Here is a 140,301-nt window from a genome sequence, read left to right on the forward strand (position 1 = left end):
GGCATCCTAAGAGTGGCTGGCCTTGGTGTCCTAAGAGCAGCTGGCCTTGGCGTCCCAAGAGCAGCTGGCCTTGGCGTCCTAAGAACAGATGGCCTTGGCGTCCAAAGAGCGGCTGGCCTTGGCGTCCTAAGAGTGGATGGCCTTGGCATCCTAAGAGTGGATGGCCTTGGCGTCCTAAGAGTGAGCAGCTGGCCTTGGCATCCTAAGAACAGATGGCCTTGGCGTCCAAAGAGCAGCTGGCCTTGGAGTCCTAAGAGCCGCTGGCCTTGGCATCCCTAGAGCAGCTGGTCTTGGCATCCCTAGAGCGGCTGGCCTTGGCATCCTAAGAGCGAGTGGCTGGCCTTGGCATCCGACTCAAGGCCCTACGCAGCCCCTCCCCCCCACGCAAACATTTTATCTCGGCAATGTCTGAAGGAGGCTGGGTGGCAGGGCTTTCACATCCTCACTTCACAGATAAGAAAAACCAAGAGATCCTCCACGCTGCACAGCTGATCATGCCCTTCGGCTGATGCCCTAAGCTTTGACTTTAGGACAAAGGTGGCCCAGAATGTAACCTGGGGGGGGTTACATTCCCCCTGGCCAGGACCCGTCTGTCCACACGGCCTGCTTGCCTTGTTCACGCTGCGATCGTTCCCCAGCCCGTGTGGTCCAGGCCTCGGCCCTCGCCGCCCCCTCTGTCCACAGCCCCTCGGCTCACTCCATCACCCCATCCAACCTGTCCTTAGATCTTACCTCTGCAGCTCCACCACCTGGGACAGGTTAACAGAACGGTTCCCAGGCATCCCCCACGTCCTCTCTCTGTCTTCTCTTCCCTTCAGGGCAGGACAGCACCACCGCCCTGCTGTCTGTCTGTCTATCCATCTATCTACCTATCTTCTCTATCACCTATCAATTGGCTGTAAAGTAAGAGCCAGGACTTTATTTTACTCATGACTGTAACTTCAGATCCTATAAGAGCCGCTGGCAAATAAAATGTGCTCAACACACGGCAGCAGTGATCATTACTGTGACTGCGCTTCACGCTCAGAACCATCTCACAACAATCTCAACAACCCAGAGGCAGCGCGTTTAATGGTTAAACGCACAGGTTAGGAGCCACACAATATAAGCTCAAGCCGTGTTCCCCCGTATGATCTTACACCAGTTTCTTAACCTCGCTGTTCTATCGCCTGGAAAGTGAGGATACGGACAGCACCAACGCCTCAGGCTGTTTGGGGAAGTGAATGCTATGACTGAGCACACAGCAGATGCTTGGTAGACGTGCCCTGTGACGTCATTACAGCTGTCCCCATTATCATCATGAGTGTGAACCCTGTGGGTTCGTCCCGACAAATGTAATGATCCTATAAAAATATATTTTACAAAAAAAGGCTCAAGGAGGCTCATAGAACAAAGTCAGAACCATAGCTGGGAGTAGAGCCCTTCCACTTGCCTCCTGGACCGAGCCCCCGTCACGGTGCCCCTTCCTGCCCCTCGACCACTGTCAGGTAGGGAGCACCCCACCCGCGGGGGCAGCAGCCTCTCCTGGCCCGCCACTCTGCAGGGGGCCCAGCCCGCAGCACACACACCTTGTCTCCCGGCCTGGGGCCTCATAGCACACACCGCCCGGCCCTCTCCTCCTGCTCCCCCCACCCCGCCCTCTCAGAAAAGAAATAGAATAAGTATGGAGAAGATTTTATACCAAGTGAAACTAAATAATGAATATCCGTTGATATGTAATTCCTTTCTAAACAAGATAAATATTAGATGCTAAATATAAGTTCATCTGCGTTGGGCTTCTCAACATCTTACTAACAGACAAAAGATATGTGGGTCCATTAATAAGCAAGTTTTGTGCCACGTAGAAAAATTCACTTTAAGGAAGAATATTGTTCTAGAAATTATGAGATTTTATTTTTTTTTTTTTTAGAGATTACTTATTTATTCATGAGAGACACAGAGAGAGAGGCAGAGACACAGGCAGAGGGAGAAGCAGGCTCCATGCAGGGAGCCCAATGGGGGACTCGATCCCGGGACCCTGGGGTCCAGCCCTGAGTCAAAGGCAGACGCTCAACCACTGAGCCACTCAGGTGCCCCTAGAAATTATGAAATGTATTTACAAATTTGCTAATCGACTCCAAGATGCTAATATATGACAGTTCACAATTGCCTGCTTCCCAGTTTTTACTGGGAACCAAAAATCACTAATGGCTAAAGTTTATAGCCAATTTGTAAAAATAAAACTACTGTAAATAATAAGGGTGAAGAAAATGACCATGTAATAAAAGTGGATACGGAAAACAGAATGTGTTTTTGGCCAAGATATGAAGGACATGGGTTCGTTTGTGGTAAAACAAACAAACAAAAAAAAATGGAGTAATTCTGTTCTAAAGTATAATGATTTTTCCACATTAAGAAAAGGGAAAATGCCAAAAGCTGAATGGATGCAGAAAGTTCTAGAAGGTCTGTGGAGAAAGAATCTTAAGAAAGGAATTTTAGGTGTGGCCAAGCTAAGATTAGAATAGACTCATTGAAGTTAATCCCAAACTTATATGGGTGTAAAAGAATATGATTTCCTTCCTCTCTATTAAAATCACAAATATTTTTAGATTGTTGGTCTGGTCTTCGTAAGAGACTGGGAACAAACTTTTTCCTTTCCTTTTAATGTAATCTGCTAGAAAACAAAGCTTCACATGTCTTTGCCAAGTCTGATTACTTAAGAAAATGGAGGGGACCCTGGGCGGCTCAGCCGTTGAGCATCTGCCTTCAGCTCAGGTTGTGACCCCAGGGTCCTGGGATCGAGTCCCATGTCGGGCTCCCTGCATGGAGCCTGCTGCTCCTTCTGCCTGTGTCTCTGCCTCTCTCTCTCTCTTTCTCTGGGTCTCTCATGAATAAATAAATAAAATCTTTTTTAAAAAAGAGAGAATGGAGTCTTCTCTGTTAAAAGAACTCAATTTTGTACAACTAGGTAACTTTTGCTCATGTTACATTCCATGGGGAAGTGCTGGCAAATCCGAAGTGTTGCTAAACTTTCTTTAGGGGAAAAAAAACTGATCCATCCTGGTATCATGTTACCAATCATAATCACAGCTCTCATCTTAAAATCTTGCAAATCACAAAATAACCAAGTGTATGCGTCAAGTGTATCCTTTGTTATGCTGAACTCTCACCAGGTCTCTAACGCGGCCAACTTTTAAGTCTCTTGTTATTAACAGACATTTATTGTTCTACTCTGATGTTTTCACAAAAGTCTTCCCACAAAAGTGCTTCATCTCCAAAGGGGTTTATGGAAAACCCTGACTCCAAAATGCAGGTTTCTGATGACATTAAGATCATAACAGTAAACCAGGGAAGAATCTTTAAAACTTTGATGGAAAACTGATAGATTCCTACAGCTGCTAACCCGAGACGAAGCAAAATAAGAATTGACTACATTAGAGGGAGGGAACTGATAAAGATGATCATGACTTTTATGACTTCACTTAAAACATTGCTGGTTCTTTGACGTTTTGTTTTCAGATTTAAAGGACCCCCTTTAAATGAGTGGGAAATATCAGAAAGGGAGACAGACCATGAGAGACTCCTAACTCTGGGAAACAAACTAGGGGTGGTGGAAGGGAGGTGGGCGGGGGGTGGGGGTGACTGGGTGACAGGCACTGAGGGGGGCACTTGATGGGATGAGCACTGGGTGTTATTCTATATGTTGGCAAATTGAACACCAAAAAAAATAAATAAATTTATTTTAAAAAGCAGCTTAAAGCTGGCTATATGAACTCTGTTTATAAACAATACAAAAAGAAAAGATCATTACCGCATCAGAATTACCACCATAAAATCATTATAATTTTTTTTTAATTTTTTAAATAAATAAATAAAGGACCCCCTTTCCCCTCTCTTTCAACCTATGACTCACAGCAACTACTTGGTCAAGTGTATCTTTGCAACAACGGTTCAAACCTGTATCTTCTTCTCCTACTGGATCCCTCCAGAATTCAGAAAGTCCTATTAATAGTCTTGATTTTCACAACAATACATGTATTTGCATACGTTCAATTAAGGATCTGTTCTCCTTGTAACAGGACACAATCCACAATCGGACAAGTCCTTGGCTTGGCTTCTTAGCCTCAAGAGGCTTTTGAAAGTTTAATCTGAGATTCCTTATGAAAAGCTCCAGCAAAGCAGATTTAAAAGAACCTATGTGATCAATTGTTATTCTTGCTGCACTTGGTTAAATAATCAGGCCAAGTTTATTGAAACTAGACTTAATTTGCAAGCAAATTAGTCTTACAGCGGTTATCTTTGATAGAAACGGGGATGATTATAGGGGAAAAAATAGTACACCTTTGTGGATCAGATGCTGGTGCTGTGAGTTGCCTTTGAGGTCTTATTTTTCTGCCTGGAAACTGGCCTGGGTCCTGAATTCTTCTAGTTCCCTCAAATATTTGGCTAGAATCCTCCAAACCAACACTTCCAATTTTCTCCCTGTCTTTAGAATTGGAATCACTACGACACTGCCTTTTTCCCGAAGCCATGCAAGTAAAGCTGGACAGCCTGCCGGCAACGTCAGGGACATGGCCCCAACGGCTCCTGTGCGGACAACCTCGTGACAGCTGCCGTGTGGCCACTCAGGAGGAGCACCAGACGCTCACACTACAAGCCAGGAAAATCTGTGTGATGGTCACTATTTGTCCTCACTCCACCTGACGATGCTTAGAACCCAAGAGCTGGAGGCTGTCTCAAGTGGGTGCCCTCCAAACTCAGAAACCTGATTTACAATTTGCTCCAAATACTGACCTCTGTTTTCTTTCGTCCCTATAGAAATGCCTCTCCTTAAATTACCTGGCTGCCTCACTGGAAGCTCACCCGCAACACTGCGTCCTGAAACCAGACACCCTCACATCCATCCTGTGCTAGGTGATCATACACGAAAATACATGTCTGCTGATCAGTCATGCTGTGCACATGGAAATGACTTTTTTTAAAAAAACTACAGCCCAGGATGCCTGGGTGGCTCAGCGGTTAAAGCATCTGCCTTTGGTTCAGGTCGTGATCCTGGAGACCCGGGATCGAGTCTCGCATCAGGCTCCCTGCATGGAGCCTGCTTCTCCCTCTGCCTCAGTCTCTGCCTCTCTCTCTCTGTCTCTTGTGAATAAATAAAATAAATAAAATATTTTTAAAAAATAAATAAATAAAAATAAAATTAAAAAATAGTAAAATAAAACTACAGCCCACTTGAGTTGCTTTGTTTGTTAAATCTTGGCTCCTGGGACTCTCTGCTCCAGGACATGCTTCGGTCCTTGGCTACGGTCTCCTTAGGGTCATCATATTGCCTCTCAGTGCCTTATATATTGTCGAGGGCTTTTAAGGCCTCCCTCCAGCAGTCGCTCAAATGCCACACGGCCTCCATCAGGATCAGACAACTGCCTGAAATCGGCAATACACACATAAATGACACAGAGAGTGACCTTATAACCCTCCGGGCCTCCGTCTCAACTAATGGAAACAGTGACTATGTGTTTCTTGGGTTTGACTACATGTCAGTGGGGGGCTCAGTCGGTTAAGCGTCTGCCTTCAGCTCAGGTCATGATCCCGGTGTCCTGGATCGAGCCCCGCATTGGGCTCCCTGCTCAGCAGGGAGTCAGCTTTTCCCTCGCCCTCTGCCCCTCACCCCACTCATGCTCTCTCTCTATCTTTCTCTGTCAAATAAATAAGTAAAATCTTTTTTAAAAATCCAGTATTATAACCAATCACTACAAAGGAAAAACTCACTGCCCTCTCTCCCTGGAAGCTGTTTTATAGCCGTACATGGCTGAGCTCCATTCCCTGTTCCGGTTTGAGGGCTTCCAATTTGCAAACTACCTTCTTGGCACATGTCCCATAAACTTTTCCTAATTCCTCCTGCAGTGATTCACTGGTTTCACTTCTGTGACTTGGAAACTTTTGACAAATACAAAAAGAACCCCAATGGTCAAAGACAACCTGCAACGATCCCGGAAGCCATTTCTGCTAGGTCAACGTCTCGTGTCCAGGTAGCACTGAGGGGTGACCTAGATGCTCAGGGCATCTCGACCAAGTGGCCACAGCGCACAGGACCCCTTGCCAGGCCTCCCTCCTTGGAGGAATTCTTCTGCCTTCCTGCCAGATGCAGCTGTCTGAGGGCAGAGTCCCCTACGATTGTCGTCTTTGTACCCTCATCACAGAGAGTGGGCCGACAGGGTCACTCCTGGCCAGGGAGCAAGACCCAGATAGAGGCTGTAACACTGGGTGCAGAAGCACAGAGAGGTGACCCGTGAGATCCTGTCTCATCATCTAAAGTAACTCTTGGGGGGCACCCGGGTGACCCGGGTGACCCAGTTGGCTTGGTGTCTGCCTCTTGAGTTCAGCTCAGGACCTCATGGGTCAGGGGAGTGGAGCCCCAAGTCGGGCTCCATAGTCAGCACAGCGTCAGCTGCTCTCCCACTCCCTCTGCCCTTCCCTCACCCCCCCCCCTTGCACTCCCCAAATAAAGAAATCAGTCCTAAAAATTTAAATAAAATAACTCACGGAAGTCCAGAGGCACGGTAATGTCACGAGGAGAATTACATGCATGAGATCCCTGCCCACACCTGCACTTGGAGGAAGCAAACAAATTAGTTGTCCAACCTGAACGTCCTGCTGCAAACACCTGAGGCTCCTGGGGTTGAAACGAGGAGAGGTGTCAGATTTGGGGGCTTGGCAGAGAGGCAGCCTCACCCGGCCTCCGGCTTTGTCCTCTCCTGTGGTGGGAATGGAAACGATGCGTCTGCACCCATGAGGGACTTAACTGTATGCCCTGCCGAGGCTCCCTGTCTCCCCACTCCTTCCAAGCACACGGCAGGGGCCTACGGAGATACAGCCCCCCAGGAGCCCTGGAAACAGCTTTCCTGATGAAAAAACTGCTCTGAGAAGTGGAGGCAGGAAAAGGCCGCCCTTCGGGGTGATGGGTTGGTGGCCGGCCCGGAGCGGGGGCGCGAAGGGAACACCTGCACCCCAGCACCCACCCGTCCACCATCGTTCCCCCGACTGGGCCAGGACCACGTCTGGGTGCGGGGGCTCCCTGGGGTCCGGGCACACTGAGTGCTGTGCTGAGGCTCGCCCTGCCCAACTGGGGGAAGGGACGCGGCTAGGGCCAGTGGTGACGCCGGGTCGCCAGCTCTGCCCACTGGGCCCCCAGAGCGCTTGGCACACATTGCCACGGCGGACGTCACAGCAGCTCCGGGACAAGGTTACTGTCACCTGCAGCTGCAAATACCCCAGCCCAGAGAATGAGGCGGCTCAATGTGGCTCGCGCAGCTGGGGTGCACAGGGGCCGCGGTGGACGAGGCTCCTGCCCACCGCCCCCCACCCCCGGCCGCCCCAGGCCACCAAGGCCCTGAGGAGCGGGAGCCGAGCAGTGCAAACCCAAGGAAATCCCCTTGGTACTCCCTTTGCCTCACAAGGTATTATTAGGTGCTGACACTATGGGACCCAGGGAGGCAAAACGTGGGCGCACACGCAGACCCTTTGGGGAGAAGTCGGGACGGGCTAGAAACCCGAGAGCCCAGGTGAGAGACAGGGAAGAGGAGGGTGGGGGGGGGGGCGCGGGGGGGTCCAGGGCCCGAGCAGCCCCGCCACAGAGCAACTGAGCTCCTGGGCTGGTTTCTCTGCCTGCGTCTCTCCTGTTAAACCCTCGGACAAAGCGCAAGAGAAAGTCCGGCGGCAGACACAGGTGGACACAGGTGCCCCCAGAGACCAGGTGCGGGAGGCAGCTGAAGTGAGCAGGGGTCCTCCTGGTGCGAACCCCGGGCCCCAAGCTGTCCTCCACTGAGGAAAGCCAGTGCTCGCCCCTCCCTGCCGCTCAGCACGCAGGCCCGGGCCAGCCGCCAGAACCACTGCAGGGATCTGACTGGGGGAAAAAAAAAAAATGTAGGTTCCCGGTTCCATCTCCCGCTCACCCGTCAAAATAAATCATGCGGTGCCCCAGAAGCTCCATCTTTGGGGCCCCTGGGTGGACAGTGAGTGAAGCGTCTGCCTTCGGCTCAGGTCATGACGCCGGGGTCCTGGGGTCGGGCCCCTGCTCCTGAGGGAGCCTGCTTCTCCCTCTCCCTCTGCCCGCGTGTGCTCTCTCTCTCTTTCAAATAAATAAATAATTTTTTTTTTTAATGTGCATCTTTACCAGGTGCCCTGGGCTTCGGCGGAACTCAGCTGCCCACCAAGGTTGGAGAGGCACTGCTTTACTGCCAGCCCTGCACAAAGTGGGGCGCGGGGCTTAGCTCTGCGGCCCTGGGCCTGCCTGGCAGGGACGCCCCTCCTTGGGCCTCGGCGCCCCGCACTCCCCTCCCCCAGCCCACCCCCGCAGGGCGGCCAGGTGGCTGCAGCCCCTGGTCGCGGGGTGCTCAGGTGAGCGGACAGCGTCACCTGCTGGCCGCCTCCCCCCAGATCTCAGGTGAGCCCGCCGCCCCAGGAGGCCGAGCCTTCCAGGACCCCGAGGCACCGCTCCCCAGGGGAGTCCAGCCCAGCCCGGGGTGCGTCCTGAGAGTCCGCGGAGCCCCCCAGGGCGCTGCACCTGCCCTGGCTCAGGGGGGTCCCCAGCACACACCGCACACGCTCCTCCCAAGGACGCCAGGGGCAGTATCCTTCTTCCCGGTTTGTCCCTAGTTCCCCAGCATCTTTGACCCTCCGGCATCAGCTGCACCGGGGGCCTAGATGGCCAGCTGTCACTGCAAAGCGCGGGGACAGTACTTTGTGACGGTGCAGAGCAACAGCCAACAACCGGCACCATCAGAAAGTGTGGCACCAGGACGGGTGCCTCGTCCTGGAGACGGTCGCCGTCGGGGCCAGTGCGCTTTGACAGCTGCCGGCTTCCCAAGGGCCTGGTGGGCCCTGCATGCTTCACAGGGGTGGCCTTGGGCTTCCCAAAGAGGCAAGGAAACGGAGTCCGGAGAGGTCACCCACCCGGCTGGGGGCTCCGGCCACTGAAGAGTGGAGCCAGGATCCCAGGAGAAGCCCTGCGGCCCTCGGCCTCAGCCGCCAGGCCAATGCAGGAAAAGCACGTGTGCACGAGGCTTGAGCAGCTGCATCCTCTGAAGCAGAAGCCGCGGGAGGTTTCTCACCAGGCCTTCCACGCCCACCCACGGGGCAGGAGCCGCCCTGGCTGCGCCGGGTCAGGGCCTCTCACCACCAGGCCCCGTCTCGGGGACCCACGTCCAGGCCCACCCACCACCAAGGGCCCGGGGGGCGAGGGGGCCCAGAGCCAGGTGCGCGCTCAGACAGGCTAAGACCCATCTCGGCGGCCACGCCGGGCACCTGCGACCTGCAGCCGCGTGATCCTGCGTGGGGCGGGCACTCCGCGGGCTCAGGGCAGGGGCACCTGCACAGGGGCCGCGGGAGGGGCCGGCCCCGCCAAGGGCTGTCCCCCCACGGCTACTGCCCTGTGCTCCCCTCCCCTCTCACTCCACCCAAGCCCACTCACTGGGGCCCGCGGGCTGCAGGCCTGGGCACCCCCCAGCGCACCCTCCGGGAAACGCACCGGGAACGCACCCTCCGGGAACGCGGTGGGGAGGGGACGGGGAGGGGGGCTAGGGAGAGGGGCTAAGCAGGAGTGAGGGGAAGGGGGGCAGGGGAGAGGCAGCGGGGAGAGCGCAAGGTGGGAACAGTGATGGGGGAGAGGAAGCCAGGGTGGCGGGGATGGGGGGGAGCGGGGCGCGGCGGGGAGGGGGGAGGAGGGAGCAGAGCGGGGTAGGGGAAGGGGAGAGCGGGGCAAGAGAGCCAGGGAGGGTGTAGGCGGACTGAGGCAGCGAGGAAGCGCGAGGCCCAGGAAGGTCGAGGGGGAGAGGTGGCGGGGAGGGAGGCCGTGGGGAGGGAGACAGGGGGCAGGGGTCAGCGGAGGAGGGGGCCTGCGCCCGGGGAGTGGCGCGGGGGACCGGAGGCCGGGCCAGGACGGGGGAGGCGGGGCGAGGGGGAGGCGGGGCGAGGGGGAGGCGGGGCGAGGGGGAGGCGGGGCGAGGGGGGAGGCGGGGCGGGGGGAGGCGGGGCGGGGGGAAGCGAGGGGAGGGGAGGCGGGGCGAGGGGTGGAGGACGAGCGAGGCTGGGGAGGCGGGGCGAGGGGAAGCGGGGCGAGGGGAAGCGGGCGAGGAGGGAGGCGGGACGAGGGGAGGCGGGGCGAGGGGAGGCGGGGCGAGGGGAGACGGGGCGAGGGAGACGGGGCGAGGGGAGGCGGGGCGAGGGGGAGGCGGGGCGAGGGGAGGCGGGGCGAGGGGAGGCGGGGCGAGGGGAGACGGGGCGAGGGGGGAGGCGGGGCGAGGGGAGGCGGGGCGAGGAGGGAGGCGGGACGAGGGGAGGCGGGGCGAGGGGAGGCGGGGCGAGGGGAGACGGGGCGAGGGGGGAGGCGGGGCGAGGGGAGGCGGGGCGAGGAGAGGCGGGACGAGGGGAGGCGGGGCTAGGGGGGAGGCGGGGCGAGGGGAGGCGGGGCGAGGAGAGGCGGGACGAGGGGAGGCGGGGCTAGGGGGAGGCGGGCGAGGGGAGGCGGGGCGAGGGGAGGCGGGGCGAGGGGAGGCGGGGCGAGGAGAGGCGGGGTAGGGGGGAGGGGCGAGGCCCGGCACTGCCTCCTGCCGCCCCGCAGGCTCCGCCCGCCGGCCCCCCACTCTTCCCCCACCCCTCTGCCCCCCTCCCCTCCGCTCCCCTGCTTTTTCTCCGCTCAACGTAGCATGAGTCCGGAGCCTCGCTGCCGAGCCTGCCCAGTCATCGGGAAGCGTGTGGAACTGTGCTTTGGGCGCGCAGCGCGGCCTCGGGGTCGGTCCCGCCCTGTAGGGGTGCGGGGTGCGGGGTGCGGGGTGCGGGGTGCGGGTAGGCAAAGAGGCCCCGCGCTGCGGACACACTGGGAGTCCCCCTCCAGGCCATGCTCCGTCGCGCACCCAGGGCGCCCTCCCAGCCCCGCCCCGGCCACGCCCCCGAGGCCCCCTCGGGGTGCTCTCGGGAGGGGCCCCGACCGTCAGGAAGTTTCCTGCCCCGCACCCCGCACCCTCCCGCGGGAAGGCGGGGCGACCTGCAGGGGACCCCTGCCTCCCCCGCCCCCCCCCCCCCCCCCCCCGACCTAACAGGCTGACCCTAGCGGGAGCAATCCAGTTCTTTCCCTAAGCACTCCCTGCCCCCCCATAGAAACCTCCCATTTTGCACGAGTCCTCAGAAGCGCCCCCCGCCCCTCGGGTGCTGCACCCGCTGAGCCTCTGGTTCAGGCCAGTCCAGTCCCGGTGCAGGGATCGCCCGCATGGGCTTCTCCCCCTCCCTCTGCCTGCACCTCCCCTGCTGTGGGCTCCCTCCCTCTGGCTCCCTCTCTCTCTCTCTCTCTCTCTCTGTCCCTATCTCTCTGTCAAATAAATTTTTTTAAAAAAGCAGCTCGCCCCCGTTGGCTAGACGTAGGCTGCCGGGTGGTTAAGGAAGACAACGAGATCTCCCCCTGGACTCGGTTCAACTGTCTAACGCCTCCCTGCGGCCTCCCCCTCCCGGCAGTCCACCTGCCAGGCTACCTGTCCCGGCCTTGGCCTGTGGCCCACACCCTGGGCTCTCCCAGACCAGCTCGCCCCATTTCATGCCCTGGTTTGGCTGGGTGCCTTACATGTCCTCCGGGGACAGGCCAGAGCGGCCCCCACCTCTCCATGGACACCCCAGGGCACTGGCTGGGTCCCCTTCCTGCAGCTCCCCACGGGGCCGAGGCGTTGGGTGGGGTTCACTAGCTCGTGGCTGCTGGGTCCCCACAGGCACCTCACCCTGCAGGGACAGGCTCAGGGGGCTGCTCGCCGCCTGCTGCCCAAGACCCTGCTTTGTAAAGACCGAGTCTCATCCGGGAGACAGCGGAGGCCCCGGCCGGGTCTGCGTCACTGTGTGTCCAGAACCAGCAAATTCCCCGGTAGGTAGGACGGGACACACCTGGATGATGGGAACAGGCCGTGGTCCCCAGACCCCCACCCCAACAGGTCCCAGGTAAGCCTTCCACCCCTACAGCCTGGATGCGCCCCCACCCACCTGCCCACCCCCATCTCCGGGGCCCCCCCTCACGGAAAGATCCATGACCCACAAAGCCTTTATTAGCTCTTTCAGCTCCATTTAACTACACAAATGGCTTGGTCACAGCTGACTGATCCCAAATTTGCCAGTGATTTTCTTTTAATTTACCATGGCTCAGTCCCCCTGTAATACAGGTAGAGGAGGCATATTTGTTCCCAAACTCCCCTCCTGGGGTTAATCATGCACAGAACAAAACTCCATTTGAGCCACTTAATGATTTCATTTCCACCCCAGGTTTGAAGGAGCTGCGGCTATAATACTAATGTAGGTCCCTGTGTCCCCAAACCCCAGATGTTTGTGTGCGAGGGAACGAACGCGTGGGGGCCTGTGAGCTCCTTGACCACTGCCTCCCGAGTCAGAGCGCCTTTCCTTTCTGAGGGCACCGGCTCCCCTCTTTCCCAGAGGCCCGGACCCTTCTGCACCCCAGCTCTCTGGGGAGCTGCCTTGCGTGGCCGGCCCGGCAGGTGTGCTCAGCTTGCCCCTGGGTCCTGCGGCCAGGTTTCAGCCAGGTTTCAGGGCCTTCTTTTGCACTCACCTGGAGGAGCCACACCTGGGCACCTCCGAACCCCCCCACCCCATCCCCCGCCACCCATGCTCCCCACCCTGACCTGCATCCCAAGGCTCAGGCCCAGGCCCAATTCCCCAGCCGTCCCGCAGGCCTTCCTGTGCACATGCCCTCTTCCCCAGAAGTCCCCTCCGCCGCTGCGGGCCTGGCAAAGCCTCCGTTTAGAGGTCACCTGTGCTGCCAAGTCAGCACCTTCCCACCTGAGGCCGAGGCCGAGAAAACCGCCCCTCTTGGGCTTTACCGCGTAGCCACTCCTGGTTTGTTTACACCCGACGCTGAAACCATGTCTGCGTGTCCTCGGCTCCAGCACCCTGAGCTCCCTGAGGCCAGGCCAGGCCAGTCCTCTGGGTGTCACAGTGTCCGGTGTAAACAACGACTCTTGTTCGAATGGGCCGCGCCTGCACGCTTCACGTGCTGGGTGTGAAGTGTACCCACCGTGAAGCTCAGATCCTCAGGGTCGGCCCTGCGCACCCCGCTCTGTGGGCTCCGAGAGGGACCAGGGCGCCTGCAGAAAACGATTTTGTGTGGAAATGGTGCCATCTGGTGGTTTCTGGCGAGACAACCCCAGCCGCGCAGAGAAGGCCTCGTCCCCTGGCGAGACCCTGTGGCCCAGCCCTGGGCCCAGCGGGCTGTGTGCTGACACCTGCCCTCCCCCCCACCGCAAACCTGAGGGCTTGGGACGGCAGGGTCACCTCCAGGACGGCTGAGGACAGCCCGCTTTCTTCTCTCCCCCGTTTCCTGCAGCTGTCCCCCCCCCCCGTCCCCCCACGCAGGACAGGCTGGTCCTCGCCACCAGGTACCGCCCCTCCACCAAGGCGCCCACCTGCCAGCCCCATCCCGTGTGTTCACCCACCTGCTCCATATCACCCCAAGCCCAACAGGGACCTGAGTCATCACCCGAACTGACCTTCTCTCCCCGCGCTGAGCCCTCCCCATCTGGGCACATGGCAGGTCCACGGCCAGCTGTGCCAGGACATTTCATCTCCCCCATTGTCCAGACGCCGCACATCACCATGTCACTGTCCTGTCTCAGATCCATCGGCTTCTCCATGTCCCCTCACCCTCCCAGGGGACCCTCTGGGCTCCCTGCCTCCACCCTGTCCACAGCCCACGTCCACACATGTGACCCCTTTTGCCCCCAACAATCCTGCACTTTCCATCTCTGCTGCGACAAGCCCCCCGGCCCACAGGGCCTGGCCCTGGCCCCCTCGCAGCGGCCTCCTCTGTGGCCCTTCTTCCTCCTGCCCCCATCCTGGCATCTTCTCGGTCATGTCACACTCCTCTCTTCATCCCAGAGCCCTCTCACTCGCCTCTGCCCAGGCCTGGGCCCCTGTCCCCTGGCTGCTTAACCCCTGCTCCCCTCCCTCCTCCTGTCCTCCTGCCCTGGAGCAAGCAGGCCAAGGGAGGCCGGGAGGGTGGGGTGATGGGGGGAAGCGCAGGTGCTCCTTAGCTCTGGGGGTAGCGGAGCACGCGGGGTAAGGACCTCTGTCCTCCGACGGCGCCTGGCTGGCCAAGGCTCACCACCACCATCAAGCAAAACGACCCGTCCCCAGCTCAGCTCCACGGCGGAGTGGTCGGGGGCCCCGGCTGGCACGCCACCGCCTGCGCTCCACCCGGCCGTGCCACTCAGTGGCTGTGAGACATCAGGCACGCCACGTAACTTCTTTGAACTTCCAGGTAAACGGGGGTGGTGATTCCTAAATGATCAGAAATAAATCTGTCTTCTTCTCGGAGGAGAGCAAGCTCCCATTCCCTACAGAGTGACCGTGAAAATGGGGACCAATAGCTCGTGAGGGCGCTTGGCTGGTACCCGGCCCACAGCGGGAGCTCAGTCCACGTTAGCTGCTGTTCTCGCAGACATGCAATAAAAACTTCGACACATCTTCCAGTTTCTGGGCTGAAGTGTAAAGAGCTTGGAAATGGTCACTCCCATTCTCAGAATTGCGGGGGGGGGAAAAAGCCAAAGAAACCAAAAGCCAACAACACTTCTTAGACCCATCAGAGAATTTAGGTCACAAGGCAAAACGCAGACGTGAGAATTGGAGAAGCAGACAGGTGGTTGTTCGGAGAGTCACAACTGTGCGACACGAAGCCCAGGAGGCAGCCCAGGGCCCAGGGCAGGGAAGCTGAAACGTCACCGACTCATTGCTGGCGGCTCAATGTGAACAAGCCTGAGATTTACGAAGTCCAGAGACCCCCGTCTTAGAAGGCTCCCAACTTCCTCAATTTTGCCTCCCAGAGCCCTAGCAGGTCCAGAGTGAGGATCAGAGAGCGCGTCCCTCTCGCCTACTTCAATAACGGGGGCGGGGGGGATAACCATTTTGAAGACCGTCCAGAGCATTCTGTTGTACTTAACAAAGGCCCGCCCTCCAGGAAGAGCCCCCTAACCTGGGGAAAGGAAACCCCCCAATGTGGCCCCCTGCGACCTTCCTGTGGCTCCGGAGTGGGGGCAGGAGGGGTGGCGAGGAGGACACAGGCCAGGGCTGCGGGCTGAGACTGAGGCCTCAGCAGAGGCCCAGGGGACATCCCACCCCCCGCTCTGCCCTCCAGCCGCCCCGGCGCAGCAGGGACCCCTTTGTAGCCACAGGGAATTTCAGCTGAGCGCGCGAAAAGCCTCGAACCCTGTTTAAGAAGGAACCTGTAGGGAAGCCTAAAGACGGGAGAGAAAACCAGGGGGATGAGACACGTTAGCGTCTGCAGCTACGGCCATGGAGACAGTAAGCACAGCCTGTCAGCCACATGCCCAGACCCCCTGCCCCTGCCCCCACCTCACACCCCTGCCCCTGCCCCACTACCCCCCAACCCCCACCCCCCAGCATATGTGGCTTCAGCGAAACCAGAAGCTGCCCGGCACAAGGTGAGCATGCCATCCGGAGAGGCAGACTTGGGTAAGGCAGGGCACGGGGTGTCAGACTGGGAGTTAGGACTATGATAAATATGCTGAGGGATCTGTTAGGGAAAGTGGACAGCGCACAAGGACAGACAGGCAACGAGGCAGACAGATGACGCCCCGGGAAGCTATCAACAGGGGACGCCTGGGGCGCTCAGCGGTGGAGCCTCTGCCTTCGGCTCAGGGCGTGACCCCGGGACCCGGGATTAAGTCCCCACGGGGAGCCTGCTCCTCCCTCGGCCTGTGTCTCTGCCTCTCTCTGTGTTGCTCATGAATAAATAGATAAAATCTTTAAAAATAAATAAATAAACCCATGAGGGAAACAAACAAGCCAGCCTCCCCCAGGAAGCCCTCGGGCTAGCCCAGCACCCCTTCCCACATTCCAGGAGCACCTGCCACGGCCGCTGGACCCAGCTCTGTGCTGGCCGGGCGGCTCCCCCCCGCGCCCCCGCCCCCGTGTCCCCAGGGCCCAGGGCGTGAGGCGCAGGGCGATGGGCGGGTGAACAGCAGGCACTGAGCCCAGGGCCAGGACGGTGATTAAATAGCTCATCTCTTTATTAGCCGGTGGGCGAGAAGGTTCCAGTGGGCCCGTCACAAGCAAGGGCTCACCGCGGGGTCCCCTCTGCCCAGGTGTGGTTGCTCCTCCCGTCAAGGGTCATAGACGTTCTGTGACACAGGCTGTTCCCCAACCCTGGAGGACACGGAGGACACGACCCCGTTATCAGGGGAGGCCGGGCTCCCCGGATCCCGCCACCCGCCTGCACACGGCTGCACACCCGCGCAGCACACACCCCTGCCCTGCGGGGCCTCACACCTTGGGACAGCCTGCAGCACCCCGAGCACCCCGGCGGCCCCGCAGCCACGGGGTCAGTGATGGGAGGACACGGCCGGCCAGCCCCCTCAGGCAGTGCTCCTGGGTCACACGCGCATACACGAGTGTGCCCAATGTGGAGCTGCACGGGGGGCGGGTTGGTGCGCACCCCCAGGGCTGGCCCGGCTGCGAAGGAAGGGGCACGAGGGCCGCGTTCCTCTCCAGGTGCCTTGGATGGGACGAGAAGCATGTGGGCAAGCAGCAAGTGTCCCATAAATGCAGCACCGGGTACTCCCGCCCCCCGCCCCCCGCCACCTCCCCGAGCCACGGCCTCCGCTGCAATCCCTGGTCCCCGGGGTGAGACCAGGAGCCACGCACCCCAAGGCAAGGCCCCAGCCTGCGGCAGGGCCCAAATCCGCGTGCCCCCAGATGTGCCCGCAGTGCACACGGTGGGGTGGGTGGCCCGACGGCAGTGATGCCAGGGTTGTTAGACCCGAGAGCGGCGTCCACACCAACCCCCGTCACAGCCCCACTGAGCCCCACTCACCGTGACGCCTCGGCCCCTGCGGGAGCCTGGCCCACCCTCCCCTCCCCAAGCGCGTCTCCCCCCAAGGCAGGGCTCTGCCTTATTATCACTTATTATCAAGCCCCCCCGCCCCACCCCTGCACACTGTCCCAGGCCTACCCAGGAGGGCCGCACCCCCTGCCCCTGCCAGGCTCCTCACCTGGCGCCCTCTCACCTGTAGCTCTCAGCAGTCTGCGTAGGAATTTCTGCTGCGAATCTCCTGGGACGCTTCATCCGTGAGGTTGCATATGCTGCAGGGATGGAAGAGACGAGCAAGGCCCCCAGGAGGCTGCGCCCAGGCTCCCCAGACCGCGGCGTCGGGGCGGGCACCCCACCTGAGCTGCGCCCACTCAGCCCGGAGCACATCCTACAAACCTGTGCTTGGCCCGCAAGGACGCACAGGTGGCCGGGAAGATGTCGGCGCGGGAGTGCCCCCCCACGTGCCCCATGTGCCCCACGTGCCCCACCTGCCTCACCTGCCCACCTGCCCACCTGCCCCTGTGTAGGTGTCCAACCCGCTGATCTCAGCTGCTTACCTGCGTCTCACCTGCTCTATTCGCTCTCGCATGACATCGTCCCTCACCTCACTGGGGACTTGGAAGATTCGGGTGTGGCTGCAAAACAGCGAGGGGACCCTGGGATCCCTGAGGTCCCTCACAGGCATAGCCGGCAGGTTGGAAGCCAGGAGCCGCAGTTCCCACCCTGTCTCGAGGGACTTCTGAGCGGGGTGGCGGGGGGGTCCTTCACACATCTTGCACGAGGCACACAAGGGTGGTTTTGGTTTTGGTTTTTTAGATTTGTCACTTCAAGTAGCCCTGAGCCACCCAATAATCCTGGCCGGGGGCAGACAGCCCTAGGGAGAGGCGGAGAAACAGAGAGCTTCCCTGCCTTTACTGGGGTGGCACACGGGCTGGACCCATGCTCGCGTGGGCCCCCTTGTGGCTTTCTGATGTTCTCTCGCATTCACACGCCTTATTCCCCTTGTTCACTTGTATCCTTTCAAAACTGGGGACTCCGTCCTATTTTCTCCCCCTTTCGGGGGCCTAGCAAACATCTGGTGGTTGGCACACATCTACCGAATAAATGAGTGGCCCGATGCCCGGAGAAGGGGCACGTGCCCCTGGCTGCGTACTTACCGACACGGAGAGTGCCCCAACCAGTGGCTTATACGGGGAGCCACGCACACTGTACGGGTTTCAAAAAGCCACAGAAAGTCCGGGGTGGAAAGATTACCTGTGGATGATTGCCCGTGGTTCCCGTAGCTTGTCTCCCAAGCTCAGGCCTAGTTATGCCACACAGTGGGGCCTCCAGAATTTCCGAAGACAATGTGCATATCATCCAGACCAAGGGACAGAACGTGCAGAGCTCCCTCCAGTGCAGCCACGTCAGGCAGGGACAGTCCCTCGCCCGTACGGCTGTGGCTGGATAACAGTCCCCACGTTTATGATTTTAGAATAGAGCTCCCCTCCAAAGAGACTTTCCCAGGCAGTTCGCAAATCCCACCATTTTTTACTCCTTCCTGAGCATTTGAATCCGGTTTTAAAATGCTAACAGGGGACGCTTGGGTGGCTCAGAGGTTGAGCATCTGCCTTTGGCCCAGGGTGTGATCCCAGGGTCCTGGGATCGAGTCCCACGTTGGGCTCCCTGCGTGGAGCCTGCTTCTCCCTCTGCCTGTGTCTCTGCCTCTCCTTCTGTATCTCTCATGAATAAATAAATAAAATCTTTAACAAATAAAATAAAATAAAATAAAATAAAATAAAATAAAATAAAATAAAATAAAATAAAATAAAATACTAACGGCACCAGAAGGGGTAAACACAAGAAAACTGGATATCCCCCAGGCAAAAATACATTTCTTGAGAAACGTGTCCTCCTTAATAGAAGTGAGCAAAGCTGGTGATGGGGGCATGGAAAGGAGGAGCGCATGGATATGAGAGAGAGAGTTTCCTGGAGGACCAGTTTAACCCCACGGTTCTGCTGGGAAAAGAGACGCTGAGCAAACACAAATCCTGGAAAGGAAATAGGGAGGCTTATACCAGAGGGAATGAGGGCTCGGGTCCCTCCGCCTGGGACCTCTGCCCTTGGGCACCCTTGGGCGCGGGGACAGGCCACAGGGTGGTCCCTACTGTGCGGCGCAGGGTGCCGGCCTCGGGCGCTGAGAAACCTCCCCTCACCTCAGCTGCAGAGGAGGGCTTAGCTTTAGCATTGTAAGAGCTTATTTTCTTTTAGCTCCTTAGAGTGCAGCCAGTTCTGAGCAAATCAAGTGCAAAAGCAGCAGAAGTCGGAAGCCTATTCGCACGCACTCAAGACCCGGGGAGCCAGCCCGCCTAGCAGCCCTCGGGCCACGTAGGGAATTCGGAGCCAGCTGGGCTTCCGAGACAGGGGAAATATTCCCCTAAGAGCCCGAAGTAAGGCCGGAGACTTTCTCAGCCAGAGAAGCCCACATCTCCAGAGAAGAGCTGCGAGTCCGCTTTGGCAGCAATCCCGAGGGGGGCCTTGCGCCTCCCTCCCACCACCCCACTCAGGGAAAATCGGATCCTTTACCTCCATCGTATGAACTGGATTCTTGTTCTTTCCTCCAGGACGTCTTGACTCTGGTTCGCCAACAAGTCAGACTTGGAGAGATGGTGCTTCACCTAGGAGATCCAGGTAGCACGTGTGGTCATGGTCCCGCGAGGCCACCGTGGAAGGGCGGGTCAGTACCAGCTCCGCCTACTTGCCCAGGACCCTTTCAGTCGGATCCTGTGCCCACCCACCTCCCTTTCCACCCACTCGCCCCGGACGATGGTCTCAAACTCCCAGTTACCACGTCTCTGGTGACGTGGACATCCTGGCCGTGAGTGGGAGGGCAGTTGGTGGACATCTTCTCCTTTATGTCCTGGGAAGCCTCTTCTTCAGTCTGAAAGGGGAGCAGGGTCCCCTGAAAGTGTTGCTCCGTGTCTGAGCTGAAATCGGTCTCTTCTTTTTCTCTCTTTTTCCGTCACAACACACATGCCACGCGTCCTCACATACACCCCCCGTGTCTCCTAGTTCCTATTATGACCTCCCTGTAGGGTTCGGGGGACTCATGAAGCCCCCGCGGGGCTCAGGGTGTGGCTGAGGTGCCCCAGGCTGAGGACGGCGCATCTGAAACCCGCGTCCGGCATCCTTCAGAAGTGGGGCGGGAATAGCGGTGACCCCAAAGCCTCTGTGACAAGGACACGAGCCCCAGTGTCTTCTAGGATAGTCGGTGAGGTAGACACAGCGGAGGCAGGGTGTTGGGCAGTGAACCTGAGTGTCCCGGCTCTAAGGGGAAAGCAATCCAGATCCCTGTTCCCACTGAGGCCAGCTCCCTAGAATCTGGGGCACCCTGCGTCACAGAGGGATCTTACTTACTTTTTTCAACCAGTGCTGTACTACGGATACAGCCTCGCTTTCTATGACTTCAACGTCCTGTAACAAATTGGTAAGTTAATGCCCTCAGAGTCCCTCGAGACACAGCCCTCCCCGCCTCCGTCCTTATCCAAAGTTACCTATGAGAAGATGCGATAGAGGGGGGCCCAGGAGGGATCAGAGGGATGAGAAACACTTCCCGGTGGCCACCCCCAGTTCTACCTACCGAACTGATTTTTGGTGGGAAAGGGAACCCGGCGCCTTTCCGGGCGAGAATGTACACAATCCATGTTGTAATTATCATCTTTGGACTGATGCCAGGGCTCCTGCTTGGCTCCCTCCTTCCATTGAAGCTGCCTGAGAACTCCTCTGGAACAAGGGCTCATTGACGGGAGGTTCCCCCCTGATTGTTTGGTCAACGATGATGTGACAATGGCCTCCTTTAACCTCCGGGGTCAGAGTGGGATGGAAAAAAGAGGTCAGGAAGCATTTGCCCTAGTGATGGCCATAGCTCAGAAATGGGGAGATACGGGGATGGGAAGAAAAAGTCACATACAAACCAATATAAGCCCGAGAAAGACACAGGGGGAAATTACCAAAATCCTAGAGACTTGATTTGGAAAGGGGGATTGTGGTGGGTCACCCAGTATTGAGCAATGCTAAAGCAGAAAGAGATCTGATGAATCAAAAAAGAAACAAATTTGTGACAAAATGGTCCAGGTCGTCTAGATGTTGACTCAAACAATGCCACAGGTACTTCTTATTCTTATATAAAGGGAAGAAAGAATTTGTCCACCCCCCAAAAAAATCAAAAGACAGAGGAACAAAAGTCTCAACAAGGACATTTTCCTTTATTCTATTTTGTTTACACCAGTGATTCAAATCATTAAAAAAAAAATCCAAACAATAAGAAGAATGGAGTAAATTGCAAGTGCCATTTATTATTTAAAAAATATTTCCTGAGGATTTCCAGTGGACTGCTGCAGGGGAGCAAAGTGGAAGCGAGACGCGGATTGCATTGTGACTTCAGATCGGAGGAAAACATTGATAGCTCGTCTAGAGCCTTCTATTCCCATCTAGAACCTTCACCAAGAAATGGAAGGAAGTTCAGAATATCTAAAGGATCCTAAGCAAATGTTGAGCTGCTCTCAAAAGTAATGGTTGCCTAACCCTGAGACTATTCTCAAAATCCCAAAAAACAGGCTGTAGTCCTGGCTTTATACTAACTCATTGTGTGGCCTTAACCCATCATCAGTCTCTCCAGTTCTACGTTCTTCTTCAAAATGAAAAAAAAAAAAAATAGAATAATGTCTGTAGATTTCTTCTAGCTCTAATATTCTATAAATGTTCACATTCTCTTTCTTCCAAGAATATCAAAGAGTATCACCCCCCAGTTCCTCTGATACAACCATTATGTCTCCTCCCTCGCAACAAATCACCTCAATTTTATATCTTCTTTATTCATCAGAATACTCTAGGCTATGTTGAGGCAACAAACTGTCCCCAATTGTTAAAAAGATGGACTTCTCACGGGGGAGGGGGGGGTGTATGGAAGTGTTGAGTCACTGTATTGTACACCTGAAACTTACCTAACACTGCAGATTAACTAACTGGGATTAAGAGTTAAAACAAACAAAAAAAGGTTCACTTCTCACTCTCAAAAACTCCAAACTTCTCCAAAGTGGAGAAGCTCTTGTGGGTAGTCCTGCTCCGTGTGGTGACCTAAGATCCAGGAAGAACCCCATCCTGTGGCTCCAAGGTCTCATGATGTTAGCCCCGTGATTGCCGAAGCAAGGAGACGGAACGTGTGGAGCAAGAAAATCAGCTCTTCTGCTTCAGCCCAACGGCTTCTTCCTAAAGCTTGTTGGCCAGTACTGGTCATGTGACCCCAACCTAACTCCCAGGCTGACTGGAAATTGAAAAGTAGAAGGTGAAATTACTTGTCAACACCTCTGTTTCTGCCACTATCCTCTAAAAGTCATGTTTCTATCTTTATTGGTATAATTTTCTGAATATAAACACATTTATGTGATTCAAAAGTTAGAACTACATGAAAAGATATACTCAGGAGGGTCCTGTGTCCTCTCCTATCTGGTCAACCTTGTTCTTACTTCAGAAGCAAGATTTCCATACATTTTCTTTCTTTTCTTTTTTAATTTTTATTTATTTATGATAGTCACAGAGAGAGAGAGAGAGAGAGAGAGAGAGAGGCAGAGACATAGGCAGAGGGAGAAGCAGGCTCCATGCACCGGGAGCCCGACGTGGGATTCGATCCCGGGTCTCCAGGATCGCGCCCTGGGCCAAAGGCAGGCGCCAAACCGCTGGGCCACCCAGGGATCCCCCATTTTCTTTTTTTTTACATTTGTTTTTATTGAAGTTCGATCTGCCAACATACAGTTTAACACCCAGTGCTCACCCCTTCAAGTGCCCCCCTCAGTGCCCCTCAGTGCCCAGTTACCCCATCCCCCCGCCCACCTCCCCTTCCACAACCCGTTGTGTGTTTCCTAGAGTCAGAAGTCCCTCATGGTTTGTCTCCCTCTCTAATTTTCCCCACTCAGTTCCCTTTCCCCTATAATCCCTTTCACTATGTCTTATATTCCCCGTATGAGTGAAACCATATGATGATTTCCGTATGTTTTAAAGATATACAACCTGTGTTTATATTTCCAAAATAAAACACACACGTAAATCTATCTTCACTGTTTTATTACTATGTTATAAAATGCATACAGGACAGTGTACAAGTACATGCACAGCTCAGAAAAATCAAGTGGGTGTGCATACACATACACACACATGCACATTGAACCCCTTCCGGTATCCCAGCATGCCCAAGTAATACTCTCCCACAAGGTGACCATCATTTTGACCTCTATCACCAAAGGTGACCTCTATCACCTAGTATTCCTTTGTATTAGCAGAACGCAAGTTATTTGTCAAATTTACTATTAATGGACATTTATGTTATATCTACTTTGATTTTTTAAAAAATAATGTTGCTATAGGGGTGCCTAGGTGGCTCAGTCAGTTGGGCATCTGCCTTTGGCTCAGGTCATGATCCTGGGCCCCAGAACCGAGCCTCACATTGGGCTCCCTGCCCCGCAGGGAGCCTGCTTCTCCCTCTTCCTCTGTCACTGCTCCTGCTTGTTTTCTCTCTCTCTCAAATAAATAAATACAATCTAATAATAATAATGAAATAAAATAATGCTACTATAAACACCCTATACCTCTCTTTTGGTTAACATAAGCACTGAATCTTTAGAGCATATACACAGCAAAAAGTGGACTTGCTAGGTCATAGGCCTTACGTATTTTCAGTATTAGTATATACCAAAGAGTACCGCAAAGTGCTTGCACCAGCTACAGCCCGTAAGCAATACATGCAACTGACAGTTGCTGCACCTTCTAGCCAACACGTGGTATATCATTTTTTATTGAATATTTAATCCATATGAAGGAATATTTATAGTACAGTCTATGTACAGTCTAAAGAATGATAATACAAGCATACCCATTAAAGATAAAAGAACATTATTGTTACTTTTGAAATACCCCGTGTACCCCTCCTTAATTCTATTCTTTTCTCTTTCTTTCTTTTTTATTACATTTACTTGGTATGACGTTTTTATAGTTTATCCAGATGAATGGAGATAAATTGGTAACCAGGAATAGTTTAATTTGTAAATAATTAATTAATTATTGGTGTTAAACATCTGAATTACATGGTAACTATTTGAGGAGCTGTCGAAATGCTTTCTAAATGGCAGCACCATTTTACATTTCCACCATAAATGCATGAGGGTTCTAGTTTCCCCACATCCTTGCCAACATGTTACCTGTTTTTATCCATTCTAGTAAGTGTGAAGTGGTGTCTCATTGTGGTTTTGATTTGTATCTCCCTAGTGATAAATGATGCTGAGTATCTTTTTATGTGCTTATTAGCCATGGATATATCTTCTTTGGGGAAATATCTATTTAGATGCTTTTGATTTTATAATTGGATTGTCTTTTTATTGTTGAATTTTAAGTAAAAGTTCTTTATATATTCTCTGTACAAGTGTCTTCTCAGATACATAATTAGCAAGTACTTACTCCTATTCTCTAGGTTGTCTTTTCACTTTCTAGATGATATCATATGAAGGAAAGAAATGATGAATGAAGTTATCACTCATCACATAAAATGATGAATTGAACTTTTAATGAGGTGCAATTTATCTATCTTTACTTTTGTTGTTTGTGCTTTTTGATGCTATATCTAAGATATTCCCATTACATGGTCATGAAGATTTATACCTATGCTTTTTTTCTAAGAATTTAATAACTGTTGCTTTTACATTTGTGTCTGCTATCCATTTTTAATTAATTTTGGATATGGTGTGAGGTAGGGGATCTAACTTCATTTTTAAAAAGATTTTATTTATTTATTCATGAGAGACACAGAGAGAGACAGAGACATAAGCAGAGGGAGGAACAGGCTCCCTGTGGGGATCCCAATGAGGGACTCAATCCCAGGACCCTGAGATCATGACCTGAGCCAAAGGCAGATGCTCAACCACTGAGCCACCCAGGTGCCCCCCAATTTCATTCTTTTTGCATTTTGAATTTCATTGTCCCAGTTCCATTTATTTGAAAAGAACTTCTTTCTCAATTAAATTGTCTTAGCTCCCTTGTCATGAATCAGTGACCCATAAATTAACATTCATTCTCTACTAGGGCCTTGTAGCAATTGGAAAGCTGCATATCAAAAGGAGAGTAGTAGCATTTTTCATCCCTAATGGTTTGCTTGGTTGTTTGGCTGAAATATGGATCAAAAGATGACCTACACTAAATGAATTTGAAATGCCAGGACTGGGTTGGTATATTACAGCGGATGGTATCCAAAAGTGTAGGGAGATTGGAAGGCTCGAGTGTATTTATCATGCAAGACACTCTCACCCACCCCGGGAGAGTCCGGAGGACACAACTTTTATTACGACTGAAAAAAATAAACTTACGACTGAAAAAAATAAACCTTTGAAGAGCTCTGGGGTCACTCTTCTCTGTAGGTGAGAAATTAAGGTGGGAACTGCTGCCACTTACATGGGAACTCTAAATGCAATAGGGATATTTGGACCCCAGGTAGCAGGGGCCATGCTGCAACCTTAATCATCAAAAGCAAGGTGGGCATGGTTACTATAATGGGCAGTGGAGTCAAAGCAGTAATAAGAAGAATCTGACTTCCAGAGACCTATAGTGTTGGCAGATCAGAAGTAAAAGAAATGAGTAGTTTACTAAATTCTTGCCTGATTTATATAAGAGGAAGAATTCTAGGTCAAGTGAACAGAAGTCTAACTTGAATCATAGAAAGAGTCATGATGACCCTCTGACCAATTCTTGATTAAGCCAATGTACAGCCCCGGAATTTGAATGAAGGACAGTCTGGATCCCTTTGAGGAAAAACCCTACTACAAAAAATGCATAGTGTTAATATTCCACCCTTCCCAAAGGAACTTACAGCCTTTTACTGGGGTGACTGTAAATTGAGGAAAAGGAAATAGACTTTTCAGGGATTCCTGGACACTGACTCTGAACTTCTACTAATTCTAGGAGACAGTAATTCAGAGCAGGGGCTTAGGGAGGTCAGGTGATCAATGGAATTTTAGCTCAAGTCCCACTCACAGAGGGCCCAATGTGTCCCTAAACCCATCCTATGGCTCTCTAGTTCCAGAATCCATAACTGTAACCGACATATTCAGCAGCTGGAGAATCCCCACACTGCTTCCCTAACCTGTAGAGTGAAGACTGTTATGGTAGGGACGGCTAAGTGGAAGCCAGCAGAACTTCCCCTACTTGGGAAGAGTAAATCAAAAGCAATACGACAATGAGGAGGGATTATAGAGATCAGTGCCGCCATTAAGGACCTGAAAGATGCAGGGGTGGGGATTCTCACCTCCTTCCCACACGGTTTGCCTGTTTTGTCTGTGCAGAAGACAGAAGGATCCTGGGGTATGACAGTGGATCATTGTAAACTTAACCAGGTGGGACTCCAACTGCAGTTGCTGTTACAGATGTGGTTTCATTGCTTGAGCAAATGAAAACAATCCCTTGTACATGGTGTATGGTATATAGGAAGGTAGCTAGCAAATGCTTTTTTCTCAATACCTGTTAGTAAAAGCTGCCAGAAGTAGTTCAGCCGCTTGAGCCACATGATCCAGTAGCTTCGATGTCGTTTGAAGTGTCAGTGGCAGATAGGGATGCTATGTGAAAACTGCAGCAGGCCTCGATATGTGCGTCACAGTAGGAACCATGAGGATTTGGAGCAAAGCTTTGCCATGCTCTGTGGAGAACTACTCTCCTTTTGATATGCAGCTTTCCATTTGCTACAAGGCCCTAGTAGAGAAGGAATGTTTAACCATCAGCCATGAAGTTACCACACAACCTGAGCAGCCCTTTACGAATGGGGTGTTATCTGAACCATCAAGCCGTAAAGTTGTGTGCACACAGCAGCATTCCATCATCAAATAGAAGTGGAATAGTTGAAATCAGGCACAAACTGGTCCTGAAGGCGAAAAAGCGTTTTATGAGGAAGTGGCCCCAAATGTCCTTGTTCCCTACTCTGGCTCCACTACCTTCTTTCTCCCAGTGCGTACCTATGGCCTCACGTGGAGTTCCATATGACCAGCTGACAGGAGAGGACTCGGGCCTGATTTACAGATGGTTCTGCGTAACATGTCATCCAACCCTGAAAGTAAACTACTGCCGCACTACTTTCTGGAACACCTTAAAGGACAGTTGGTGAAGAGAAATCCTCCCTTGAAGCTCTGAAGGGCAGAGCTTCCTGCTGTGCTCTTGCCTGTTCACTTTCCGCCGATAAAGTGGCCACACTCGTGACCGTACACTAAGGTATGGGTTGCGCCCAATGGTTTGGCTGGATAGTCAACGACTTGGAAGGAACATGATTAGAAAATTGATAAAGAGGTGTGGGGAAGAGGTATGTGCTTAGACCTCTCTGGATGGCGGGGGCGGGAAAAGTGAAGAGATTTGTGTCCCATGTATGTTCACCAAAGGTGAGCTCAGCAGAGGAGCTTTTTACTAATAACTGGATAAGATGACCCATTCTGGTTAAAAAGAGAGCTGCCCTATGACCCAGAAATTGCACTACTGGGTATTTACCCCAAAGATACAGATGCGGTGAAATGCTGGGACACCTGCACCCCAATGGTCACAGCAGCAATGCCCACAACAGCCAAACTGTGGAAGGAGCCACGATGTCCTCCAACAGATGATGGATAGAGATGTGGTCCCACATATACAGTGGGCTGTTCCTCAGCCATCAGACAGGACGAGTGCCCACCATTTACATCAACATGGATAGAACTGGAGGGTAGTATGCTCAGTAAGTAAGTCAATCGGAGGACAGACATCATAGGGTTTCACTCATACAGGGAATAATACATATAATAAGAAATAGTGAAAGGGACCATAAGGGAAAGGAGGGGAACAAGTAGAGAAAAAGTAGAGACGAAGACAAACCATGAGGGACTCCTGACTCTGGGAAACAAACAAAGGGTTGCAGAAGGGGAGGTGGAGAGGGGGATGGGGTGACCAGGTGACGGGCACTAAGGGGGAGGCACTTGATGGGTTGAGCACTGGATGTTATACTGTATGTTGGCAAACTGAATTTAGACAAAATATTTTTTAAATGACCCATTCTGTAGATAGCATTCAGTCTCTTTCCCCAGCTCCCCGTTATCACCCAGTGGGCCCGTGAACAAAGCGGCGGTGGTAGCAAGGACAGAGGCTGCGCCTGGTTCCGCAACATGGACTTCCTCTCGCCAAAGCTGACCTACAAGCCACAAGTGACTGCCTAGTCGGCCTGCAGCAGAGACCAATACCGAGGCCCAGCTGCGGGGCTGCTCCTCTGGGCAACCCCAGCCCTCAGACAACAAGCGGGTCCTACTGGCCTACTCCCATTGTGTAGGAGACAATGTTTTGGTCTTACTGGAATAGACACTTGCTCTGCGTGTGAATTTGCCTTCTCTGCACGCACTGCCTCTGCCCTGACTGCCCTCAGTGGGTTTACAGAACGCCTTACCCGCTGCCATGGTGTTCTACACAGCATTGCTTCTGTGGGACCTCACAGCAAATTAAGGGCAGTGATGGGCCTGTTCACTCGTCTTATCATGTTTCCCGCCACCCGATAGCAACTGGTTTGGAAGAACAGTGGAAAGGCCTTTTGAAGACGCATTCACGGTGCCCGTTAGGTGGCAACATCCTGCAGGGCTGAAGCGATGTTCTATGAGAAGTGGTGCATGTTCCAAATCAGTGTCCAGTGTATTGTGCTATTTCTCCCACAGCCAGGATTCACAGGTCCAGGAATTAAGGGATGGGAATGGCAGTGGCACTCCTCACTATTACCCCTAATTATCCACCAGCAACCTTCTGCTTTCTCTCCCCAAGAACTTTTGCTCTACTGGTCTAGAGACCTTAGCTCCAAAGGGAGGAATGCTTCCACCGCGGAGCACAGCAATGATTCCGATCACGTGGTGGTTACTACTGCCACCTGGGCACTTTGGGCTCCTCCTACCATTAAATCAAAAGGCAAAGGTGATAGTTACTATATTGGCTGCGGTAACTGATCCTAGTACCATGAGGAAAGTGGACTGTTACGAAGTAAGGAAGAGTGTGTCTGGAATATAGGAGATCCACCAGGATGTGTCCTATTACATGGCCTGTGGTTAACAGTGGAAAACTAAAACAACCCAATTCAGGCAAGATTACTAGTGTCCCAGATCCTTTTGTCAATCATTTTTTTCCCTTATGTTTTTGTTTCATGTTTAAGGAACTATCTCTACCCCAACATCATGAAGACATTCTCTTATGGTTTTTTTCTGGAAACGTTACCATTTTAGAAGCTTTTATATTTAGATCTATAATCTATGTCAAATCAATTTTGTGTGTTGTGTAATGTGTTACACAACTAGGTTCATTTATACTTCCCATTCCACTAATAGCCCACTGAATGAGAGTGGTGCCTTTGTCATAAACAGATGGCAGTGCATGTGTAGAGCTATTTCTGGGTTCTCTTCTCTATCCTATTGATCTACCTTCTTCTTCCCTTCCCCTCTGCCTTCTCTTCTCCTTTTCCTCTAATTTACCATCAATAGCACTCTTCCTTAATTTTAATCTTATCATTGGTCTTGATACCTGGCAGTGTGAGTCCTCCTGCTTTTTCATTTGTCTTAATTATTATCTTGGCTTTTCTAGTTCTTTTTGTATTTCCATATATTTATTTAAAATTAAATTGTCAATTACCACAAAAAAAGTTCTGGAATTTTGATTGGGTATTTTATTAAATCTATAGCTCAAATGGAGAGAAATGGCATTTTATTTAAAGTGAGATTTCCATCCTTAAACATGCTACATTCCTCCATTTATGTAAGTTTTTTAATTTTATCAACATGTTTTGTAGTTTTTAGTGTAGAGGATTTGTATATCTCTCATTAGATTTATCTCTAAATATTTGATATTTTATTTCTTTTTCTGCTTCAGTTCTACTTCAACTAGTTTCTGGTAGTAAATAGAAATTTTTTATATTGGGGATCCCTGGGTGGCGCAGCGGTTTGGCGCCTGCCTTTGGCCCAGGGCGCGATCCTGGAGACCCGGGATCGAATCCCACATCAGGCTCCCGGTGCATGGAGCCTGCTTCTCCCTCTGCCTATGTCTCTGTGCCTCTCTCTCTCTCTCTCTGTGACTATCATAAATTAAAAAAAAAAAAAAAAAAGATTCTTTAAAAAAAAAAAAAGAAATTTTTTATATTGTCCCTATATCCAATAAATCTGTGGAATTCAGTTACTAATAGTGATTACATACAGATTTTTGAAGATTTTCTGAGTATTAAATCATGTTGTGTTTTTCTGTTTTGGGGTGTTTGCTTTTATGTGGGTGTTTTTTTGTGTGTTTTGTTTTGTTTTGTTTTGTTGCTTACTCTTTTGTCCTAGCTAATATCTTCAGTAAAATGTTGATAGAATTGATAAAAACAATCTGTGCCTTGTTTCTAATCTTAAAAGAAAAGTGCTTACTTTCATCATTAATTCTGGAGCTAGGTCTTTGGTAGACTCCCCTCACTCAATTAAATTTTGTTCCTTCTATTCCTAGCTTGCAGAGTTTTTGTCATGAAAGTGTGTTAATTTTAACAAATATTTTGTGTCTGTTGAGATGATCACATGGGCTTTCTTTTATTATTATAGTGCATTTTACTGACTGATTTTCAAATGGTAAAGCAACATTGAAATTTTATGCAAACCCCACTTGTTCAGGATACATATAATATATATTATATATGTTATATGTTATATACATTATTCATAAATATGTAGCCTTATTAGAACATTTGCATCTATGATAATAACAAATATTAGCCTATAATTTTTCTTTCTTGTATTTTTTGTCAGATATTGATATCAACATTGCACTGAAGTCATAAAATGAATTTAGATGCACTCCCTATTTCTATTCTCTAGAAGAATTCATGTAAGATTTATTTCTTCCATATGTGTTTGGAGGAACTCATCTGTGAATCTATCTATCTATCTGGACAGGAGTTTTCTTTATTGGATAGTTTTTAATTACAGAACTAACTTCTTTAATATGTATAGGATTATTCAGATTTGGGCTTTTTGCTTGTGTTTTAATGTATTTTTCAAGGAATGTATCCATTTTATCCAAGTTGTCAAATTTATTGGCATAAAGTGTTCACAATATTCTTTTGACATCTAATATTCATAGAATTTGACATGAATTCTGCTTTTTTGTAGAATTTGATGTGAATCCTGGTAATGTTACATTATGATTTTTGTCTTTGTATCCTCACTAGTCTTGCTAGAGGTTTGTCAGTTTTGTTAATCTTTTCAAATAACTATCTTTTGTTGATTTTCATGTGTGTGTCTGTTAAATTTCAATACCACAACTTTATTACTTCCTTTGTTCTGTATTCTTTAGGTTTAGTTTATTGCTATTGTTTTAACCTCATTGATTTACAACTTTTTTCTTTTCCGACATATGCACTTGGACTGAAAATTACCCTCAGAACATTGCTTTAGTTGCATTTCACAAGCATTTTTATTATTACCTAATCAAAATGTTTTCTGGGGCAGCCCCGGTGGCACAGCAGTTTAGAGCCACCTGCAGCCTAGGGCATGATCCTGGAGACCCTGGATCAAGTCCCACATCAGGCTCCCTGCATGGTGCCTGCTTCTCCCTCTGCCTGTGTCTCCATGAATAAATAAATAAAAAATCTTTAAAAACAATATGTTTTCTTACATTGTGATTTTTTTCTTTGACTTTTGGATTACTTAGAATTCCTTAACTGAAAAACTTTTGGAAACATGGTAATTATTAATTTATAATTGAATTCCACTCTGGTCACAGAACTACTGTGATTTCAATCTTCTGAAATTAACAAGGTAAGTGTTCTGATCCTGAAGATTGTCTATATTGGTAACTGATCCAGAGTGCTGAAAAAGAAGATGTACACTGCAGTTGTTGAGTGCGCAGATCTACACGTGTCAATTAGTTCAAGTTAGTTGATCATTTGTTCTATTCTTCTAAATCTTTACTAATTTTTCCTTACTTGTTCTATAAATTACTGAGAAAAAAATATATTAAAATCTCCCACTATGATTGTGTTTGTCTATTTTTTCTCTTAGTTCTGTCAATTTTTACTTCATACACTTTGAAAGTATGCTGCTATTAAGTACACACAAATTTAGCATGGATATATCTTCCTATCAAATTGCCCACTTTACAATAGCTTTAATGACCAAAAATATTTCTGACTCTAAAATTGACTTTGTCTGTCTACATATGTGCCACTTGAACAAGCAAGGTGGAATTCCACGGCATGTTTTGACTATTTGGAGTCAGAATGATGCAGAAAATGGTAAAATTCAATTTTTATAATTTGATCAAAAGGAAAACCCCCAATTTTTAAGAATCCTCATAAAAAATGTTAAGACTTTCCTGAGGTCTACAGGGAGCCATGGGCCCCATACTAAAGCACATATGTTCAAAGTCATTAGGTTTAGGCCAATGAAAAATTTCAGGGAAAAAAAGCAAAAGATTAAGAGATAATAAGCCAATAAACTCATTCCTTATTAGAAAAAAAAATGACTTTGTCTGATTTAATAAAGCTTTGGCAACTTTCTTTTTGTTAGTACTTCTGTGGTATATATTTTTAAATATTATTGCTTCCTATATGCTCCTATAAACAGCATCTAGTTGTGGTTTTCAAATCCAGTTTGACAATGTTTACTTTACTAGCTGGATTTCTTAGTCCATTTAAAATCAATACAATTATCAATATATTTTAGATAGTTTTAAAATTAATATCTTTATATTTGTATAATCTGTTTTTTATCCTTTCCTTATTTTATTTTAAATCAAATGTTTTAAATTACTCCATTGTTTACTGAGTTATAGGTTGGCTGTTCATTTCAGCACTTCAAAGATATTCCATTGTCTTCTGTCTTCCATTGTTTATGCTGAAAAGGCTGTCATTAATCTTGCTGTTGCTTCTTTGAAGATAATGTGTTGGGTTTTTTTCTTGAACCTTTTAAGATTTTTCTTTTTATCTTCAGTTTTCGGCAGATTGACTGTGATGTGCTGGTGTGTTTTCCTTTGTATTTATCTTCCTTATGATTCATTGAGCATCTTGAATCTGTGGGATATCTTCCACCAGTTTAGAAAATTTCTCTGACATTATCTCTTCCAATATTGCTTCTACCCATTCATTGTCTCTTCCTGTCTGGGGCTCCAATTATATGTTCCATTAGACCTTTTTGTTTGTGTTCCACATGTCTCTTTTGCTCTACTCCTTTCTTACTCTTTTCCCTTTTGTCTCAGCACTTCAGCTTGGCTATTTCTTATTATCCTGGCTTCTGGTTCCCTAGCCCTGTCTCCTGCCATGTCCAGTCTACTCTTCAATATATTTTTCTGCTGGAAATGTAGTTCTGCTCCTTGAAGATTCTAAGTTTATTTCTTCAGGCTCCTTCCCCCATTTAGTTTCAAAATCTGGCAAATGCCTTGAGGAAAAGGCAGATTATATTTGAGGAGTTTCCTCTCTCTTTCCAGACTTAGTCTCCTTCAAGATTACAGAATATTTCCCTCTGCCTTTTCCAAGTCCTTGCCTAGTTCCCCAGCCTCCTGTGCACAGTCCCAATCTCAAAAAAATATATCCTATTGGAAGAACTTAACATACATTTGTGGCTTCTTGCACTTCCAATCTGTCACACGACTCTGTATGATCCCTAAAGCTTCCTGATGTCTGTCTCCCAGTATTGTCCCTCTCAGGGGGTCCTAAACTAAACATAGGATGGGCCCTAGAATCAATAAATGACTCCAGAGGAAAAAATCACTAGCAGCAACCAGCTTTCCTCAGAAAGGCTCCATTCTCTCTGGAATCCTAGTTCTTTTCTTCCTTATTGCTTCCCTGATCCCCTAAGTATTTTAAAATACACCTGTATAATGTCTGGGTTTTTTAAGCTGGGCTGCTGTCATCCGATCTAAAAGTAGAACCTCTAAAATCTATTCTTATTTCTCCTTCTTTCTTACTTAAAAGGTATATACACATGCACATACACACACGCACACACACATATTTTAAATAAACCATAAAATGTCAGTGGCATATAACAATAAATGTTTGTTTCTTATCTATCTGAAACTGGTTAGGTGCTCTCTCTGAGTCACCTTAATTTCTGGGGATCAGTTGATGTGCCCTGGCTTCTAATATAGGCTGGCTTCAACCGGAACAATTAGAGCACTGTGGCTCTGCTCCATGACTCAGTAATCTTCCAATAGGCTACCCGTTGTGTTTTCATGGCAATGGCAGAAACATGATAGAACAAGACGTAAAGCACAGACTTATTCAATCTTTTGCTTATGCAATATTTGCTGATATCCCATTGGCTGAAGCAAGACACCTGATCAGTTCCAGAGTTCAAGAAGGAAGGCCCTAGAAAACTACATGGCAAAGGTTTGAATATGAGAAGAGATAAAGAATGGAGGACATCTACTATATCCTGCAGTCTCCTAGATCCAGTTCATTCCAGATCTCCTCCTATCATCTTGGGCTACTTGAAAGTCTTTATCACTCTCTCCACATCCTCATCTCCTCTTCAATCCAGTCCACTGCAATTTGGCTTCCTCTTCTGATCTTTCCACTAGACCTGTTTACAAGTTTGCCAGTGGACTCTAAATTGCCAAATCCAATATGTATTTTTTGATCCTTATGTGACAGAGCCTGTTCGTTGAACATAAATTTAAGTCCTACATTCTGTAGACAGATCATGTTTGTGCCAGATACCTTCCAATTGCCCCTCCAGATCCATTCTCCACCCCTCTCCTTCCTTCTCTCTTCTACTATATGGGTGACATCCATGGACTCCTATACCCTTTGGTCTCTAATTGGCTCCAACTTGTGGGAATCCTTGTCAGGAGATTGAAGGGAGAAAGCAGGAGAGCATAGCATTTATTCTCTTGGTTCTATACCTGTGAGGTCATCTGGAGCTGTCTCTCTTGTCACTGCTCTTCTCAAGGTGGCCTGCACTATATGACACCTTCTGCCAATAATGATGACCTCTTCTCCCTTCTTGCCTTTAGGCATACGATGGTGTCAATCAGCCACTCATTGCCCCCTGTCCCTGTGTTACCTCACTGTGGTCTTCCTACATCCCTCCCACACCTATAAAAACAACCCCTTTATAAGTAATTATCTGTTTCTTGTTAGAACTCTAGTTGCTACAGTGTAGCATTGTTCGTTGCTCCCCTCTCTATCTCAGCATATCCATTTACATTTAGGACTCAGATGTTGCTCCTTCTATCCATCTAATCACATCCAATAATTTTTATTGAGGAAAAGAGGGAGAAAATGGGGAGTCCCTAATTCCTACCCTTTGAAATTTTAGGAATTGAGATGTCCTCACAGGAAACAAAAACAAACACCTAAAACAGAAGGAATTGGCACTTCATGTATGCAATATTTGGCCCTCTCTAGACTATAGAGCACAGCATTCATATTTGCATCCTTCCTGCTCATTTGGCAAATGAGACATAGAGTCATCGAAATGTATGGTTTCAATGTAAAACTAATGTGATTTCACCCCAGCTTGTGAAGACATACAGATATTTACATGACCTTTCTATTGTATTTTGATTCTACTGACCACTTCCTCCTTGAGACTCTCTATTCCCTGGTTCTCCTCTCCTTCCTGATTTGTCCTTTTAGGTCTGCTTCTTAGGCTCCCTTTTTTCTGCCTTCTCCTTAAATGTTGGTGTTGCCGGAGATTCTGTTTTGGCCCCCTGATCACCCCTCTTGCCATGTTCTCACAAGCAATCTTCACCACTTTCATTATTTAACATGAGGCTTCATTTGTTCTTCCTTTGCAACAAATTAGGAAAAAGTGTTGGGAAAATCCCAAGGTCAGCAGAGGAACTTGGTGTGCAGAGATACCTGAATCCCAAGTGGGAAATGATAATAGCTCATGAGATGGTGCCGATTCTCTCAGTCCTTCAAGGAGCAAAGGAAGGGCTGAACAAATGAGGTGAGTCTTCTGTCTCCCCAAGCCCAGAAGAGTGAGAGATGATCAGGGAGCTGAGAGGCTTCACTTTAGTGCCTTGAAAGAGGGCTGAAAACCCCCTGCTGCTGATGCTATCACAAGGAATCAAAAATTTTACTTGCAGATAGGCAGGGTCCAGGCACTATATCACCTATGAACCTATATAAGAAAAAAAAAAGTGAGGAAAGTCCTTACTCTCAATTTTTTTTAAGCCAAGGAGTTCAAGATGGAAAGCAATGAAGATAAGACAGTGGTAAGTAATAAATACGCACTAACTCTTACATATGTATGTATATGCATTCCTAGATGTCACTTTGACTGTATATGTACATGTAGCTAAATGTATTGAAAATGAGCATCTGAGAATATAAAATCTAAGAAATAAGGATTCTTAAAACAGAAGAGATCTATTGTGAGATAAATCCTAAAAATAACTTAGAATAAATGTATTAAAGTCTCAGCAAAATATAGGTATTAGGATGGGGAGGTAGAAGTAAAAATATTCAAAGCTATCATTTCAGATTAGGGAAAGGGGGAAGTGAAAATGTTCCAAGGCCTCATCTTACACTGGGTGTAGGAAGCAGCCAGATAATAGAGGATCTAAGTGGGGGGGAGGGGAGTTGGCATTTGTCACCATTTAATAGTGATGAAGGAAAGATAGACCCAACTGAGTACTAGGGAAAGAAACATTATCACTATTGGAATGGGAAATAATATTTAAGCTCCCAAATTTAATAAAAGGTCAAAACACCAATAACTAGCAACCAAAAAATAAGTAGCAAACAAAAATACAGAAAAGGAAAACCAGGAGACCACAAAATAAAATGAATAAAAAATATAAAATAAGGTAGGATGCTATATTTATACTATATGTTGGCTAATTGAATTTAAATAAAATAAAAGAATGCTATATAAAATGTAACAGTAATGACTGAAAGAATTGAATGTTCCTTGGAAAAACAGACACCATTAGATTGAGTTAAGAAACATATTTATAAATATGCTATTTAGAAGAAACAGCATACTTTAAACAGAGACATAGAAAAATTGGAGACTCTCAGGGTTGATATAAAGTCTGACTAGATGACCTAGAAAGCTTCCTGCCTCAAAAATATAGAATGTTGGCTGAAATAAAGCATACATACTTCTGAATACAGAGCTGAGTTCATAAGAAAGTATTAGTAATTGCCAGTAGCCAAAAATTAAAAGGGAGTTGGAAACTAGAATCCTAAGGCTAAGCTGCAGCTATGGTTGACCTGAGTAGGAGCAGGGGCAGGGATGGGGGTGGTGGGAGGAGTGGAAGGGTTCAATCCTGTGGGTAAAGAGCTGGAGTTTTAACATCTGGGGACAAGATCCCAGGCATAGTCCCATGAAAGGCAGTGTTGGTCCTCACATGCCACATAAAGCCTGCACCTCTGCAGAACCACATCCTCAGTGAGAAGAAAAATCGGAAAATCCAGCTACCAAACAGGGAGACAGAGATACTGGTCTGCCTCAATCTGTGGCTCACCTTATTTAGGCTTTTTCTTATGTCTTTTGATTAAGTTTTACAATTTGATCTGTCAAGGTCTTGCCCGTGTTTGGTTATTCCTGTGTATGTTATTTTGTTGTTGTCATCACTATTATAAAGGTACCTTCTAATTTATGTTGTCTGTTGCTAGTATAAAGAAATAACACTCGTCTTAAATCCAGCAACGCCGCTTGGTTCTTACTATTTCTAATAGTGTGTCCACAGATGCATGCAGATTTTTTTTGTAGCTATTCATATTATTTGAAAATAATGAAAGTATTGTTTTAGTTTCTAATTTTTAAACCTCTCATATTTTTACTTTTTTCAACCACAGTGGTTGGATTTCCAGTACAATATGTTATGATAGAATTGATGTCTTATTTCTTTTCTTATTCTAGGCTTTAAAAGGATTCCTCTAATATTTCACCATTAATAATAATAATACCTTCTACAGGTTTTTGGTAACAGTCTGTTCTGAAAGTCCAAGATCAGTCACCAGCCCCAGCCTGCAGAGGACAGCCACTGCTGAGCCTCCCATCCATGCTGGCGCCCTTCTTACCAACACATTCTTCTCCATGAGGAGAGAATAGGGAGTCCTCCTACCCAACTGGAAAACCCAGTCGGCCAGTGGATTTCTTGGTTCTAAATAGTGGTCCATTCTAGCGTGCCCACTTCTCCATGCCTTTTGATCCCTCCATCCAGTCTGCAGTGGAGTCCTGACATATCTATTCCACTCCATGTGGGTCATCACATTCATCTAGCTTTCAAGATCATTAAAAAAAAAAAAAAATCATTCCAGTAGCTACTAGAATCACCATCCAGGGCTCTTGCAAGATTGTAAAGTTCTGTGTCATGGGACGGTACTCCCATGTTAACAAATTCTCTCACAGAGAGTTTTATGTTTTGATCCAGTGCCCACAGGATCTCCCAGCAGGCACACTCTCCAGTCCCTGCCCAGGGCATGTTAGCCAGGCCCCAGGGAAACCCCTGTCTTCTCAGCAGACTCAACAGTTGCCCAGTGGGGTCACACTGAGGTTTGGCCCTCATTATTGGTCTGGTGATAAGAAGGGAAGAATGGGGTAGCTGCTAAGGAAGTCAAGAGTTTCTTGCCTTTCATTTGCCTGAGTTAAGAGATAAGCTGGAAAGAAGAGGTTAAGGAAAAAGTAGGGCAAAGGACTTCCTATAGATGGAATCAAGTGGAAAGGACTCTTGGGCCCGACTTCTTCCAGTCAGCACAATGTTCTGGAGATCCATCCACACTCTTACGTGTGTCAGTGGCTCATTCCTTTTTGTGGCTGAGTAGTAATCCAGTGTTTAAGCATATCACATTCAGACTCTTTGTGTGTCCCCTCCAAAATGAAGGGCATGTTGCCTTACTTGTACAGTGTCCCACTAAATGAAAAAACAAAGAGACAACACTCAGCTTATCTCTTAACTCGGGCAAAAGACCCTGCAGGCAAAGCAACCCGTGAGGGGGATGGAAACTACCCTGCCAAGCAATAAGGACAGCCCTGAGCCAGCGAAGCCCGTGGGACTGACTCCGAGACGTGATCGCCTGCCCTTTCCTGCCCACCTGCACATACCCACTGGCCTGTTTTCCCACACTTTCCTTATATAAACCTGGAAATATAATCAGGGGAAAAAAAAGAATTTCTTGTAAGACATTTGCCTCATCTGAGGCATCTGCATGTTCTTCAAGCAAGGGGGTCTTCTATCTTCCAGCAAGAGGTCAGAGGTTTGAGAGGAACCTGGAGGGGTAGGATTTTCTAATGCATTCATCTCGATATTCCCATTCTGGATTATAGGGTCTCACTCCTTCCCTATCAAAGCTGTGACTTTGGCATGGGAGACTCATGAGGCTGAAGTTGAGCCTTCTCCAGAATCCTTCCAGTCTCACAGTTAAGTCCTGGGTTTGGTCTTCAGCGTCGTCTGCCCTTCTGTTGCAGGAGATGAAGTCTCCTTCTAGCTCCAAAGGAAGCATTTTAACTCACACTTTGCTTTAAATTGGTGATGGATCGCCCTGACCCTGTATTTTCTCTCTTCACAGCACCAATGATATTCTGCAATAGCCACTCAGTGATTCCACGTTCCTACAAGTCTGCCTTTCCCAGTATCTCTCCAATAGGAGATACTCTATGAATCAGCTTATCCCCTCACCCGAACCCTGCCTCAGTTCAGCACGGGTGATGTCTTAGCAGTTACACGGTTAGCACGTGCCGGGGGTGGGTGGCTCCTGACACTGTAGCCACCACGATGGAGTCCTGAGGCAGCGAGGCGGCAAGTGACCCGACACCAGAACGTCATCCTTACGGTCTCCTAGCAGCGGCCCTTGGAATGGGTTCCCTACAGGCAGAGCCTACGGCTAGCAACTGGGTGCATGCGGTACGTGGGAGAAATGCTGCTCAGGAAAAAGGCGAAGAAAAGCTCCCAGAATTGGGGAAAGAAGGACGTGGTCAGGGCACCTGGGCAGCCCAATTGGTCAAGTCCCACCTTTGGTTTTGGCTCAGGTCATGATCTCAGAGTGGTGAGATTGAGCCCCGCAGCTCCCTGCTCAGCGCGGGATCTGCTTGAGATTCTCTCTCTCCCTTCCCTCTGCCCCTCCCCTTGCTCACGCTCTCTCTCTCTCTCTCTCTCTCTCTCTCAAAAATAAATAAAAGCTTAAAAAAAATACAAAAAGAAAGATATAGACCCAGCTGGATTCTAGCCTTGCCCTAATCCATGGAGCTCACCATGGAGACACCCCCTCTTAAGGAAAGGGTGTGGTCCTTGGTCCCTGCGTCAGTCACTGACCCAGGCGAAGGGACATATAATCTCTTGCAAAGAGGCTTGTGTCCGTCAAGGGCACTTCTTCAGCAACGGGGAACTTGAGCCATCAGTTACCCCCACCAGGGAAGCTGGAGAATGGAAGCACCTGTCCAGTATAGGGGATCAAATTAGGAAGTGATAGCACCTACGGTGCTTCTGACCCTTTAAACAATGTCTTGGAAAACTTCCACTCAGTGGTCAGCAAATTCCCCGATGTTATCAGCACTTCCCTCTGTCTCCTAGCCCTCGTTTTGTCAATAGCCACTGTCCGGACTTTCTTAGCCCACTTCAGCTAGACTGCTGTCCCCACCATTCCACTGAGGCTGCCTCTGTCAACACCACTAGCTACAAGTCTCTAAGCTGCCCAAATCTGTAGTCATTCCTCTGAATTGACCTGACTTTTTCTTCACTCAGTGGCTTCTAGTACATCTCTTACATACTCCTATCTACCCACCTCCTAGGTTTTATTTTTTTTTAAAGATTGATTGGTTGATTGACTGATTCATGAGAGACAGAGAGGCAGAGACACAGGCAGAGGGAGAAGCAGGCTCCATGCAGGGAGCCCGATGTGTGACTCGATCCCGGAACCCAGGATCACGCCCTGGGCAAGAAGGCAGACGCTCAACCGCTGGGACCCCACTTCCTAGGATTTAAACACCATCTCTCTGAGGATCATCCCCCGATCCATATCTCTGGCCCTAGTCTCCCTCTGGAATTCCAGACTCGTATGTCCAGTTGGCTAAGTAGCCAATTGGATGTTTAATGATCATGAGACAAACTCTTGATCCCCCCCTCCTTTAATATCTCCTCCTCCTCCTTCCATCTTCTCATTCTCACTTAGGTAAAACATCTAGGAGTCATTCTTAACTCTTCTACTTCCCTCACCTCCCACATTAGATCTTTCAGCAAGCCTCCCAAACCCCTGCAAACGCGTACCAAATCGGCCTTCCTTCTCCCCATCTGCACTGACTGCCCTAATCTGTTACAGCACGTTCTCAACTCTGGACTCCAGGCTTGGTCTTCTCACTGGTCTCCCTGCTTCTGCCCTCCCCTCCTCCAGCCTACTATCCACCAGAAGTGGAGGGAATCTTTTTAAAGTGTAAGTCAGACCACGTCTTTTCCCCGCCTAAAACTCTCCAACGAGTTTCCATCACCCTAAAACCAAATCAAATTCCTTATTCAAGTTTGCAGAACTCCGGCCTATCTCTCCAGCCTCACCTCTATCACCCTTTCCTGCACACGCACACCTCCATGCTCTGTGTTCCTCAGACATCTCAAACTCATTCCTGCCTTAGGGCCTTTGCACTAACTGCACCCTCTACTGAGGATGTTCTTTTCTGGCTGGAAGCTCATTTATTCTTCATATTTTTTTCCACCAGCAGCACAACCCCTCTGACCTTCTGTCTATCTGATAACCTTGTCTGTCACTTCATAAGAAAACACAAGTCATCAAATGAGAACTCTACTACTCCTTTGGAGTACTACTACTACTACTCCTGGCATCATCTCCCTTCCCATCCCAAAGAATAGCATCGCCTACTCTTTCTCAAAAGGCCTTCTGCAGTTCTTTTGCATGTGGTCTGGATCCTTTCTACTGTTATTTAACAAGAACTGTACTACTCTGGTTACCACCATTCTCTCTGGTATCGTGAGTCTCTTCCTCCGTTGGCTCATTCCAGCGGCACAAAACATACTTTAACATCTCCTGACTTAAAAACAAACAAAGCTTATCCTTGGGACATTATTCCCTCACTACCACCCCGTTTTGCTGTTCCCCTTTGCTACAAACTGTCTTAACTCTGCCTTTTGTTTACTGTATTGTGATGCATTGACATCTGGGGCCTGAGTTACCCTGGAGGCCCGCCCCTCCCAGGGGGGCCAATACCTACAGATAGTAGATAATCTGCCCACAAGTGCATTTTTCAAATACAAACCAACCTACCCAGTGTCTGTACCCCATCCCACCTCTTTATCGCGCTTTCACACTCCAGGCTATTATCTCCCTGCCCTAATCACCCCAGGGCCAGGGACTGGACAACTAGAAACAGCCTCTGTGCCATGGGGCCTGCTGAAATTATCCAAACTAGCCAATCCAAAAACGGTTTTCCCTGCCCTGCTCCTTCTTTCTTGTGGAAACTACAATACTGGGATCCCTGGGTGGCGCAGCGGTTTAGCGCCTGCCTTTGGCCCAGGGCGCGATCCTGGAGACCCGGGATCGAATCCCACGTCGGGCTCCCGGTGCATGGAGCCTGCTTCTCCCTCTGCCTGTGTCTCTGCCTCTCTCTCTCAATCTGTGACTATCATAAAAAAATAAAAATTAAAAAAAAAAAGAAACTACAATACTCTTGCCCCGAGTTCCCCCTCTGTTTCTGCCTCCTGGACAGCTCTGGTGTGGCCCTGTGTGGCCCCCTCCCCTTGGCAACCATAACAAACCATGTTTTCAATGACAATTGTCTGCTTATCTGTTGGCCTTACTACACCTCAAGAGTTTCTACTTTTTGGAACACAAAAGTGTTGCTTCTAGACTTGTCTCTCATGCTCATTTCCCATGAGCCTCAACTGGGCATGGGGAACTAGATCTAGCTTCCGCTCCCACGGGTGCACTGACGCTGCTCTCACCAAGACTACCAATGACCAGCAAATTCAATGCTGCCAAACAGAATAGGCATTTTCTGACCAGCCACTCATCCTTTCAATAAGTGTTTATTAAATCTCTCTCTCTTGTGAGAGGCATTCGGACTCCAACAGTGAACAGGTCAGATAGGGCCCAATCCCCACGGAGCTTACACACGAGTGAGGCAGACACACAATGAGCTAGTCTAACAGTGTTAAGGGGCACTTGACAGGTAACACTCCTGCTGCCGCCAAATGGGCAACCAAGGTCCCAACCTGAGGATAAAGGGGAGCTAAGTACCTCTCCCTCCCAAGGTAGCCACAGCTGTCAGGAGGGCCAGTTAGTCCATCGCAACCTACCAAGAGGCAGCACCCCCACCCCACACCTCTGCACTGGTAAGATAGAGGCCTGGGGAGGGAAGAGAAAGGAGAGACTCCAGTCCCGAGTTACTGCTTTATGGGGAGCATCTGTAAATGCTAAGGGGTTTATTTCTCGCCTCCCTATGTGGGCAGAAAGAATATATCTTCACTCAAAGCCAAATGAAATAAGAGCTCTAAAATACCTTGTCGTAGAGATCAGGGTTGCTGGCAAGGAGGGAATGTTGCCCCTCTCCCTGGAATGGCTTCTGGCTGAACCGTAGAACGTTGTGGCTCAATCTGGTGCTGCTAAGGGAGCTCCCCGAGACAAACTGACCAGAGCGTCCCGAGGTCTGAGAGTACGTGTCAGCGCAGAGAATGCACGCCTCCCACCCAGCGTTTCTTGAACGAGGGAAACCGGCAAGCGCGTAGCTCCCTTAGAAAGGTTAAGTTGTGTCCCCAAATTCATCAGTTACCAAGACAAAGGGGATCAGGGAGCCTGAGGGGAGTGGGCAGGAAACCATCATAAATATGGCCAGTTTATAGACCGGGGCTGAGGACATAAAGGAGAAAGGCAATTTCTCAAAAGCAGAGTGAGCTACAATCTGAGATTTCAGGGTCCTGGGGAAATCCTGCCCAGCTCTCTTGATGAAGAAACTAAAGCATCTTGAGATCCTTCCTTAACATCATGTTTGTGGACAAAAGGATCACAGAGGGAAAGGATTCAATAGGTATTTTTATTGGGAAAGGAATCCCAAAAGAGAAGGCTGAGGATTACAAGTCTGACCTGGGCTCACCATGCACCATGCTGTCTGCATGAGGACAGAAGGTCCTTTACTGCCCAAGACCAGCCTGGTTTATTCCTAAAATCTAAAAGCAAATAGTCTTGACCCCAGAAATCAGTAGTGTCTTGAGGTGGATAAAGCTTATAAAGTTTGCTTATCACATGGTCTTCCCCACCTTTCTTGTCACTGTCATTTAGCTGAATCCCCATTATACATGTATTGGCTTTGCTCAGTAGGGTTCCAGAGTCTCATCTTCCAGACTCAAGGGGCTATTTGACCTCACAGGGAAAATACAGGTTTCCAGGTACTGGGTCACATCCATCTGAAAGGAAGACTAAGGGGAAAAGTATGGGACCAGGACTAGTGTCTGAGGCCTCTTCTTATTTTCTAGGCAACTTCTTGCTGCCTTTAAGGCCTCTGTGGAATGAGGAGGGGTATGGAAGGGCTGGACGAAAGGTGGAAAACGGAGGACAAAGTGATGGGGGTGGGGACACAGAGGAGGGAAGAGGGGAAGAGGAAACGAGGGGCATTGATGGGTTGACTCATTTGTTGGTTCTCACCATCTCATTCCTGTCTCTAAAAAACGGAAACACCTACTTTACTTAAGCCATAAGGTTACCATGAGCACCAAGTGATACACATGCAAGAGAACTGCTTAAAGCATGGAGCCCTGGGTCAACGTGAAGTTAGGGCCAATTTTGAAAATAGATCGAAGTCCCTAAAATTACATCATTTAACACAGAGAAGGGCCTCTTGACCCAAACTACTTATTTTTTCCTCACTACTTACAAATGTAAGAGAAACGTTCTGTCCGCAAGCTCCTCCTGCCACATACACACGCTGGGAGAGGATCAATGGACCACCGGGCTCTGGCGCCCAATGAGCGGGCACTGGTAGCTGGCCCGTGCAAGCGTGGGCTTGATGACGTGGCCACACTTGTGTATGTGAGTAGGGGACTGCAAAACGCTCCTTCATGTATCGGTTTTTAAAAACCAACAGCAGAGAGTCTGTGAGAAGTACCAAAAAGATTTCCATCGTGGCCTGCTATGACAGAGGGCAAAGGACACGAAATGGAACCTGTAGGGATGAGAACCAAGACCAGAGCGTGAGGCCAAAGCCAGCACATGGATACTAGACATCCCCTGCATCACGGCCCCGTCTCGTGGCCTTCAGGGAATTTTATGTGGAGGCTTTTTACTCCATGGCAAACGTGTGTAAATTTGTAGATGGACCTATTTTTGTTTTTTTTCGGCTGACGGGTTGGTTGTTTGCTTCCCTTGGGACCCTTGAGCATAAACAGGGACATCACGGTATCTGCCGCCCAAAGACCAACTGAAATTAAAAATAAGCAGCCTATGAGTTGATCGATAATCGGAGTGCTGCGGAGATAGACCCCAAGGAAGGACATCGAGAAACAAGACAGGGGCGCCTGGGGGGCTCAGTCCATTAAGCCTCTGGCTGTTGATTTAGGCTCAAGAGTCTGCTTAAGACTCTCTCTCTCTCTTTGTCCCCACCCCATGGCATGTGCACGCACGCACGAGTGCTCTCACTCTCTAAAAAAGAAAAGGGAAGAAAGAAAAGAAAAGAAAGGAAAGGAAAGAGGAAAGGAAAGAAGGAAAGGAAAGGAAAGGAAAGGAAAGGAAAGGAAAGGAAAGGAAAGGAAAGGAAAAAGGAAAAGAAAGAAAGAAAAGAAAAGAAAAAAGAAGAAACAAGAAGGATGCCGTGTTAAAGGAGGGAAAGCTCGCTGCTTTGGGCCGTCAAATCCACCAAATCAACCCCGGGGATGACGGAATGAGATGTGGAGGCCAGCTAATCCCCTCAAGTGGAAGGAAAGGCGTAATTCAAGCAGAGAGGAGTCACGGCACCTCCGACTCCCATAGTAACACTTCGCCCAGGGCCAGCCCCCCTTAGGGTGGGAGCTCAGTTAGACAAAGATGGAATCAAACAAAAAATTACCTTCATCCCGTAACTGAAAAGTCAGTGTGCCTTCCGGTTGCTCTCAGGCACTGTAAAGACATCTACGGAGTTAAAGAACTTTATTAGACCCTGAGCCGAGCCGTCCCGGTCAGTTTATGTGCAAGTGTTACCTTCCCAGAGAGGCCTGCTCGGGCTTAAACTGCAGCGACCCCCTCCCTCCATACTCCACCTGTCCCTTATCCTGCTCTATTTTTTGTTTCCCTAAAGCACTTATCACCTTATTATATTCTATGCAATTTCCTCATTGCGATAATTGCTTATGGTCTGTCTCCCCACCACCAGAACAGAAGCCCTAGAAGAAGGGAAACCTAGTCTGTTTTGCTCACAGATAGATTCCAGCTGAAGGGGGCAGCCCGGGTGGCTCAGCGGTTTAGCATCTACCTCCAGCCCAGGGCGTGATCCTGGAGACCCGGGATCGAGTCCTGCGTCGGGCTCCCTGCATGGAGCCTGCTTCTCCCTCTGTCTGTGTCTCTGTGTCTCTCATGAATAAATAAATAAAATATTTATTTAAAAAAAAGATTCCAGCTGAAGAGAACAGGGCCTCCCACATCCCGTACCCTCAGGACGTGTTTGCTCAGTGAGAGAGGAGTCCTTCCTTACTCTCCACACCTCAAATCCTTCCAGAATCAGCCTGAGTCACGAGTTTCAAATTTTAGGGTTAAATTAGGGAGACCCAAAGCCAGAGGTGAGATTAGAAAATATCGGAAAATACTTCCTAGGCATAAATAAAAATTAGGAAATAAACTTTTTTAGCAAATGTTTATTTATATCAAAATACAAAACATTTCTGAAGCAGAGTAATATTACATGAGGAGCAGTTAAATACTAAACTTCTTTTCATCAGTTTAACTTGCAACACTCCCAGGATACCTTCACTGGCTACGCATCTCGTCGTCGGATGTGCCCTTTTTCCTGTTTTTCGTTTGTTTGCTTATGCACGTGTTTGCTTGTTTTGATTTTTAACTCACTATAGGAACATGCGGTGTTACTGGAGATAAGTTGGTTAGTATCCGGCAAGCCTGAAAGTACCAGCGAGTGGAGCCTGGCATGGCAGCTGGAGCCAACGCAGGCTGCAGATAGATCCTCTCCCTAATTGAATTCAGGGCGTCACTCGGTTTTTTTAACTGGCGAGAGTCTAAGGCCAAAGGAGTCCTTGGTAGCTAGGGCAGGCTTTATTGCTTAGGGCCGAGGGCGGGCGTGGCTGAGGGGTGGTCTCAAGCCAGGTCTTCTTTGCGGATGGGGAAGGGGTAGGACAGCCAATCAGAGCCCATTGGAGGGGCAGCAGCTCGAACAGGCCGGGGCCTGGGATGGAGGTCAAGGAACCCTGCCCGAGGAGCCCCCTTCCCCAAGAGGACAAGCCAGAGCTGGAGAGAGGAATGCTTCCTCCCTGCCTCGGCAGCCCGGGATCCGGTGGCCGGAGCGCCTGCCTCTTGGATGGGCTCTTCATAGATGCTTAGCATTTGGAGATTTTGAGGGAAAAGCACCTGGTTAAGAGTGGCTGTTTCCATACACCCCCTTTCCCTGACGGAGGGGAGAGGGAAGGACAGGAAATAGGGGAGAGGAGATGCTCCCCCTTTCATTACAGCCAGCCCCCTCCCCGAGCCAACCTGGGTCTCCCTTTCAGACCCCCGGGGAACGCATTTGCTTTGGCATTGTGCACCTGTAAGCACACGCACACGCACACATGTACACACCCACACATACACAAATGCCTCGTTTCCCTTCAGTCTACTCAGGAGGCAGCACGGTGTCCCATCTTCACCAGGATCCTCTGCTCCCAGGCGTCCCCGTGGCCCCCAGGTCCTCGAGACCCGGCCCCAGGCTTGGCACAGGCTGGCATCCACCCCCAGGCTTTTGAGAAGAGGGTGAGAGAGCAGGAAGCTACCAGAGACCGGCCGTACAGAGTGTAAGTATGTCCACATAAGGCTTTGGTACAGCACCGATTTAATGTTCTTACAGTTTGACTTCTAAATCGTCTCTTAGAAGGAAAAAAAAAAAAAAAAGCTTACTGAAAAAATAGTGTTTTTATTTACTTTTGAGTTACATACCTGAAGTTCAAAAAGTAAGCCTCTAGTTGCCATTCAAATCCACACATAAAGGTGTTCTGTGTGCAGCTGTACAATTTGTTGGTTTGTCTTTAATAATTAACCAAAGTCCGCCAACCAAAGCCGTGAAGTCAGCTGCCCGTGATAACTGACTTTCACCAGCCCGTACACAAAGAAAAGAGAGGGAGAGAACACAAAGGCCACCCCCATGTCTCCCACCCCCAACCCCCAGGGAGAAAAGAAATTAGAAGACAAAATACAGCAAGGATTTAAGGAACCAGTGGGACGAAGGAGGTTCAGTCCAGCTGGCCTCTTCAGGAACAGCACCATAGAGCACCCTAGCGCGGTTATGTGGTTAATACTTGACATTCAAGAATGGAAACGAGGTTTGAATGGTGTCCCGAGAAGACCCGGCATGGGTGGGGCGTGGCTCCCAAAGAAAGCTGAAGAAGGGAAAGAAAGAGGGTGAAGTGAGAGCAAGAGCTCCCGTGACGGAACTGATGGTCGCATCCAGACTCGCCAGGAAAGGACTGGGAGGCTACCGGGCGTCTGGAGGCTGGGGGCCTCGGGGAGGGAGCCCCGGGAGCCTCACCCGGTCCGCGGACCCCGGGGAGACGGGGAAGGAAGTCACACCCCGTGGCCTCCAGGTGTGCGGTGGAAGACGTGCCCAGGATGCAGCATCTGTCCTGGCGGCAGAGAGGACGCTGCACCTGCAGGGCGCCCCCCCCCCCCACAAGAAGCAGGTCGGGGCTGCGCAAAGGGGGCGGCGGCCGAAAGCCCACACCACCCGGCCAGCCCCGCAGACGGCGGCGTGGAAGGGACGTCCGAGGGGCAGGTCAAGACCCTTGGAGACCGGTAAGCGGAGCTTCCCACTGCTCTTCTTCCCTGCCGCACCATTCCGCCCAGGGCTCCAGCAGCCGAGACCCTTCCAGAAGCGCCCCCGCCCAGCCCGTTCGCTCAGCAGTCGGTATGGAGGCCTGTCCTGCTCCCCCCACTCCGGACATCGGACATCGCAGGCCGCCAGCAGGGGCATCTCCAGCGGAGGAGCCCCCCCCCACAGCTGATGACAAAGGGGGGAAGCCTGTGACCCCCACAGTCCCGGACCCGTCTGCTCCCAGCCCTTGCCCCGTCCAGCAGCCAGAGGCAGCACAAGTCCAACAACTCCCCGGGGTCCGCCGCCAGCCGCCAGCCGAAAAGCCAAACTGCAGTATCCCTCCTACCGAGGGCCAAGGAGGGGGGGGCCAAGGAGCGTGGCTCCCAGCGCGGGCCACGGGCCTCCTCCGAGCACCCATCACCAACCGGCCCCACTAACCGACAGGCCCCAGACAGGAACTTCTGCCTACTCCATATAGAACCAGATCTCAACCCATTTTGCTCCGTGGGACTTTGTAGAAGGCTGGCTCTTCAGAGAGCCTGGAACCCTACCCCGGGCGCTCTCCCTCCCCGCTCCGCTGTCTGCCTTTCACCTCTCTCTGAGGGCCGACGGCCAGGACCGTGGAAAGGGCCGAAGTGAGTATCCGATCCCCTCCAAGCACCACAATTTCAAGGGGGACCCACGTCCCTTGTCTTCATTTTTCCTTCCATACATGAAAGAGTCCAACTGGAGGTTAGAGAATGAAATGGGAATGTGGCCAGTGACTTTTGACCTTGTAACTCTGATGCTGCTGAGGATTCTAAGCTTTGAGTATAATGTGGGAAGAAGTAAGTTTTAGAGCGACTGTAGATCTACGGAGGGTACTACTATCTCTCTGAGAGGCCTGGGATGCTAAAGTGATTTATTCTGCTGGTCGCGTGAGTACCAGAAATGGGACAGAGTCTACGGAGAAAGAAGGGATGACCACTTTAAGAGCCAAAACAAAACAAAACAAAACCAATAATGGGAAGCCCTCATTGTGTGGAGGCTTGGATGGGTTGAAAGGGGTTAGGTCGCGAGCTGGGAAGGGACATAGAATGTGCTGCTTTGTCTCTTGCCCAGCCTCCCTGAAAAACCTTACTAAGAAACATCTGGCTATATCCTCCTTTGGCCTCCTGGAAGACTGCAGAAAAAGTTGGTCAAGGATGGACACGACGGCCAACTGGACTCAGTGTTAGCGCCCTTCCAGTACTGTCTGGACAAAGCCCATTTTCCTTCGGTGTCCTTAGAAAATGAGAAGTGTTTTGAGCAAGTACTCCCGGGGCCTCTAGGACAGTGCCTGAGTGGATGGCAAAGCCCCATAAGGTTTACACTGTTGGGGCAGTAGGGTCAGGAGTCAGGCTCAAGCTCTACCCCAACCTACTCTTCCCATAATATCCCCAAATGGTAAAGAGAGCTCCTACTGGTGGCCGAAGCATCGGAGTCCTTCTAATGATCAAACTCCGTTAAGACAGAAACTCTGGGACAACACGACACTTTGGTTGGGGAGGAAGGGTTAGTATTGCCTTTTTTTAGTTGACAAGAAGGATGAGAGCAGAAAAGGCTGCAGGCACACGTCTCTCCTGGCTGCCTGTACCATCTGGCCCTTTCCCAGCTTCAAACACATCACTCTGAGCTCTGGCAAGTCAGAAGGAAAAGCTAGCACCCAAGAGACAATTGCTGAGGCTGCAAGGTGCACAGCCCTTGCAGCGTATGTGAGGTCTTGAATTCTCAAGGAGGTATTCTTCAGGCCGCACAAAGTTTCCTGCGCCAGTGCAAGTGAGCTCCCGCTCTCCAAAATCTCCAATTCTGGGCCAAGTTCGTCCAGTGTGGTGATGTTTGGCTCTGTTAAGTTCCCAGGGAGCAGGAGGTTCCACCCAGCCCCATCCTCCCCGTCACGCCCAGAGTGCTTCTCCCGCACCTCGTCCTCCACTCCGTGTCCCAGGACTCGACCACCCTATTTCCAGTGACACCGTATTTTTCCGATCAAAATAATAACTCTAAGAACGCATATAAGACATGTTTATATTAGATATATCACATTCACACTGGTTCCAAGAATCTGCAGCAAGAATGACCCGGGTATTCGTCTCCAGGCCTGAGCCCGTGCAGGCGGCCTGGACAAGCTGTCTCGAGGCGCCTCCCTCCCGCTACCACACCGTCCGAGAGCGCGCGGGTCAAGGTGCTGTAACCTAGGTGCTGTCAGCCCGCAGGGAACCCTAGCCTCCTTCCTAATGCCGCTGAGCCGGGTTCCTTCAGAGGAGCCGGGTACCAACCCCTGGCAACAGGAGGGCAGACTCACAGTCGTCACTCTCCGTCCTCACCGCAGTAGGCACCGTGCCAACGTGTTCGAGCCTCAGTGTCCTTCCCCGAATCCCGGTTCCTTGGGGCCATCAGATCCGGCAGCTTCCCACAACCCTCGGCTCACTTGTCCTTTCCGCAAGTCGATCATTCGTTTTGCTATTTTTTTTTTTTTAATCTTCCTGTACGCACATTCCCATCCGGAAGACCCCAGCAACTCTAGGCAGAGAGCGTCTCAGGGGAAGAGCGGCATGGAGGGAGGACGGGGGAGGTGGGGGCATCAAGGCATGAGCTCGTATTCCAGGCCACCTGGGCAAGGCGGTCCGGCTCAAGACGTCTCTAAGCACAGGTACAAAAATAAAGCAAACTATGACTTCATATAGATATATAGATATATAGATAAGCTAGCTAGCTAGACTTTATATAGGCTTTCTGTATATTTATATATGTGCGCCCAGGGCGTGAGCCCCACTCCTCCTGCCCAGCTTGAGTCTCCTGTCCTCCCGCTTCCCACTCCCCAGATGCCCCACTTGCCTGAAGCCTCCCACTCCTGACTACTGCATCTGATCCTTGCACCCACCCACCCATTACATAAGTTCCCTCTCTCCTTAAAATAGAACAAATTATATGCACTTATATAATTTTATATACAATCTCCATAAAAAATACACTAAGGATGGTGTGTCACTAATTTCACCCTCCTACCTACACAGAAGTTGCCTATCAAAGAGTCAACCAAAGAGGGGGTCGTCTGGGCCTGATGCTCCTCAGGCAAATTAGTTGTGTCCTTATAAACCTCTAGACACACACACACACACACACACACACACCTCAAACCACAAACACACCCCACACCGCACGCACCACAAACCACACACCCACATACGGCAAAGACGCCAGACACAAACACCCACGTACCCCATACACGCACACCACACTCACATACACACACCACAAACACGCCAAACACAAACACCTACATCACACAACACAACAGCACACACTCCCCAAACACCACATACACACCACGCCCACACACTCTCACACGCAAACCCCAGTCTCGCACCCACACGGCGCACACACGTTCTCACTTCCTGAGCCCAGGAAAGGAGCACAGACTAGACAGCTGGCGGGGGCCGGAGAACCAGGGAGACGACCCCACAACTTAGAGGGACGGGGGACACGGCCCCGTTCCTGGCCCAGGTAGGCCGCTGTCCACTGACAGACCTCTCTGCTCGCATGGGCAGTGAATACGCACTGACAAAGCGACTGGCAACTGCCTTCCACGGACTACAAGATGCCCATGAGGAGGTCTATTCCCCTCTATCAGAAATGAGGTTTCAAGGATGCCCTAAGCCAAAAGGAAGCACAAAGCCTCGAAGCCCTCATCGCCCACGAGGAGGGTCTGCACTTGCCCCTTCCACCTAATATGTGAAAACCCCAAAAACATGCTTGCAGTGTTTCTAAGGCTGAAAATGTAAATCCCGCCCCCCCCAGCCCAACCCATCTCCCCTCCCAGATTCCCTTCCCCACCCAACCGTCTCCCCATCTGTAAACCATGCACAAATTTAAGATCCCTGGAGCCGTAAAGAAGTGGGGTAAGGAAGGAAAGGCCTAGCTGGTGTGTATATGGGGTGGAGGTGGAGAGCTTGCCCTAGTTCCTAAAATAAATCCAGGAAATCCAGTGCCAGGGATAGGTGGGGACGGTGAAGCACATTCCTTCGAGACCAAAAGGAACAACAGGCCAAGACAGCCATCCACGTCCCCATCCAGCGGGATGGGAAAGGCAAACAGCCAAGGTACCGGGGACAGGAACTGAGCCTCTGCACCCCCCTCACTCCCCAACCTAAGTCTCCCCAGCCAGGGGTCCAGAGCTGCCCATTACGTCTTCAACAACCCCAACTACTACTACCGACCCATGACAGAAGAGAATACCTAAGTGAGTTCGACTGCTGGCTGCCATCCTAGCAAGGGATTTATTAACAGAGATCCTCCAACTCTCCCTTCCATAAGGTGTGGCAGGCCATTAAGGATATTTGCACTGATACTTCAGTTTTCTTTATCCTACCCAGAAACCCTTGGGGTAAGGTCTGGGGCAGGGGGCGGGGAGGGGCATGTCTTTGGATCAGATCTATTAGGAATTATTTGATCAGCTCAAAATGAGGTTGTGAAACCACTTCCAAAACACAGAACATGTGGTGAGGACATTCTATTTGTTCACGACTTATTTGAAAACTACGGACGGGGGCGGGGGGGGGCAGAAAAAAAGCCCTAGAGCAGCATGATTTCACCACCAATCAGAAGGATGGGGGGTAATGGGGACCCCCCCACCTCCCTAACCGAACGTCAAGGTGCCAGGAGGGCTGGCGTCCCGCCTGGGCTTGATTTTTATGGACTTCTTCTAAAGAAGAGATTTTTCATTCTGCCTCTCGATGTGAGAGGAAGCCGGGCTGCGGACTCGGAGAGGACAGAGGAAGGGCCGGTCTCGTTTGTCCTTCGATGCCAGACTCTGGCCTCACGCCGTCGAAGGAGGAGAAAGTGAGAACGAGACCTCCAGGTCTGGAGCCACTGTGTGGCTTCACGGTCCAAAGGCAGCCTCTGTGCTCAAGAAGAAAAGGGGACAGGTGCACCAGCCACCACCACCCCCCCACCCCCGTCCTCCTCCACCAGCAACCGCGTCTTCCGATCACGGGAGAGAGGGGAGGGAAAAGGCCGCCCGACGCTCCCGCTTAGGAAAACGAGCACACGAAGCTCATGAGAACGAGTCTTCCTTCTCCCCCGACACAGAGCTGGCGATCCGACGGGGCTCTCAGGACAAATCTCCTAGCTCCGGGCCTGAGCAACCCCGGAAAGCAGACGGATGAAGTTGAAGGACATCACAGAGGATATGACCGCGTTTGGCTCGGGCACTTCGTGTTATAGGCTAATTCTAGGAGACGCGAGGGAGGCCAGCTAAGGACGCGAGACCCGTCCCGAGAGCCAGGCTGGGCCGCTGGGCCGAGACCCTGCTCCTCAGTCCGTCTTCAACGGCTCCATCACCCTCCCACCCTGTCCCCCAAACCATCCTTGCTGCCACCACTCCCCAGCCTGCCCCGCCCCGGGCAATGGCGCGTCTTTGCTTTCTTGGGATGACCCCCATCCCTACCCAACTTGTACATGGTACCCTTAGGGGTAAGTTGCCACATGCCGCAAACAGAAAGGTAAGGCTTGATGTTCCCCATCCTGCCTTGGCCTCACTATCACATCTCAGGGTCCCCACCGCCTCCCATGGGATTGACCTCGCCCTCCATCCCCCTTCCGGCCTTACAGACCCTGCACAAAAGCTCTGACCTCCTTTCTGTGCTCCCCCTCTCTGACTCCCGCTCCTGAAACACCCCACCCCGCCAAGTCCTTTATTCACCTTAGATCCGGACCATCCCCCCCAGAGCAACAAGGGCGGCCCCTGGGGCTCCAAGCATCCGGCCTGCCCAAGCCTGCCTCCCTGTGTCCTACAGAGGACATGACATGATGGCAGGGCGGGCCAGGAGGGCGGATGAAGACGCGCGCTCTTCCCCGCTCCCGCCCTCTCTACCCTTTGACTCTTTCCGACTGCTCCCCAGCGACCCGTGAGGGTGCCCCAAAGCTCCTCTACATGCAAGCAAAGCAAGCCCGAGATTAACCATTAGCTTCTCTTTTCTTATGTTTCTACATAGTAATAAAACGTACTTTATGTACAATTCTCCCCCCAGCCCACCCCAACCCCCCAGAAGGCTTTCTAACAAAACTGGAAGAAACAGCTGCAGCCACGCACACCTCGGCCCTGGATTCTAATCCCGGGGAGGGGCAAAGTCGCCCTGACGTTTTTTTGTGAAGTCTGTTTCTCCCTTGAAGCTACTGTTTTGTCAACTCAGCAAAAACAACAAAACGAAAACGAGGTAAAAAACAAGAACAAAGCTAGTCAGGAAATTTCACATCTGAACCCTACCCGGTTTCCTCTGCATAAAAAGGCCACAGGAAAACAACTGGAATCGACACGACTCTATAAATATTTTAGATCCCAAACCAAAATAAAGACGAGAGAGCATTGAGAAGTGTCAGTGGTCACCCACCCCTGCCTGAGAGGCCCCGGCGCACGGCCGCCGGGCACAGGCCCTTCACAGCAGCCTCCCTCTGGAGAAAGGGGACCCTCCAGGGGCCTCGAGCGCCGGCCCCCGGGTCAGGGAGGAGGCAGGCAGGGCTCCCCGCATGGGCCCCACTGGGCCCCGGACGCCTACCCGCATGCAGGGCCCCACACGAGCCACGGAGCCATGCCGGAGCCGCGCCATGTGGTCAGCGGGCTTCCGAGATCCAGGATCCGATTCCTCCTCCTTGCTAGTCCCCCCCCCCGCCCCCGCGCTGTCAGCCTGAGCCCCTCGGGACCCATGGCCCCCGTCCTGCTGCACGAGCCCCCGGCCCCCGAGGCAGTCCCGGGGCTCAGTCAGGCGCAGGCGGGAACCCGGGATGCAAGGCATGGGCTTTTGTGGGGCTGCCTCCCCGCGAAGGCACCAGGCCTGGAAGGGAGGGGTCTGGGGGGTGTCTGCTGGCCCCGCGGTGGGGCACGAGGTGGTGGGAGCTCAAGAGGGTGCACTGCGATTGCCAGTGGGGAGGAGAGGACAGTGGGCCCTAGCGATGACGACGGCCCCGTCATGCACACGCGGGCACACACCCCGCATGGAAGCATGTGCCCATGGCCCCTTTACCCTCCGTCGCGTGGACGGGGGGACGGCGCCCAAAGGGCCGGGAGAGCCCCAGGTGCAGGGGGCCGCCGGCCTTCCAGGACACGGCCGCGGGAGGACGGGAGGCTGCGGCCGTGAAGAGCCGTGTGGTGTCCCTCCCCCAGCCTGGGGACGCAAGCAGAGCCCAAGCATTTGGTCTGATGTGCCGAGGTAAGGGCCCCGCCAGAGGCAGGGAAGACAGGAGTCAGCACCGTGGAAGCTCCGAGACCGCCTGGGGTGGGCCCTTGACCGGGAGCCGGGAGCCGTAGCCAGGGGGGCCCCGAGGGTGCCCCGAAGAGCCTATGCCCCCCCACCTCCTCCTCTTCCTTTCCACGCTTGGGACCTAGAATTCGAGCACAGCGCCCAGGAAGGGCCCCCCCCACCCTAAGGTCCCACGGATCACACCCCCACATTTCAGCCGGGATCCGCCCGGTCGGCACGCACCCCGCGCACCAGGACAGGCTGCAAGTGACCCAGCGGGAGACCCGCGACCGCTCCCTGCACGCCCGGGCGGAGGTAGAGCTGCCCTGGGGCGCCAGGCGGAGGCCCGGCCTCTGCCCCTCCTCACCCTGGCCGGGTGGTCCCGGACGCCCGAGGCCCAGGGCAGGGAGCACAGAGGGTCCCCAGGGTGAGGCCCTCCCCCTCCGCCTCCCCACCCTCGGGTGACCCGTGGCTGGGGACGTGGAGACCCCCAAGGCGGAGTCGGGCCCCACTGGCGGGGCGACAGGACGGAAGCACCAGAGCTTGTGCGGCAGAGAAGAACCGACCCTAAGATGGGGCTCCCAGCGAGGCGCCGCTCCCCAGCCCTCGGGGCCTCCCCCTGCGCCGCTCTCCTGCTAGCAACTGTGCGGAGCCTCTGGCGCTTTGACCAGGCGGCAGCCACACAGGTGGCGGGGAGAGGCAGGTGCCCGGAGCCGCCAGGACCAGAGCACCAGGAGGAGACCCGTCGAGGACCCGCAGCACCTTTATCCCCAGGCGGCCAGAGCACGGGCCCCACGGAGCGGGGCACTGCCCGGCAGCACCACCATCCACCATCGCACTGGGACACAGACGCACCCTCAGGCAGGGCAACACGGCCTCACAGGCGCTTCTGCTGCTAACGCTGTGAACTAGGACGAGATTGTGGCAGAAAAGGTCGGAGCCCAGGCCCCGGCCCACCTCCCCTTCCAGCTCCACCCCTGCCTCAGCCGGTTCCTGTAAATGAATCCAGGGGACGGCAGGGGGCCCAGCGTGCCCCCAGGACCGGGAATCTGGGCCGCTCCCTTTGCCTGGCCTGACCCGACCCGACCCGACCCAGCAGCTGAACCCCGGGCAGAGAGGAGCCCGCAGGCAGCACGCGGGGAGGCGGGAGGAGCCGCAGGCGGGCCCGCAAGTGGCAATTACTCAATCTGGGGAATTAGCTCCCACAAAAGGAAAGGAGGGATCCAATCCTCCACTCGGGAGGGCGCTGAGCCGAGCAGGATATAAATAGAGCCGCGGCAGCTCAGGGCTCAGCACCGGGGCCGCAGGACGGGGGGCTGCGGGGGGGCCGCCTCGCTGCTGAGCAGCCCCCGCTGCGTGGCCTGAGCCGGGCCCAAGGCTCGGGTTTAGCTGTGCGGTAGCCCAGCCGCGGCCCCTCCGTGCTCGGGGAGTTCAGGGGAGGAGGCCCGGCTCCTGGCTGCGGGGGGACGCCCGCTGGCCCTGCGGGTCCCCCCCACGGACCCCACGCCTTCGCCGCGCTCCTCCTCCTTCCTCCACTGACCACAGAAATAAACAGCACTTTGCTTCAATGTACATATATATACATAGAGAGGCCCACAAACTACATACGATGCATTTGTATCTATATCTATGTATATGTAGATTCGGAAGAGGGGAGGGGAGCCCAGCCCTCCTCCAGGACCCGAACACCCCACAGAGCGGAGAGCAGTAAGAGCCATCGCTTTCCCTTCCTCGCTCCCAAGGGATCTGCGGAGGCGGAAACATCCCGCCGCCGCCGGAGAGCCAAGGGGGGCAAGGCGGGTCCCTCCCTGACCCCTGTTGGCTTCCTAATCGCTCCCACGAGCCCCGGCCCTCTGTCCTCACGGCGACGCCGCCGGCCAGGCCGCGGGGGAAGCAGCCCCCCAGCCGCCCCCCTGCCGGCACACCCCGGCCCCCTCCCCGGCCCCTCAGCCCAGCGCCGCCGCGACGCCGCTCCGGGACCGCTCAGCGCTCGTGGCGTCACAGCAAGGTGGCGTGGCCGGGGTCGTCGTGATCCACGCTGTTGAGAATCGCCGTCTGGTCTTCCGGGAGCTGGCGGTGGCACAGGTCTGAGAGGCGGGCAAAGGGGTCAGGCCGAGAATGTCTCTTCTTCTTTCGGAGGCAGACGGCTTCATCGGGCCACAGAACCTGGGAGTCTGGAAGCTGCTGAGCCTGGGAGGCAGGACCGTCTAGGGAGGAGGAAACAGGTGCAGCAAACAAACAGGAAGAAAATAAAGTGGGTGAAAGGGAAGACAGTAACCCCACGCACTCACCTCTTCCATCCGCGGAGACTCACACCCCGGGCTTTCTAGCAGGACGAGACTCATCAGCGTAGCCGGGCCGGGGGTGACCGCAGCAGACAACCCCGTCGTCACCACCAGTGACCCCTCAGCCCCTTGTGGTGCAGCCAGGGCTGGGGGCCCTGTGGCCGAGGGGGTCCTTGCTGGGCACCAATGACCCGCATCCACTCCCCTGGGTGCACGGAGAGCGGAGGGAAGCAGGATGCGCCCAGTCCACCGGCACTTATCTTTTATGTAATATTAAATGTTTTGATTTAAAACCTGTTATCTAGTATTTTAACTTTTATCAGAGTAATATCGATATTTCTCCTTCCATGCCTCCCAGGTACCAAGCATCATTGTAGGAGCTGGGGATTGGGGCTTCCAAGGATGGGTGGACCTCAACACGTGCTGTCACCCCCCGCCCCACAGCAGTGATGGACTCTACCCAAGACTTCAATCCTTGCCGTAGAGCCAGGCGAGGCCCTTCCTAGACGCCAGGGCCACCACGCTGCCTCATGGCTCTTCTGCAGATACGGCAGTAAAGGGCTGGGTTTCTAGAAAATTATACTTTAGTGTGGACTTAAAAAATATAGAAATAAAATTTCCAGATCCTGAAAGTCCTACAAAGAAAGATGAAAAGAAGGCCACGTGAGAGCAAATGACTAAGCACGGTCCTGGGGTGCCTGGGTGGCTCGGTGAGTTAGCGTCTGCCTTCAGCTCAGGGCGTGATCTCAGGGGTCCCGGGATCAAGCCCCACCTCAGGCTCCCTGCTTGGCAGGCAGCCTGCTTCTCCCTCTCACTCGTTCTCTCTCTCTCTCAAGTAAAGGACTAAAATCTTAAAAAATAAACCAAAAAATAAAGTATGGTTCTACTCTTGAAAGGCCGACGAGCTTTCTGAAGCCCCAAGGGAGGAGTTTCCCAAAAGAAGGAGGATGGGCGAAAGTGAGACCCATGGCTGATGAGCCAACTGCCACATTTCAGAGACGGACGGACGGAAGGAAGGAAGGAAGGAAGGAAGGAAGGAAGGAAGGAAGGAGGCCATCGTAGCTGAAGCAGAGCGAGCAAAGGACAGTGAGGCAAGGAAGATGGAGGTGGGAATCCTAAAGAGCTTGGAATCTGCTCTGGCTGCAGCAGGAAGCTTCTAGAAGGTTTTCTCCAGGTGCATGTGTGTGTACATTGCCAAGAGGACGCTACTGCATTGTCTGAAGATCGCTCCAGTTGCTGAGTGTAGACTGCACTGTAGGAGGAGTAAGGAGGGAGCGAGACAACCAGCAAGGAGGCCACTGCGAGAATCAGGGTGGGAATAGCTTTAGTTTTAGCAATTGAGGTGGGAAAGAGTCGGACGGAGGACGTGCTATAAAAGTTGGTCCCGCAGACCTTACCAAGTGGCTAGACAGGACCCGTGAGGCCAGACAAGGAGCAAGGCTGAGTGGCGAGGCCCGTAGCAGTGCTATGCAAGAAGGTGGGGAGGAGGTAGGAGACGCACATTTGGAGAGGGTGATCGATAACTCTATTTTGGACGTTTCGGAGGCTTATAAAACATCTAAGTGCGTGTTCAGCAGGCAGCTGGAAACATGAGACGTGAGCTCTTGGAAGAGACTGGGGCTTGGAAGAGACGTTTGGGAGCCATCAACGTCTTATAGGAACAGGACGCCGGGGCAGAGCAGGAGGGAACACAGGGATCTGGTGTGGCTCTTTTTGTTAAAAATAAATAAGCAAAAAAAAAAAAAAAAAAGCAAATAAAAAAATAAAACAGGGCAGCCCAGGTGGCCCAGCGGTTTAGCGCCGCCTTTGGCCCAGGGCATGATCCTGGAGACCCGGGATCGAGTCCCACGTTGGGCTCCCTGCATGGAGCCTGCTTCTCCCTCTGCCTGTGTCTCTCTTTCTCTGTCTCTTTAAGAATAAATAAAATCTTTAAAAAAAATTTTTTTAAATTAAAAAAAAAAACAAACATAGGTAGGTGGGTGGGTACGTGCGTCCTCAACTGCAACGAGCTTAAGTGGGTTGAGCACTCAAGCTTCGGCTCCCATTCCTCACTCAAGCCCTAAAAACATCATCTTCTCCTCTTCTGCCTCAGTTCGCCCATCTATAAACCAACAGGATATGAGCGCCACCCAAAGGCTCCCTGTCTTCCAAAGATCCCGGCGGCCTCGTAGAAGGCTTGCCCGTGACCCCGCCTCCAAAGAAAGTAGTAACACTGTCCGTGGTTACTAAAGATCAGCGAGGAAGCTGTCCAGCTGTCTCTTTTGACAGCCTGGGACAAGATTCGTAAAACCATTGGTGAAATAATAAAGACGACGTGATAAATATCAAAGAATTTTCTAAGTGTAGGAAAGGGCTGAATTATTTTTGCGCTACCTTAGCAGCTACCCCTCCGTGTGGGATGAAAACATCAGACATATGTCAGCAGGAATGTTCTCTCTACCGTAAGGGGATTTCATTCTATCTCGGTCATCCCGCAGAGGGCGGGTCCATGCCACCAGGTGCCCTAAGCACTGAGTAGGACCCCACAAATCCCACGTCCAACTAGACGGTCTGAAATAACAAAGAAACATATAAGGAAATAAAGGGAGTTCCAAAAGGCCTATGGCAGAAGGGAAAGGGATCAAGATGCTACTTATGTCGTCTGGAAACGCATAGAGGCAACAAGCTGCATCTCCTGGAGGCAAATGCACAGAACCCTCTGAAAGCACATCTACAACCAAGAAGGTGGCTCCCGGGGTGCCTGGGGGGCTCCGTCGGTGAAGCGGCTGCCTTGGGTCAGGTCATGATCCTGGGGTCCTGGGTCCAGCCCCGCACCAAGCTCCCTGCTCAGCAAAGAGCCTGCTTCCCCTTCCCCCCTCCCTGCTCCCCCTGCTTGTGCTCCCCTGCTGTCTGTCAAATAAAGAAATAAAATCTCAAAAAAAAAAAAGAACAAAAGGATGGTTCCCAGTGGGGAGGAAACGATTGAGAGGAAATTCGAGACCCTGTCTTTCTAACGTTTACATGGAAATCATACTTACATATTACTTAGTAACTAATATTAAAAAGACACAGTGACATAAACTGCTGGATTCAATTCTGGAGACAACCCAGGGACGGGATCCCGAGCCGAACAACCCCACAATGACGGCGGAGAGAGGAGGAAAGAGAGGATCCGCCATTTACCGGATCGTTTCTTTGACTTCGAGGAGCCCTTGGATGACTTTTTGGGCTTCTTTATCCGTTGGTATTTCAGAGCCTCCAGCCTCTCAGGTGTAGCAGCGTTCCCGGGTGCAGGTGGATGTGTTCTGGAAGGACAATCAGAGAGGCACAGGTCAGCCCCCAGAGAGGGAGCGTCCGAAGAGCGGCTGGAAGAAAACCACAGCACCGGCCGACGGGAGGACAGGCACAGTGCTGGGCAGTCCCAGGTGTGCACGGTGGTCCCCGGGCACCCGCCTCTCGGTTGTTCCTGGAAGGGAGAAAAGCCGGTAGAAGGCTTGAGCCGCGGGAGGCCTACCTCGGATGGAAACCACCGTGTGGAGCAATGAGAAGACCTAAGAAAAGGGGAGACAGGCTTTAGTAGGGGGCCGCATCACGTGTCACTCAACGCAGGAAGAAGGCGGCATCCGTGCCCCAAGCTGCCAGAAATCACCACGACCGAGACCTTAAAGTGGAAAGTAAGAGGGCAGGTTAGAGGAGGTAAAGACCGCCACTGAACCGTTGTCCTCTGGGGAGGAGAAGGCCAGGGCCCACGAGGAGCCCCACGCCCTGTGAGGCAGGGGGCGCGTACAACCCACTTCACCGGGCGTCTTCCCGGCGCCAACCGGAGCCAGGCGGCACCCGGCGGCCAGGGGCGGCGGCATGGTCATCCAGCAGCACCTTGGCGGGCGGGCGCCTGGACCTCCCGCGGCCTAGGCTCAGAGTCCAAAAGAAGGTGGATGTCGACCCGGACGCTGGGCGTCCAAATCCGGCAGCCTCGTGAAGCCCTTGCCTTCGGTGGCAAACGTCCAAGGACTGTCTACGCTTTCAGGCTCAGTGGGAAAAGCGGGGATGGGAGAGACGCCACGCGCGCCACGGTCTCCCTGTCCCCCCGCTGCGGGCGGACATGGTCATTCGCCTGATGGATCAACCCTGCAGTTAGAACGAAGCCCACGATTCTGCTGGAGCCGTGCGGCCTCTGCGACCCGGGGGACCCCAGGCCGCTGCAAGGCTGGGCCGAGGCAACCGGTGCACACTGGACGGGAGAGAACTGCCCGCGGGTCATAAAGGAAAACCTAGAAGGCGAGTTATCAGTGTCACTGCTTCCCGGGATGGAGGAGCCCGAGGAGGAGAGGCAGGGAGAGCGCTGGGTGCAGCGTGCCCCCCGGGCCACCCACGGAGGCGACCACGCTCTTCCTCCAGCCTCTTCCAACTGCAGCACATGGATTTTGGGTAAGTCCTGATTAGCAGGAGGATGGCCAACCCTGGGGGGGAGAAGCGGCCAGCGGTGAGCCGACAATCCGAGGCAGAACCGACGACGCAGGGAAGGAGGGAGGGAGGTCTGCAGCCCGTCTCCCGGGACCGGTGGGACTTGCGGGGAAGGAGCAAGAAGCCACCCGCAGGCTGACTGGTGGTAAGCCTCTGGTCTCTGGGGCCTCCTCAGTAAGTGGCAATGAAGCCACCTCCACCTTCCCTGACGGATGCCGTCACTCCGTAGCCTCTCGGCACATAAAGTACCCAGAAGCTCCTCCGAAGTCCAGGTCAGAGGCGGCTCCTGGGTTTCCCATAGGCCCTGACAGCACAGAGCGCGGGGGCCCCACGTCCACGCACACGCAGGCAGGCAGCACACGGTCTCGGAGGGAAGTCCGACTCACCGTTAGGAGTCAGGTCTTCTGCCCCCAGAGACCCGACCTGCAAATCCCCGTCCCCTCCTCCTTCGACTCCACCCGCACGGACCTTACAGGGCGGCCGCGCGGCCGCAAGGGAATCTGGAAGGCGGACAACGGGTGGAGATGGCTAGGGGATGGGGGAGCATGAGTTTGCAATGCTGGCGGGCAGTGCTCACCCCCTTCTCATCCTTGACTAGGGCTTCTCCAGCTCCTAAAAGGAGAATCAAAGGTGTGAATCAGCCGTTGGGTTTACCTGTGCCCCGGTCCAGGCCAGCCTCTTCAAAGGGACCACACGAGGTGAGGGATGCGAGGCCCCAGGGGGCAGGGCTTAAACCACATAATCCAGGGTGAGCGACCCAGAGGCCGCGAGAAAAACTGGCCAAGGCGCCTGGGGTCGTTCCTGGGGACCCTCCCAGCCGGGTGAAACCTCCAAGGACATCCTCACTAAAATCAACCTGTCGCGGCCTTCATCGCCTCTGTCACGCGGCAGTTAGTCACCACTTACCAGGCCGCACTGACTGTTCTCTCCCGTCCTTACGAGAACCCTACCGGGTAAATACTGGACTGACCCCGTTTCTCAGAGGGGCAAACTGAAGCAGCTCGCCTAAGGATCCAGCTCTCACGACACAGAGCCGAGGCTGAGAACATCAAAGGGCTCTTCCGAGTTCTTCCTGAGGGAAACAGGTTCGGAAGCCACCTAGCAGAGGGCCGCGCTCCCGTGCTCCACCTGGGAACCCCGTGCGCCCCCAGGAAGACGCGCCAGGGGTGGGGAAGGGGCGCTCAAGGTCTGTCTTCAGGCCAAAGTTCCCAAACCGTGATGACCCGCTGAGGAGGACAGGCCAACTTCCCTTTGTGGAACAGCCAAGCCGCAGCCCCTCTGGGACGGGACGCCTGCTGTCCACCCGCCTCCGCGCTGGGCTCAGCGCTCAAACACAGAAACGTGACCGAAGGCTCCTGGAGGCCCTGAGACACTCTGCCGATGCAGGAGGGAGAAATAACAGCAAGTGTCTGGAAGGACGGGGCGGACGGGGCGGACGGATGGGGCGGACGGGGAGGGGAGGGCAAAAATTGAATTATTTTTAGCAAATTATACAGAAAAAAAAACGTGAAATGCGGCCCAACACACTTGACTTGCAGCCCGTGACGCCCTTTGGAATCAAGTCACCTCTGTGCTCTAGAAGGGGACCACGTCCCAGGCCCACGGGGGACCATGGACAACGGAGCTTCGTGCTGCCGGGAGACGGTGGGAGACCTGGGCTATGCGACTTCACCCCTGCCGCGGCCTCAGCCCGGGAGTCTGCAGTGCACCAGCAGGGTGCACCCCACAACAGCACCCACCGGGCTCTCCGACAGACAGAGGGCAGCCCCCTTCCCCGTCAGGCCCGGTCCTCCGAAAACCTACCGGAGCCCAGCAGACCAGGCTCTCCTGATCCCAAGAAGTTGGGGGGGCGGGGGTACAACCCTAAAAGCCCAGGGTCTCCCTAGATCTTCCATGTCTGTGGAGCTCCCCCGAACCCCAGCACTCCAGCCCACTGATGCTTCACTGAGGGTCACGACTGCTAGGAACTGCCTGGAATCTTCTCTCTTTCTGTTTTCATAAAATCCATACAAATCAAGCATTTAGCCCAGGGTTGGCTAATGGTTGCTTAGCTCTGTGCTCACCCAAAACAGTGGAGAAAAGACACAGACAAAAAGGTTCCAAAAGTAGGCAGACCGCAGGACAGAGGTGAGAACCGCAGGCCAGCGCCTGCCCCCCGGGGCCGGGCACCCCGGCAGTCGGCGGCCGGGAGGGAAGGGGAGCTTTCCTCCTCTGCATAACCACCTGACCAGACCCGGGGTGGGGGGTGGGGGCAGAAAATCCAGTAGTGCCCGAGGTGAGCTGGGAACAAGTCCCGCCACCGCCCCCCCTTACAACAGAGAAAGTCCGGACCGCGGAGGTCGTGCCCCCCCCCCCCCAAGCCCTGACGACCAACGGCAGCATTCCCTGTGGGGTGGGGACAAACCCAGGGTCTGGCCTCAGGACTCAGGACTCGGGACTCGGGAGCTCCTTCCTGGGGTCCGCCCCCCAGACCCACCCCATCCGACAGGCCAAAGTCAGCGCTGAGGGACAGGGCTCAAGGGCGAGGGGAGAAGAGGCCTGCTACGGGACGAGCCCGGGAGCCCGCCGGCCCCACACAGGGCAGGTCCACACAGTACAACTCCCGCTCCGAGATGGGAGTTGGGAAGAGGAGAGGGAGGGGAGGCAGAGAGAGAGAGGGGGAGAGGAGGAGGACCACTGCGGGCCCAGGGGAGGAGCGGGAGACAGACTGAAGGAAACAGGAACAGAGCGAGAACGCACGTAGACAAGACGCGTCACATCCTCTCCAAGCAAGACCGAGTGGAGACACATGCAAAGGCGCAGCATGAAGACAGCGTCTGAAGAGGAGCCTAACGCCTCCCGATGGCCCCAGCAGCTCCCGCGCCCGGGGAGCTCTCAGCAAGCAGGACTAGGGTGGCTCGTGCTGCCCAGCACCACCAAGGCCCGGCTCCGGGCACCTGACTCTCCTCGGCTGGGGACCCGGCCAGGCCCCGAGGATCCTGCGGTCCCCCACCACTGCCCTTGGTTTCTGGGTTTGCCACAGCAGTGAGGGTACAGGGGCCAGGCCCTCGGCGGGGGCGGGTGGGGCGTGCTGGGGGTGCAGGGCGACAGCCGGGTGAGGGCGTGGCAGTCACCGCGGGGCGGGGGTCCGGGCACTGTCCAGGAGTGCAGTGACGGCTGGGCCTGGAGCTCCCTCCTCTCTGGGGGTGGCGGGGGTCAGAACTGGGACTCAGGGAGGGAGGGAGGGAGGGAGGGCGAGCTCAGACGGTGGGGGACAGGCGGCCGTCGGCAGGTGAGGGTGGGCTCACACCTACGGCCCGATGCTGGCCCCGCTCGCCACTGCTCGCGGCCGCAGCGTGACACCCAACCAGCCTCACGCCCCCCGGGGCCTCGGCTGCTAACAAGCCTGAGGCTGCAGAGCACAAGGACACGGCCACACAGCGCAGCCCTCCTCACGGGCGGCCGGTCCTACGCCTGAGCATAGCGTCCTGAGCCCTCTGGCATCTCTAGGTAGGCAGGGGATGCAGGTGCTTCTCCCCATGGGAAGCTCCCACGCTGCTAGTGCCCAGAAGCACAGGCAGGGGCATCCATGGCAAACAGAGTGTCGCAGCCACCGTGGGAGACAGTGAGTCTCGGGTGACCTCAAGCCTCTGCAGGAGACCTCACACCCCTCTGGGAGCCCTCAGATTCCTGACACCTCCACCTGCAAGGACGCGGGAGGGACAGGGCTTGGGGACAGGGGACAGGGCTTGGGGGCAGGGACGCCCTCGGAAGAGAGCAGAGGAAGGAGCGTAGTGCTGCCCCAGGGCCAGCCTGTCCTCTGCGCCCGGGAACTCCTCCCAGGCCCCTGGAGCTGTGACCCAGTGGGATCGGGAGTGGCCGCTATGGGGTCTGGGGGCAATCTGACCCGAGGGCGAGGTCCACGTGTCAGTCCTGTAACAGCCCCCAACGGGCTCTGGCAGGCAAGGGGCACGGCAAGTGGCGGCGTCTCCCCGCCCTTGACCTCACAGGACTACAGGTGACCTGGTCCTGGGGACGACCCAGCCGTTGAGGGAAGGAACGGGGCCACACCCCAACCCTGGCTCCCTGACAATATCAGAGCGAGCCCGAGAAGACTGGGAGGGACCAGCAACCCCTGAGGAAGACCGGAGTCTCTGGGGAGCCAGGATGGGGCGGGGGACACCCTGCCTGAGGCTGCGGGGGGACAGGGGAGAGGCGGTGTTTCTGGATCTGAGTGTGACCCTGGTGTTTCCAGAGGTGCAGAGATGCAAAGCGGATCGTAGGCATTCTAGGCCCCTCAGGGAGCATGCAGGGTCCCCGGGGGTGTCTGTGGGAGGCCCTGGGTATGTGGGCAGCAGGGGTCCGAGTGAGGGGAACTGCAGGGAGGCTCTGGGGCAGGCGTGGCGTGTGGGGCGGGCGTCAGAAGCTGCAGCTAGGCGGTGCCCGAGCGCGGCCCGGTGAGGCTGTGGGAGCAGCATGATGTGGGGAACCCAGAAGCCGTGGGGCCCGGAGCAGCGGAGCTGCCGCCCACGCGGGGGGAGGGGACATGGCCTGGATTCCCCTGTAAAGGAAGCGATGGCCCTGCCGAAGCCCCGTCCGCCTGTCCACCCCCCGCCCCGCCCCAGCCACGGAGCTCCCTTACCTATTGAGCTGAGGAGAGGCTTGTCTCGACAACACTGCCCAGATAGCTGAGATCAATCAGAAACAAAGCAGTTATCAACACGGGCCGGGCCGTGGGGCAACCACCCACGCACACCCAGAGGGGAGGAGGGGAGGAGCACGGGGGCCAGAGAACCACAAGCGAGGCCAGAGAATGGGGTGAGGGGAAGGAGAGGAGAGAGACAGAGAACCAGACGGCACGATGGACGAGGCAGATGAGCGCTGCACAAAGCACAGACGACAGGGCTGCGGCGCACAGCATCTCCTGCACAGACAGAGGCCCGGCTCCGTGGGCGCCGCGCCCGGCGTCCTAGCTAGAGCTCGCCTCGCCTTCCCCGCCCGCCAGGAGCAGGGGCAGCGGGAGGGGAGGCTGTGCTTCCAGGTACCAGAGAGGGTGGGAGTGCGTGGGGCAGGGGAAGGGCGCTGGGCTCCCTCCTCTCCGACCGCCTCCCATCCTGCCTACCAGCAGGCCAGCCTCCTCTGGAACACTCTGCTCCCCTGCACAGGCGGCCACATCAAGAGAGACCAAAGGACGGAACCAGAGAGAGAGAGAGAGAGAGAGAGAGAGGGAGGGAGGGGTGGAGAGGGGCAGGGAGGGGAGGCCAGGAGGGGTGAGGGGCACTACGGAGACGCTGCCAGCCCTTCGGAGCAAGTCAGGCCAACCCGAAGAAGATGGAGGAGGAAGGAGGACAGACAGAAGGAAAGCCAGACTTGAGGAGGGGGGAGGGGGGAGGGGGGAGGGGGAGGAGGGACGAGGGGTCGGGGCAAGAGAAGCGAGAGAAGGAGGCACAGACGGGCGTCCAGGCCGACTCTGGTACCTGGAATACCAGCTGCTACAGTTTAGAGTGTGCTCTCTCGGGCAGGCTGATCGCAGGAGCTTGTCTGTCTGTCTGTCTGTCTGTCTGCAGCTTCCTGCGAGGCACACAGGTCGGGGTAGGGTGTGTGGCTCCAGGCACACGGTTCACAGGCCTGAGACCTTGCTCCCCGCCCAGGGGGCGGTCTGGGGACGGCCCCTCCGGCTCTCTAGGCTACTAAGGCCGGGGAAGGGGGGGGGGAGGAGACCCCGCCTGGCGACCCGTCCTGGGTGGAGGGGGGCTCTGGGGTCCTGCCTGGCAGGGAGGATGGGCCGGGGCAGCAAAGAGGCTGGATCCGAAGTGTCTGGAGGGCCCTGGACCCCCCACCCCAAGCCAGGGTCACGGCACGGGAGCGCTCTGCACTGCAAGAGGACCTGGGGGCCGCTCGGCCTGCACGGCACACCCCGCCCCTGCCCACGCATGTCCGTCCTGTCTCGGGAGGGGAGGGGCGGGGGGGACCAGGTCCGCCCCGCACTGGACCCCACGAGCTCGCCCGCCGATGCCAAGACCAGAACTCTCCGGAAGGGATGCTGCAGCATGTCCACACAAGCCCTGTCATTCGGGGTGATGGAGGGGTGGGGGCGGGTGGGGAATGGGGGCGAGGATGACCAGGCGCGGACGCGGGCAGGGCAACCGGCCGGCACTCACCCCGAAGTAGGTAACGGCGGCGGGGGGGGCTCCGGCCGCAGCAGCTCCTCCCCCCCGCTGCGAGGGGAGGCCGTGGGTCCAAACACGTCCAGGCTGTCGGCAGGCCCCGCGGGCACAGGCGCGGGCGGGGGCGCAGGGTAGGCGGCGGCCAGGGCCGGGAAGCCCGTGGCGGGCCGGTAGCTGGGGCTGCCACTGCGGCTGCTCTGGGACGGGGAGCCCGTGGACGGCGTGGACTTGCGGGAGAAGCTGCCGGCGGCCGGCGGCTGCAGCGCGATCTCCATCTCGGCCTGCTGCAGGAGCCCCGGGCGGGGCCGGGCGCGGGCCGCCAGCTCGGGGGAGCCGGTGCGCGAGCTCAGGGGGCTTTGGGTGAGAGGCGAGAGCCGGGACGGCTGTAGCACCACTTGATGTAAACTGGGCTCGGCGCGCCTGGCCTGCCGGGGGCTGGGCCGGGGCCGGGGCTGGGGCTCGTACCACCGGGTGTCCAGGCCAAACGTGCTGGGGCCGCTGTGCCCCCCCGGCTCGGCCGGCTCGGGGTAAGGCAACACGGGTATGCCCATACCTTGGCTGGTATGTCTTAGCTGCCCTTGGCTCACCAGAGGTTGCATAGGTCTGTCCTGCCACTTGGCGGAGGGGGGCCCCGGGACGGGGCCTCGGCCCGGCGACTTGCCCGCCCAGCCCTTGGGCGCCTCCAGGGACAGGATGCCCGGGTAGGCCGAGGGCACCTGCAGGGAGGTGGGGGGCAGTCCTCGGGGGAGGCAGGCCTTGGGCTGCAGACTCTCGGCGACGTCACAGGGGTGCAGCTGGTGGGGGAACATCATGGCCGGGGTCTCCAGGCCCCCAAAGGGGAACTCCGGCCGGCCCCAGGGCTCAGGGGAGCGGCCGCCTGTGGGCGTCTGAGTCAAGGGCAGCGTGCTGTTGGAAGCGTTCTCTCCGTTCTCCTCGGGAATGGTGGGGTGGCCGAAGGGCCCCTCGGCGTGCAGGGGTGGGGAGGACATGACGGAGCTCAGGGGGCTGCCCACCTCCGGCATGTAGAAGGGCGGCGGCTCCACCTCCCCGGGGCTGCTGCTGCTGAGGTACCCATAATACTGGCCATGGTGGAAGGGCCGGGGCGCGGGAGGCCTGGCCTGGCCCGTGGCCTGCAGCCGCCCCTCCAGGCCGCCGGGGCCCTCCAGCCCACGGGGCTGGAACCGAGGGCTGTATGCTGGTGGTGGCAGGTAGGACTCCTGGCTGGACGACAGAGGGGTCAGCTGGGACTTGAGGGCAGCCACAGACGTGGGCACCAGCGGGTCCTCATTCTCCTCGTCCGACTGGCGGAACTCGGGGTACATGTCCGTCTCCTCGGCAAAGGGAAAGCCCTCGATGCGCCTGCTCTTCATCGAGGGCTCCATCTCAGAGGGATCCATCACGAAGCGGCCGTCGGGGCCTCTGCTGATGAGCTCGATGGGCGTGGTGGCCTCGGCCTCGGCCTCGGCCTTGGCCACGCTATACTTCTTGCTGCTGATGGCCCTCTTGGTCTTCTTGTACAACGACAGCTCCTTCTCCCGGGTGGGACTCAGCATCCTCTTGGCGGCCGGCTGGCCTTGGTCATCAGAGGACTCCGATGGGGCCCGGAGCGTGCGGATGCTCTCGGGGCTCACCTTGCCAGACGACAAGCTGTGGGGGTGAGCGAGGGGGCAGGAGCGTGAGGCTGCAGACGCCCGCTCAGGCACTTCTTTTCCTCCTCTTAACAAACAACCACAAACGCCTAAGAGGATGCTCAACAGAAGGGGGTGCCGATGGGCTGTGTACTTTGGCGTGAAACACTCTGGCGTGAAACCATCTAGGCGGGTGCCGGCCGGCTTTTGAATGAACGCGCACGTCTGCCCTCGTTCTGGCCCTTCCTGCCTGCCCCATTCCGTGCAGTCACACCTCTAGCATCGTTCCCGGCGTGCTCAAGAAATGCAAGCCCACCTTAAGGTCGACTTACGCAAGACACGCCAAGAAGGCGCGTCTATTAGGGTGAAAGAAACCCACGGAAACACATTCCGAAGCTAAAGAGCCATGGATTATCCGCTATTGGGATGGTCTACGCCACTGCTCCCTCTGTGCACGTGCAGAGCAGTGGACAGCAAACAGTCTAGACACGCTCGTCTGGGGGCCGAGCTAGGCAAACCACCTGCCCGCATCCGCCCTCCGCCCTCTGTGCACTCAGCATGACCGCGGGGGCACTTACGGAGACTCTAGGCTCTTTCTGCAGTGAGTGATGGACAGTGGAGGATCTACAAGAAAGAAGAAGGGGAAGGAGAGCCCGCTGAGGCCAGGGACCCAAAATTCGCCTCAGGTCCATGGCCCCCAGAGCAGAGCTGCAGACCTGCCCTCTCACGGCCTGGGCCCATCACCCCCTCCCCAGCATCTACCTTCCTTACTCCCTCTTGCCCATCCGGTCCCATTGGCAGTTGTACCCCTAAGACCCCATTTCCCTATTGGCAAGGGGGCCCACGCTCAAGGAGAGCCGCCTCTTCCAACAGGGAGCACTGGGAACCGGGCCAGGCAGAGGAGGGCGGTGGGGGCAGACACCCACCTTTTTTGCGCTTGAGCTTACGCTTGCGCTGCTTGTTGACAAAGCAGGCGGCCAGGGTGCTGAACAGGATGGCAGCTGCCAAGAAGCAGATGGTAGCTACGATTCCAGCCAACACGGGCCGGGCTAGCCCGTCATCAGTCAGGTCCGGCTGTGGGAAGATGTCTGCGGGGGGCGAGGAACATGCGTGACTCCCTCCCCTCCCTCCCGCAGGAGCCCCCCAACTCTGACGCTGAGCCCCCAGGCGTCTTTGCTAGCCCCGTGGAACAGACGACGCGCAAGTCTAGCACTTGAGGTTTGGAGAGAGGGGGACGGCCGAGGAGAGGGACCGCAGATGGGTGGATGGAAGTCAAGTGACGTCCACAGGGCTTGCGAAAAAGTCACAGCCACGGTGACCGCATGGCAGGCATGACTCCGACAGTAACATCTGCTTGGCCACGGTGCACACTACCAGACGCCCTCACAGGGGGCAAACGGGGCACACGCGCTCACTCTGACGTAAAGACACCGTCACGGACTGGCCAACAGACACGGCCTATCCGGTCTACACCCCTGCTACTCGGCCTCCTGGGGGAGGGGGTATTGCTGCTTCCTGCCATCCCGACAAAATGGGACCCTGGCTGTGAAGCCACCTTGGGAGTTAAATGCCACGGAGGGGAGAAGGGGCTGTGACCAGAGATTCCGAGCCACCGCATCACGGCTGAGCAATTTCTGCAGGGAGAGTTAGCATGTCCCCGACACCTCGGCTCACAACTCCGGAGCCCGCAGGGACGCTCCACACTAGTCCAACCTCCTCTTACAGGTAAAGAACCGCGGTTCGCTTTGTGCCCAGCTCGTTAGTGACGGAGCCAGGGCTGGACCCCCACCCGCCAGGCCCTACTTCACAGTTGGTGACACCGGAAAGCGCCACTCTTTATATTCTGTGTACGCGGATGTCTTGGGCCAGAGCCGAAACAGCCTGGATCACCCTGACGAGTGGCGTGGGCCGATGGAAAGCTATGAGCCCTTGGGAGTGGGGGGCTGAGACGGGGGCTGAGGCCACTGCGCCCCGGTACCCGTCTTCCATTCGGGTGCCAGACATAAAGCCACTGAACACAGAAGAGCCCGCCGATGCAAACCCTTGCGTCTTTTACTGTGGCCTCGGCTGTGAGCCCTGGTCCCTGTTCCTCCCTCGCTCTAGAGTCCCCTCCCTAGAGGGAAGCCAAGACAGGGTACCTCTGTATGGGGAAAAACAAGAAAACAGCCTCGGTGCCACGGTGCCTAAGGTGAGGCAGGAGTGATGCCCCTCCGCCCCAGGGCTTGGCCACCGTCTCCCCTGCTTCCCCACATCGGCCTGCCCAGTGCCTCTGGAGCTGTCCTGCTGCACGAGCGCCCTGGCCAAGCCCCTGCCGCCGGCCCCAGGGGTCCTTGGAGGAGCAGCGCCCCCAGAAATGGCGCCCCCGCTTAATCACTAAGTGAAAGCCTCTTCCCATACCGAGGGAGCCACTTGACCGGGCGAGGGAGGGGCTCTGCTGGGTTTCGGGACCCGTAGCCGGAGGAAGATGCGTAGAAGTGGGACCAGGGCCAAGAGAAAGAAAGATAAATGTGGAAAATGCTAGGGAGTTGGCTTTATTTAGCCTGAAAAAAAAACCTAGGGAGACGAAGGAGTGGAGGAAACAACACCAAACAGCAATTTTCCAAATAAAACCACCATAATTAGAAAGCAGTCTCATCCCAGGCCTTCAGCAAATATGTGCTGACCTGCGGTCTCTCCAGTTCACCACCCCAGTCCCTTACAGAGGACGCGCTGGCGGAAACAGGGATGTCACAGCAAAGGAACGTGAGCCAGGTCCTTTTGGACTACTACGAGGAGGGGGCTAGCGCCAGTCCCAGCGACGGGTGCCCCGCAGGCAGGGCCGTGCACGCAGCTCCAGCAGGGGAGCGCCTGTCCCGTCCTCCGACGGGCTGGAGGGCCTGAAGAAACGCTCCGGTCTCAACCAGAGCCCTTGCTCGTTTCCGACTCAGCCTCCCTCCCGGACTAGCTTCCTCACAAGGGACTCCGTGCGGCCCTAAGCCCTCGGCTTATACAAGAGCCGAGCCCACGTACCTGTGCTGGAGACGCCGGCGATGTTGCTGGGCTCGCTGATCAGATCCTGCATGACGGCCAGAACCCGGAATTCGTACCAGGTGTCCTGCAGCCCCGGGGACAAGACTCTCGTCAGCCTGGGACCCCAGGCGGACGCTGACCTACCGCAGACCCTCCCCCAAGGGGGAACAGGTACCCGAAGCCGTGGCGGACTGGAAGTGATGAACAACCAGCTCTCGGGTTACCAAAAAAAAAAAAAGAAAAAGAAAAAGGAAAAGAAAAAACAAAGTCCTCATTTGCAGCATTTACCAACTTCCATTTCCATGGTAAAAATACTCCCACTGGGCAGCCTGGGTGGCTCAGCGGTTTAGTGCCCGCCTTCAGCCAGGGCCTGATCCTGGAGACCCAGGATCGAGTCCCGTGTTGGGCTCCCTGCATGGAGCCTGCTTCTCCCTCTGCCTGTGTCTCTCATGAATAAATTAAAAAAAAAAAAAATACTCCCACCGCGGTGGATTTCAATCTAGGGCTGTGAGGTCGCAGAAAGCAGAGGTGGAGAGGGACGCACACATGGGCTCTCATGGGCCCCCGGGGGCTGGTTGTACCGCGGAATAAGTGCCCAGGGAAGGAAGACAGAAAGACAGACGAGACTGTTTCGGGACACCTGGGTGGCTCGGGGGTTGAGCCTCTGCCTTCGGCTCAGAGCGAGATCCCCAGATCTGGGATCGAGTCCCGCATCGGGCTCCCTGCATGGAGCCTGCTTCTCCCTCTGCCTGTGTCTCTGCCTCTCTCTGTGTGTCTCTCATGAATAAATAAATAAAATCTTGAAAAAAAAGAAAAAAAAAAAAGACTGTCCAGACTGTCCAGACTTATTTCCATGAAATAAGCTGCTTCCTCCCTCTAGCGAGAGAGAGACACAGCAAAGTTTACAGGGGACCAGCTGCTAAAAAAAAGATAATGCATCTTCCTCCGGGGACTCTAACTTGTTAAAGCAGGGGGCAAAGCAGGAGACAGCCCTTCTGGGAAACGCTTTGCCCAGCGCGCGTCAGAGTCCGGCAAGGAGCAGAGGTCGACGTCCAGGGTCACAGGTGGGGCTCCTCACCTGCCCCGCGCGGCCCCAGCTCACGTCCGTGTGTGGGAAAAGCCCTCAAGGCAATAGAAGTCTCTGTGGCCACACAATGGCCCTGAGCCTGTGGGGCCTGAGGATCCCAGACCTCGGCAGCAGATCGGAGAGCGTGGGGGGCAGCACACCTGCCTTGGTCACCGGAAGCTTTTGGTGTCTCCAGGCTCACGTCACTTTCGGAATTTGGGAAAAGCCGGGCCCCTCACCTGCGACAAATCCTTGGCAAAGAAGTCTCCCTCGGTGCCCGGGATGGCACTGTCCAGCGTCTCCCAGTGCTCCCCGACGCGGTACTCCATGATGTAGCGGTCGATGGGGAAGCTGTGGTTGGCAGGGGGCAGCCAGGACAGGAGCACGCCCTGCTGGGTCCGGTTGGCTGTGAGGCACCTCGGTGGGGTAACCAGCACCAGGGGTTCTGGAGTTGTGACAGGGAATGCTGCAGCGGGGGGAGACAGAGGGTACGTGGCGGCACCTGCGGGGCCAGGCGCCCCACCTCCCCGCACGCCGCCGGGCCACGGCCCCACAGCGAGGGCCACACGCCCACGCGGGGGTTGTTTCAGAGACGAGGCTTGCACAGCAAGAGCCCTCGACACCCACGGAAGCGGCCCCATGATCCACGCACACAGACGAGAGAACGCAGCTCCTCGGAAGGACGGGGGAGGGGGCGGATAAAAAAACACACCAACAAACAGGAAGGGGGGGAAGGCGGAGAACTTGAATGTTTGAATGTGATCCTCTAAACAGCGCGGCATCTTTATGAGGACACCGAGCATCGCATCCCGCGACCTCCTCTAAGGAGGCCGGGGCCCCCGTCCCAGGGCTCGCCGCCCGCCCTCAGCCGCCCTCTCGGCCCCGGGAGGGAACCAAGGGCCAGGGAGGAAGGCTGCAGAGCGGGGCCGAGCGTCCCATCAGAGCCGCAGGCCCTGGAGGCAGCAGAGGCCCCGGGGCGGGCAGGAGGGGCGCCCCCGTTCGCGCGGCATGGACGGAGCCCCGAGGCCCACGGAGGACCAGGAGTCGACGGCAAGAACCGGCCACACGCCCGCCAGCAAGTGAGGCCAAGGCCAGAGGAAGGAATCGGGGAGGGCAGACGGGGGAGCGCCTCCGACCCTGCCCTGCGAAGCCACGGGACGCTGCAAAGCCCCGGCCTGGCGAGGAAGGACAAATGCCAAGCCTCTTCCCGACAGGAATCCGGCCCCGAGCGCTGCGACGGGGGACAAGGCATCCGGGCTGGGGCAAGCCCCGCACAACGGCACAGAGCACGCGGTCGGCAGCGGCCCACCCGGCCCCCCCGGGAAGCCCTCGCGGCTGCGCAGCCTGCGGCCCTCACCTAAAGTGTTCACAGTGACCACCTCACTGAAGGCGCTCGTTCCCAGCTTGTTCTGGGCCAGGACGCTGAACTGGTAGGCCGTCTCGGGCTCCAGCGCGTCCACCAGCAGCCAGCTGGGTCCCGGCGGCACGGGCAAAGACAGCCAGTCGTGCGGCCCAAACTGCGCCCGCTTCATCCTGGCCGAAAGGAAGAGAGAGGATCGGGGACGAGGGGGTGGGGTGGGTCACACTGGAGACACAGGCGCGCGTGCAAGGTCCTCCAGGAGGTGGCGGCGGACACACCTGGCCTCCCGGGGCGTCAGCACGGAGACGGGTGCCGACCAAGGCGGGGTGACCTACCCAACGTGGCCGTGCCGGTCCCAGAACGCAGGTCGCCAGCCATGGCCGGTACCGCCGCTACGAACGGGACCCTTAGGTATACGTGGCGCTCAAGGCCCAGGTCGAAGTAGCAAGTGCATCTGGGGACAGCGTCGCCCCGAGCACCACCCTGAGAGTGGCTCTGCCTCGGGAGGGTCCGGGCTCCGGGAGCAAGGCAGGGGCCATCGTGGGACAGTGAGCGGCAGCGACCCAGGGGAAGAACCACAACCCCGTCCCCCGGGGCAGCCCACGCTGGGGTGTCAGGGAAGCCAGACGGCTCCCCGGCCCCCCGAGCAGGTTTGAGTCATCTGAGGAAGCCGAGGGCGTGTGATGAAAATAAGCAGGGGTTTCCCCACGGTGAGCAGGAGGATCCTTCAGGCTTTAAGGGTTAGAACTCACCATGGGGGGGGGGGTCCCCAGCACGGAGACGCCCTGGGGCGAGGGTGAGGCCTTGCTGCAGGCCTTGCTGTGGACCGCCCGCCCCACCCGGCTCAGCCGCGGCCTGTGTGCAGGTGCAGTGCCCCGGCCTCGCCACGGGGAGGAGACATCACCCCGCGGGACCCGGCCCCAGCCAGCCTCATCCCCGAGCCGCCGCCTGGTGGACGCCCCCCGCCCCCCGCAGGATCCCCCCACAAGGAAGGGCTCACCACCCTGGACGCTGAGGCAGCAGAAAGCACAGCCGAGAAAGGAAGCTAGCACCAAACGTCTGAGTCAGTCCCGGGAGTCAGAGCCACTCAGCGAGGGGGGGAGGCGACCTCCCCCACTTCACAACCGCCCGGCCCCCCCATGCCCGCCCCCGGCACCAAAGCAAGTGAGCGGAGTGTAACAGAGCGGTGCAGATGAGCAGCAGCGTGGAGCAGGACCACAAGCAGTGAGGGAAACCCCGTCTACGCCCACACCTGCCACTTGGCTGTCCCCAGACACGGCTCGGCCCGGCCAAACACCCTGCCCTGGACACTCAGCCACCTGGCCTCACCGCGATGCTTGCAGGGCCACCTGCGGGGGTGTGCCCCCCCCGCCCCCGCCCCCTGCCTCAGGAGGAGCAGAGGTAAAGGTGGGAGGATATTCTGGCTGCAACTCGCAGAGCCCCCCACACTCCCCCCGGAGGCCCAGGGAGCCCGCCCATCCAGAGCTCGGGCCCCTGGGAAGCTCGGGGCACGGGCCCCATGTTTGATGGTGGGAGACGGGGCAGCTCCCCGGCTGTCGAGAAGTGCATCGAGGGCCCTCCCTGAACGTCCCTGAGTTGCCCTCTGCAGGGGTGTCTCCTCCCTCCCAGGCTCCGGGTGAGCCTGACTACGCGTGCACCCCCAGATGAGGCAGGTCTGAAAGGAGGACCCACCCTCCTGCTCGGCGGTGTCCCACGCTGCGGGGGCCGGTCCCCGGCTCAGGACAGGGAGGGAATTCCGTGGGGATCGGGAAGGAGCTCAGCTACAGGTCCCCCTCTCCACCCCTGCGGTGCCCCCCGACCTCAGCCTGATGTGTGCATCTCTGAGATTCCCTAACCTACCCCCAAGGTTCGGGCAAAGATCTCCCATCGCCACATCCGGCCAACTGAGCAGGAGAGACATAAACACAGATAGAGACACAGGGTCCTGGAGGAAAGGAGATGCTGAAGACCAGGCCGGAAGGCAAGCACCACTTCCAACGGGTTCCTGGAACCCCTGGGGAAGCCACGGCATAACAGTTAGAGTCCACGCCTCCTGCCGGGCTGTTGCACAACGCCCTTGAAGATCCCCGGAGTCTCCTCCAGACTCCAGAGGGCAGAGGAACCTCAAAGGAGCATGATCCAAGGACACAAAAGGGGGCCGGGAGATAAGCTGGGGAAGGAGCAGCAGAGGCCGGTGGTCACGTCAGGCCACAAGCTAAGCTGGCGTCCCAAACCTTCCAGGCCGGAAGGCAGAGAGGGCCCGGAGTCCCCGAGAGCTAGTCACCGCATCCACGCACCTCGCGGCCGGGAGGCCTAGCAGGCCAAGAACCGTCTCCTCCTCCTAGCGTCTACCCCCCGGGGGCTGCCTGAAGTCGGGGGTCGGGGAGGGAGAAGCAGAGAGCAAAGCATGCGGGGGTGACTCACAGAGGTCCGTACCAAACTGAGAATGTCTGCTCGAATCCTCCATCATAGCCTGGCTCCCAGGACACGTTGGCAGTTGTCATGGAGACCTGGACCCGGACACTGCCCGGGGCATGGGGGCTGGTGCCTGGAGACCAAGCGGAGTCCTCTCAGACCAAAACGAGCTGGGCCCAGCGAGCCGGGCCGCAGCGGCACCGCGTGGTGGCGAGGGCAGTGCCCAAGGGGGCGCTCGGGGCCCTCGGGGACCCCGGAGGAGCCGACGCCCGCGCAGCAGGGCTGCGGCAGGAAACCCGCCCCGTGCCTCCCGGAGCACTCGGCCTGAGCGAAGGGAACCTGGAGCCTGCGTCACCCCGGGCCGAAGTCCTGGGCTCCCCCCGAGCACACACTCTCCCCGGAGCTCACAGGCAAAGCCAGAAAGCCCCCGACCCGCCAGGTCCTCCGGCCCCACGAGAGCCACACGCCACCCGACCGCCGGCGTGACAGGCCGCGCAACACGACTGTTAAGAGCTTCCCGCCTGTGCGTCCTGAGCCCGCGCTGCCCGGCGGTGCGATGCCCGCGAGGTGTGCGACCCACGCCAGGCCCGGGCCCAACGGGGTGCACCGGGCTATCCGCTCTCGCCTCGGGTTATAGGGGACGGGCACCACCGGGTACAGGGCCTGAGACTGCGGCAACGCCTGCCGCCTTGGCCTCGGCTGGCGCCACCGCCTCTCCACCCACGGGCGGCTACGTGGGGACGCGGCAGCACCAGGAACCTCCACGCTGGGCCCTCCCGAGACCCCTCCCGGGCTCTGGACACAGACCCCCAGCAGCTGCTCCTGCCTACGCACATGCCTCGGTCTGCCTGGGGGTGTTGCTGGGGGCATCTCGCCCGAGGAAGATCCCCCAGGACAGGCCCCCTGGCCCCTTCCCTCGGGCAGCGTCTAGAGGGCTAGGGCTGCACGTGGCAGGCTCCCAGTTCCGAGGCGGGCCGATTCAGGAGAGACGCCCAGAGCAGGCAACCGTGCGCAGCACTCAGAGCAGGTGACTGTGCGCAGCACCCAGAGCGGGCAGACTGTGCGCAGCACCCAGAGCAGGCAACTGTGCACAGCACCCAGAGTGGGCAACCGTGTGCAGCACCCAGACCGCAGCCCTCCTGCCCGCAGCCCCCGTACCGATGACGGTCAGGTGGGTACTGGCAGTGATGCTGGTGACCACGTTGGTGGCGATGCACTCCCACTCCCCGTGGTCCTCCTTACTCAGGGCTCGAAACTGGAGGCTCCCGCTGGGCAGGGCGTTGTGCTTGCTTCTGCTGGGCTTCCCTACCTTGGCCAACAAGGGGGCAGGAGGAAGGCAGGGCAGGGCGCCAGGGGAGGAGCCAGGTCAGCAGGGAGGAAGAGAAGCCACCCACACATCAGAGGCCGGAGGAGCGAGGGGCACCCCAAGTCTCAGCCCGCCCCCGCTGCCCCTCCCGCAGGGGGCCCACCCCACTCCTCTGCACCCCACCTTCTCCCAGCAGAGCTGCTACCAGGCCCCGCAACCTGCTCCTCCCGTCCCCCCACCAAGCCCCGTCCCCTCCTCGCCCCCTCACTGCCCCCCCCACCGCCGCCCCACTTCCCAGGCTCCAGAACCCGGGGGTACCTTTCTCCACGTGATGACGGGGAAGGGGTCCCCGGCAGCAGCACAGGGAATGAGCAGCTCCCGGCCAGCCTCCTGCCGATATTCCCAGCCTGGTAGCACCGTAAAATACGGGGGGTCCTAGGGAGGACACGGCCACCTGGTGACGCCCAGCGCTCGGGGCGCCCGCTCCACAGCCACTCAGCCCCAGACTCACCTTCAGGACAAGCCGTGCGGGAGCAGACTGGCCCATGGTCCCCAGGGTGTTGTAAGGCACACAGGTGTAAGTGCCAAGGGCCTCCTCTGTGGCCTCCTCAATCCGAATGGAGCCATCCTCCATCAGGGTCCAGCCCAGGTTCTGCCCAAGCAGACAGCACAGCGGGGAGCCAGTGTCAGGGCAGGGGCTCCGGCCGGCCGGGGAGGCAGAGCAGCAGCCAGCCTGGGCCAGGGGCTCAGGCCCCGCAGACCACCCCCCCCAAGCAGCTTTGCACCCCCAGAGGTGGGGTGGGGAGTGCAGGAGCCCGGGCAGGGAACCGGACCCTCGGGGGCAGCCTCGGCCATCGGGAGGCACGCGGCGCTGGGACCCCACGGGCATCCCTCTAGCACCTTCTCGACCTGCAGCGGGCGGCCATCCTTGTTCCACTTGACCACGGTGGCCGGCGGCTCTGCGTCCACAGGGCAGCGGATGTAGCCGTGAATTCCCACGGGCACGTAGATGACAGGGGGCATGTTGAGGACGCGGGCTGGGTCTGCAGGGCGACAATGTGGGGTGAGATACGAGGGCACGAGGATGTGCAGGAGCGAGGATCCCAGGCAGCGGCCGGGGCCCCGCGCACCCCGGCCCAGGGGCCACACAGACAGCGGGCCTCCCGGGGCCTGCCACCCCCGACCCCCACCCCCACCCCTTCCCCCGTCCAGTTAGCACCACATGTGTCCCCAGTGCTCCCAACGGGGCCAGGTGCCGGCCACCACGAGGGACAAGACGGACGCCCCAGGGGCCGTGCAGGCTGCCCGCCGCCAGCGTCCCCCACGAGTCCTGTTTCCAGTCGGGAGGCCCCGGAGCTTGCCCCAGCCAGACGCTCCTCCGATGCTCCTGGCACAGCAAGGGCTCCCGAGGCTCCTCCCCTGGACCTCAAACTCCAAGTGGACATTTGACCGCACCCCCCAGCAGCGGCTCCTCGACCCGGGCTCGGGGTCCTCTGACCTCTCTGACCTCTCCGACCTCTCCGTCCACGCCCTAAGCCCAAGAGGAGCGTCGCCCTAGGCACAGGTGCTGCGAGGCGGGACCAGTGGCGCTTCTTTTCTCTCCTCTCCACGGTGCTCGCTGTCCAACCCCCCCAGCCTCAGTTTCCCCTCCGTGCGGTTGGGATGCAGAATCGACCTCGGCGGCCACGGATGAAAAGTCCCCGGGAGAAGAGCGTGCGGCGCTTCCTGTGATGTGGGTGACTCATCACCTTTCGACTCTTCCCCCAACGTCCCCCGAGGGCTACCAGGGAGAAAGATCCAGAACTTCCCGTGAGGCGGCGAGGATGAATGAGCACTCGGAGCTCTTCAGAGAACAGCATTACATAAATACCAGGCCGAGGTGTATATTTAGACACAGCTTCCTACTTTTGCATGTAGGGGTTTTTTTTCCTCCAAGATCTTCAAAAGGTTTATGAATGGGAAATCCTCTGAACAACCACTTTTTAGCAGAAATGAAGATCCTTGTCTCACCCACCTGAAAACCTCACCCCGCCCCCCATCCCGGATTCTCCTTGGAGGCAAGAAGGAGGTAAAAAGGGACACGCGGGAGCAGGAGATGGCACCGGGGGGACACGGGGAGGCACGGGGAGGGCACGGCAGCCCATGGCTTCCCCCACGGGGCTTCCTCCCGCCTGGACTCGTCTTCCTCCGGAGGCCGCCCCTCGGGTCTCTGCTCCTGCAGGTGGGCCCGTCCCTTCCCAGGCCCCTTCACAAAGGCCCAGCCCAGTGCAGGGCACCGGCGAAGTCGCATGTAAACCGTGTTCCTGACTGCAGGTCTGGGCGGGACCAACCCGACGTCCCAGTCACGTCACATTGCTTCTTGGGCCTCAGGGTCCTCGATGCCCGGGGACTCGGGACATCGCGCGCCGAGAGCCTGCCCGCTGCTGACGACGGCAACGGCAGGGGCGGCACGGGGACACCTTGGCCCGCGCGGCCAGAACCGCTGCATGGACACCGACACGGCGACCGTGTGCGGTGAGCGGCGGAGCAGGGCTCGCAGGCCGGCCCGGCCCCGACGCCGCGGCGCCCACTCGCGGGACAGTCACCGGCCAGCCGTGCAGAGGCCTCGGGAGACCCGCCCCGCGGCCCGGGGTCTCCGCTGTGGCACTCGCTCACAGCTCGGTGCTGGCCCGGCCGCCCCTGTCGCCCTGCCCGGGAGTGCCCTTGGGGGCGAGCCGCTGTCCCGCGTCCCGCACCGGCCCTCGCGCGATGGGGAGCCTGTCGCCCCCAGTCACAGCGACAGGGCCATCCGCAAACCAAAGGAAGTCATTAATCCTCGTCGCTCGTCCTCCTCTCTCCGTCTCAGCACCACTTGCCAGGGGGTGGGAAGGCACGGACGATGCTGACGGATTCAAGATGAGCAACTGAATTATTGTGCTTTTGCACAAAAGCCCTCGGCTGTGCTGGCGTGAGGGGCGGCCCATCCATTTGGATCCCTGGCAGCTCCGGAGAAGAGCGAGTGGAGAGCCAAGGGCGAGCCGGGTGTCGGCGGCCCCCGGGCCCAGTCGCCCCAGGAGACGGTCTGCCCCCTCCTCCCCAAACGCCCGTCCGCGGCAGGGGACGTGCAGGGCTGGGGGGAAGCCTAAGCCAACACCACATGCACCTGCCCTCCCTCGCACACCTGAGGGGAGAAGCGCCAGAGAGCATCTCGCTCACAGTCCGGGGGGAGGGTGGGCCAGTCGCCGGCGCAGGCACGACCGCTCGGGTCTGCCCATCCCGGAGCCCCCACGGAGCCCAGCTCACAGGGCATCCTTGGTCCGGCCAGAGCTACCCTCCCTCGGCCCAGCAGCCCGGGCCTCGGTCTCCCCCTGCATCCCGTCAGGCCTCCGCCCCACCCCTCCAGTGACCCTCGCTCTCGAGGGTGCCCACGGGGCCGGCCTCTTCAGGAACCCCACCACGTGTGGCCGCCGCCCGTCCCTACTCACACTGCACGGTTAGGTACGCCGAGGCAGAGGGGGAGCGCCCCAGGCTGTTGCTGGGGACGCAGGTGTACTTCCCGGCATCCTCAGGCTTCACCCGGAAGATGATCAGGGTCCCGTCGATCAAGATCCGCACTCTCAACTTCAGGTCGCTGCGAACACACAAGGAGACAAGCAGGGGCGGGTCGGCACGGAGGGGAGAGGATCCCCCCTGAGCCAGCGGGGCCAGGCGGCGGGCGGGGGGGGGAGGGCCGGCCACCCCACTGCAGGCTCCCTGTGCCCCAGGGCCGCTGTGGCCGCCCTGCTCAGAGGCCCCGCCCCTGGGAGGCCGGGTGGCTGGGGACCCCACAGGGCAGGGCAGCTCGCTCACTTCTGGAAGTAGACGTTCTCATCCTGCCAGTACCAGGTGTAGGTGAGGTTGCCGGGGTACGCCTCTGCCCGGCAGGTGAGCAGCGCATCCTGGGAGATGTTGACCGTGATGTTCTCAGGAGGCGAAACGATGAACGGAGGCCCTGGTGGGGGGGGACGGACAGGAAACAAACGGGACCTTACGTGGTGCAGGAGGGGAGAGCGACAGCTCTGAGGCCTCCCAGCGGGGCCTGCGGGGCCTCAGGACGGGGTGTCCGGACCCCGGGGAGGGAGCTGTCGTGGAGATGCCCCCCTAGCGGTCGCCAGGGCTTAGGTTCTCAGTCTCCTGACAGACCCGACAGATGCAAAGGTCCTGGGGCAGGGTCACGACATGCCCCCCCCACCCCCTCTCCGCAGCCAGCTGCAGGCCCCTGCCTGGGAACACCTGCACCCCAGCCAGGCACGTGGCCTCCATAAAACCCGGGCTCCCAGACCGGCCATCCGACCCCCCACGCCCCGGCCTGCCCTCCAGAACCCGAGCGGGGGACTCGCAGGAGGGCAAAGGCCACTCCTCTCAGTACTGAGCAAGGATCTGGCCTCTGAAGCAGTGAAGACGCTGGTGCCGCTTAGCAGCCGGAGGTCAGGGGGGCAGATGGGGGGAGAGGCAGGGGCAAGCAGAGTCAAGATGGGGGGAGACCCCAGGCCTCCTGGCGCTGGCCGCGTCCTGAGGGGGCGGCTCTCCTGGCAGCAGAGGGACCTGGGTGGCACTGCCGGTCGGGGGAGACAGAGAGGACCCGGCCCCGGCAGCCCTGGCGGCCCAGCCAGCCTCCCCAGCGCCCGAATCCACCTCCTGGGGGGCACACGGCGACGCCCCGGGGCTGACCGTGCAGACCCCAGCTCTGCCCACACCCTTGGTACTGTCCAAACACCTGGGGTCTGTCTAGATTTACGGACGCCATCACCCATGGGTGGGAGCCTGAGGGACGCCCCCTCCCCCGGGAAGAGCGAGGCACAGCAGGACACTATGTGGACAGATGGGGAAACCCAAAACCCACCCGACACGGTGCCACCTGCCGCGAACTGCACGACAGTCAGGGGGAGCCCACCCCGGTCCCCACGGGCTGCCCACCTCTCCAGCCACCCCAGCTGCGCCCTGGGGAAACCCCGGTGCACCTCAGATGGGCCGGGAGGCCCTGCAAAAGGTCTGGGGCGCAGAGAGGAGAGAAAGCGCTCTCACCTTGGACAAGCAGGTGGGTGGTGTGGACGGCCTCCCCCTGGATGCTATATGCACGACAGGTGTAGGCACCTCTGTCCTCTCTGCTGACCGACGTCACCGTCAGGCTGCCATCACTCACCTGGGGCCAAGGGGAGACGGAGCTCAGTACCCCCCATGGGGCCCTAGCGACGCCAGTCCCAGGTGGGCATGGAGCACTGGGGGCACACGGAGCCAGGCACCTCCTGCCCCTCTCCCTCCAAGCACACAGGTCACGGGAAGTGGGAGGCCGCCGTGGAGGGAGGGCTGGGGCGAAGGAAGGGTGAGCCAGGAGGACCACGCTTACCTGGTATTTCCCACTAGCACCTAGGAGTGTCCCCTCCTTGAGCCAGGTGACAATGGGCTTGGGGTTCCCAAAAGCTGTGCAGGTCATGGTCACACTGCCACCCTCCTTGGCCTCGATGTACTGGGGGGGTGTTTCCGTGAAGGTGGGAGGGGCTGCAGAGAGACGCAGGGTGGCGCTAGCCCGGCACCGCGCCGTGTGCCCACGTGAGCCTCACGAGGTGCTGGGGCACGCGGAGGAACGGGGACACAGGCTAGCCCTGTGCCCGGGAGTCTTACACGGGGAGGCAAGACCCAAAGTCTAAAGTGCGCCTGGCGGGGTGCACATCGCTGACCTTCACCGGGCCTACTGGGCTGATGCGCAGCCCCCAGGGGTTTGCTGAGGCTCTGTGCCCTGCACGGACAGGAGCTCTCGCGCAGCCTGCGCACACCAGCTCCGTCCTCCCTGGTCCTCCCCCCACCCCCCTGACATGCCCACAGCCCCCCCCCACCCCCACCCCCCGCCAGGCCCCACTTCCACGGCACCTGCTATCTGAGCTCCCCCTGGGCCCACAGCGACCACTGGCCTGGCTGCTGCGGGGGATCCCGCGAGCATCCTGCACGCTCCTCCCTTCCCGCTCCTCCCTTCCCAGCATCCTCCCAACATCCAGCAGAAAGAGGGGCCCCATCTGCAGGCGACTCCCTTCTGAGCGCTCTCCGGAGTTTGCACCTGGTCCCCCCACCTCCACCTGCGCGGACTGGAGCTTAGACCAAATTTCCACCCGGTTCGGATACGCACCCGCAGCCGTCACAGCCTCAGCTCGTCGGTGCGAGCTGCCTGGAGAGTCAACCGGGTCCACGTCCCCTGTGGACCAGCAGGAGGCCCCACCAGGGACCCCAGCCCTGGGGCCCAGGCCAGGCGGGGGCGGCACGAGTGCAGCTCGTCTTGAGGCCAAGCCCCAGTTAAAGTGCTCGCCCCACTGGTGGGGTAGCCAGCACGTTACTCCCGGCCCCCCAGGGCTCTACCTACATGGGGCCCTCCAGGATCGAGGGAGGAATAAGAGACAAAGTGTGTGAAAGGCATCTCCCCACGTCAGCAGGCGTGGAAGGTTGGCTCTCCTGCCATCACTCTCACAGCACCGGACACCTGAGACCTCCGGGACGCTCAGGCACTGTGGCCTCTCCAGAGAACCAGCCGGAGTGCCTGAGACTGGGTCCCGCCGCCCCTCACTCGCCCACCCGTCCGCTACCGCGTACCCCCTTCCCTGCGCGCCAGCCCACCGGCCATCCTGGTCTTCCTACCGCAGGGCCTTGGCCTCTGCTGTCCTGTCTGTACCCAGACCTCGCTCCTCTGGTTCAGGCAAATCTTTGCTAGAATGCCATCTCTGCCTTACGTGCGTGACCCAGCTTCCGGCATTCTCCACCCCCTTGGACTCCTTAATTCTCCTTAAAGCCACGATCACGGACTGTCCCTGAGAACAAAGAGCTTTTCTGTCCATCTCACTGCACGCCCAGCTTCCAGCACAGTTCCTGGCACGTAAGAGAGCACGCGGCAAATGCGTGTTGAAGGGACGGACGGACGAAGCATACACGCAGACACACACCTACCTACAGACCACGCACGTTCAAACCCATAAAACCTCCCAGGGGCCAGACCGTGACAAGACCACTTTCTTCAGTCACTTCCAGCGCCCCTGGCTCAGCGTGGGCACGCGGGGGCACACGGGGGCAGGCGGGGGCTCCAGGGCTCGGGGGCTCCAGGGCTCGGGGGCGGGCGTGGATACTGAGTGAATCAAGCATCCTTCATCCCGCACAAAACTCACACAACGGTTGCCCTTCAAGTGCATCAATCCTCATCCAACGTCTAATCTAATAAAAATGATGGCAAACAGCCTTCCCGATCCTGACAAAGGGATTCGGGAATCTCAGCTCCCTGAGATTCAGCTCCCAGGCCTCTCCTCCTGCCCTGGAACGTGTGCATCTCCAACAGAGCCCCTCTTGCCAAGCCTGCCCCTCGAAATACGGGTAATACAGCCACAGCCTCTATTACCTCCGGTGTCAAGCTTAAAAGAAAAGACAATAAATTAAATTACGTCCTGAAGTGACAAATTAATTACTAATTACATAATTACTTTATTATTTAGGTGCTAATCAGGAAAGTACTTTGAACAATCTCGAGTTTTCAGGAAAATAATGGTTTGACTCTCGATTATTTACAGAATTAGGTGTTAGCATGCCAGCTGCATTTCCAGGCTTAATTCTTTTTTTGCAAGTGCCCTATAATTAATAGTGCAGGTTAGAAATAGGCTGGCCTTTCCTCCAAGTAATTCACCAACCTAAAGCAAGACTTGGCTTGGGCTTTTGGGGTATTTTCTATGTGATAAAGGCATAATTGGGTTTGTTTCCACCCAACTGGTCTTCGGGAAAACACAGACGGAGAATGAGACCATTTGTAATTCTAATTTCTCATGGGCCTTTCATTTTCCAGAGGTGATCTCCGTCAGAAAATGCCTGACACTGAGCATTCTGATTTGGAAGCAACAGCGTGTGGGCAGTACAGGCTCTCTCCGCCCATAAAGGAAATATTCGCCCTCAGAACTCGGGGTGGAGGAGGGGGATGAAGGGAGAGAGCTCTCACCTCGAAGGTGCGTGTTGTGTTCTCCCCGTTTGGGAGCTGGGCTCCTGGTAAGGGAAGGCGTCCCAGGGTGAGCGGGCCCTGGTCCTGGCGCCTGCGGCAGAGGGCGCCACGTCCTTAGCCTTTCAGCCCACACCTCCCTGGGAACAGCCTGGCCGCCTTCCCGGAGTACCGACTCCCTTCCTCTGGGCTTCCAGGCACGCTGATCCCTTAGCCTGGAACGCCCCCCTGCACCTGCCAGCCCTGAGCTGGGTAAGTCCTGCTCCCCAGTCCGGTCTCCGCAAGGGCCCCCTCACGGAAGCTCTCCCTCCCGTTTCCCCAAGGCCCTGAGGCAACTGTGCGCGGCCTTCCGGGTCTGGGTTCCGCCCACCCCACTGCTGTATCCCCACAGCCTGCCACAGGAGAAACACTCAAGGGGTGCGTGTGTGTGCATCTATGCATGGGCGTGTATGTGCATGTGAGTGTGTGTGTGCACATGCATGTGCATCTGCATGGCCGTGTGTACGTGTGCATCTGTGCGTGGGCGTATGTGTGCACGTGTGCATATGTGTGGCATGTGGGCACACATGTGAGCGCGTGGGCATGTGCGTGTGTGCACGTGTGCATCTGTGTGTGGGTGCGCACACGTGTGGATATATGCATGGGCGTGTGCACACATGTGTGAGATGTGTGAGCACATGTGCGTGTGTATGTGTGCATCTGAGTGTGCGCGTGGGTGTGCGTGCACATGTGTGAGCACATGTGCATTGTGTACGTGTGCATCTGTGTGTGCACATGGGTGTGTGCACTCCTGTATGAGCACATGTGCATGTGTGTATGTGTGCATCTGTGCGTGGGTGTGTGTGCACGTGTGTGCGTGCGAGTATGCATGTGTCTGCATGAACGTGTGTGTATGCACATGTGTGTACGTGTCCATCTGTGCTTGGGTGTGTGCATGGGCCTGCATATGTGTGTACATGCAAGTGTGCATGTGCACGTGGGTGTGTGTGCACATGCATGTGCATCTGTGCATGGGCATGTGTGTGCGCATGTGCACGCATGTGTGCATATGTGGCACGGGTATGTGCGCACGTGCATGTGTGTGCACGTGCATCTGTGCGTGGGCGTGTGTGCATTACTTCATTTCATTATGAGACAAAGATCACTGCAGCCCCGTGTCCAGGCCCAGGTGTGCGGGTCACTCACGCCAACCCCAAAAGCCAGGATCCAGGTTGCGCCCCACGGCGTAAGTACCGGCGGCACGAGCACCCTCACGCTACCGCAGGCCTCTGCACGGTCCAGGCTGAGGACCTGCCTGTGCGACGGCCTCCTGGCCTCGATGTGCTCCTCTGAGGTCCTCGCTTCCCTGTCCCCAGGAGGAGGAGGGCCAGCGTCGGCCCCACAGGCAACTCGCGGCCCAGACGCGGCGCAAGACGGTCCCGTCCTCCCGCCGCCTCTGCAGACGGCCGCCTGCCATCACCCGGCTCTCACTCCGTGCCCTGGACGCAACCTTCTCGGGTCCCGGCCCACGCTCGTCCCCCCCGGAGCAATCAGGAATCCTCCAAGAACCGACTTCCGCGCAGGGGAACCCAGGCGGGCCGGGAACACGACGCGCAACTTCCAGCTAAATTCTACTTCCCGGGCATGGGAGTGCCTCCCCGCCACGGCCACGACCCGGTGGCTGACCCGGTGGCTGACCAGGTGGCTGAGGACGCTGCGGGGACGGGACACAGGCAAGGGAAAGGGCGTGGAGATCCAGCCCAGCGCGGGAGGGGCGCGAGAGCCTCAGGATTCGACGTGGGGCCTCTTGGCGCGGCGTTCAGTCAGTGAAGCTTTTAGCAACAGATTTACCTTCCTAATTATGTTTTGCTTGGGCTAATATTAAGATGAGTTTTCATTCTCGGCACACACAACAGCTGGCATCAAAAGGAGGTGACTCAAACGCTTGCTGTGTGGTGGGGACAGCGCACCAAAGACTTAAAATAAGCCTCCGATCAGTCGCTGGCGCCGGACAGGAGCCAAGTGCACCCCGTGGACCGGGCAGCCCAGATCAGCCCTGGGCCTCCGGTGCCCGGCCACGTCCCGTCCTCCCGGGCCCCCGAGAGGCTGCCCCGCCCGGGAACACGGCCCGAGCCCACGCGCCAGGGCACACGGGGCCACCCCTCAGGGCAGACCGACACGGCGAGAAGCTTCCGGGCCAGGAGCGACAGCAATCTCCCTCCCACCCACGGCGCCGACAGTCACAGACACCAAACCCAGAAGGACCCAAGCTGTGTGTGGCACATCCACAGCACACATGTCACTTCTCCAGATTTCTCTGCACGGTTCCAGCTTCTCCTGGCTCCTCCGGAGTATCTCCGCCCAAGGGAGGACTCCCAGGGACACGCGAGACTCCCCACGTGGAGACACGCAAGGGCCCAGCACCTGCTGGGGTCACAGCCTCAGACCCAGGCCCCCGCCCACCCCCACCCACAGCAGGGCCAGGCTCGGGGCCAGGCCGCCAGTGCCCCCGCAGAGCACTTTGCTGCCTTTGTCCAAACACTCAAAAAGCATCGTCAACACAGCGGATCCGCTTCGTGGGCACCGTCAACGCCGGGCGCCGGCAAGCTGGGGACGCTCCGCAGGATTCCTAGTTTCCTAGACGGCAAACCCGGGACGAGCAGGGACCGCGTCCGGGCTGCGTCACCCTCGTTCCCCCAGCACCTCGTGCACGCTAGCGCACAGCAGACGCTCACCGCGTGTCGCTCACGTGAACATACTGAACAAGGAACCAAAATAGTAACCTGGGAAGGAACCCTGTCGTGTTGGGACCCCAGGAATGCCACTAGCGTGGGAAGGCACCCCTGGGCTGGCACGGTCTCCCCGAGCCGCATCCCCCGCTCGCTCCAAGGACGCCCACCCACAGCAAGCCCATCCTGTGCCCGGGGAGCTGCCCATCCTGTGCACCCCACGGGCCCCAGAGGCCCCAGGAGACCCCCGAGGGGGCAGGCAGTGGGAGCTGCTGACCAGGGCCCAGCCCCGCCGACTCGTCTCCGCAGCAGGGACAGAAGAGTCGGGAAAAGGCCTCCCCTGACCGCGCCCCCCGCCCCGGCCCCGGCCCGCGTGGCCCCAGGAAGCGGCCCGGACGCACCGTTGATGGTGAGGTGGACCCAGCTGCCGTTGTGGAAGGTGTCATACTGCTGGTCCAGCATGAGCACTTTGCACTCGTACCAGCCCTGGTCCTCAGAGCGAACCTGCTCCAGCCGCAGGGAGGCTTTATCGTGAAGGCTGGCCCGGCCTGCAGGACAGGGACAGGGACAGGGACAGGACGGGCCGTCACGGTGCTGCCAGCAGACCCCCAGGGAGTGGCTGGCACCCCCCGGTGGCAGGGGGCACAGGAGACGGCGCGCCGCCTTGCCTGGGGGGGCCCTCGTCCTGCCTCCTTGCCTCCCCCTGACGGCCTGGTTCCTCACCCCATCCTCCTCCCTCACCCTGTCCTGGGCCCTCACCCCATCCTGGTCCCTCACCCCAACCTCCTCCCTCACTCCGTCTTCCTCCCTCACCCCATCCTGGGCCCTCACCCTGTCCTGGTCCTTCACCCCAACCTCTTCCCTCACCCCATCCTCCTCCCTCACCCTGTCCTGGTCCCTCACCCCATCCTGGTCCCTCACCCCAACCTCTTCCCTCACCCCGTCCTGGGTCCTCACCCCATCCTGGTCCTTCCCCCGCCCCGTCCTCCTCCCTTACCCCGTCCTCCTCCCTCACCCTGTCCTTGTCCCTCACCCCATCCTGGTCCTTCACCCCAACCTCCTCCCTCACTCCGTCTTCCTCCCTCACCCCATCCTGGGCCCTCACCCCGTCCTGGTCCTTCACCTCAACCTCCTCCCTCACCCCGTCCTGGGCCCTCACCCCATCCTCTGCCCTCCACCCTGTCCTCCGCCCTCCACTCGTCCTCGTCCTTCACCCTGTATTCGTCCTTCACCCTGTATTCGGGCCTCCCCCGGCCTCCGCCCTCACCCCGCCCATCTCAACACTGACAATCCACTCAAAAACCAGAGTCAAAACCAACCACGGCCAGAGCGAGACAGAGACAGAGAGAGCGGAGAGCGCGCGGTGGGCCTCGAGGGAGGACGGGGTAAAGGGAAGTAGATGTAGAAGCAAGGCCCTGCCATCTCCCTGCCTTCCTTTAGCATCCCAGCACTCCCAGCACTCGTGCGCGCACACACACACACACCTCTCCTGCTCACACACACTCACACTTACGCACGCTCACAGCTCACACTCACACGCTCTCACACAGGCTCACAACACTCTCACACTCAGGCACACATGCTCACACATACACACTTGCACACCTCATGCTCACTCAGACACACGCTCACACTCACACCTCATGGTCACACTCAGGCTCACGTGCACACACACACACTCACACACATCCAGCACTTGCACACACTCAACACTCATGCTCTCACACGCTCACACTTACATATGCTCACAACCTAGCACTCATGCACACACATGCTCACACACATGCTCCCACTCACTCACACCCACACACTGATGCTCACACACACATGCTCTCACACTGCTCACTCACGTGCACAGCACTCACACACACTCATGCTCACAACATTCGCATGCTCACACTCATGCTCACACTCACAGTCATGCTCACACTCACATTCACACACTAATGGTCACACACATGCTCAGGACACACACGTGCTCTCACACTGCTCAATCATGTGCACAACATTCACGCTCACACACTCATGCTCCCACTCACACTCATGCTCACATGCTCACACGCTGATGCTCACACACACGCTCACGACACACATGCTCCCACACCACTCACTCTCACTCTCACACACGCTCACACACTCACACGCTCACACACTCATGCTCACACCCACATACACTCAGGTTCACGTGCTCAGGCTCAAGCCCTGTGCTCTCCTCGCCAGCAGACTGGCACGCAGACGCTGGCAGTGACTCCCGGAGAGGCCCCCGCTGGCAGGAAGAGCCCGAGCAAGACACCCCGGGACAGGACAGGGCAGGACAGGAGGCGGGTGCAGAGGGGCCAGAGGGCGGGTGCGCCGCCGCCAGGGATGCGGGATGGGGCGTCCGGCCTGAGGGCATGAGGGCTCACGCCAAGGGAGGGAGAGCAAAGTGTCAACCACGGGGCCGCCTGGCCCAGGGCACAGGGCTGTGCCTCGGCCCCTCCTGCGCACAGCTGCCCTGCAGCCTGGCACGTGTTCCCGCTGTCCTCTCCCACTGTCCCGCTGTCCTGCACTCCCGCTCTCCGCTCTCCCGCTCTCCTGCTCTCCCACTGTCCTGCTCTCCCGCTGTCCTACTATACCGCGCTCCCGCTGTCCCGCTGTCTGCTCTCCCGTTCTCCACTGTCCTGCTGTCCCATTCTCCCGCTGTCCTGCTCTCCACTGTCCCGCTCTCTGCTGTCCCTATCCCGCTCTCCCACTGTCCTATTCTCTCGCTGACCCGCTCTCCACTGTCCCGCTTTCTCACTGTCCCGCTGTCCAGCTGTCCCTCTGTCCTGCTCTCCCGCTGTCCCGCGCTCCTGCTGTCCCTCTGTCCCGCTCTCCCGTGCTCCCGCTGTCCCTCTGTCCTGCTGTCCCTCTGTCCCACTGACCTGCATACTGCGCGCTCCCACCACGGCCCTGGTGAAGCCTCCCCTCCAGCCAAACCCCCCCCCCACCCCGGTCTGCGGCCCCTCCTCCCTCAACTCCCACTTAATGAAAACCTACTGAAGCCCAAAGGAGGGCATGGAAGAGGCAGGGACTACGGGGAACAGGTAACACACCAGTCGGGAAACGATGAGCGGCCACAGAGAGGAAGGCTGGAGGAGCCTCAACCGCAGCGCGACGGTGACCGCGACCATGACCGTGACCGCAACTGTGACCACGACCACAAGGGCAGGCAGGCCGTGGCTGAGCCAGGAGCGGGCGTACAGCAGCCCAGCCCTTACCTGCATACTCAGGATCCACGTGGGGTGGGTAGTAGCCAAACTTGATGAAGATAGGGATGGGCACCCCAAACTTGAACCACTCCACGACATAGGGCGGGGGCTGGCCCGTCACGGGGTGAATCACGTCGCATCGCAGGACGACGCCCTCGCCAGCTCTCGCGGTCACAAACTCAGGTTCCTCTCGCAGGCCGTGGGCAGCTGCGGGTGGCACAGGGAGTGCACAAGGGAGGTGGGCGGAAGTCCCGCTCCAGCAGCCCCCCGCCATGTCCCAGGCCCTCTAGCCCCCACCCCTACCCACGGCCCCAGGCCGCCCCCTTAAGAGCTCCGTCACCCCCCAGAGGGTCCCGGTGCCCCCAAACCCTCTCACCCCCCTCTGTTCACACCTCCGGGGGCCCTGGAGCCCCGGGCACCCATGAACCTGAGATGGAGTGGAAGGAGGGAGGAAGAGGAAGAAGCGGTTCCATCCAGTCGTGCAAGCCAAATCCTCCCTCCGCAGTCCCGAGGAGCACAGCCATGACCATGTCCCCCCCCACCCCCCAGGCCCCGACAGTTCTCAGGACTCTGGCTACTGAGGAAGTGGAGGGGCCGCAGCCTGGGCCGCAGGGGATAGATACTGCCGCAGGGGGTAGATACTCGATGCCTCCCTGCGCAGGAGGCTTCCCACCAGAGCCTGGTAGGAGCCGCAGAGCCAGCCTCCTCCCACGCCCCACCCCCAGCTCAGCCCGAGGAGGTTCGCAGCACAAAACACGAGTACTCCACCCAGGAGCGGGGAATCCCGAGCCAGCCGTCTCAGGCTGCTGTGGCAACCCCGAGGGAAAAGCCCAAAAGCCCGCAGGCCTGACCAGCCTCTCCGGGCCCCTCCTCCCTTGCCCCACTGGCACCTGCTGCGGAGAGGGGCGCAGGCGTGGCCTCCAGCCCTCCAACTGCTGAGCCCAGCATCCCCAGCAGGCAGGCAGGATGCTGGGGACGGCGCGGGGACGCTGGGACTGCTGCGCCTGCCCGCTCAGGGGAGATCATCCCACCTCTGGCAGATGACCAAACACACAGCTGGCAAGGGTGCGTCCCCCCACCCTGCAGCAGGAGGCAGAGTGGAGGACCCAGCCCCGGCCTGAGCTGGAGGACACAGAGGACAGGTCAGCTCAGGCGCGGCTCCTCCTGCCTGGCGGCCCCTGGCAACCACACCTGAGCCCCCACAGGAGGCGTGCCACCCCCACTTCAGCCCAAAACTGCTCCCTCCCACACGAGGACTCCGTGCTCACAAAGTCACCTTGTCCAGCTGGCTTCCCAGGGAAAGGGACGGCCCTGGAGAGGCTCTCGGGCCCCCTCCCCACACTACCCACCTCTGCTGGGCCTAGGCCTCGGCTCACCCCTCGGCTCGCCTCCCCCCAGCCCGGCTCCGGGCAGCACCACGGACAGCAGCTGCGCCGCTGGGGCGCCAAGCCCAGAGCCCAGGGCCTCCAGCGGGGGAAGGGCTCCGTGCCTCCGTGCCTCCGTGCCTCCGTCCCTCCATCCCTCCGTCCTCCGTCCGGCCGCCCATCTGTTGTGGGGCCTCTGCACTGACTCTTACTGCATCTCTGACCCCCGTGTGTCCCTGTCTCCGGTTGTCTCTGGCTTTCCTTCATGTCTCTGTGTCTCTGGTCCTGCTGTGCGTCTGTCTCTCTGACTCTTCCCAGGTCCCTCTCTCCCCTGCTCCTTCTCCGGGTCTCTCTGTGCTGCTCTCTCTTCAGGTCTCTGTGTCTCTGTCTTTTCCTCTTAGCTCCCACCCTGTGTGAATTCTTCTATACTGGTCTTTCTCGGTTTTCATGTCTCTATCAGTGTGTGGGGTGTGTGTGTGTGTGTTGTGTTGGGGGAAATATGTGGATTTCCTGTCCCTCTGCACCGGGGAGGGATTTTGCCTGCTTTTCTGTGGAGGGACCTCCGTGTGATTGGGTTGCTATGTTTGCATCCCGCTCCGCGGCTGCCTACATGTTGTCTGTTCATCTCTGTGTCTCTCCTTCTCTCCCTTCCCATCCCCCTCTCCCTCTCCTCCCGAAGTTGCGGAAGGAGGAGGAGGCAAGCTCTTCTAGAAGCTGATTGGCTACTGGTGACATCACTGTTTTCTAGAGAAAGAGCTAAGATCACAGAGTATTTTTGGAGCAGAGCACAGTGTTGCACTCACCTGCCTAAGGCCCAGCAGGTTTCCCAACTCCCCCCACCCCCAACCTTGCTTCAGGCTAGGTTTGAATTCCAGCCCCTCGGGGAAAGCAAGGAGAAGGCTCAGCTGCCGCAGGCCCCTCCCCCACAACCCCAGGGGCACCCAGAAGGGGACAGAGCCTGCCTCCCCGCCTCTAGGAGCACAAAGGCTGATCCTGGACCCAGAAGGACAGGGCAGACGGCAGGCACCAGGAGCCAGCAGGGGGAGCCATGTGTGTGTGCACGGGGGAGTGTATGTGTGTGCATGATGCATATGTGAGCTCTTGGCAAAACCACACGGGTGAGTGTGTGCCTGGGGGGATGTGAGTGTGCCTGTGAATACGGGACTGTGTGTTGCATGGACTTTCCAGGAGGTGAAAAGAGGAAAGACAGGAGCCTCAGGAAGAGGAAGGAGTTATCCCAGGGCCTGGGTACCGGGCATGGGGGACAGAGGCTGACCATGGAAGGGGGCCCCTGCCCAGGGCTCGGGCCCTACAGCTGAAGACAGGAGGCAGAGGGGCTGACGGTTGCCCCCTTTAGCGGTGAAGCTGGGGTCTGCAGCTCGGTAGCTCCCCAGCTACAGGGGATTGAGGGCCGGGGGGGGGGGGGGGGGGGGGGCAATGCCAGGAGGTGGGTGGGCGCGGAAGTGGGTTCCCACAGTACAATCAATGCCTGCCTCATCCTCACTGCAGAGCAATGAGGCGGCCTCTCACACCTCCCGCAGCACCGCCAGGCTCCGGGTTTCCATCCCCTCCCCAGCTGGCGGGAGGCTCAGGATGCAGCACCCACCCAAGTCCGACCCTAGACCTGCCCCCAAGCCAGTCAGCCCCACCGGCATCTCTGCAGAAGGACCCCTTCTGGCCTGGACGGGCAGGGGCAGAGGGGAAGGGCAAGAGGAGCATCCCAAGGATTCTAAGGAAAGCAAAAGGAGAGAGAGTTTCCCAAGAAGAAAGCGGAGGGGTGGGAGCCCTGTCCCAGCCTCTGCACTCCGTCCAACGCTCCTGGTTTGCTGAGCCCTAAAATATTTATCAGCTTCCTCAACTCGTCAACACACAGCACTCTCACTCAACACCTACAAGCACTCCTTCCTGAGCCCGATCCTTTCCGAGCCAAAGCATGTCTAATAAAACACTTTCCCCAGAAAAGCTCCAACAAGGAAAAAAAAAGTAAACAAGCTGGCAGCAAAAAGGGAAGAGGGGTTTGATGGAGGAGAGAGATGAGCTGTAACCCAGGAGGACACCAAACCCGAACCCAAGAGTGAAAGGGACTCAAGAAACCAGGAGAGAGAGGCAGGGACGCAGGCAGAGCCCAGCCCAGGGCAGGACACAGGACTCCGAGCACAGGGGACACAGAGACACGGGCTTCACGGACCCGGAACCAGGAGGGGAGAGAGTGGAGGCAATTCCTCAGGAAGCAAGTGGGCTTCTTCCCAGCAGGGCTGCCTGCAGCAACTGAGAGCAGGAAGGTGGGGGGGGGAGAGGGGGAGGGGGAGAGGATGGGAAGGAGGGAGGGGAAGGGGGGAGGGGATGGGAAGGGGGGAGGGGAGTGGATGGGAAGGGAGAAGGGAGAAGGAGGGAAGGGGAAGGCGGGAGGGGGGTTGGAGGAGAGGGGATGGGAAGGGGGAGGGGAAGGAAGGGAAGGGAGAGGGGAAGGAGAGGGGATGGGAAGGGGGAGGGGGAAAGGGAAGGGAGGGGAGGGGAAGGAAGGGAAGGGAGAGGGGAAGGAGAGGGGATGGGAACGGGGAGGGGGAAGGGAGGGGAAGGGAGGGGAGAGGGGAAGGAGGAGAGGGGATGGGAAAGGGGGAGAGGAGGAGGGGAGGAGGGAAGGAGGAGAGGGGGAGAGGGGATGGGAAGCAGCAGAGGAAAAGGGGGAGGGGATGGGAAAGGGGAGGGGAGAGGGGGGAGGGGATGGGAAGAGGAAGGGGGAGGAAGGACCTAGAGCGACTGGGTGAGGAGGGGCTACAAGGGGGGGGGGCCAGGCCCCTTTCCCAGCAGACAGCCTGGGCAGCCAGGAGAGGAGGCTGTGGCGCTGAGGGCGCAGGAGCTGCCCTGGCCGGTCTGGGAGGAGGCAGGAAACTGCGGACCAAGCGCAACAAGCCTGCCCCTTGGGGCTCTGCGCAGGAAGCAGCAGGAGAGCAGGGGGGACCAGGTGGCCCCTGTGGTCTGGCTGACCTTCTGGGGCGCCCCGAGGGGACCAATCCCCTGTCTACACAGGTGGTGCCCGGTGGGCGGCCAGGCCCAGGCTGCTTGGATCCAGGTGCATGGAGCCTGGCCCTGCAGGTCCTGCCCCAGGATGGGCTCCTGCCCAGTGGCTGGCAGAAGAGGAGCACCCCGCGCACCCCAGGAGCTCTAGGAGGGCCGGGCAGCGTCTGCGCCAGCCACCTCGCGTCCTGAGTACCCAGCTCACGGCAGGCCCTGGGCCAGGCCACAAACGTCCCCCGATGTCCAGATGCCCACCTGAGCAAAACGCAATGGGCTCGTTTTCACTAAGGAGCAACCTGGGACTCACTCGGGGGGACACCCCCCTGCCGAGCCCAGGCCCAGGCCCCAAGGCTTCTCCCCGCGGCACCCCACACCCTCCCCGGCCAAGGGGTGGTCCCTCCCCACCCCCTGTGGCTCAGGGCCCGTGGCCACACAGAAGACAGGGTGGGCATGGCAGAAGGCAGCTGCTGGCCTCGACAGGCCTGGGCTCAGCGTCACTCTGCAGGTAGCGGCCCTGGCGAGGGGGGAGCACGAGCGGAGGGGCCACCAGCCCCATCATCCTCCAGTACAAGGTCCTCCCGAAGCCTCCTGTTCCTGATCCTCCTCCTCCTCCTCTTCTTCCTCGTCCCCCCCCCTCCTCTGGGCACCAGACTCCCAAACCACAGGCCTGTTGTCTAATAATACCAGCGACAGCCACCGCCACCTCCATCTGCCAGCCTAAAAATAATCCCTGCTGAGTCCAAAAAAGGCACAGCCCCCAATAGTCCCCCAATCACTCCTCCCCAACAAGCCAGGAGGCTCCAGGAGATTCCAGGGAGCCTCCCACACCAGCACACACCCAGAGGGGTGGCCTGAGGAAGCAGGGGCAGGCGCCCCACGGCCCAGAGCAGGGACCACTGCAGAGCGGAGGTGACAGGAGGCAGGTGGGCTGGAGGTCGGGGCCACCCTTCTGCCTCCAGCAAGGCCCCAGCCAGGCTGGCTCCTGTCCTCTGCCCCTGCCCCCGCCCCCGCCCCCTCTCAGGGTGCTGGCTCCCAGCCCCCACCCCACAGGGCTCCGGGACCGAGGGCAGGGCAGGACCGAGGGCGCCTCCCCTGGGGCTGCCCCCCACCCACCCCGGGCTGGGCCCGCTCCCCGGCCGCAGGCCGCAGCCCCGCTATTAGCAACCTTAATTTGCTCTCGGCTAGATTGTATTTCCAAGAGCCTTTTCCCCAGGAGCCCCTGGCAGGAAGCAGTGGTAATTCAACCTCGCTCCTGCAGGGGCTCCTCGAGGAAGGGCACGGCCACGCCCCGCCCCGCACCCCGCAGCACCCCGCAAGCCCCGCATGCACCACAGGAGGCCTGCACCCCGCATACACACCCCGCAAGCCCCGCACACGCCCTGGGAGGCCTGCGCCCCCCACACACCCCGCATACACCCCTCAAGCCCCGCACACGCCCCGCACGCGCCCCAGGAAGCCTGCGCCCCGCACACGCCGGCCAGCCCCGCGGCCAAGCGCACGCGTGTACCCCAGGGCCCGCAGGCAGGCAGGTGAGGGCCCCGGGGCTCCTGGGGAAGACAAGATGGGCCCGTGGGCACCGAAGCCCATGCTTACTCCCTGAGAAGCCCAGCACCCCGGGGCTGAAGCCAGAGAATGAGGACAGAGGCTCACATCCCAGAGCCCGCGTGCAGGTGCGGCCCGAGCTCCCCGTGGCCGCCTGTGACCCGGACGGGTTAGGGCACGAGGGAGGCCATGTCGGCTGAGGGCACTGGCCCAGTCCCCCTCCTCCCTGGCCCAGTCCCCCCTCCTCCCAGGAGGACCCCTAGGCTGCGGGCGCCTCCCTCCTCGCTTTGGCTTTGGCCCGCATGGAACTGCTGTCCAGAGCCCTGATGGAGGCCCTTCTCTGCTCACCAGTCTCCTGCTTATTCACGCAAGAGAGAACAGAAAAGCAGGAAGATTCCTAGGAAAAATAGGTCAGCTGCCTCGGGCAGCCCGCGCTGGCCCCACGGGCAGGGCCCCTGGGCGGCCAGGCCACAGCTGCCTGTGTGCCCCGGGAGCCGTGGCCCTGTCCCCAGGGCCCAGCCCCTGCTCTACCGGGGCCCCTGCTGGAGCTCCTGGGCCCCTGGAGCTCGGGGTCTGGCCCCCCAGTGACGGCTCGGCCCCCATTCAGTCTTTCTCTCTGGGACCTCAGGCATCTTTTAATCCAGCCCTTGGGCTGAGCCTGCAACTTGGAAAACTTCTGGGCTGCCTCGACTCAGGTGCAGAGCAGGGGTGAGGAGAGTGAGGTGTCTGCTCCAAGTGTAGTCACACTGCCACCCACAGCACCCGGAGGGGAGGGGAGGGCCTCCCCACATGGAGCCTCCCCTCCCCGTCCCGCTGCCCCCTACACATGTGCATGCAGACACAGTGCATGCACACGCAAGCACAGGCATGTATACACACGTGTGCAAACACACATGCCTCTACAGGCATGTGCACACAACCGCAGACGGCTCACACCAATTACAGCTCTTCTCATAATTCAGATCCACTCTTCGTCAAGTAGGCAGCAGACAGACGTCAAGTAGGCAGCAGACAGACGGAAACTGCCCCCTGAGACCCGGGCCCCAGCCGAAGAAGGTCACAGGAAGTGTCTGGGGAGGGAGGAGGCTTCCGAGAGGAGAAGTGTGTTAAATCTCAGGCCTAGCCCCCTTTGGGACCTAGCTCCCCACCCCCACCCCAGCACAGGAAGGCTGGGGGAGAAGCCAGCAGCCTGCAGGCCCAAGACGGACAGGGCCGGGGAGAGGAGAGAGGGAGAGAGCCGCACCCTGGCCGGGCGGGCCGGGCGGGCCGCGGGAGAAGAGGCGGGCCTCAGGAGAGCAGAGCAGGAGCCAGGAGGGAGGGAGGAGGGAGATGCTGAGCTTCGGCGCCGCCCAGCTGCGCAGCCTCTGCTCCTCGGGTAACCAGACCTCCGCTTTCCGCCTCCGAGCCATAAACACGAAACCCTCGGGCTCTGGGACCTGCCCACTCCAAGTCTGGCACACGTTGGGCCTCAGGCCAGGAGCTGGAAGCGGAGTCTTCCCACTGCCCCTGGGCCGTGCCCTTTCCAACACATCCCGTCCTCAGCTTCTGCCGGGGTGCAGGCTGCCAGACACACCCCTGCCTCTGGCGCGTGTGCGGGGGACGCAAGCGCGAGCGCGCACGGACCGCTTGGCCGGCCGGCTTGGCCACTTGCCGAGCAGAGTCCTTCTTTGCGGAGGGACTGCCCGTGGGGTCGTGCTAGAGCCTCCTGGTCGCCATCTCCTCCCTCCCACCTTCATCAGCAAAGGGAAGAAGGGAGAGTCAAGGCCAGGCAGGTAGAGGTACCCTACCTGGAGGATGGGAGTCAGAACCCCCGTGGGTGTGGGGCCGCTGTAGCAGGGGTAACACAACCGCAGCATCTGGATGGACAGGAGGCGGCGGCCTTGGGAATAAGACCTCGAAGGCAGGTCCACAGTCACCCAGGCATGGCCCAGGGTCCCGTCCCCCCCGCCCCCCAGCTTGCTCAGCCTGGGATGCTGAGAGCCAGGCACCATCTCCCAGACGCCAGATACCTATGTTCTCCGTACCCTCTCCGACCTCTCCAGGGACCCTACTCACCATACACACACACACACACACACACACACACACACACACACGGTCTAAGGCAAAAGGGGAGCCCATCCCTAACTGTCCCAACCCACATTCCCTTTTACCCCTCTGTTGGAGCAGCCTCTGCTTCAGCCAAGCCCTAAAGGGGGCATCTCCAAGCCCCTGGCTCTCAGGAATCTCCCCAGAAGTCGCCTTTAAAGCCAGCCAGAGAGCAGCTGAGCTCTCACCCAGAGCCAGCGTGGAACAGTGGCTGGCATTTCCCGTGTGAGCAAAGGCCTGCCACACAGGCCCTCCTCCCCCCCACTCCAGAGGCTGCGTGCCTCCTGGGCTCCTGCATCCTTCCCACAAGCCTCTGGCCACAGATACAACTTGCAGTTCTGCAGATCTTTCAAAGGATTTCCAAGCACGCCCTCGGCACACCTCCCTGGGATTCAGGGGAACAAGAGGTTCTCCTCAGACAAGGTCAGCCGCAGCCGCTACCTGGTTCCTGACAGAGGCAGCCTTCTGAACTTCCCCCAAGATACTCCCAGGTCCCAATGCCCTGACTGGCCACAGGGACAGAAACTGAGCAGCAGCCGGGAACCCCGGAGATACCGAGTATAAGAATAATAGTCATGTTAACGTTTATTGAGCACCTAGTATACATCAGGTAGTCGTTCAGTTCTTTACAGCGCTAACGTTCACCAGAAAACCCCACAAGCTCATACTGTTAACCCTACACTTCCATTGAGGCAAATGACATTTCAAAGGTTGGGCAGCTTGTCCAAGGTCACGGGGCCAGCAAGTGGCAGAGCCAGGACTTGGAACCAGATCATTTGCCTCTGTACCTAGGTCCTTGACTAACATGCAAATAGCCTTTTTAAGCTAAAAGGACCCCAAGACCAACAAGAGGGGCAGGCTCAGGGGTGCATGTCAAGCCAGCCCCGACAGAGGGACCTCTCCACACCCATAACCTTCATGCCCAACAACCTTCCACGGTGGGAAGTCCTTCCTTCTGTCTGGCCATTCTGTGTGTTGCTGCAGGTATAAACCCACCTGCCTTCACTCTGTGTTTAAACTTGCCCAAAGTCCATTCCCCTCACCCTGACTTCTCAGGGTGGAGGCTATTTCAGAGCCTCCTTTCAGTATCTGTTTTTTTTTTTTTTTTTTATTCAAAGATCCCCAGCAGCTCCTTTTGTGCTTTCAGCGACAGTCCCATAGCAGGAACTAGCAGGAACGTACCAAAACCTGGAGGGGAGGAGGACGAGGGCATCGGAAGACTACAAGGAAACGGGGAAAGGAGGAGGCTGAAGCTAAGGGCAGATTCTCACACACGGCCCGACCCACGTCACACCCACCGCCATCCCACGCGCTCCTGGGGCTCCCCGGCCTCAGTTTTCCCAACTGACAAATGGAGTTTGAAGACCCCCCGTGTCGACATAGCGTCTCACCAAATCACCCTCTTGGCCCTCCTCTGGTTCCGTTTCCAGACTCACTCCCTTCCTCGAATAGCACGGGAGACATTCCATCCTAGAAACTTTCCCGGTCGCTCCCCTCTCCCCCTGCACGGCCCAGAGGAGCCGGGGGCCCCGGGGGGGGGGGGGGGCCGGGCCGGGGGCGGGAGCTGTGCCCCAGCGCGGCCGACGCGGGTCCTCTCGCGCCCAGGCCCCCTGCCCTCCGCGCCCACCTCCACCCCCGCCGGTTCTCGGCCCCTCTCCCCTCCTCGGGGCCTGGCGAACTTGCCCGCAGCCGGGTCGCGTCCGTGCGCTGCAGACGGTGAGCTCGGAGTCCCGGCGCCGGGCTCCGCTCGCCCCCACGGAGGGCCGGGAGCCTGCGGTGCCGCCCGGAGCCTTGCGGGTCGCTCGGCCCGTCTCCAAAGCAAAAGCGCGCGCGCTCACGCACGCAGCACCCAACTCGCCGGCTTCCCCGTCGCCGCATCCCGGGCTCAGCCCCGGGGAAATCACAGAAAGAAAACGCTCCCGGGGCTCCGAGATGCTGCAGAGGGAGGGGGGACCCCAGCCCGCCGCGCGCCCCGCCGCCCTCGCCAGCAGCCGAGCGGGTCCTGCGCCCGGGCGGGCGTCGGCGGCGGGGGTCGGCCCTGCGCGGCCCGCGCTCGGGGAACTTCGGCGGCCGGGGCGCAGGTGCGGGCAGGCGGGCGCGGGCACCGGGCACCGGGCAGGGCTGGGCGCGCCGACACGGCGGCCGGGACGTGCCCCGGAGGGGCGTGCGCCGGGGAGCGGGAGGGTCGCGGGGCCGGGGCGCCCCCTCCCGCTGAAGGCTGCTGCGCGGCCCCGGCCCGCCCGCGAACTCCCTCGGTCCGCGGCGGCCGGAGTTGGGGAGCCGCCGGCGCGCCCCGCCGGAGCCCGGGAGTCGGCACGCGGGGTGCAGCCGGGGCGCGCCCCGCGGGACCCCACCTCGGCGGGGCCGCGGGGGCCGGGCCGGGCGCTGCACTTCAACTCACCTTGAGCCGCGAGCCCTCGGGTGCCGATCACACTTGCTATCAAAGTGGCCACATACCAAATCATAGTACTACCGCGCGCCAGCCAGGAGCCTCATCCTACCCGAACGCTCCCGCGCCCCGGCCCGCGCCCGCTACGCCCCGCGCCGGTGCCCCTGCAGCCCGGGCGGCCCGCTCCCCATCCTCCGCGGCTCGGCTCGGCTCGCTCGGCGCGCAGCCTCCGGCCCCGGCGCAGCGGCACCTGCACTCCTCGCCCGGGCGCAGCGCAGCCCTCGCCGCGGTGAAGCCTAGCGGGCCGGACCCCGGCCCCGCCCCCGCCGCGCGCCCATTGGCCGCCGCCCGCCAGCGCGCCAGCCCGTTGGCTGGGCCGCCCGTCCGTCGCGGCGCGCAGGAGGCGAGCCCATTTCAAGGTGCGTTGAAGTGCGGCGAGCCCAGAGCCGCAGAATCATGCGCATTGCCAGGGAGAGGGCGTCGCGGCGTCTCCGCGCGGCTCCCGGCTCGGCTCGCGCCGCAGGGCAAGTTTCTGGGCGACCCGGGCGGGGGGGCCGCGGGCCCCTCGGGCTTGCAGACGGGACCCCGGGAATGCCCCAGTCTCCCCGGCCGGGCCCGAGGGGACGTCGCCCCCGCCCACCCCGGAAACCCAACATCCGGTTCTCCGCCTGCAAAAAGCTGTTTCCCTGGAGAAGGATGCTGATTCAGGGATGGGGAAGCCCCGGCGCGGGAGGGCTGGGGCGCGTCCAGGTCACACGACGCCCTGCCCCACTCCTGTCCACGCAAGGACACTCTCCCCCTCTCCCCCCGCCCCAGCGGTCGACCCCCTCCCACCCTCACACATGCTGCAGTGGAGTCCAACTCCATCCGGCCCGAAGGCAGGGGGATGACTAAAATGACCTCCAAAAGTCGCTCCGATTTAGAATGAGTCATTGGCTCAGCTAAGGGAGTGTCAGAGACCCCACCCCCCACCCCCCTCCCCGGAACACACGTACTCACACTGCCACCCCCGGCAGAGGTCATCGTTGCTCATCATTACTAAATCCCTACTTTGGGCAATAAAAGTTCTTTTATTTTTTTTCTTTCCCTTCTCTTAAAAAAGCCTGCCTCTTTATGCACAAAATTCCTCCCCTCCCCACCCATCTGGGAACCTAGCCGCATCTCAGCATCAGGAAGCCAAGACGGATTTGTGGAATAGTTTAGGGCCTTGAGATGGAGGGACCCAGGGAAAGGGGCAGGCAGGTGGACTTATCCCTACAGAGGAAGATGATAGGTGAAGAAGCAACGGGAAGGTCTCCATCTTTCTCGGTCTCTCTACTCTAACTTCTCATCCCTTCCCCCAACACAGTTGTATCTGCAGAAGAAATAAATGAGTGTCATGGAAACATCTACTATAAACAATCACCTCACACCGGTGTTCTGAGGCTGCAGTGAAGATGTTTGTTCTTTCAAGGAGCGAAAGCAATGTGAGAGTGGCACCGTTCCCTAGGATGGGCTATGGGCCAAGGAAGGGAGACGTAGGGGTAGCAAAGGAAGAGTTCAGGAATTTCACCCTCTTAAAGCACACATTGGCCACAAAGTACTGGCTTTAGGGCATTGAAGCTCCTAAAAGAAAGAGAAGGGGACTTGTTTCTGGGAAAACACGTCCACACACAACATGCATCAGAACTGGCCTTGAGTGCTGAAGGAACTGCCTTCCCTGAAACCTGAGCCCTTTGAGCTCACAGTCCGCCAGGAGACGGAAAATTGGGACCCGCGGCAGCGTAACAAACCCTTTGGTAAAGTTTTAGCTTGTGGGTGTTACCTGGAGAACCCGAACATCCGACCCCGCCCATCCCCTCCAGTCATGCAAACCCAAGATGCAAAACACTGAGGACAGCCCTCCCCTTGAGCCTTTGCTGTAGGCTCTTTCTCTGCTCAGATGCCCTTCTTGGGAATATGAAATGGATTAGAAGCTCCGAGTCCCCACTGATGGGCTAATTTCCAGCCAGCATGCCCAAGAATGACAACTTCACCCTCGACATATCCATAAACACACATACACATACTTTCCCAGGGTTCGAGGGCTGTAAAGCCTTACGGGGATCCATGTGCAGAAGCAGTGATAGCAGAATTCTTCCCCTCCCAAAACCTCTAAGCAACTAACTGGTGTGGAGAGACATGGTAGATTCCCAAGCACTGGCCCCAGTTCCACCTAGAAGGCAGAGGAGTGGGGAGCATCTGTGCTCAGGAAACTATTCTTCCAATGGCCTTCAGAGTTCAGGGAAAAGGTGGAGCCACCATCTTGACTGTATCTGCTTGGTCATCTAGTCTGTCCTACTCGGTGTGGTGGTTTCTGCTAGGCAGAAGCTGCTAGGAGCTAGAAGTCCACTAGGGAATTATAACTGTCAGGTTGGCAATAGGAAAACACACACACACACACACACAAAGAGCTTAAAAGCAGGAGTTGGGTTAGGAAGGTGTACAAAGGAACTATCTAAAAAAGAGACTAAAAAAATAATAAAAAATAAAATAAAAAATAAAAAAGAGACTAAATTTCTTCTTTTTTTATTTTTTTAAAGATTTTCCTTATTCATTTCAAAGAGAGAGCATGAGCAGGGAGGGGCAGAGGGAGAAGGAGAAAGAATCTGAAGCAGACTCTGCACTGAGCACAGAGCTGAGAGTGGGGCACAATCCTACAACGGCGACATCATGACCTGAGCTGAAACCAAGAGTCGGACGCTCAACCTACCAAGCCACTCAGATACCCCAAGACTAAACTTCTTCTGAATAAGACTGTTGGAGATGAAGTGGAACAAGAGAGCAAAGGCAGAGAGAAAAAGGAAGAAAATTGAGATACGAAGGGAAAAGTTAGCATCATCATCATCATCATCATCATCAAACGTGACTCCTCCATTCACCTGTCGCCACTTAGTGTCCTCAGCAGTTCTAGACGTCTCTGTAGAATCTAGGTTAGAACAGTTGTTGGGACAGCTGCTTGTGAGGAAGAGAGGCAGCTCTAAGTCAAAGCAATTTACCCAAAATAAGCACCAGAAAGCATGTTTAGTGTTTATATAATCAAGGAACTGTATCAGTTATCTTGCCATATAAAACACACACGGGGGATCCCTGGGTGGCGCAGTGGTTTGGCGCCTGCCTTTAGCCCAGGGCGCGATCCTGGAGACCCGGGATCGAATCCCACGTCAGGCTCCCGGTGCATGGAGCCTGCTTCTCCCTCTGCCTGTGTCTCTGCCTCTCTCTCTCTCTCTCTCTCTCTCTCTCTCTCTCTCTCCCTGTGTGACTATCATAAATAAATAAAAATTTAAAAAAAAATAAAATAAAACACACACGGGCACACACACACACACACACCCCCCAAAAGGTAGTGACTTAAAACAGCAAGAGTCATTTATTTGCTAACAAATCTGCCATTTGGACAGAGCTTGGTGGGGGCAGTTCTTGTATCTGACCAACTGGGGGATGGAGGTTGTATCTCAGGATGGCTCACTTACACGGCTTGCAAGGTGGTGCTGGCCGGTAGCCAATGCTGTAGGCACGGCCGTAGTTCTCCATATGGGCTTCTCCACAGGCTGCTTGGGCTTCCTCACAGCATGGAGGCCAGGTTCCAAGAGCTGGCATCCCAACAGATCCAAGGGGAAGATGTATTACCCTTATGTCCAACTTTAGAAGATGCAGTAGCGTCACTCCTGCTGCAAGAGTCAAAACTCTGCCCCAGTTTCAAGGCAGAGAGTATAGATCCCTACAGCAGCAGTGTCCACATCCCATTGTAAGAAGAGCTCATGGGATCGGGGTGGGAGGCAGGTCATGTTGCAGCCACTTGGAGATGACACAATTTCCAAAATTAAGACAAAAATGAACATTAGAGAAAAATCCCTAAAAAAGAAAGGATTTGCAAACGCTAGATCTTAGAATTTTCTCAGTTCAATTCAAACTGCTGCCTCCAGTCCCAGGCACAGAGGAATATAAGCTTGACCCTTATAAAAGTCTAGCCCATGTGTGAAGCAAATCCTCTCACCTTGTTTTCTCTTAATACACCAGAGACCAGTCAGCATGTTCTAAAAGAACTTGGAAGGAGAGAAGAAAATAAACAAAGGAAATTGGATTTCCAAAATATAAATATCTAATCTTAAGATCTGATACGGGAAAAGTGGAGAAAAGCTTTACAGGATTCTCAAGCCTTCTTATCTTAAGAATTTTCCGTCTAGGCTCAAAATGCTCACAGAATTTTACAGGCGCCCTTGCTTGGCTTACTTCTCGCCCAGATCACTGCTTGACTCTTGGGCAGGTGGCCTCTGGTCACGAATTGTTTTTCTGGACACAAGTAGCTATTCTAACAGTCTACTTTGCCCTCTCCAAAAATAAATTCCTCAAGACTTTGTCTTAATAAAACTCAAACTGACTTCTGATTCAAATTTTTCAGAGGATCCAGACTTTCCCTATTCTATTGCAATTTCCCTTAAAGGCCACATCTTGGTTAGGCGGTGGTGACCAGCCCAAAGACACATCTAGCCCTTGTTCTGGTCACTGTAGGGTCACCTTATGGTATCTCATCCAGCTAAGTCCCCAAGCACAGGGAAGAGGGCCTATCAGAACCCTGCCCATTACCGAGGGCCAGTATGACAGGGCAGTGCCCTCGCCACCATGTACATATAGTAGATACAGCACACCAGTGAGCGGGTAGGAGACGACACCCCCACAATCTGCCCTGGTCGTATGTGTGTGCACAGGTACCAGTTCCTGGAATTTTAGCCACACTATATTCATCTTTTGTCTGGCTGACAAGGGAAAAAGTTCTTGCCCAGGGAAGAAAGTGGGTCCACAGTTTAAGATTAGTCTGTCTGAAAACCAGATAGATAGTCCCCTCAGCCATCCCAACCCCTTCCCTCTTTCTTTTTTTCTTAATTTATTTTTATTTTTTTATTTTTTATTTTATTTTTATTATTTTTATTTTTTTATTATTATTTTTTTTTACCCTTCCCTCTTTCTTCTTGCCGTTCCAGGACAGCTCTGAACAATCTCAAAGAGGGTGTGTTTCATGTTTCTGTGGCTTAATCTAAGAATGCAGAAAGGAGGTTCTCTGTTGGCATCAAATTTGTCCACAAAACTCAGGTACCCTAATAACAGCCCTCCTTATGAAGGCCCCACACGTTATGAGACCATCAGTCTTCACCAATCACTCACCTTGCCAAGGGCTGCGTCATTCATAGAAAACATGATTTGCAGGATTCCTAGGCAACTCCAGCCCGCCTGGGTATGCTCTTGCTTACACAAGGCCGAAGACCCAGCCGTGAGGTGCTGCAACACGTGGGCATCGGTGGCCCCCACTTGCACGCTCTGGCATTCGGGAGTCTGAAAGACAGCTAGGAATCAGGACCCTGCTGAACCATCCCAGCTCTGGCCCCAGCAATGTGGGGGGTCTGGGCCATTCTTTCGTCTGAGATACGATTTCTCCATCTACAGGAAGTACAGTAGACCAGAGATAGGAACGAAGCTCTGCAGGAGAGGGATCTGAAGGTTCTTCTGTGTTGTTGCTCTGTCTCGGTCCCCAGCAGCCTCAAGCCAAGCCCAAGTCTGGCTCCTGTGACGTCATATAGGAGGGAAATTGGACGTGACTTTACCCCCAGGACTCTCCAGCGATTGGGGATTCTAGTACAGTATAGGAGCATCCACCGAGGTACATGGAGTCATGTATGAGAGCAGCTGGCATCGCTGAGATGGGCAAGAGCTCGACACAAGCAGAAGATCGGGAAAGTATGAGGAATAAGCCAAGAAACAGGCCATGCTAGGATGCAACGAATGGAGAGATGGAGGGCCTACGCTCAAGAAACACCAGGCGCAGGGACCCTGCAATCACCGTGTAGCCACTGAACACCAACGAACAGTCAGCACCGTGCTAGGTACGGAAGAGGACGCAACAGTGACAAACCAGGATCCCGATCACCCAGGAGCTTAGTACCTAGTCGGAAAGATAGATAACAGTTAAGAAACTCGGTCAACACGGAACCTGGGGAGAGACATGGCAAGCTGGCATTGCCGTAGAACCCCAAGAAGGTGGAGATGGTAGAAACAGGTGGGAGCTGAGCGGAGGAAGCGACGGGTGAGCCAAATCTCAGGTGAAGGAGAGACCGAATGGACGAAACAGAGCCCTGCAGTCAAGGGAAACTGCTGGTCTCTAACCCCCTGAGAACAAAGAGCTGCTCTCCCTAGCTTGCTGCTCTCTAGTGTCCCTAGTACCTGCCCCGTAGGAGGTGTTCACGTTCTGACGTGGTAATACAGAGGTGTGGCTGGCATGTCGGTGGCGTAAGGAAGAAGCTTCCATCCTTAGAGCAGGGACCGTGTTAGAGGGAATGAGGAAATAGGTCAGCTGAGAAAGGCGAGAGGAGGAGGAGGCAAACAGGAGTAAGGCGGGTGAGTGTGGGGTTCGTTAGAGAGGGGAGAAGGATGCAGCGAGAAGCAAGTCTGGGCCCAAGAGAAAGCTGAGGAGAAAGCATCTCTCTTGGTTCGGACAAAACCAAGGGGCAAGGGTGGGGGCTGGGGAATGACCAGGATCCCAGGCAATGGTGTGGGAAGGCCCGAGCTTCTGCTTTGGGCATACAGATGGATGGGCTGGGGATGGGGGAGGAGCCGGGCTCTGCAGCCACAGCTGGAGAGCTTCGGGGGGTCTATTTCTGGCACACATTCGACCCCCAGACCTCTCATTCTTGGGCCCCTCCACACTTCATTCTCAACCCCCTCACAAAAGAGCCTTGTGTGGGAGCGCTAAGAGATGCCAAATGCATCTTTATTCACTTGTCCCCCCTCCACCCCTTCCCCAGAGCCTTGGCTCAAGCATTGCCCTGCCAGGTGCAGGAAACAGGAAGAGGGGCTGGGGACCAGACGTGAGCCAGAGGTCACATGGAAACATCAGCCCTGCCCTCCCTGTCTCCAGGCCCCTTTGCTCCCTGCGGCCTCCTCTCCGGACTCCCCCATCAGCCACGCCTGCGTCTCACCCCCTGCCCTTTTGTCCCTGTCCCCACCTTTCCGTCACTGCCCCCCTCTATCAACAAGACCTGGCTTCTCCACACTCCCTCCCCTTCCTCCCTGTCCCTCCCCTTGTTGGGCTTCAGAGGGGTGTGGGGAGCCTACAGACAGAACTGGATTTATTCTTGGAAAAAACACCCATGGCAGAGGGTACCACAGCAACAAGTTTCCATGGTGCTTGGACACAAGGTAAATATGCTATGAAGGAGCAATTACTGGACTCGGAGTCAGAAGACCCGAGCTCCACCCCTGCCTTACCTCACCAGTGGTGCATCCTTAGGCAACTTGTGCGACTTTCCTGAGCCTGGCTGGGAATGCCACCAATGCCCGCCCACGCACGCCGCAGCTGGCCTTCACGAGTCCGTCCTGAGCACCCATTGGGAGCCCAGCACCTACTAGGTGCAGGATGAGCAATGCAGGCGCGGCTCTTGCCTTCAGGGAACTTACAGTGAATGGCCAACAGGGTTGTTCAGCAGAAGAATAGGATGAGGTAGAGGGTTAACACAGTGGCCAGTCCCCAGTGGGTGTGGAGAGGCGCTCTGCACAGGAGGTGTCTCAAAGCCCAGTGAGCAGGGCGTCTGGCCTCACAGCCCCCAGATATGAGCTGCTATATGCAAGTCGCAGCTGCAACAACACCGATTTAAAATTAGAAGATGCTGCTGAACTTCTAACCTTGCTTGCAGCCCAGTATCGGTTTCTAGGTAGTTAGAAACTAGGGAACAGCATGAGAGAGTGAAAATTGATCTACACGGGAGGCAGGATTGTCCAACCTGGGGAGGCCTGGGTAGGTGGGAGAGTCTGAAGGGGACGCCTGAGGAGGGTGTATTCCTGGGGGTAGGATGGGAGAAATAGATAAATGGTGATTTATTTATATAATATAAATAGATATGGGGGAAAGGAGAAGAATTCATCCAGAATTCTGATTCTGAGGGTTTAGGAGCTAAGCTCCCTCCCCACTCCCTTTCTAGGAAACCAGCTTGGAAAAGCTTGTGGACTTGGGGGTGGTCACAGCTGCCAGGGAAGCCCAGGGCCGGAGGGTTTCGTGGGAGGAGGCCAGTGGAGGCCCTGAAAAGAGAGTCTCATAGGGAATCCGGGACAATGAGCTGATAGAAGGAGGAATGTGGGGAGAAGGGGGATGAGGGGGCAGGCTGCCATGACGGCTGCTCTCCTGGCAGCCCCCCAAGGTTAATGGAGGGGCACCAAGAAGCCTCCGCGATATTCCGACAGGAGGGAGGCCGGTTTGAAAGGAGCATTTGCTGTGGGGAGAAGGGGCCTTTCTCTGCCCTGGGCTGCTGTTCCTTTGTGGAGCTTCTCTGAGGCATGAGCCCCGCGAACACGTGGGTGGGGGGCGGAGTGGGTGCCTTGCCGCTCCTCGTCCAGGCAAGGGTGCGCCCCTGGCAGGCGAGCAGGGATCAGAGACCAGCTCAGCTGCCCTTGGCCCCCGCAGGATGGGCGCTGAGGAGCTCCTACGCATGCAATCCCGGGGTCTGTGCCTCACGGACTACGGGGAGCCAGAGAAGGCCGATGGAGAGAAGGGGGAGCTGAGTATCAACGGGAAGGCAGGGAAGGGGGCGCCGAGTTCACCGTGCAAGAACGTCCCCAGCTCGGCCCGGTGTCCAGACAAAATGCCACGGCTTTTACCCTATAGTAGGTGAATACAACTAGAACCCACGTCTACACACACACACACATGCAACACATAGCACTCACCCCCACTGCCGGGACTCACATGCACAGGCAAAAACACGCACGTAAATGCAGGATGCTCTTGTGCACACGTACCCGGGCAGAACCTCTTGGTACAACCACACATGTGTCATGTCTACACCGGCACATGTTCACGAAGTCCACATGCTTTTGGGCCGTTCCTACGGGCAAGCGGATGCCATGCCGCATCTCCAGGCATCACGAGGCTGCCACGTGGATGCCTAGTGTGTAAGCCTGCGGGACCTCCTGCTTTCGGGCGCCAGGACTCCCAGCAGGGATGTCCCTCCAACGTACTTCTCTTCCTCCTGGCCAGAGGTCCCAAGGAGACTGGTCCCCATGAGACCCACCTTCTGACACTCATCCTGAGCCCTGTGTCAGGCCGCCCTAGGCCTCACTCCTAGCTTCTGTGTCCAGGGTACTCCACTCCCCGCTCCCAACCTGCTGCAGACGCGGGGTAGCGGCTACCAGCAGGTGGCGCCAGCAGGAGCCTCATGTAACCAAGACTTGTATTAATGAGCACAAACCCACACTTCTGGGAGAAAAAAAGTGGTCGTGCCAGTGTGTGACCCTCTTGAGCATGTCCAGGTCTGAGCCCAGCAAATGGATCTACTAATAGCACCAGGCCAAGGAAAGGGAGGGAGCGTACAAAAGATGGAGAGCTACAGGGGAGAGGGGAGGCTGAAGGCCGGCCTAGGAAGGAGAAGGGGTGAAACAGAGCGTTTCTGCAGAGTCGACCAGAGACCCGCACGTGTGTGTGCTCCTGCTTTGTGTGTGCCTGTGTTGGTGTCCTCATGCACACGAGTGCTGTGTTATAACGCTGACTTGTGTGTCAGCGAACATGGAAGGAGTAGGTGTGAATAGGCTTGAGAGTACAGGTGTGTGTGCACCTGTGGGTCTGCTGTGTGTGGCATGGCTCAGGGAGGGGTACCGATGGAGCTGAGCAGACTAGACTCCCCACCACCACGGTGCCACCAACACCACACACGCCACAGTTGTTAGCCCCCTCCCACACACACACACACACGCACACACACTCCAGGGACACACACACACTGTCACACCACCCACACAGACAGGTGCTCTGCTGTCACGTACAGACCTGCCCACCCACGCACTTTCACACATATACACGGGCCCTGAGCAGAACCGCAGGGATGCGTGTAGATGCAGCCAAGGCGCGCGCGGGCACCGCCTGCACATGTGTGCACACTTGCACGTTCTGGGCGGGATCTCCAAATTCTCAGTGCCGCACCTGAGAAAAGGGGAGGGGGGTCAAAGATGGGGGATGACTGTCCCAGCCTGGGCAGCACCCTAATGTCTGAGCCTCTGGGAGTTAGAGACGCGGGGAATCTGGGCACGCCCTTGTGTGGGGATTGTGGGGACACTGAGCCTCCGGTCTACACACGCTGTGCCTGTGTCTGGAGCTCCGTCAGCACCGCGGACAGCACCTGGGCCCAGGGTGGGGCGGAGCCCCGCAGCCGTTCTCAAAGGCTCTGGGCCAGAGCTCTCTCACCTGCCTCCCTCACCTGCCTCCCTCACCTGCCTCCCTCACCTGCCTCGGGAGGAGCAAGGGGAGTCGCTACAGTGGGGTCCCACTTCCTTCCACGTTGGAGTCTTAGGAACAGGGGATAAAATACCCGCCTCTCCAGGCTGTGGTAAGGCTCCAATACCATAATCCTCCCAGAATTGTGCCTGGCACACACCTGTTCTGGGTTCCATCTTCCGTCTCCATGAGCTTCCCCAGCCCAGGAGGTGAGCGGTCTGTACAAAGATCATTGATGGGCTTGGTAATATGGCATTGCTGTGTTGTGGGACCATGAGCAGGCTGATCTGGGTTCAACCCTGACCCTATTAGATGTTAGCTCTGAAACGTAGGCAGATCACCTACCCCGTCCAAGTCATTGTTTCTTCCTTCATTCACCTGGAATACCAATAATGATAGTAACGCTAATTGTGCTTCACACTCCGGGCTCTGTCATAAATACCTTACAAAGACTAAGTCACTGAATCCTCATGACGTTAAAAATTGGTCATTCGAAAAAAATTGGTCATTCTCCCCATTTTATAGAGGAAGAAGTGATAGTGCTCGCAGTAGGGGCAGAGACCGGATGGGAACGCAGGTAGCCTGCCTCCAGAATCCGTGTTCCCAACCATGACACTGCACTGCCTCCCTCGCGGTGAGTTATGTGCATCAAATGACATCATGAGTATAAAAGTAGTTTGAAGATGGCAAAGCATTATACAAATGTGAAGGTATATTGTTATGCATCTCAGCTGGCTCAGGCTATGAGTAATTGCACAAGGAGTGAGAAGCAAGATGAATACAGGAAACAGGATGGGGATGGGTGCCATCTGGGACTGGCACGCTACACCAACAAGAGAGAAATGGGTAGAGGATAGGCCAAAAGGGACAAGCAGCCATGAGCATCCTCGCGCGGCTTTCCACTCTTAACCCATTACTAGCTTGGAGGTCAAACTACTCTGCCCAACAGTAAGATCATTTTCAATCCACCCGAAATGTTCCTCTTACATCCAACCATAGTCTCACCAGCTCCGTTTCCCCTTCAACCACCATCTCCACCACTCTTCCACAACAACCCCTAGTGTAAAACATGTCACCTACTCCCTGATATATTTGAAGATCATGGTTATGGAAGAACTGCTGCTATAGCCCAGAGCATCCCGGGGAAGTGAAGCCAAGCCAAGTGGCCTGTATGGGTCAGAACGGGTCTCTCTGCTGACTCAGAGCGTAGGAAATGGAGACCAGGGACGTTGTTTGCAACTTACTTCAGGAAAAAGAGGCCTCTGGACACTCTCCTTGGTTCCCTACCTAACCCAGCCTGGTATGACCTATTGCTTTCTGAAGAGGATCCTCTAGTTCTCAGAAAAGACTCATTCTGTGTACATGAGGAAAGCCCCATCTTTCTGGAGGTCCCCTGTCCCGCATCCTTGGCTACAACATAAGATGGAATAGTCACTGGCCAGGGAGGGAGGGTCCTTCAAACCCCTCACATGATCCCATCTCCTACTTTTTCCCAATCCTCCCGTTCTTTGCAGAATCTCTCCTAGCCTAGTTCTTCCTCCCTTCTCCTGGCTGACGAATCCATTATAGAGTTCTTTCCTTGCGCCCACGTGGGAGCAGGGATGGCTATGAGCCTAACGCCATTGGCGGCGCAGCGAGGGCACACGAGCTCTCCTGGCTCCCTATTGGGTTCTCGCTCCTTTTGCGTTTCCTAACACGTCTCCATACAACTTAATCTGGACCACACCCCACCGTGGCTTCTCCTCTAAGCCCAGCTGGAAACACTGTGAACCTCAGAGGAGCCTAAGTTGTAGAGAATTTTCATTGCAGCCTTCCCTCTTAATTCATGGCTTAGCGATCCCACTCTCTCCAGCAGCCTCCCTTCCTTCTCTCAGCTGCCACAGGCAGACAAGATGCCCCACTATTTATATTTCCTCTTAGCTGTTCCTTGACCTGAGCCAGAACCAGCTGCTTCCTGACATCCTCCTTCTACTCTCTACAGCTCTGCTTCTCCAAACGTGGCTCCTGGACCACCTGCGGTAGGATCACCCAGAGCATGTTGTTTAAAAATCTCAGATTCTGGGTCTCATCTCAGCTCCCCGTCAGACCTACTGAATCAGAACCCCTGGGGGTGGGGGCTGAGAATCTGCACCCCATGATGTTTCCTATGGCTCAGTCATACTACCATTTGAGGAACTATTGCCTTAGTGTGTTAGGAACCATCCTCCAAAGCAATCCGGGTTTCTTCTTTTCTCACCAGCCTTCACCCCAGGTGAGTTAAGGTCATGCACATGCAGGCCTGTGCCTTATTTGAGAATCACTGTTATAGGAGAACCGCTATTACAGCCCAGAGCTGGGCCTGGACTGTGATCCCTCCTCTGCACTTCACTCCCTATGGGAACTTAGGCAAGTCACTTTGCACATGTGCCTCTATTTCCTTGTCAAAAAATGGGGCGTGATATTTGTGTTTTCACCTCATAATTATGCTATAACATTCAGATGAGAAAAGAAAAGTAAAAGCCTGTTGAAAAGCTAGAAGCCTTGAATAAATGACGTATGTTTTTATCATCATGCAAGAGATGCACGGTAGTGATCCATAGAGTATTTCTCAAGAGATCCTGTTCCTTTGCTGCAAATCATAAGGGCAGGAAAACAAGAAGTTTGTCCTCTGGTCCCCGCCACTCCATGGGCAGCAATCTTCTCAGAGCTTGTCCTGAGCCTGGTGGTAAAAGGGAGGCTGAGTTGGCATCATGGGAGCAAGGAAAAATGCCCTGGATCCCCTTAAACCAGTCACTTCTCCATCATGCTCCAACACCGAGGGCCTCAGTCTGCTCCTAGGCCAGCAGCCCCGTCAAGGGCAGTGGGCCCAGCCCTTGGCATCAGCTCCTCTCCCTCTAATTACTTTTCACACACTCTGGCGCCAGGCCTTCCAACCAAATAACAATTGATTCTTCACTCCTCCTGGATCAATGCCATCGACCCAGAACAGGGAGGATGAATCCAAACTCACCCTCTAGGAAACCAGTGGCCCAAGGCAAGGCCCAGCAGAGAAATCTGCTTACCCAAACTTTGGCAGCAAACACACAAGCACAACCCACACACATGCACATGCGTGCACAGGAAGGCATATGGATGAGCACGTGCGTGAAGTGCCCTGGGCCACGCAGAGATATTCATACGTAGACACATAAATAGTTTGACATAAACCTAGATACTCTATGTCTACACACGTGTAAACATACACACACACACACACACACACACACACATTCATACATGGCGGCACGTACACACAAAATGGGCTAGAAGGGGGCCCTTTTGGAACCAAAGAAAGCATGTTTTGGCCAAGTTTTGAACAGAATTCTAGCTCCTCACCAGCCTCCCTCCCACCTGCCCTCTGAGCTGCACACTCAAGAGCACGCACTGCCTGTGAGTCATGGTGTGATGAGCCCAACACGCTTATGACACACACCTCCAGCAGAAGCCCTTCTGCCAGTTGTGTAGGACTCTGGCTCCCACGCCTATGGGACATGCCCTGCCTGCTAATCTGTTTGGGGGCGTTGGAGAAATGCCCAGTCACTTCGACACCAGACAGGGCCCATTATAACTCAGCTGGGCTTTCTCTACACCTCCATCCTCAGAGGAGCTTGGAACACATCTGCACCTGAGGCCCCAAACAATAGAAAATGAGGTGCCAGGGCTTACAGAAGCCAACGCAGACTGACAGCCACCAGCCTAATCCCACCAGGCACAGATATGGGGACACAAAGAGAATGTCAGAGGCAGAATGGGACCACTGGTTCAAAACAGCCCGAGCACATGCCCAAGGCCTCTGAGCATACAGCCCCCTGCCCTTGAGGCCAAGCTTATCTACTCTCCACTGGCCTCATGGCACATCCACATCTAGGTCAAACCACAGAAACACAGAACATCAGAAGTAGAAAAGCCCTTGGAAATTTTGAGGCCGCTGCCTCTTGATTCTCTCAATGCCTAAAACTCCTTAATGACTTGCTCAACAAATGGCTGTCTATCCTACTGAACTTGTTCACCGGGACACCATGGGGGAGTGGAGGACCCTCATCAAGCAGCCAGTTCTCTGGCTGAACAGCTTTAAGAGTCAACATAGAGTCAAAATCTCCCTTCCTATAATGTCCACCAATTGGCATGAAGAAGAAGAAAGGCCGTCGTAAGTGGAAATGGTTGGACATCTTACTGAAGCCACTTACAGGAAGGAGCACTGTTTTACCCTTGTCCTCACAGCTCCTCATGTGGGACTGCGTACGAAGGTTGAAGCCCCAGAGCCTGGGCATAATCTGATCCTTGGAAGGACGTGCAGACGACCCTAACCTCCTGTACTCAAGGAGAAGGCCTTGGAAGTGGCTAAGACAGGAGCGCGTGGGTGGCGCAGCCAGTTAAGAGCCCAACCCTTGGTTTTGGCTCAGGTCGTGATCTCAGAATTGTGAGATCCAGTCCCACGTTGGACTCCACACTCAGCACAGAGTCTGCTTCAGACTCTCCTCCCTCTGCCCCTCCCACACATGCTCTCTCTCTCTCTCAAATACATAAATAAATCTTTAAAAAATGGCTAAGATAGCTTTTAGCCTATGGAGAAAGCCCAATTTTGGTTTTGTCTCCAACTTTGTCTACTCATTTTCCTACGTGACAGTGGAAAAATTCTTTCTTGGGACCCCCCCAGCCTCAGCCTTCCCCAAAATAAAGTGAGTTAATGGGATCGCGACAGATGATGATGCGTCTAAGGTCTGAGGAGAACATTTTCAGTGCTGTGCATGCCTGTGCACCAACACCCGAGCCTTGGCTCCAGCACTAGAATCTGAACCTTCCCACGTAACGAGGAAGTCTCTGAATTCGTGTTCTACAAGTGCACGGTTTGAAACTTCTCCACGTAATCTATTGCCATTTCTCACTCACACAGAGCTTTTCCAACCCCTCCTCCCTTAAGGGCCTGAGGACCAACGATTACGCCCCCTGTGCCTCCACACCCCACTACCTAGAACTGCTTGGACTGAGAAGCATTTCTTGCCACTTACCTGTCACTTATGGGCCAACAGAGGGTCATCTGATACAGAAAAGAAGGCTGTGGATGGCTCTGTCCCCCACCATGTGAATTAGATCCCATCCATTACATGCGCTTGCACAAAATTTGGAAGAAAGACAGGAGATGGAGGTGATCTTTGTGTGGCTGTTGATGGTTATCAAGGTCATAATAGTCTTGTGGCGGTTTTCGGTGTTCAGTCTTCATTTTCCAAGTAGCCTCTTCACCTGACTGCTTAATCCCTGGATTCTGCTGTCCATTCCCCCATCTCCCATCTCCCAGATCTCCAGAGGTTTCTCTGGGGCCAATGGCAGCTTCGACCTCCATGCGCTCAGGCCCACGGGCACCTCCGAGCTGCAGCATTCCTAATTCTGCATCGCTGTGGAGTCCTTCTACTCATCTCCACACCAAATCTGCTTCATCCTTCTGACAAATGCATAAGACCCTAAGTTTCTGTATTAAATCTCTTTCTGCTTGAAATCTCTAGATTGGAGACTTTTCCCTTCACTCAGTCTTGACAGACAAGGTGAGGTCGGGTTAAGAGCAGTTTTGCTGTCAGTTCGGTACAACAGATATTTAACGAGCACAAATCATTTATGCCCACAGAGACACACAAGGCCCAGGTGAGCGAGGCCCTGACGTGGCGGGACAGGAAGGGCATGGAGAGCACAAGCATTTGGATCCACCCAGTCAGCCAAGCTACAGGGAGAGAGGCCCGTGGAAGGAAGGTGGCCTCTGGAGGCAGACAGATGGGGTTGGACCTTGGCTCCGGTGTCACCACTGAATGAACTCGGCAAGTTGCCTACACTGTGAGGCTCCATTTCTGTCCTTTACTTCCGGCGCTCCTCCTTTCCTTTGCATTTGTTGCATTCAACCTTCAAGACACAGGACAGGTGTCCCCTCCCTGAGGTCTTCCTGGACCTCTCCCTCAATGCCTCTGTTCTATGCTAACCCCTCTCCTGGCCCTTCCCGTGTGGTTCATGGACACTAGATTGAATTAATCTGATTCAGTCTCTCCTTCCCTCCTCTCCCTCCCTCTCTTTTTCCCCTTCTCCTTCTTTCTCTCTTCCCCATCTCTCTCCTTTTCTTCCTCTCTTCTCACTGTTCCCCCATACACACACCCTCTGCTGGAGAAAATGCCTATCGTCGGGTTCCCTAGATGCAGAATCTGAGAGGGGGATTCTTGTGCCAGGGACTTATTGATGGAGAGCTCTCAGAACAAACTTAAGAGAAGTAAGGCAAGCAGGATTGGCGGGAGAAGAAGCCAGGGAAGGAAGGATGGGGTTTCAGCTAAAGCTGAGCTTCCGCCTGCCCTCCCCTGAGGTTCTGAAGCATGAACTCCCGGCACTGCGGAGCTGTCCCATCTTGAAGAAGGCGGGTTGCCCTGTGTGATGGGCATTGGTCTGATCAGATCCTGCGGTTGGGGGCGGGGCTGGGGGAGCACAACTTCCCAGGCCCCTTCTTGCAGGCAAGGATACGGTTATAAACCGACAGTGGCCAATACTCATGGGGCAACTGAAGCGGGGACAGCAGCCCGATAGAGACCTTGGAGAAGCGCGAGCTGCAGAGCCATAAGATGGCACGTGCGCTACGGGATCCTAGAGGGTGAGTCAGGGGAAGACAGCAGGCGCCTCCGAATCAAGCTGCCTTCTCCCCCATCGGCTGAGCCAGAGTTTGGGCGAAGCAGCTTCCCACCCAGACAGTAATGTGGTCATAGCAAACACTTGGTCATGCTGGCAGGTGCCCAGGGATTAACAGCAAGCTTATTAAGTGACATAGAGCTGCAGGATGCGTTTTTCATTGTTGGCCCCAAGCAGAGCTGTCGATTTAGTCTCGGTGAATTCCGAACCGTGTGGCTGCACCTGGGGGTCACCAAAGGCACAGCAGGTGGAGGGCATGCAGGGCGGGCTGTGGCGGAGAGCTTCCCACACCGCAGGGTCTCAGCCTCTTCCCAGGAGGCTGCCTCCTCCCCAGCCGGGGTCAGAGCTCTTCCAGCCGGAAGCCAGGAAGGGACGAGAAAAGGTTCGTGTCAGGGACGCAGCGGCGGCCGACAGGGAACGTATCACCCGAGCCAGCCCTTGGCCCAGAAAGGGGAAAGGCAGAGCTGGCCAGGGCGGGCCTTCCTCGCACAGAAGAGCCCGTAGGTGGCCTGGTCCTGCCCCTCTGGCCACGACGGACGTGCCCCGGGGGCCGCCATGTGCCACCTGCCTTAAGCTGAGCCTCTAAGCCTGTTGCTACATTTTCTCCCCTCTCAGCCAGGAATCTGGAGTCCTACCCCCCACAGCAGACCTCCGAGGGACAGAGCTGCTCCGGGGAGTTCTGCAGGCGTCTTTCCCAAGCTGGCCTGAGTCTGCTCCTCTGGACGCCCCGCCGCCCCAGCCCTGCCTTTTCTTGCCCTAAAGGAACAGGTGGTGATTGGCTCAGAGCAGAACAGACCCGGGGAGCATCTCCTCTGGCCAGGAAGAGAAAGTGACAGCAACAAGTCCCAGGGAATATGCCTGGCTCGAGACGGACGCCCGAAAAGTGAGCCTCACCCCCCCCCGCCCACCCCGGGCCCCCGGGCGGGGTGCCCCCACTCTTTCTCTAAGGAGACAAGACAAAGGGTAGCTTCTTGCCCACTAGGCTGGCACCAAGTGAGCCACAGTCAGGTTGGCTCTCGGTTATACGCAGAGTGTCGAGCCAGAGCATTGAAGAAAGGATCGCTTTTTGCAATAGGATTGTTCCTCACATGGTGAGAAACTTCTAGAGATGGAGGTTTAAGCCAAGAAGGTGGGACTCTGGCTCCAAGGAAGTAAGCGAGATGGAGGTGACGGGGCTAGGGTGGGGAGGAGGGGTATGGGCGGGCAGGTCTGCCTGGATCAGCTGTCGGGCCGGGCCGGGACGGTCCCTCACACCCAAACCCTTGTTAACCTTTCGCATCCCGTGTCCTCCAGGCAGCACCACCCACTCACGCCTTCAACCTCGGCCATGCTGCTTCTGCCGCGGCAACCACAGCCTTGGCCCCACTCCAAAGACTGTTCCTTCTCACTTGAGTCATTTTCATAAGCAACTGCTGAAAACTGGAAAGGCAAGGCTCGGTGAGTTTGGGAGCCATGCAGAGAGGTCAAGCCACTCTACCTCCTACCTCTAGAAACTTACACCTCCTGGAACGTGAGGAATCGTCCTATTACCTATTACTGTGCATAAGGCACGTGAAGACGGAACGTGATGCTTGGCCAGGGAGCCGGAGCTGGCTGGCCTCCACCCACAGTGTCACGCCTCTGTCAACTGCATCCCAACCCTATAGTGCTCCCGCAGGGAGAGATGTACGTGTGGAGGGCAAGCTAAGCCTAAGCCGAGGCATGCTCCCGGAAGTTTATGCTGCAAACCCTAAAACAGCCCCTGGAGATCAGTCTACACACATAGAGGTCCCCTTTGGCCAAGACTGAAGGCAGGTGTTCTTCTTTTCTCTCTAGGTCTATACCCTCTTGGCCAGGGAAGAGAGAGGACCTCAAAATGAAAGCAGAGCATTTCTTCTTAAGGCTCCTGCCGGGAATCCACAGGTCAGGACAGTTCATGGGTGGGAGAGAAAGACGGTCCTAGGGCTTCACAATCCTGAGGAAAGGAGACCACACCTGTAGCACCTTGACCCCAAGCCATCCTTGCCCTTGGCCCATGGAGACCCATCTCCTTTCCATGAAAACATGGAAATGACCCATTTTCATTTCCATGCATGAAATGAGGGAGGATAGGAGGGAGCAGAGAAATCCCGAGGCTTCCCCTGGTAGCAATGCCCCAGGCAAGCCGGGCCTCTGGGTCAGTCAGCTCTTGGCTGCATACGTCTGTTAGGAACCGGAAGGACTCCCCAGTGTCTTCAGGGTCCTCTTGCTCTCACCTGAGCTAACATGACGAGGAGCCAAATTACTGATGCCGTGGGAGGCTTCAAACGGTGTTTCCTGTGGGTATTATTTCCAGCCTAGTGTTGTATTAACATAGCTCTGCCTGGTGATTACTATATTATTATATATTAATCATAGGCTAATGATGCGCACTCACCCTTCTCTCTCAGTCGGCTGTGAGATCCCACTAGAGCCGGAGGCACCACACCTGCTCTCCCTGGATCTGCAGCTCCATCCTGCCCTCAGGGACCAGCCTTGGGCTCAGCACCCCTTCTTACAGGTAAAGTCAGAGGAGGATAATTTTTTGTGTCTAGGTTCCAAGCTAACAGTGTCCAAAGCCAGAGTTTGGAGCCCACGAGTCTTGGCTACCAATTAGCGCTCTTTCTTACCCTCTTTGGGGAAAGGTCTAGAAGGCAAAAATAAGGCCCAGAAGAAATGAAAGGTGGTTTTAATGATTTGCTAGGCCTAAGTATGGAGAAAGGCTGGAGCTACGGCAATTTGAGACTTGTTAACTCATCCAGGTACTGATTTAGCACCACTTAGCGCCAGCACTCACTCCTTCATTTAATAAATGTCTGTTAAGCCTTTACTTGGCAAGTGCTGTTTGAGGCAAAGTGAACAAGACAGACAGAGTTCCTACCTTCACAGAACTTTATTTCTGAAAGAGTTTCCATGACAGGCCTTGGGGATACAACAGTGAAAGACCCCGGTCGATGACCACCTACTGAAGATGGTCAAATCCGTCATTTAAGGGTGTAGTGCAGGTCCTCCCCGGGACACTGGCTGAGAAGGGGAGAGAGATACCCCAGAGGGAAAAGACTTAGTCCCCAACATAAAGGAATACGGCTTCAGGTAGGCGAGGAGTACAAACGAACACATTACAACCGATGAGGCAACAAAGAACCACAGGAATGTGCCACCGAGATGAGCCTGATGGAGCTATCAGGGAAGATGTCACTTACGTATCTGCCCTGTTCAGGGGCCACACCCTATGCCGGCGATCTCTGCTTTGCTCCTGCAGGCCTATCCTCTTCTCCAGGAGTCTCTATGCAGCATAAAGGCCATCGCACATACTCACCCACAGTATCACCAGGGCACATGACGACGTCCGGACATAGGGTATAACGTCCCTACGCTTACCGTGCTTCATATTTATAAATGCTGGCACCATGAAGAGCAAGAAGCTGATGGTGACGATGATACTGGAGATAAGAGGGCTCCCTAAGCAGAACTGTAACCTGGAGATAATACAGTCATATGCTAAGCTCAGCCCACGCCAATTTATTCACAAGACACATGCACTGCAGGGAGTTTGCTCATCGTACTCATCTTTGTATCCTTACGTAGACAGTCTATGAGATGGCCCCCACGCCCCCGGTCTCCTTTCAGACAGTCCCCTTCCTGAGAGCTGACCAGTGTTTCCAACAGAACTCTGTGGCCGTGATGGTGTGCACCTTGCAGTGCTGGATCATGATAGTATGGTGGTGGGGCGCCTGGGTGGCTCGGTCAGTTAGGTGTCCACACCACAGTCTCGGGGTTGTGAGATTAGCCCCACATTGGGCTCTGTGCTGAGCAAGGAGTCTGCTTAAGAGTCTGTCTCCCTCTCCCTCCCCCCCCCCCAATCGGGTACTCTAGATAAATAAATAGAGGTATTGTGGCTTCTGCCCTTGTCTCGTGAATTGCTCACTTGGGGGAAGTCCTTGCCATGCCACAAGGACCCTTAAGCAGCCCACGGAGCACCCACGTGGGGAGACACTGAGCACTCCCACCATGGAGAGCCGTCTTGGCCGCCATGTGAGCAAGCCACCTTGGAAGCAGGTCTTCCAGCCCCAGGCAGGGCTTCAGCCGACAACAGCCCAGGCTGCCACCTGATTACATCTCATGAGAGAGCCCAGGCCAGGACCACCTGGCCTTGCCACCGCTGAATCCCTGATCCACAGATACTGTGAGAGATAATAAGCGAGTACGGTTGTTTGAAACCACTAAGTTTGGAGGTGATATGTCATGCCGCAGAGAGAATTCACGTATACCCGTAGCGTTAACACAGTTCCGAGGACGCAGTAGGTACTCAAGAAATATTTGACAGTTAAATCAGTGGAGGAATAATGCTTCTTAGCAGAGGAGCCACCTGTCAAATGTTCTGACCGCTGGTGGGAAAGGGGGAGGCATCATAACCTGGAGAACAAAATATTGAAACTTGGAAAGATAATAAAACTTAACCCAGGATGTTGGGGTGGCTCAATCAGCTAAGCATCTGCCTTCAGCTCAGGTCACGATCTCAGGGTCCTGGGATGAAGCCCTACATTGGCTCCCTGCTCCCTGGGACGTCTGCTTCTCCCTCTCCCTCCACCTTTAGCCCCTGCTTGTGTGCTCTCTCTCTCTCTCTCAAATAAATAAATAAAATCTTTTAAAAATAATTAAGAGCCCTTAACCCATACATGTGAATATTCAAGAAATGCCCTAGTAATTTTCTTTAAATCAAAGTAAATTGGCTATGTCACTATTATTACCCCAAATCCCTTTCTTGATCTCTACTTCAACCTCATTCAAGAATCTAAGAAAGAGGGGCACCCGGGTGGCTCGGCAGTTGAACGTCTGCCTTCCACTCAGGTCGTGACCCCGGGGTCCCGGGATCGAGTCCCACATCAGGTTCCCTGCAGGGAGCCTGCTTCTCCCTCTGCCTGTGTCTCTGCCTCTTTCTCTCTTTCTGTCTCTCATGAATAGATAAATAAAAATCATTAAAAAAAAAAAAGAATCTAAGAAAGGACCACATATGGGGGAAGTGTCTTTAGTCCCCAAGTCTATTAAGTCACCTCTGACGCCTTCAAAGCCCACATGCGGTGATTCCTTAAAGCTGTGTGGCTCTACGACTATAGGGACCTTCCTCGGAATCTCAGTGTCTAGAATATAATCTCTTAGAAATACAATAAAGCCATTCCCTTTTGAGGTCCTATACCTCAGTTAGTCATCCATTCAACAATACTTATTGGGTAGCATATTAGGGTTCTCCAGATTAAAATATCAATAGGATGTAGAGAGAGATACACAACCACAGCAATACATGTAGATGGGTAGATGGATACAAAGACTGATAGATGATAGATAGATGATAGATAGATAGATAGATAGATAGATAGATAGATAGATAGATAGACAATAGGTAGATAGATTGGAACCAAAAACCCAAAATCCATAAGGCAGGCCAGCAAGTTGCAGACCTAGGGAAGAGCTGATGTTACAACTCAAGTCCAAAGGCAGTCTGCTGGCAGGACTCTCTTTTTGGGGTGACCTCATTCTTTTTTTCCTAAAAAGAGGAAGCCTTCGACTGACAGGATGAGGCCTACACAGTTTACGGAGAGTAATCTGCTTTACTTAAAAATCTACTGTTGATCGTATCTAAAAAAAATAGATCTTTATAGCAACATCCCGATTCGTGTTGAACTAGATATCTGGGTACTACGGCCCAGCCAAACCGACACATGGAATCAAACACCGTAGGTGCCATGAACTGACCTCGGCCCTGGGCGACAGGAGTGACGGAGACAGACTGGAGCTCTTACATTCCAGGGCCGGAAAAGAAACACACGGTGCACGCATATATGCCAGGTGATTAATCCTAATGCTACGAAGAGACATAAAGCAGGTGAAGTGAAAGAAACAGCTGAAGGTTGTCGTTCCTGGTAGGTCGGTCAGAGAGGGTCACCCTGGGAAGATAACGCTGGAGCAGAGACCTACATGAAGTAAAGAAGCAAGTCGTGTGAGTATGTGGGCTGAAGAACATTCTAGGCTGAGCGCAAACAGCAAGTGCAAAGGCCCCGTTTACCAGGAAGGTTGGGAGCGCGTTCCCTGCTCACAGACCTAAGGACCACCAGCCTCTCCCTCCAAGAGAATCTCCCCTCCGATACGCTCTGTCCACCCCTTCCCATCCCCGACAGACCCCCCCACCCCCCTGCCCAGGAGCCCAGGCTTCCAGGAAACAAAAGCTAAGAAGGAAATTGGTCTGTGAGCAACTTCTCTGTTGGCGATACGAGCAAGACTTGGATACTTCCTTGGAGAGGAGCGAGAGGAGCGAGGCGGGGAACATACAACAAATCAAAAATTAATTTCTCAAAACATGAAACAGCCACAGGAACAGCTGCTCCCCATCCCACCCGACTCCCATGGGGCAATTCGGGCAGATTTGGGGGTGAGGAAGGGGCACAAGGGAAGGAGAAGCAAGAGCCCTCTCGTTTTTTGAACTCTCGGATTCAGAAGAATTCACAGACTTCCGGGCCAAAGCTAGACTTCGGCCCCTCGGGCAGGAAGTCCAGCGGAGACTGAAAGCCCGCGGCTGGGCGGAGGGAAAGGCGAGGGGGGGACCGGCCGCCACCCCGCCCGCCAGCCGCACCCAGCGCCCTGGACAGAAGCCCGAGGGGCCTGCTGCACGGCCGGCCTGCGCCCTGAGGGGGAGCCTCCGTGATCACAGTGACCACCCCTCGGGGGACAGGAGTCGGCAAGGGGCCCTGGCCTCCCCACGCCCGAGCTGTGACGCGAGGTGAAAAAGCGGGAGGAGACGCACACTGACGCCAGGGCCTCCCATGGGAAGGCCGAGCCTGCAGCCAGAGGCCGCTGCGGGGAGGGGGGCGGCGGCTCCGGGAAGGGGTGGTGACCAGGTCGGTGCCCCCTGAGCCCTCTCCCTCCTTCCCTCCTACACTGCAGCTCCAGCACCCACCCCCATGCACACGCTCACGTACACATGCACACATGCACGTGCACGCACGCATGCACACATGCAGGCATGCACACCCACCCCCACGCACACACGCACACCCACGCATGCATGCACACACATGTACATGAGCACATGCATGCATACCCACACACGTGCATGCACAAGCACACGCATGCATCACACATGCATATGCATGCACACACATGCATGCACGCACATGCACACACAACACCCACATACATACACATGCACTCACACACCCACATATGCACACACACCCCCATGCATGCACACACACACGCACACGTGCACACGCACGTATACATGCACACACAAACACACACAAGCACACACACATGCACACCCACCCACATGCACACGCACACACTCACAGCCCCTGGAAAGGACGGTATGTGGAAAATCATAACCAGTGCTGTTGGACAAACTCGTCACGCTGTCTTCCCGTTGCCAGGTGTCCTGCCAGCACAGGGGACGCCGAGACAACCAAGCTGACCCAAGGCTGTGGCGTGAGAACCGGTGTGCCCCGGTTGGGAATAGAGCCTGGGAAGTGTAGGTGGGCAGAAAGGTTAATTCGGCCTCGGGGGCTGTGGAGGGGGGCAGATTTCCCCGCGACGTGAGGATCCTGGGGGACTGAGGAGGAGTGTGGGAGCCAGCGGCTCTGTGAGGGCAAGATGCACGGCTGTTCCCAGGGTGCAGAAGGGCCGGTGCCTCCGGCAGGACAGAGCTGGACCTTTATCCCCAAGGAATCCAAGTCCAACCGGAGGCGCTCCCGCGAAGCCCCTGGCGTCAGCAGCACCTAGAGGGACAGCTTGTCGGGGACGGAGCAGGAGGCCGAGGCCCCGGGAGGAGGAGGCGTTCTGAGCAGGACCGAGAGCAATTCCCGGGCCAGGGGGACAGCCAGGTGGGGGATGCACGATCAGCCCCTGGGACCGCGCCCAGGCTTCTGACCTGGTTGGAGGAAAACGGACTAGGCCAAGGCCCCTGAGGTCAGGGCTGGGGCTGTCGCGGTTGCCGCGGTCCCTGGCCTAGCACAGCGGCCTCCACCGGCAGGTCCCAGGCACTGCCATGGACCAATCGCGCAGAGGAAGAGGCTAAGTGGAGACGAGGAGCCCTCCCGGCACCTTAGGGAGTGCCGAGCGCTCCGCCCTGGGGACAGCTGCGTGTCCCGAAAGGGCACTTCACACCCGGGGGGGAGCCCTGCTGCGGGACATCCGGCATCGTCACAGAAACCATCTCCAGTGGGTGGCACCTGCGACGGCCGCTGCTCCGTCCTGCCCTCGGGCGAGGGCCCCGCAGTGGGTGTGGCCAGCAGCCTCCAGGGAGAGGTGAGGCCGGCAGGAGGCCGAGGGCACGCGACAGCGGCAGGACAGCCGAGAGGAGGCCCCAAAAGAGCTCAGATCTATCACCAGCAGGAAATCCATGACTGGGTCTGAGGCCAGGAGACGGATGCACAAGACAATTCTGTGCGTGGCGTCTTCCCTTGTCATTGCAGCCAGTGGCCTGCCAGGGCGGTGTCGCTCCGTGTTAGAAACCTGCCATCCCTTCAAGGTCCCCGCAGACGCCCCGGCACTGGGTCTGCTGTGTGCACGGGGGAGACGCACCCCAGCTCCCACTGCTACACACGGGGCCGGGGGGGTCGGACTGGGGCAGGGGAGCGGGTTCTGCAGTGGAGACACTTGTCCTAGTGCAGGGCTCATGCTCGTAATGCATCATCCTGGAACTTGGGCTGCCGGATAAGTGCCATCCCTTCCCTTTCTAAAGATGCCTTTACTTATCTTAAGAGTCTTAGGGAGCAAGACTGACTCTTTTTCCCCTGGTACCGGATGCTGCGACGGGTCACGTACACGTGGCTTCCCGAGCTGACCATCACGGCCAGGACACGGGATGGCTCGTCACCCCAGAAACCCACTTGAACCCTCACTCCACCATGGTGTCTCCTCCAGCTCATCAAGGTCACCAGCGCGTGACACAGTGAGAGGTGACAGGCTCCGAGGAGAAACCCAGGAGGGCAGAGGAAAAGGCGGGGCCTAGAAGGAGCCTCGAAGGAGCGAGAGTGGGCTTGGCTGGCTCCCATGGGGGAGCAGCCCGGCCCGGGAGGGCACCCCTAGGGGAAGGGCCTGGAGGGCTCGTGGGAGCTCCAGGGTAGGACTCGGGGTGAGCCCAGGCACCGCCCCCCTCCAGTTCCCCGCGACACGCCCAGGGGAGCCAGCTGTCTCACTCATCCCCGGATAACCAGGCTCCGAGGAGGTTCCCGGAGCCGACTGGAGCACGTTCTCATGGGGGGCGCCTTTGGGAGCTGCCCTGAGCCCCTCATGGTGACAGCCGGCCCCCCAAACAACTGCCAAGCCCAGAGACTCCAAGGCCCTGACCCAAGGGACTGCTCTGCTCCCAGGAGAGCAGTACTGGGCTCGCACTCCTCCAGCAGAGCCGAGCACCACGGAGCCCACAGCGATGTGCCCAGGGTCAGGACAGCCTGGATGCCGGGGGCACAGGCCTCCTGAGACCGAGGGCGCAGCGACACCCTCCCCCCGGCCAGCCCCCGGGAAGCCTTCTAGGGCGCTAATCCCGCCTGAACCACATCCCGCCTGAACCACGGGTGCCCAGATCTCATTAGCATTTACCAAAGCTGAAGTAATCCTCCCTTGATGACCTGGTGGTTACTGATTTTTATTTTTAACTCTTGTTTTATGAAGACAAAGTGCTCTCAGCAGCACAGATGTTCTCAGAGGTGCAGAGGACCAGGGGAGAGGGGGACCGAGCTTTGGGACAGGAGGGAAGGATCTCCCGTGGCCCAGACAGTGGGTCCTGGGAACAGGGTAGGAGCGGATGTGGCCAGTCAGTCCCGCTGGTCGTGGGGGGAAAAAGAGTCCCCCCAAAGAGGACATGGAGACCCAAAACCCTGATGCCCCAGTTAAGACCATCTGCAGCTGGTAGAGACAGCTCTGATTCATCTTCATCACATGCAAGTCAAAAATAAACACCAATAACCAGTGCGTGGAGAAAGGGGGTGACATTCTGAGGTGCAGATGAAGCGGGAGGTCCCAAGGCCAGCCAACGAGCGGGGTCAGCCTTTGACCCCTCAGCCCACCTGGCCTGAGGACAATCTGCACCCCCAGCCTGGTACGTCCGCTGCGTTTCTCAGCGCCTGGCCTGTGATGTCCTGCTGAGGTCGGCGGTGTCCTCCTGAGCGGCCGGGGTCCTGCAGCCGCGGGGCTGGGAGGAGGCTGGGACGCTCGGCACCCCGGCTCGCGGACGTGACCCAGGCACAGTGCCCAGAGGGACTTACCTGCTCATCCGCGTCCTGCTTCTCTGGGGACGTGAAACCCACCATTCAGACAGTTGGTTTCAATCACAGAAAATAAAAATCTTGGCTAAACAGCTCCTACTGAACCTGGTGCCAAGGCTGCTACGAGAACATGTGAAATTCTTGGAATAGACACTAAATAAGAAGTTCCCGGCTCCCACCCACACAGAGCTGCAGGCGCCCCGGGGGTCACGGCCCCCTGCACCAAGGAAGCCAGCCGTGTTCCCCGCGTGCCCGCAGGCAGGGCCCAGATCCCCGCCCGAGGCCATGGGGGGCCCTTCTGCAGCCCCCCCACCAACAGCCCCCCGCGTGGCCCCATGACTCAGTGTTGCCTCCCAGGTGTGCAGTCGAGGAAAGGCCCTCAGAGGACGGGAGCAGGGCTGTGGCTGCGGCTCGTCCCACCTGCACCTGCGCTTAGGGCAGCCTCCGGCCCCAGAGGAGATGTGCCAGCCCAGGGCAGGGACTGACTGCAGCAGCCTGGGCTGGCGCCCTCCACACAGGGCTCAGCCCCAGCCTCTTGGGGCACCGCCGAGGTCCCCAGCTTGCCCCCAGCTTCCAGCAGGCACATCTCTGCCAGGCTCCTGGGCCTAAGGGCCTGACAATCACCAAGCAGCCGCCACAGCCTGCAGGGGGCAGGGGGCGGGGGTGCAGGGGGCAGAGGGCAAGGGTGCAGGGGGCAGAAGGGCATGGGTGCAGGGGGGCAGGGGGCAGGGGGCGGGGTGCAGGGAGCTGGGGGGCAGAGGGGCAAGGGGGCAGGGGTGCAGGGGTGCAGGGGTGCAGGGTGCAGGGGGGAGGGGTGCAGGGTGGCAGAGGGGCAGGGGTGCAGGGGGCAGGGGGGCAGGGGGCAGGGGTGCAGAGGGGCAGGGGGCAGGGGTGCAGGGGGGCATGGTGCAGAGGGGCAGGGGTGCAGGGGGCAGGGGGGCAGGGTGCAGGAGGGCAGAGGGCAGGGGTCAGGGGGCGGGGGCAAGGGGGCAGGGGGGCAGGGGGCAGGGGTGCAGGGGGCAGGGGGCAGGGGGGCAGAGGGGCAGGGTGCAGGAGGGCAGAGGGCAGGGGTCAGGGGGCGGGGGCAAGGGGGCAGGGGCAGGGGTGCAGGGGGCAGAGGGGCAGGGCGCAGGGGGTGGCGGGCAGAGCTCAGCCAGCTGCCCCAACGCCTGTCGGGTGCCGTGGGGCCAGCTCACCCCTGGGGGCAGGGAGACAGTGATCTGTGAGGAATCGCCCCATGTCGCCCCACGTCGCCCCCACGTCATCCCAGGGCTGGGGGAGCAGGTGCAGCGACCGGCGTCCGAGGAAGGCCGCGATCACGCAGCGAAACCGCTCTTCAGCACAAGCTGTGGCAAAGGCGCCCCATGAGACGCGTGTGGACGGTCAGCCCAGCGCCCCGGAGCGCTCCTGCGTCCCCCCACCGCCCCGGGCAGCCCCCCGGAAGCACCTCCAAGCCAGGGAACGTCCTCCATCCTTGGGGGGCAGCCGGGGGGAGCCTGAGGGCACAGGGCGGACCTTTTCCTCTGCCCTCCGCGCGGCTGGGGGGAAGCACACGCACTGCAGCGCAGCCCCGGAGACCCTTCCCACCGCCCCTGCAAGGGGGGGCCCTGGAGCGTCCACTCCGCGTGGGACCCCAGGCCTGCGAAGCGCTGGGGGTGGAGACGGGAAGCCCGGCCGCACCTTTCTCCCTGGCCTTCCATTTCCTTTCCTGGGGGTAAAAAAAAAAAAAAAAAAAGGAATAAAATCACTGTTGTGTACCCGGTGCTCCCTGGGTCTCCAGGAAGTGTCCGGGAAGTGATCCGATGCAGGGGAAGTGCAGGAGCAGACTCTGTGCGTCCTCAAGGGCTGTCACCGCCCGGTGCTGCGTGGACCTGGTCTGTGTGCTGTGCATCCGCATCCAGGGAAGACGCCTTGGGGGGGGAGTTTCTGTTGCTAATTAAAAAAGAGAAAGCGGGACGCCCCGGGGGCTCAGCGGTTGAGTATCTGCCTTTGGCACAGGTCGTGACCCCGGGGTCCTGGGTTCGAGTCCCACATCAGGCTCCCTGCATGGAGCCTGCTTCTCCCTCTGCCTGGGTCTCTGCTTCTCTCTCTGTGTGTCTCATGAATAAATAAATAAAATATTTTTTTAAATAATTTAAAATTTTTTAAAAGAAAGAAAGAAAGGGAAAAGGAAGGAATTAAGAGCGGCAGAGGGAGGGAGAGGCAGGGGCGACGCGACCAGCCCCAGAAGTGCTCTAATAGTCCGCGCAAGGGCCCACGTACCCTAGTGCTCAGGGTGGGCCTTTTCCAGAAGTCATTGGCCTCGGAGGCTGGAGGCTCGCGGGCGGCAAGGAGGGCATCTTTCCGCTTGGGGAGCTCCGATGGCGGCAGCTGTCTGGCCCCGAGGACCGGGGGAGGAGGCCTGAGCTCCGTGGGCCTCCCAGCGCCTCCCATGGACATGAGACTGCAGCGGGTGGGCAGGCCCGGGTGGGAGACGCCTGGGGCCGCGAGACGCAGGAGGGCGCGAGGGTTCTGAATATTCATGCCGCTAATTAAGCAACAGCTAATTGGAAAATGGTGGATTTTATTAAGACCTCAGACTTCTATCATTGCAACAGCCACCAACATAATAACAGTCGTCTAATGGGCACTTTGGGTTCTTTCCAGAGCGTCTTTCCTCTCCCGCCGCTGCTACTGTGCCGGGAGGGGAGCCAATGGGTGCGCGAGGCCCAGGAGCTGCCCCGACGGGCGGGTGGGCGGCCTGGAAGGGACCGCGGGACGCGATGGGGACCCACAGGGTCGCTGAAGGGGGGCTGGGAGGCCTGCTCTGCGCTCCCTGCACCAGGACTCCCGACACGACACGGGAGGGGCGGGGAGGCGCCCGTGGGGAACATACTTGCTCCCCCCGAGGCTGGAAGGAGGACCCTGCAGGCTGCCGGATGCCTCACCCTCAGCAGGGTCCACGCAGGTCAGTGGTGCGGGGAGGAGCGACTGGGGGCTGTGGCCCCAGCTCCCGTCGTCGTCTGCAGCCGGGAGCAGCTCGGAGGTGAGGGGAGCTCCAGGCTGCTGCGACCTCCCCGCCCTGCAGAGGTGAGACACGCGCCCCAGGAGGAAGGATGTAGGCCAAGCAGGCGGCCCAGATCCCGGGGAAGCCGGCTGACCCGACACCACCCTGACCCAACGGGGACAAGTCCCGGCTCCAGGGGCAGGGTACGGCGGGCGGGCGGGGAGCGCTGTCGGGCCGTCCACGTGGACGCCGGTCATCCACGGCGGAGTCACTCGCCCCCAAGGGCACAGGTCCACCTCTACCACGGACGACGGCCACAAACACCCCAGGGGGAGCCTGGGTCATGCACCTGCTTGCCCGCAGAGCCGGGGTGGCCTGGCCCGCAGCAGGCGCCCGAGGCAGGCGGGCGGAGACCTCTGGACGGGGAGCGGGTGCCGAGTTCCCTCCAGGCACACGGGGCACCACAGCCCACCCAGGCCGCAGGCTCACCTGGCCCTGCCGCAGGTGCGTCCTCACAGGGACGGTCCCCCGTCCTCAGGCGCGCGGGGCAGGCCCGAACCCCCCGGCCGAGGCGGCGGAGCTGCGTCCAGGAGGGGACGGCACGCCTGGGGGCCTCTCAACGCTGCGGTGCCGTTTGAGGGACTTTCTCATGGCAAAGGCCCTAGAGAGGCCTACGTTCTGGAAATACCTCCTCCGTCCGCTTCCCCTCAGCGGACAGCAGGCGCGCGTCTCTATTGATAAGGAAGAAGCGTTTGCTGCCTTTAGTCGAAAGAAGCCGGTGGGAGAAGAACGATTTCTACGCGGGTTAAAAGCCAACAACAAATTTAAGGTGTTTCCCCCCCATTGGTTCACTATTAGGAGGATCTTCTCCGCCCATTTGGGGGAAGCCCCTCGTGTCCCTCCCGTAGAATCCTAGAATCCGGGTTAACGGGTGGTGTTACTCCTCCCCCGACCCCCCCACCCCCCTGGTTTCTTTGCCTCCACAGCGGGCAGGTCCCTCAAAAACTCAAAACCAGAGCCACCATGCGGTCCAGCCGTTCCGCTTCTGGGTCTTTATTGGAAGGGAAATTTTTTAAAAACCCAACAGTAGATTTGAAAAGATACGCGTTTGAGAGCCCGCGGGGGCGCCGGCCAGGCCGGGTGGGCACGTCCTCGCTCCGGCTGGCCCCCCCGCCCTTCCTCCTCTCCTGGGGGGCTTACCTCTCCCTCGGAGGAGCCCCCGGCAGACGTGTCTCTGCGCCCCGGGTGAGGGCTGGGAGGGGACCGGAGAGGTTTCATCGGGAGGCGATGGCAGCTGGCACCTCTGCGGGGACGGGGTGTCTCAGGAGCCACAGGACCTGGGCCCGTGGGAGCACCCCTGCTCCCCAGGAAGCCCCGGGGGCCCGCCCGCGACCAGTCCCCACCCCAGCCTGTCCTGGGGAGGACTGTGCCTCTCACTGTGGCTGTCGGGGCAGGGGAGGGAGGAAGGAGACACCCTGGGTCAACAGAAACCCGGAGATACTGACCTTGTCCCCGCGCCCTGCAGGGACCACAGCGGAGTGGCTGGCTTCCAGCAGGACACGCGGCAGGTCGCAGGCCCAGGGCCTGGCCCAGTGGCGTCCGCCGTCCACCCGGCAATGACCCCCCTGCCCCAATGTTCAGGGCCGAGGGCTGCACCAGACCCGCCGGCCTGGCTCAGGCCTTCCCCGAGTCCGGGCCATGGTGTCCCCGTCTGTGGGGGCAGGAGTCTTGTAGCGACCCGGCTCTGGGGAGGAGAAGCGCCCGGACACCGTCGTGCGTGACTCTCCGTCAAAAGCTTCCCGTTGGGTCCAGCTCGGTCACACCCCAGTTCCGGGCTGGGCGGTGCTGTGGGAGGTGGAGCCTGGCTGGCACCGTGGGGACTGGGCTCAAGCCGTGGGCGCAGGGACTCGGGCCTGGGCGTGAGGGCACATGCACGCAGGCACAGGGTCCCCGGGGGGCAGAGGCCGCGACCCCGAGGGGCACAGCACGTGGGGACGAGACGGCGGCCCACGCCGGCCCCGCAGCGCAGCCAGGCCCCGGGGGGCTCGGGTGCACGGAGCGCACACGGCAGGCCGGAGCCTGTCCCCACTGCGGGCAGCCTGGCCCCCAAGCCCACCCCCCGACACAGGGCTGCCTCACGGGAATCCCCGGGGAGGAAAAAAGGGCCATTATGTTCCAGATTTGCACATTTTCTTGTGTTCCCTCTCCGCAGGACCCTGCTTCGTGGCTGGGGGGGCGGGCAGCCGGGTGAGGGCCTGCGAGCCTGCCTGTCCCCACACCCCTGAGCCCGCTGCACTCCCAAGGCTCTCCTGGAGCCCACAGAGAACCCGCTTCCTGGGCACCGCAGCCCAGCCTGCAGCACCACTGGCTTGTCCCTTTGGGGCACGGGGTCGCTGCTGCTGTCCCCTTCCCCCCCCCCCGCAGCAACACCCCATGCAGGCTTCTCCCCTTGGGCGAGCACGCACCAGGGGTCCCGGGTGGCGGCCACAGCACCCGGCCCAGGGGTCCCCGCGTGAAGACACTCAGCCACTGGGAATGCTGGGGGAGGCCACGGGGACCTCAGCTAGCGCCACCTGTCCCTGCAGCAAGACTGAAGACCCAGGGTCAGGACCCCCCAAACCACGTTCCCTTCGTCCAAGCCACCGTGTAGGAAAGCGGGTCCAGGCCACAGCCCCCGGGCCTCCGGGAAAGCGCTGCACACACGCAGCTGCTCCCACCCCGTCCTGCGTGACCCTGGCCTCCTCCTCCGAGGATTTAGTGACACGTTTGGCTGCTCGTCACCCCACCGTCTGGCTGTCTCCCCGCCAGGCCTGGGTTTCTGCTCCCTCTGAGTCACCCTGACCCCAGCTGCCACTACCAGCAGGCTCTGGGGCCCGGCCGGCTCTCCCGGTGAGTGACAGGTCTGCTACATCATGGAGCGCCGCAGCCCGCTGCGCCCTTGAAGATCCTCACCCGCCTGCAGAGCCCCAGAGCCCCGTGCCGTCCCCGTGCCCTCTACCGCCTCCTGCATCCTCTGCGGCGGCCGACGGCTCCCGCCCGGACCCCCAGCAGCCGGGGAGCGCAGAGTCACCACCCCCAGCCCAGCTACACCGTGGCCACATGCGTGACCTTGGCAGGCCTCTGACCTTTCCTAAGCCCCTTCTCTCACTGCAGCATTCCCCAGTCGCAGGGCTCCTAGGCTATGGGGTGGGGTGGGGGTGGGCTGGGGCTCCTAGCTGCGGGGTGGGTCAGGGGTGGGCTGGGGCTCCTAGGCCATGAGGTGGGCCGGGGGTGGGCTGGGGCTCCTAGGCTGCGGGGTGGGTTGGGGGTGGGCCAGGGCTCCTAGGCCACGGGGTGGGCTGGGGTAACAGTCCATGGGGTGGGCCAGGGCTGTGCGGCAGCCGAGAGCTGTAAGGCGCTGGTTACCGGCGTTCCTTTTCCCGTCTTGTAGCCCACCCCAAACCCGATCCTCATGACGTGGGACGGGGGCAGCTTTCATGCCTCGGGACTGTCCTACCTTCCCCATCCCGTGGCTTACCCAGCAAGCTCAGCCGTCCCGGGTGCCGACGCAGTCATGACAGTTCGTGCCACGTGTCCACCGCATGCCCAGGTATTGTGCGTGTCTGTGAGGGCGTCTGTGAATGAGATCCACGTGTGGCTCCATAGACTCAGTGAAGCAGAGCGGGCTCCCTGGTGCGGGTGGGCCTCATCTAATCAGTTGAGGTCCTGCCTGGAACCCAGGGGCTGAGTCTCCCTCGAGTGAGGGGGCCTCCTCCTGCCGGGGTGCCTGGAGCTGGGTCACCAGTGTGGTCCTGCCTTTGGAGTCCACCTACTACACCAGGTCTTTGGGGCCTGGCACCTCCGGGCCCTGAGCATGCACTCACCCATGGGCTCCGCTGGGCCTCCAGCTGCTGGCTGTGCCCCGGCTCAGCCCCCAGAACCACAAGCCGCGTCCTCACAGTTCGGGTGCTCCCATGTACGAGCATCCTGTCCTGTAGGCTCTGATGCCCCGCAGGGCCCTGACTGGCACACTGGCCACCAGACTCCTCCAGGCAGCGTATGGGGACGCATGCCCATCTCCCTGCACTCGTCCCCCGCGGGTGCAGCTCCCGCCACCCGCCGCCACCACAGCCGCGTGCACTGCCCGCCTGGCTCCCTGCTCCTCCCAGCCGGCGGGCCGCACGCACAGCCCTTGTGCCCCCGCCGCTCTGCCCGGCGGCCTCCACCCTCGCCCCCAAATGGCTGTGTCGTGGGTTCCTTCTTGCCCTTCAGTGGCACATCGCCCCCCGACCGGGACCCTCGGAGGGCCCTCCTCCTTCAGCCCTGACCCTCCGTCCTCCCCCCGCACAGCGCTGGGGTCCCCGAGGAGCCGGCTCGCACACTGGTTGCTGCGGCACCACGGTCCCCCCGGGGCCACGAGACACAGGAACTCCACGTCGCTCGTGTTCCCAGGACGCCGAAGGCTAAGGATCCGCCAAGCCCAGCCGGCAGGTGCAGTCAGCCCGGCCCACGCCGGGCACCGAGTCGGGCCCAGGCTGTCCCATGTGGGGCGAGGCTGCCCCAGAACTCGCAAGAGTAACCACGGCCCAGCGTTCCTGGGCGGAAGCCCCCTACGTGTTCACGGGGTCCCTGCAGACCAGGCTGGGCCCCCCACCCCCGGGTGCCTGGCTGCTGACTCACCCCGACCCCGGCTCTCACCGCTCCCTGCACAGCTCACGGCACACCCTGCTATCTCCAGTGTGCTGAGGACCCCCGGGGGGAGTCGGGGTCAGGGTGCACTGAGGACCCCTGGGGGGAGTCAGGTCAGGGTGCGCTGAGGACCTGGGGGGGTGAGGTCAGGGTCAGGGTGCACTGAGGACCCCCAGGGGAGGAGTTGGGGTCAGGGTACGCTGAGGACCCAGGGAGGGGGGGTCAGGGTGCGCTGAGGACCCCACGGAGGAGGGGTCAGGGTCAGGGTGCACTAGGACTGCCCCCCACCCCCGCCCCCGCTGCCTCCCACCTGGCTCTCCCCACTGAGCAGCCCCCCTCACATCCGTCAGCCCTGTCCCCGCGCCGTGGCCTGGTGCCACCTGCGGACCCAGGAGCCCCCGAGGGACGGAGTGCAGTCCCCGCAGCCCCCCTCACCCTGCCCGATCCTCCCAGCTCCCAGCTCGGGGCCAGCATCCGCCGGCCTCCGGGGCCCAGGCCACCTGCCCACGGGCCCACAGAGCCGCCCTGCCCGGGCTTTGGTCCTGGGAGCACAGGCACGCGTGCCCTCGCCCTGGGTGCCAGCCGCCCCTCCCCGCCCCACAGCACCCTGGGGAGCGGAGCCTCGGGAGCCCGCCGACTTGTCCGTGACCTGGGGGCACCCCTGGAGCTGAGGCCCCGGCTGCCTGCCGTCCTGCGGCTCACCCAGGGCAGCACCTGTCGGAGGACAGACACTCCCTGCTGCGACCTGTGACCCGCGGTAACCCCCCCCCCCCGCCCTGCCCCCGCCTATCTCCAGAAGCTTTTTGTTAAAAACATGACGTTACCACGACTATGCCAACTGGAAGGAGTGAAACGCCAGTACAAGGACGCCGTCACCTTACCGCAGCAGGGGACGGGCCAGGTCGGGCAAGGCGGGGACGGCGGGCAGCAGTGGCTCTCAGGCCCGCATGTGCTCGGCGGCTGTGGCCTGGTGGGTCGTGGAAGCCGCGGGCGCCACTGCCGTTTTTTAGAAAGGGACCCCTGACCTTGAGAAGGAATGGGACACGGACAGCGAGACGGGGCACAGCTTCCCCAAAGATGACTAAGGGCCCCGGCAGAGGCAGGACTGCTGGGGGGCGGCGGTTTCAGGTCCGCCGGGCTGAGCGAGCCCGGGGTGGCAGACGTCTGTCCAAGGGGCTTCCCACCAAGTGGGAAGATTCCCGCCGCCGTGGGGGGCGGAGCCCCAGACTTGCAAGAGGACAAGGAAGCCTGGCATGGCCTCTCAGGTGTCGTCGTGAGACGGGGACAAGACGGGGACTGCGGGTGTGAGAGCAGCCGCCACAGGGCAGTCCCTACGGTGCTTGCAGGGCCCGTTCCCACAGGACACCCCAAAGGGGCGCAGTGACGGCCGCGCGGCGGGCAGCTGGTTCCAGGAGCGAGC

At 57.0% G+C, this 140,301-nt stretch overlaps 2 protein-coding genes and 1 long non-coding RNA gene across 7 annotated transcripts; 1 reads left to right on the top strand and 2 right to left on the bottom strand.

Annotated features, from left to right (window-relative positions):
* Positions 1 to 16,026: 16,026 nt before the first annotated feature.
* SPATA19 (spermatogenesis associated 19) lies at positions 16,027 to 20,631 on the bottom strand. 2 transcript variants are annotated; one of them, XM_072822759.1, is made up of 7 exons: positions 20,469 to 20,631; positions 20,246 to 20,302; positions 19,677 to 19,769; positions 19,415 to 19,506; positions 17,407 to 17,484; positions 17,031 to 17,121; positions 16,027 to 16,185 (listed from the first exon to the last, which is right to left on the bottom strand). In XM_072822759.1, the coding sequence occupies exons 1-6, from the start codon at positions 20,544 to 20,546 to the stop codon at positions 17,055 to 17,057; spliced, it is 465 nt and encodes a 154-aa protein (XP_072678860.1). In that variant the 5' UTR covers positions 20,547 to 20,631; the 3' UTR covers positions 16,027 to 16,185; positions 17,031 to 17,054. The 2 variants fall into 2 exon arrangements, with proteins under 2 accessions (XP_072678860.1, XP_072678858.1); XM_072822757.1 differs by having other exon boundaries at positions 17,046 to 17,121; positions 20,469 to 20,628.
* A 27,259-nt stretch (positions 20,632 to 47,890) lies between these two features.
* On the bottom strand, positions 47,891 to 104,234 carry IGSF9B (immunoglobulin superfamily member 9B). 4 transcript variants are annotated; one of them, XR_012028902.1, is made up of 21 exons: positions 104,042 to 104,234; positions 93,638 to 93,835; positions 90,800 to 90,946; positions 85,081 to 85,232; positions 84,759 to 84,876; positions 83,544 to 83,685; positions 83,180 to 83,325; positions 80,616 to 80,758; positions 80,227 to 80,367; positions 80,034 to 80,150; positions 79,568 to 79,718; positions 78,419 to 78,542; positions 75,992 to 76,167; positions 74,874 to 75,100; positions 73,569 to 73,653; positions 71,486 to 71,647; positions 71,138 to 71,183; positions 68,926 to 70,578; positions 67,407 to 67,452; positions 61,505 to 61,626; positions 58,250 to 58,264 (listed from the first exon to the last, which is right to left on the bottom strand). XR_012028902.1 is itself a non-coding variant. In XM_072822761.1 (20 exons), exons 1-20 carry the CDS (start codon positions 104,103 to 104,105, stop codon positions 58,056 to 58,058), a joined length of 4,311 nt encoding a protein of 1,436 aa, XP_072678862.1. In that variant the 5' UTR covers positions 104,106 to 104,234; the 3' UTR covers positions 47,891 to 58,055. The 4 variants fall into 4 exon arrangements, 2 of the variants coding, with proteins under 2 accessions (XP_072678862.1, XP_072678861.1); XR_012028901.1 differs by lacking the exon at positions 58,250 to 58,264 and adding an exon at positions 68,242 to 68,335 and having other exon boundaries at positions 61,536 to 61,626; XM_072822761.1 differs by lacking the exon at positions 67,407 to 67,452 and having other exon boundaries at positions 47,891 to 58,264; positions 78,431 to 78,542.
* A 16,947-nt stretch (positions 104,235 to 121,181) lies between these two features.
* On the top strand, positions 121,182 to 124,711 carry LOC140625723 (uncharacterized). The gene is made up of 6 exons (XR_012025053.1): positions 121,182 to 121,353; positions 121,587 to 121,854; positions 122,265 to 122,408; positions 122,787 to 122,873; positions 123,380 to 123,489; positions 124,231 to 124,711. It is a non-coding gene; the product is annotated as an uncharacterized lncRNA (long non-coding RNA).
* The last annotated feature ends 15,590 nt before the right edge of the window (positions 124,712 to 140,301 follow it).

The sequence above is a fragment of the Canis lupus genome, chromosome 3 (assembly GCF_048164855.1).
Source record: "Canis lupus baileyi chromosome 3, mCanLup2.hap1, whole genome shotgun sequence".
Taxonomy (NCBI): domain Eukaryota; kingdom Metazoa; phylum Chordata; class Mammalia; order Carnivora; family Canidae; genus Canis; species Canis lupus.

Bases quoted from the DNA above. Each gene is read 5' to 3' on its own strand.
- IGSF9B (XM_072822760.1), bottom strand. From the start codon at position 104,105: ATGATTTGGTATGTGGCCACTTTGATAGCAAGTGTGATCGGCACCCGA. The intron at 80,151-80,226 runs GTGAGTCTGGGG...TGTCCTCCCTAG, and splicing joins CCGCACGGCTTGTCCTGAAG to GACCCCCCGTATTTTACGGT. The intron at 71,184-71,485 runs GTGGGTGTCTGC...TCTTTCTTGTAG, and splicing joins TAAGCTCAAGCGCAAAAAAG to ATCCTCCACTGTCCATCACT.
- SPATA19 (XM_072822759.1), bottom strand. From the start codon at position 20,546: ATGATAATTACAACATGGATTGTGTACATTCTCGCCCGGAAAGGCGCC. The intron at 20,303-20,468 runs GTAGGTAGAACT...AATTTGTTACAG, and splicing joins TCCCACCAAAAATCAGTTCG to GACGTTGAAGTCATAGAAAG. The intron at 17,485-19,414 runs GTAAAGGATCCG...GCTGTTTTGCAG, and splicing joins ATCCAGTTCATACGATGGAG to CCACACCCGAATCTTCCAAG.